This window comes from Camarhynchus parvulus, chromosome Z (genome assembly GCF_901933205.1).
Source record: "Camarhynchus parvulus chromosome Z, STF_HiC, whole genome shotgun sequence".
In the NCBI taxonomy this organism is placed as follows: domain Eukaryota; kingdom Metazoa; phylum Chordata; class Aves; order Passeriformes; family Thraupidae; genus Camarhynchus; species Camarhynchus parvulus.
This window is the reverse complement of record NC_044601.1, coordinates 20,931,808-21,075,986: the sequence shown is the minus strand read 5'-3', so window position 1 is coordinate 21,075,986 and position 144,179 is coordinate 20,931,808. Positions and strand designations below refer to the sequence as shown.

General features: G+C 38.4%; 1 protein-coding gene across 2 annotated transcripts; it reads right to left on the bottom strand.

Annotated features, from left to right (window-relative positions):
- Nucleotides 1–58,322: 58,322 nt before the first annotated feature.
- On the bottom strand, nt 58,323–124,577 carry DTWD2 (DTW domain containing 2). Of its 2 annotated transcripts, XM_030968419.1 has the most exons (7): nt 124,432–124,577; nt 98,667–98,757; nt 95,254–95,348; nt 87,335–87,524; nt 66,034–66,162; nt 63,735–63,884; nt 58,323–58,892 (listed from the first exon to the last, which is right to left on the bottom strand). In XM_030968419.1, the coding sequence occupies exons 1-7, from the start codon at nt 124,569–124,571 to the stop codon at nt 58,854–58,856; spliced, it is 834 nt and encodes a 277-aa protein (XP_030824279.1). In that variant the 5' UTR covers nt 124,572–124,577; the 3' UTR covers nt 58,323–58,853. The 2 variants fall into 2 exon arrangements, with proteins under 2 accessions (XP_030824279.1, XP_030824280.1); XM_030968420.1 differs by lacking the exon at nt 58,323–58,892 and having other exon boundaries at nt 58,901–63,884.
- Between the last annotated feature and the right edge of the window lie 19,602 nt (nt 124,578–144,179).

Sequence of the window (144,179 nt, the reverse complement as noted above, 5' to 3'; positions counted from 1 at the left end):
ATCAGACATCATAAATTGCCTTCTTCCTGATAATTTAAAGGTTAAAAAAAACCCACCATAGCTAATGTAGGTAATAAAGTAATAGTAAGTTCACCTAAATACTTGCTTATATATGCCATATTTTTAGAGACCTATACTAATAGTTATTGGGCAGTAGAATCTTAACGATGGCCAGAAATTGTACAAGAAACTAGAGAAATAAAAAAGGTAGAAGTATTATGATATGAAGAGAGCTCCTAAACATGTTTTTTCCCTGAATTCACTGTTACAGGATGACACGTCACCAATATTTAAGATGTGGTAATATTTAACAATGTATCTGAGTGCTGCCTTTTCTTTCTTAGAAAGTTCTCACTCATCAATTTCTTTAAATACTTGGAGGTTTGTTGGTTTTCTTCAAAAATCTCCTCATTGAAACATTTAGAGTATTTAATTTTCATATGGTTGCCTGTTTAAAATCTGAACTATAGGCAGTCACATCCACCTTTTATTAAAAGCACAAATGCAACTGGTTTTGATCCCTGACTCAATCAATGAAACTCTTAACACTTCAAATTCCTTCTGTGGAGCCGGTTACTGATAACATATTTAAGCTTCACATTCTGCAGTAAACCTAAATTCTGCTTGATATATTTTTTGTTCACAAGCTCACACTAAGACTTATAGAAGCCAAATATAACAGAAACACAAATTCTGACATTCAGCGATGAAAGTTCATTACAGAAAAAGTTAAAGAACCTTGTTTTGATCAAATACAGCCAGGAAAACTAATTTTAAAATGTAAATGAATGCTTAATTCATTTTTTTTACATCCCTCTCTGAATACTGAATTGGTATGAAGTGATGCAGTCCTGTTAGGATCTCACCCTATTTAGGCAAGCAGAATGCAGTCATTTCAAACACAATAACAATATTATTTTATAGACTATCTTGTGTCATTTATTTATCACAGCTTTTCAACACTGGAAACTACAGAGGACTCCTGGCTGTCAGTCAGAACCATTGTGCATGAATATCCAAGACTAAGGCACACAGCTGGCCATAAGCAATTCAAGCTACATGATAACAAAATGAAAAGTACTCTAAGACAGTGTGTTATGCTCCCTGGCATCATACACAACTGAAAGAAAAAGGAAGCTTCTGCTGAAATACTAGCATACTTTATGGAACAGCCTTCCTTGAAAAACATATTTACTGTATTGTTCCTGAGACAAGTCCTGGATGGCAACAGAAGAACCGTGAAGTATCTGCATTTTCCAAAGCGCCAGTTGCAGCACGGTAATAGGAAACAGCTGTATCAGGATGACTTTTCATAGTCCTGAAATAATATGCAGAAAAACACACGTAAATATATAAATGCAAACATGAAGTTGAAAACCATTTTGAAGGAAACTAAAACATTGGTAAAGAAATTTATCTAATAAATTGCTTACATTTACATAGTTTAGAATATATTCACTCAAACACCCCAAACTCTATTTTTACTTACAGAGAAACAAAATAATTCAGATACTTTGATGTTAGTGAGTATTTGAAGCATTGTGGTTAAAGTAATATTTTTATGTAAGCAATTAATAAACATTAATTTTTGAGATTTGCAGCACATACAGTTTAAAAGGAAATGTTAACAAAGAAGGCACTAAAAAATGGTTAAAAACCCAAGAAAACAAACTCAATCAAATGGTCATTGTTATTTTATTTATGGATTCCTACTATCCTCTGTGGCAATTACACATTTGAATGTTAGCTGTCTGTTGATATCCACATTAGTGTGTGATAAAAACCATAAAACTCTCATTAAATCCACAAAAATGGAGAAGAAATAAAATTTACTTGCCATATCCATTTAGAATTCCATTGTTTTTGTAACTCATTAAAAAGACATGCAATTACATTTGCGTTCTGCCTCAGAAGTTGTTACAGATGTCTGCAGCTCTGGTAAAGAGAGGGGCTTAGTGAAAAACAAACACTTCTACTATTATTTCCCAGAAATTTGACTTTCCCTATAAAATCAATCCTTTCCCAATTTTCAGCCCAAATTATTCCTTTTCATGTTCACTAGTTAAAATTAATAGTTTTAATTTAGAGTAAGACATATATATCCAAACCTTCCTTACAGCAGTTCTGGTACAAATGCTTCATAATGTTTAGTCTTTTATGGATGAGACAAATTGCCAAAGGAAGACACAATCTCTATTTTCCAGTGACATATTTTTGATAACCGAAAAAAAAATTCTCTAAAACGGGTTCAAGATAAAATTGCACCCATTTCCAAACAAACATTCCTCATGGTTATGCCTTCTCCCTGTCATTTCAAGATTAATAAATGCATCCTCCATAATTTTTAAAGGATGAAAAAACAGAATAAAAGTTAGTATTTTGTATAGTGAAAGGAACCTGTAAATCTCAGTGACTTAGTATTTAGCATCATTTTTGCCGCTACTATTTTTATAAAGTTCTGGAGAACAAGACAGGTTCTGGTGAGCTTACACTCATCCTACCTCTGAGGAGACTGGCCCAAGGCTTTTCTTAGTCAGCAACACTGACACAATCCTTATGCTGTAATAGCAATAACTTACTGTTTTTAACAAACAGCAGCCTTTGTTCTGAAGGGATTCATGTCCTTCTTGGCTCTGTGACTTATCAAACACCCAAGACATCCAGTAGTGCTTTAAAATGCACTGCTGGATATACCTGATGGCCAGAAAGTGCGTTTTTCCTTCTAATGTGTAAATCCTCCACTCTCATTTTGTGCCTACTTATTTTCCACATATAACCTTTTGCATCCCTCTTCACCATACAAGACAGACAAAAAGTGTGTCCAAGGAATCATCTCAACAATCCATGAACGATATTTCTAACAACAAATATTTTATTAAGCTACTTTTACCCAACTGTAAAGCTGACTCATAAAACAAACAAATAAAAAAGGTCCTACAACATGTACATAATTTATGGTGAAACATGTATTTATTACACTTTTTAAACACCTAGCTTATACCTCAACACCTCTAAAATTGTAACGCCTTTAAAGCAATAAAGTACTTTGATTCTTATAGACATATCTTTGGACTATAACTAAAGACATCAAGAACAAGAAACATTTTAGCTTCTCCCAGAGAAACTGCCTACAGACTAACAGCAAGTGTCACTTCAGTTTAATGTCTGTCTGCTTTCAAGGATGTATGTCTTTCAAAACAGGGTCATGATCTAATATGTCTTTCCTACTGAATTTTTTTCCAAGGCAATTTAAGCTGTCTGGAGGTTTGGGGATGTTACAGATTCTCATTTCATAAAAGTGGTAACACTTTAGCTAGTATCAAAACACGTTGCTTGTTCAATGCCAACAGAAAGTTCAAAGTATAAAAATACTGTGTGTTTTATAGGTGTTCAGGAATGGCATATTCTCAAAAGTTCTAAGTAAATAACATTGAAAGGTTAAGAATAATAAAAGATGGTACATGTTCTCTCATTTAGTGGAAATTGCACAGCTCACCGGATTTCTTCCAATCCTAACTCTTGGTTGACTGCAGCCATTTAAAAAAACAGCCAGGCCTTGCAGCTATGCAGTTGTAATCCTCGATATATTTCAATAACAAGACCTGTCACTGTGCACTGGGAATCATCCCTCAAAAATGTTTACTTGATAAATTCTAGTTGAGAGACATGTTTATAGTCAATGATACAATGCAATTGTATATTTATAAAGCTTTATTAATAATAAAATGCCTACGAACTTCCTATTGATTATATCTCAATTCAAAGCTGTCAAATGCTTTAACATTAATAACTATTAAAATACCTGAGGTGTGTATTATCCACCTAGTTGTATAGATCGGAAACTTGAGATACAGGTAGGTTGAATGATTTTTCCATCTGTTCTCTGTGTGCTTTGAAGCATAACCTAAATATAGACATGTGGAAAAGTTCGACTAAAATGCTAGCTCCACAAAAAGCAAAATAATTTTTGCCCTTTTATTCAACAGAGACATAATTTTATCCTCAATTCACAAGAAATTTCCTGACATTAAAAAAAATCTGGTGACCTTCCCAATTACAACTCCACTGGGTGCAAGACAGATGCAACCCAACATACGGTAGTAAACAGGTTGATATAATCTGAGATTTTCTATGGCAACATTAAAGTTCTGGGGTGAGTGGACATGGAACAGCTTCAGGATGGACTCAAAATATCTCTTTCCAGGACGTGAAAAATTATGAAATGTAGCATGACAGACAACAGTTCAGGGTGGCACACAACTGGACTGGAATTAATAATTTATAGAATGATCTTTTAGTTTGGTCTAGAATATAAATGAACATGTTCATGTCATACTTGCACTGATTTTTCTCATTTGCAATAAAATGATGTTTAGTGCCTTTGAATTCAGAAGTCTCTCTTTCCTGTTTAACCTATTATCTAGAGTAATATAATCCTGTGGAGCACTTGGTAAGTCTCTTTCCAACTATCAATCATCCCTAAATAGTTATCTGTCATTTTAAATCAAAAGAATAGAACAGATTTCCCCTTTTCTCCATCTCAGATAGAGCAGCAGTCAATAAAGCCGTCCATTTCAAATACAAGATTTATAGCTGCCAGAATTTTTATACCGTATACTCTGCATTTCTAAATACAATATTCATATTGGTAGAAAACATGCAGCAACTGCCTGTAGCAGCATCTAATGGGATTTTAACAGAAGCCTGAGCCTTATCCAGGTGCCTGCTAATTGACCTGCAGAGGAAGCATTTCATTGTGTGCAGCCAGGCAGTTCTGTTTCGATAAATCAATAGAAAAAAGAGAATTTGGGAGTTTTTAAGCAGAGGTCAGGGTTAATCTGTAAATGTGTTTTATCCCTTGAAGGATTTATATTAATCCAGTCTTGTCTCTGATATCACTGATTCAAAGCTTACATTATAACTGAAAAGCTTCTCTCTGGTGCTTTTCTTTTTTACAAATACTCAACTACTTAAATGTGCGCCCCCCAACAGGACAGCAAGGAGAATCTCCTGGTAAATCTTTAAGTAAAACCCGCATACTTTTTAATAAACAAACTGACTTACTGGTGAGCACAGGCCCCCTGACCAAAACAAAAATCCTGATTTAATTTCTGTTCTGCGTTGGATTTTTTTTCAGTTTGATTTTTTCCTTACTGAAACCTTGCCTAATATTCTGCTATGGCAAATTAAAACCAGAAGTTGTTCTAACATAGGGATCTAGTCCAATAGCACAGTCTTTGACAGAATTCAGGCACATCTCAAAATCCAGGAAAATGAGAAAAAATCAGGCTGATGTCTAGGATACAGAATTTTGTGGCGTAGAATAGAATTACTGTTTCAAGATGAACCCCAGTAGAAAGACCATGGTCCCTGCTCTGGCTGGGACCATGCACAAACTTCAGCTCCTGAACCCACAGCTTCCTCTGCAAAACATGGGATGGTACTGGGGGCATTCAGAGCAGAAAAACTTGAAAGCTTTCAACAGCAACAACCTGCCATGTACAGCAGAGCAGCTTTTGTCATCAGCCATATATCCATATTTTATTCCATTGTTTTAATGCAGTAAAAGATGGTACTCTGCCTCATTTCATGAATTCATCCATTTTATATAGCACATTTTTTATTATTTTGGATATATCCCTTATTCAAGGTGCTGTAATAAAACAAGACTTCTGTTGCAAGATAAATAAAGTACCACTGCTCCTTCACTGTCCTGTCACCTCAGTTTCACATTATTTCAGTCAGTCTTGTCTTCTGCCCATAAGTTGACATTAATGTCTTTCCTTATCATGACATTTATGGTTTCCATTATTTTCTGCAGCACTCTATTGATTTTGAGATCTATAGCTCCTACATGAATTGTCCTTTAGAGCTCTGTCATTACTCCTGCTTGTACAATGGGTACATGCCCAATGACTCAAGATCAAATACAGACAGCCTAGCCATGTGAAGGCTAAAGTAATGGAGGTACTCCTTTTCCCTCAGGGGAAATTCAGCTTCCTTAAAATTGTAATAATATTAACATTTTCATTAATAAATATACTGACCACCATTATATTGGGTTTTTTTCTCTCACTCCTAAATTCCTCAGGCCTTAAAATGGCCTCACAGACTAATTTTAAAAAAACGTTAAAAACATGAAACTATAAAGCCTCCATATAGGAGTAACCAGAGCAAGAATTAACAGCATAAGAATGTGATGGTTACAACTAAAATGAGCCTATGCCAACCCAAGGCTTGACAGATTTTGTTGCTGTCCAGATGAACAAACAGAACTTTGTTAAAGTCAGTGCTGAAGATGGGATTGTGTTTTCTCCTCTCCAGCATTTTGTCTCTACTATGGTATTCCTGTCTTATTCCTGAATTTGGGATCCCTTTGTTGGCAAATGTAGTGCAACAATAAAGTTCCACACAGAGGATTTCAGTTTAGGCTTCACTGATACCTGATTCCACATATGCACAAAAGAAGCCAGTTTTCAGAGAACACTGTTCTGAAATATTTCAGTTAGATCAAAAGCTCAGAAAATCATAAAAGCATTCTGTCTTCCCTTGGTATTGATGGTTAAACTAAAAACAAACATATCCAGGCATGATTGTCAAGACTGAACTGGGTGACTGGGTGCTTCACAGCAGATCTTTGTACCAGCAGGGTTCCAAACACCCTGTGGCGTCACAATCTCCAAAACCAGAAAGAATTTGCAGAATTACAGACCAAGTCTTGATATCCTAGCATATGGGGTAAAGACACTTCTGAAGTTTCAGTTTATGTTCCTTTTGTGTACTTTCCAGGTACATCTGTTTCGGCTTAGACTCATCACACTAGATGGAGTCTTTTGAAAACAAAAGCCTTCAGTAAGCCCTGAACTCCACCGCATGGTTTCTTTAAAAATAAGCCTGACATTTGCCCAAGCAAATTATTGTAGTGTCATGATCTCAGTTAACCTTCTCAGAATATGGTGCTTCAAAAACATTTTGATAACACTTAGTATAAGCCTTAATCCCATGAACTTTTTGCCATCCCATTTACTCTTATTTATCACTGTATAAAAGCACCACCCACCAGCAAAAGGGGGTTATTTGCACATGCAGACAGGTAAGATGTCCATTGCCAAGAGCAGAAAATCCTTCCCCAGCCTTCCTCTGCTTTGTGCTTGCAGAGAAGAGCCATGCATTTAAAATGCTATCATAAATGAGACAGAGGAAAAATTTTGCCTTCTAAATTAACATAAATGATGATATCTGTGGCTAATAATTAAAGCAGCTCCACTTATGTGAACCCACTGCAGGACTTTTGAGCCTGTTTGTTCCAAGAATATGCCATGAAATTACATGCATTCTCCCCTTTATTTCAGAAACAGTTCATCTAATTGCAATGTCAGGTCTAAACCTGGGCTTTGTTTCTTTAGAAAAATATGGGTTTTCCTAAGAGACCACAGCACAGAGAGGCAGCCCTCCCCAGGCACGTTTCCTGTGTCTGCCTGGCAGTGCTCACCGAGAGAAAGGGAATTCTGTCATCATGTTAGTGTGCTAATAGAGTGCCTGCTGGCAAGCACCAGTAGGCTCTCCAGAAATATGACACAGCGAGATAAAGCTTATACAAACTGAGAGACATAAACATAACCTACTTGTGTTAATCCTGTAAAACCACGAGTATATGACGAGGGGAGGCAGCCCTACAGAGTGCTGCAGTCTGTGATTCTCCGCTGCAGGCTTTCACTCTCAAGAGACAGGATATAAATGCAGGTGTGTCCTCTGCTAGCAAGACCTCACTTACGTGCTCAGGGTAAGGTTTCTTTGTGTCTCAATTAGCACCCCTACTACCTAGGCTGGTTAAGACCCACTTTCAACACACACAGAAAATAACACCACATCCATTATGTTAGCGATCAAAGCTGTACAAGTTTGTTGATTGTTTCAAAGATCAAAGACAGTCTGTCAGACTTCATTACCAGAAGAAAAAAGGGACTCTGACTTCAAAAGGCATTGTGTTGTCCTTCGTTTCCTCCTCAAAAATAATTTTGAAAATGGTGAGCCACCTCAGAGCAATCTAAATTAACAAGGTTCTTGACTGTACCTTCTAGCTCTGGCTGTAGTTTGATCTTCTCATTCTTCTTCCTTTTCCTTTATGTCTATATTAAGTAAATGCTGATTGTTTGCCCCACTGGCTTAATACTGGTACACATTAAGGAATAAAAATTGAAGCACTTCATCAATCTGCAAGATACATAAAATTGCTCCCACTGCTTCCCCCGATTGCTTTCTCTTGCTCACTGCAACATTGTCTGCAAAAGGCTATTTGAAAATGTCTTTAATTAGTTTTTCTATTTCCCTGACTGAAGTAATACCTTCAGTCAGATTCACATAACTAATTATACTAATAGTGAATAAAAACAGCATCAAGATTAGAGGACTTTGATGCTGCTTGAGCTGTAAGTCTTATGGATGCCTTTTTAAAGGTGAGTTTTGAAAGCACTCACATTTTCCTGACTGCTTTAAATACTTTTTAACTATTCATAAGGGAATTTTTAGAATATTCATAATTACCCACAAGGCAAAAAACTCATCCAGCCACACAAAGATCCAAACCTGAATGCATTTGTTCATATGTCAATGGTAACACTAGTACAACACTATAAAGCTTTATCTGTACCCAGGTCTAATTTACACTATCAGTGAGGTCTCCACTGACAGTTCCCATAGCCTCCATCATAAACAAGCTAACAGATCTAAGTCAACAGCACTGAAAAGTTTAATCATCCTAGTGCAGGACTAATGGAAAGTGTGGATCTTCATTTAATTCACTTTCTCTACAATTAACAGTCATCCAGGTACCACTGAGGAAGCGTGCCCTTTTTTGGCCTGTGGGATCTAGTTTTACATTTCATAAATTGTGAAATGGGTGATGTGAACGGGTTTTTCCCCTACCTGTAAGTACTTAGCTAAAATATTTAATGGACAAGGTGCTGATTTACCACTTCTTGGTGCTTATCCCATAGGTGATGATCACTCATCCCTGTGAAGTTACCCTCTAGATACCTGGTAACATCCCTTTCTTAACATGCTATTCTTATTCCTGTTCCTCTGTGGATTATTATCACTGTCAATAAATTCCCAAAATTTACTTCAAGGTGACTCCTCAGGCACAGTCAATACTAATGATGTCAAAACCATGGTGGAAAAAGATCTTCTACACATTTGTACTAATTAGTGTAAATGCCTGTGGAAACACTAGATAAAAACAGTGCCCTACACAGAGTGTGCTGGACAGGCACTGCAGGAATGGAGTCCTCAACCAGAAAAGCCACTGTATGAAATGGTCTTTATATGTTATAAAGTGGTACATAAAACCAAAGCAATAGGTCCACAGTTGCCCAGAGGAGATAAGGAAAATTGGAAAAGCATTCAACCAAGCTGTTCTTTTCTCTTTCTTTTTCCTTCAATTTTTTCTTTAAACTAGCATTTAAAATTTCTCATTTTGCACAGGCATAAAAACATCATCGGTGTGAGGTCTCTGTCAAGTCACCAGAGCACCCTTCTTAATTATTTGGTTGCATAATATTTTAGACTATATAGATCCACTAAATCTAGTTCCTGACCACTCCAAATTATACTTCTTCATGGTTTTTCACATGATAATCCCTGAAGCATCATCTAAAATTTGAGAGGCATAAAGTAGTAAGGTAATGACAAACAACCAAAATGTGAAACTGCAAACAATGTCTGAACAGAGATATTTGGTCTTTGACCATTTTTTGCCTAACTTAATATCCCCACCTTTCTTCTTTCTCAAGTATTCACATGAAGCTAGACACATACTTTTATATATATATTAGTATATAAAAAGCATATAAGCACATATATACGCACATAAGAATATATATATAGAGACACGCCACCACATTCACTGAAAACATATATTTATACAGATATAAAAATTAAGACTGCTCTCTTCAGGGTTTTCTTTAAGGTCTTCTTGCTTAGAATGTGTCTGCTCTGTGCAGTATGGCTGGATGCATTCCAAAATTCACTTTTACTATTACACTATCACTATTTTTACTACTATAGGTGACATTTTTTTAAAGGACATTTCTGAAATAATAATTGTAGGTTGCAGATGTGAGTAGTGTGGAGTCCCCAGCAGGAATGGCAGAGTGAGGAGGCAGTCCCCAGGGCAGTCTCCAGGCTTCCTTCATAACATGCCCATAGCAAACCATGTCAAGCAGGTAACCTGTTTAAGAGTCAGGACAAAATGCACCTGGAAGTCTTCTAGCAGGGATTTCTTGGTTTTACTATATTCATAAAGACAAGACATAATTTTAAATTCTTCACAGCTGTCTTGAGTCCAAACACTAAACTTTATCCACTTCAAATCACTTTTAGATTTGCTTCCTCACAAAATTCATGGACAGAATAAAAAAAAGAACAGAACAGCAACAAGTGAGGAATTCTGCATGTGTACACACACACACACACGCGCACACATCTGTCTTAAGAGATCTGTGTTCTGGCCTCATGTAAAGGAAAGCAAATCCAAGATTTAATAATCAACTTCTTCATGTCCACACTGAATTTTATTGTTAAACCTTGAAAACAATGGTGAAAATTTCTCTTTCTAATGGGCAGCATCCAAAAGTCAGGCAGTCTGCAAAAATTTTCCTGCCCCATCTTGCATAAATAAAGCGCAGCTTCTCGTACAAGGATGATATGAGGCTGCTCTGCAGCAGTTCATGGCTCAGAAAGTCACTTTGAATCCTGGAAGTGACCTTGACAGCAAAACTTTCAAGGTAAGAGCATGTTCTTCTGGTTTGTGAAATGTAGGAACTAATGGATGCTTTTTTACACATGTTTATAAAGCAAAGTGGAAATTCTTTTTCTTGTCCAGTTTATTTCTGCCTCCCTTAGCATATAATACTGGTTTACTCACAGAAAAGGATGAGTGCAATCAACCCTATGACCTAGGTAACTTCAATGATTTTGCTGCATAGCTTGGGCCAATGACTGGCTATGTAACTAGTGAAAAAGCTCAGCAAGTGCTTAAGATCCATGAATTAGAGAGCACTACTTACATATTTATTTCTCTCTAAGAATATGTTTCAGCTCTTTTGAAAAAGTTGCACATAAACCTAGTCTTATGGAACATTCTAAAATAGGATATTTTCTTAAGATCTGGTTTTGTCTTTCATGACTATAAAAGCGACAAAAAGTTAAAGCTGAACAAAGACCAAGTTTGGACAGCAGTAGTCATAAAAACCATTTGCACAAAGGAAGTACTGTTTTTGCTCCTGCTTGCCCTACCCTTTTCTTAATTTTATCTCTTCCCACTCACTTCCCCAGCTAGCTGGCCTGACTGGTAAAAAAAACTGACTTCATATATTGTCATCTTTAGGTTTTATAAGAGTTCTTTATGTAAACAATGTTCAATTCCCAAACACTTGCAATGTTCTTGAGGGCCACAGGTAGTTTGTATTCATCAGTGCAGAGCAATGAGCAGAATCCTAAGCTAATGGCCACCTTGCTCATTACATGCAAGCTGGCTGAATGTAACAGCCTCGTGGGAACAAATGCTGTTTGCCACCCTTTAGATAATGCATTAAAACATGATTCTAGGTAGTAAAGGGCATTCAGACAGCACACAAGGGACACTGCACACCTGCACCTGTGAAATGATGTCCTATAAAGAAGTATTCACAGGTTTCTTTAAACACGAAACTGCTTCAGGAAGAATATTGTTAATGGTGAAGGCAAAGAAGGAAGTAAGGATTTATAAAGAAATTTTCTAAAGGTCTACAATAGAGTTCTAGAGCCAGGGCAGAAGCAATTCTGTAATTCACCCAAGGACCACAGTACCATATTTGGTGCACTTGGCTTTATGCCATACAGGCAAAAGTTGTCTCCCTTTACTTTCCATTTGTGCAGAACAATCTGGGTGACAGGTTTCTCTGAGAGAGAAACTCCTTGTGATCTCTGAGCACAGGAGAAGAAAGCTATTTTTCTCCAGAAATGTCTTAAAGACACCAGATGTTTGAATAGGAAATGCCATAAACAAGGACCTCGTCTACTTGGAAAGGCAACTAGGAGCAGCTCATCACAGATGTGTTCTGGGTGTTCAGAAGTACCACTTGCCATAAAATGTCTTTTTTTTTTCTTTTTAGAAAAATATTTCAAGCAAGTACCTAATGTGACTTACTAGAAGAGTGGCTTTTCATGGCAGTAAGTATGGTCCTGTCATGCAACACACGTGACCTCTTTTGACAATTAAAAATAATGAACCTTGGATTGAAAAATATGTTGAAAACAGTTTTGAAGATGAGCCAGTTGGCAGAACACAACCATCAGAAAATAGCTCAAAAAATATTTCACCTACCCACACAATCTCCCTGTGAGACTGTTCTGGGAAAGATGCTGCACACTGCTCCTCAGCTATTTGTGCTTGGTGATAAAAGTAGAATAGTGAGGCTCTACACACCCTGTGGAAAGGTTAGTAGGGGGGAAAATAACAAAAGCCAACATGAGTTGGTTGTTTGTTGGCAAAGGTTGTTGGTTGTTATAATTTATGGCTTGTACAAAGCTAGGCAGGAAGGACAGGGTGATCTCAGAATAATTCTATGTGCTTTAATTGTAATGAAGTCCAACAGTTTATTTCACCAATCTAATGTAGCTCATTAACACAAATACATGTCTGCACAGATAAATTTAATATAAAATAAGATATAGTAATTTTACTGATCATTTATTTGCAGGAAAAATGCACCTATTTTAGGTACTAATTGATTTTTGTTTTCTTCTGCTTGCTGGGGCACTGCCTTGAACCCAAAGAAATGAATGGGCTCTGGAGCATACTGACCAGACTATCTGGGAGATCCGAGAGGCAAAAAGAGCTGTCATTCGGGGTGCAAAGACAAGAAAAGGCACCAAAAATAAAGGCCAAACTGCAAGAGTACAGCTCCCACACAAACCTTGTTGCAGGTTCGCAGTGGCCACTGTTACGTAACCGATAGCCAGATTTTTCCCTAGAGCTGAAATGCTGCAGGAGAAGTGCCTGGGCTAGAGCAGGTGGTTGGGTTTACACTGTAAGGAGTAGCCTTCCTGCAGATGGAGTTACGACTGAGCTCAGCAGATACTCCAGGCACACCTTCCTTCATACAGGGCAGTTCTGTAGAACTTCAGATAACATTGTAATAACAGTTTTCAGATATGGTAATAGTTTCCAAATTTTATTTTAAGTCATGAAATACCAATCCTTTGTTTTTCAATATTAACCTATTTTTCTATATTATGATCAAGAATGAAATCAATATATGAGGTTCTGAAGAAAAAAAAATGCAGATAAGTTCTAAAAATTTCTGTAATTTTCTCAACATTATTAACAAAATAGTTCACAGGATTCTCATTCATTAAGGTAACCCAGGACTTCTCATTGTAGGGCTCTCCCTGTTGTTTAGCACTTTGTCTGTATGTGCTTAGGATGAAGCTTCCTCTGTAATTTCTAATGTTTAATTTCAGCTACAGAATAACTAGTTAGTCATACTTTCTGAGTAGAGAATAATAATAAAATACTAATTGCTTTTTTCCATGCTGAAACAAAATAAATTTTGGAAAAAAATCCTATCTATTAGTGTGCTCAAAGACTGACGTGAGTGTACTGCAAAAAGAGCTCAATTCAAGTTCCCCAGGCAACCACCACTTTGGCATTTTTCTAACCCAATTTCCCACTTACTTTTCCCTTAATACCACTATGAGACAGCAAAGTACAAAACATATACTCAACATTTAGCATAGGGTATTTCTCCTCACAGTTTTCTTGAAGCAGAGGTGTATTTATAAGTGACTGGAGGCTTGGGGGCTTGGTTAACTCACTGCTGGAGGCCTATATGTGGATTTGAAGTCTTAATAGACAGCTAGTGCACAGTAAATCCACGTGCAAAGGCCAATTTGAAATTCATAGTTACACTTCAGCCTGGGAAGGCAGTACCTACAGTGCCTTGGGAAGGCTGTAGCAACAGCTACAGCAGGTACAAGGGCAATTTTGGTGGACTTTTTTCTTATGGGCATTTTGTCCCATAGCAGCGTGGGTAGGAGATGGAAGAAAATCCACTGCCATTTTCTGTTCATTACCTCTAAGGATAAACAAAATAGCAGAACACCTCACACAACAGCAAGCCATGGAAATTAACCTAAAATTTATGCAGGATATTGAGAAGAAGCGAGTCTTGGCAAGATGAGAAGAAAAGAATCTGATGTGTGTTAGTGACTTTGACTTGATCTCAGAAAATGTGACATGAGAGAAATGTGGGTCTTTGCACTTGAAGGATGTGAACAACTTCTCAGTCCTGTGTCACTGGCAAGATTTGATTGAAGGTAATTCAGAGCAGCAGAGAGATAAGGCTAGAGAAACCTTTATCCTGAATCTCTAGGTAAGACAGACTCTGGAGGCTGATCCCCACAACGGAGTGTGCTGTTCATCACAGCTTGAGCGAAATGGCTTTTATTTACTGAGCAGAGGCCCTACTCAATCACACCATCATGTGGTCAAGCTCACATGAAAGGGGAAACTAGCATCCTAATTTTTAATTTTCCCACCCAGAGAAAGAGGGATCAGGTCCTGGAAACTTGCTTCATAAATTGGAGGCAGAGAGGAAGGGGCTGGCCATGGAGTGGCACCACCATTTGGCAGCACAGGTGCTGTTTATAGCAGAGAGGCTCTGGCAGCTCCTCAGCATGCTCCTCATACTGCACTGTGCATGTGCACTGGGCTGCCTTTGCAACTGGAGCAAGATGCTAAATCTGTCATTGTCTGTCTCTGACTTGACTCCAAATGCTGTCTGCTGGCAAATGCTGACACACAATGCCTGAATGGGGGCTCTGTGGAGTGTGCACTTGCATCACCCAGTCCACCCATCTCATGTTTCCGGTCTGATGAGATTTGGAGCAGTCTTTCAGGAGCTATAGGTGTTAGATGAGATGAGAAGTCTCATCTAGCACAGCTGGGAAATCTCCATTTTAGGATCCCTATAAGATTTATCAATCAACAACTGTTCAGATTATAATGAAGGCAGTTTGTTCACGCTCCCTCACACAAAAATATACATATTTCCCAATGCCTCCAGGGGTCTCCTAGAAATTATAAAAATAGGATAAAACCTTTCACAATAGGCTCATTGTGACTGATGTGCTACTAAAGTGTAGCAGATTGAAACTGCATGGCATGTTGTGCCATAATGTCTGTATCTGGATTATTCCCTCTTTCAGCAGCTATCAAATATGGTTTTATCTTCTTTTTTTTAAAGTAGTTTTTGCTGAGTGAAAGTAATACAGTCCCTCTGAAGCTTCTGAGGCTTATAAAAAAAGGTACTTTATTTTTTCATTTGTCTGCACACACTTGGGGTTCCTACAGTTTGTGCTCAATCAGTAAAACTGAATGGAAATAAAAATGAAAAATGAAAGATGTAAAGCTCACGGATTTATTTTTATCTTGAGAACCTTCAGGAAGGAAGATTTTTCAGCCTCTAATCTTAATGATACAGCAGTTAGAAGGAGTGATTTTCTCTGTGAGCTTTACACATTAATTAAGCTTTATTGTATATTTTTAGTTGAACTAGTCCTTGTTAATGCCACCTCTGTGAACCTCCCCTTCAAAAAAAAATATTCTAGTTGCAAAACAATGCTTGATTTAAACAAGGCAATTAGAAGAGTCAGCAGTCTATATGAGAGTAGCTGATTTTATAGTCTATTAAGAGCAAAATCTTTTACAGCAAAGTCCTGATCTATCTGTTTATAAAATAAATGTTTTGAAAGAAGAGATTACTTTTAGATGATTTTGTGTGGGCATCCTTAATGCTCAAATGCAGCCACAGATGCTCTACATAACAGGTACAAATTTACAACAAAACACAGTTCAACATACGTGCATTTATTGTCCAGATCTTTTTAGGCTGTAAAATAGTTTTCAAACAGTATTCAGCACATCTCTCAAATATCCCAGTACTGTGAGGTGACTGGTGCTGCATTTCTCCTTTTACTGAAATAACAAGGTCAAAATGTTCCATTTTGTGTGAATGCTCAATATAAGACAACTGAAACCTTATTTCAGAAAGTACTTAACGTTCTATAGAGCCTCATGTTGAAAGCAGAGTTCAAGGATCTTCCTGCAATTTAAAGGTCTCTGTCAAGCACAGGGAGCAGGTGCCAATCATCTGTGAAAAATGTAATCTAGGTCCCCATGGCAAAGGCTGAAATAGCCACATCTCTATTGCAGTGCTTCCTGGGAGAGGCTTCTTTCCCTCTCTTAGCCAGCCTCACTGCACAGCCTGTCTGGGCTCTGCAGTGAGGGAGGTACAGCTCCTGCACAAAACAAATCTTTTAGCTACATACCCTCTGTACATGGGCTCATCTTAATTAAAACAGCCATTTGAAGTCCTCCCTGCAGCTTATAAATTTTCAGCTTTTCAATTCCTGATGTGCTCTGGAAAAGGGTGCAGCCTAAACATTCTTTGTGTCATTTGCCACTGCGGACTGCTCTGCATCATGGCAGTCTGATGACACACCTAAAGGAAGCATCACTTTAACAGACATATATCAGTAACTGCAGCAATGGTTGGTGTTGCCTATGACTCCTCTCATTCTTCTACAAGCAGCTTCCCCCCTTCTCATGCCATTGCACAACCTGGCTCCACAGTGCATTTGATCACCTCTCTACCCTGGAGCCTTTGAAAGAAATAGAAAATGCGTTTCTATTTCACCCATTTTCCTGACCTTTTCATACTTACTACCATGTATTAACAGTAACAGGACATCAATCTTAAACTTTTTTTTCCAAAGTTCTGTGAGTGTTTGGGTTGAACTAGAAGCAATGATATGAGGAATCACTTCACATCCTTAGCACAAATTCTCTTCAATCAAAAAGAGGAATTTAAAAATATTCATATAGACATTACAAGAAAGATGAGAAAAAGAAAGGAAATGTTTTATTGCTCCCATATCCGGCACACAGCTTTCCATTTGTAACCCCCTAAACCAGAAGTTACAACCTGAATGCAGAGCTCTGCTTTGTGCTACTGCAGAAAAACAGGGCCTCTGAAAAAAGTACCCAAAATGTCAGCAATCCATGGGCCACTTTGGTGAGCCACAGCTCTACAATACCCAAAGCCATTACTATGATTGCAACCAGCTGTTGGCTTGATACTGCTTCAAAAACACGTTCAATATTCCTACAGGATTTTCTTCTACAAGGGACATCTAACATGCATGCTACCATTTTACTTATGTTGTCCTCATTGGTGTGGCATGGTCGCTGCATGACATTACAGCCACACTAGAATAGGAATGCTCATTTTTATGGGGACTCGTAGCGTGGTCTTTTAATTTGGGCCCACTGCTTTCTTTTTATCCTATAGCAGTGATGGGAGTTCTCTTCTCTCATGTTCTTCAGAGACAGGCGCTTCATTTTATACATGCCTGAAGCTGTCTTTACTATTGGGAAATATGCTTCCTCCATGAAAAATCCTGTTGGGACCAGAACTAAGACAAATCAATCATTCCACAGATTGGAAATGGATGCTGGAAGCAGAGCTGTGTAAAATTATGAATTCCAAGACTGAGCAGATAAATCCAGCCTCTGATTTATTTAGCAAGTCTTTGCATCTCTGAGTCTGCACCACAATTTGGGTTCAAGCCTCCATAAGGTTACTAGAGCAATATCTCCATACATTTCTAAAGAGCCTTAAAGTGGTTTCCTCTTATGAAGTTTTTTCTCTGAGAACATACAATTTTTTTTTTGTTTGAATTTAAACAAGTTTCCAACAGCCTTCCAGGCAATTAGCTGCTTATTAGTGAAAGCATTGCCTTGTGAGTTCCATGGCAAGTAATGTACATAGTCATACAGACAACAGACATGTGATCAGTAGTACCCATTCAACAGCTGTGGAGTAACAGTCCCCAGAATAAAAATGGGGTCAGTTCATGACAGTGATGCAAAACAAATGCATGGAAAACCCTAAATTTGAAAACCTGTGGTACAAACCAGTTACCAAAGAGTAAGAAATCTGTTCTCTGAGCACAATGGTGTTCAGAGGTTGTTCATGCTTCTCTTTTTCTTGTTCTGGGTGAATCTGTGATTAAAAAATAGGGATTCCATTTAGAAAGAGAATTATATATGCCTTCTTTCCCACTAGAGCCTTAGTCACAGTGAATCAGCTCTTCATCTACATAATTTCAAACCTTCCTCAAGATTTACAGTAATTCAATAAAAAGATAAAAATAGAATTATCAAGACACTAACCACTGTGAAGCCCTGCTCACTTTACCTAGGTCATTCGCTTTCCAGCTGTCCAAATCCCTGCTCTTTTTTGGTTTCCACCATTTCAATCAGGCAAGTACAAATTTTAGACACCCTGAAGGGTACCTACCATACTAAATACTGACATCCTAAACACAATTAATATAGTACCTCTTGACACCAATGCCACTCAACACATTTGCTAAATTGCTCTGAACATGCCAAGTGAGCAAACAAAAAAAACTCAACTCCAAAAATGTCTGTACCTAAACTGGTACTGTGCCCCCCCATTATTTCCTCTGCATTTTTAACATACACCTTCTATAGCTTAAAAAAATAATTACTTTCATTCTTGAAGCGATTTGGAAAAGGTATTTGTGAAACAGTAGGATGCAAGAAGACAGTTTATTGTTAACAATGAAGAAATTTACATTAACTGATTAGCTATGTTTATGTCTGCCAAACACGTAAGATTCTATTATCGACCCTCTGAACCTTGAATTTCTGATGACTTAAAATTTACAGGAGCATTTCATTTTCTTGCCTACCATTGGTAATATTGAATAAGTTGTAGCTAGCATAGTCATAAATGAGATAACTCAGGAAAATTACACTGCTTTTTCTTACATTTCAAGATAACAAATAAAAAATGCAAATTCTTGTTTAGCATTTGACCATTTTAGTCAAAGTAGGAGAGCAATTTTCTTTGCTCTTTTTTAATAGGAAATGGGAAGGTAATTTTGAAATCTCTGATTTTACTGAAACCAATGTGCAGCATCTTCATTATTTAGTCACTGCTGATTAACTTAACTCTGGGTAAAGTATGAGTCATTCACCACTATACAAATTTTTGTGCTCTTGTGTTACATGAAGCAGAATAGAAAGAAGAAATTGTCCAAAATATTTTAGCACTTATTATTTGCAAGACCTCAAACTACCGTCAGGCACAAGGAACAGACAGCAATGTTCAGAGGTTAATATATACGTTTTACAGCTTGGTCCTCAGGCTGGCTTTTAGCCTGTGTGCTCCTGACTCCACACAAGATTTCAAACAATACTAACTAATGATGAAAGAGGACTACATTTTGTGAGAACCTCAAGTAACTACCACACCCAATTCTCCTAATTTTTGAGGTATTGATGTATTGTCCTCTGTTATTTTTGTAGGAGCAGAGAAGTTAACAGCATGAGGTACTCTATCTGTTTTGGATATCAATGCAGATAAAGATTGTTTCAACATTGTCGTGGGTTTACAGGAAGCAGGTTTTCTGGGAATGGAGTGGCCAGAGGCCAATAGGTGTTCAGATTTTAAATTGACACCAGGCTTGGCCACTGAGGGTGGGTGCGCCTCTGAGAACACAGGGGTTAGAAGCAGAGCACTCCCTTGGGCTCTCTCTTTGATTTCCGGCCAGCAAAGAGCCAAGGCCTCCCCTGCCTGGCTTCGAGCTGGGTGGGGGAGGGGAAACCTGCGGCCCGGCAGAGGTAGGCCTGACCCCTCAAGATGGAAGGGTGGTGGGGGCACCAGGAGGCATTGGGCAGCCCCCCCCCCCCCAGGAAAGACAGAGGGAGAGAGGCCCCGAGAGGATTTGGGCAGCACCCCCCCCCCCCCACCAGCTAGAAGATGAGAGAGAGAAAGCTGGTAGGGGCCCGTGGCCTTGAAGTGATATCGGCCTGCGAAGAAGGAGGGGGAAGGGGGGAGTGCAGCAGGGAAGGAGCCTGGCCGCGTGCAGAAGTTTGTTAACCCCTTTCTGGACAATGAAGACCTCACAGAGCATTTGGACCTTTCCTGGAGGGGAGATGGAGTGGATGATAAAGAGGAAATGGGCAAGAGAATGACAGTCGGAGCAGTGAGTGAGGCTGGGAGAGTAAAGAAGAGGCCGGAAAGAGATGATGGAGTAGCTGGTTGCTGGACTCTTTTTGGTACAGCCACGGACAGAACCATGCTTCCTCGCGACACAGAGGCTGCATGCAGGGGGGAGGCGATGGCTCAGAACTGAGAGGGTTCAGTGTTGGAGACCCCCCGGCCCCAGGGGTAGACAAGTATGGGGGGGACAAGAGGTCCCGGGATGAGAGAAAACTGTGCTTTTTTTTGGAACTGGTCAAAGCACCCTTAAAAGGATAACCCTTGAAGCAGCTCTGTTCCATGTCCAGTGCTGAGAGCGCTGGGCATGCAAAGAAGAGGTCACCATGGCCCCAAGAAGGACTCCTCTCCTCTTGATGGACTGGAATTGAGTATTTACAGGGTGATGGATGGAGACTTGAAATTTGGAAGATGTATTGGAAATGTGGTGGGGGGAGGAGGAAATGCTTTTTGTGGAGTTTTCATTTTCCAGGTGTGTGTGTGCGTGTGTGTGGTTTGTTTTCCTTTTGTAGTTTAGTTAATAAACTTTTTTTCTAAGGTAGAGGCCTGCTTTGCTTATTTCCTGGTCACATCTCACAGCGAACACCAGGGAAGTATATTTTCATGGGGCACTGGCATTGTGCCAGTGTCAAACCATGACAAACATACAGCTCACTCCCTTTGAATGAAAGACCATTAAATTTTACCTAGCTGACCTTGTAAGTTGTCTAAAATCATGGATGTTAAAGTCTAAACAGTGTCCAGCTAAAGCATATTTTCTAAATAGTCTTTCAGTCTAGAGCCAAGAACAGCAGGATGGAGAATATTAGAAAAGAAACACCACTTCCTTTGACAGCTTCTCCAAGTGATTCATCCCCCTCTCTCAAAGAAGACACAAATTCCCCTTCCTACTTGAATCTGTCTGACTTTTGGTTCCAGACATTTGCTCTTCCTTGTGGTCTGTCTCATGAGGGTTAAGTACTCTGCCTTTGCTTCTCGGGAAGGTGCAGTTCTCTCTCACTATGTTGCTTTCTCTGATGATCTAGATGTGTTGAGGTAAAGGCTCTCACATTAATGAACTTTACATTCCACATTTCGATGGAATTTTGTTCTATTGTTCCTTATTCCTTAACTACTTTTTCAGAAGTGGACTGCAGAACTGTGTAAAATACACACTGTTCCATAACCAGGCATACACTTCCCATTTTCTCCCACTCAAGATTACTCATTTCAAAAAAGCATGTACAGATGTTTTAGGGATGGAATTACTCACTGATGGTTTCTTCTGAGTTCATGTCATCTGCAACATCCAGATTTTTTTCAAAACAACTTCAGTTTGATTCTTTACTCCTTTATTTCCCTTTGGAATACAGAAATTATCTGAATGTAAATCAAATATGCTGAAATAATACAAAATAGGGTCATTAAATCCAATTTTTACTCCTCTTGCAGTCTCTATCATCTTACAGTCAACAATTTTTTTTATTATTATTTTTTAAGTAATAAATCCTACCTAACACTAACATTTAAACTGTCTCTGGTGCACAATCCAACAAATCTACTAGAAATACCACAGCTGAAGGGAATTTTATGAGATATCCACTATCTGACTTTAAATTTATTTAACACACACACTTTATTTACTGATATTATTTTAGTGTCATTTTAAAAATAGAATCTCATTGAAGGAATGCCATTGAGATAGTTTTTATGAGGTTACCTTCAGCAACCAAAGTTATAATCTGCTGGAACAAGACCTGTTTTCCATAGAAAAATGTGAAACTTACTGCTTTACAGTTTTGTTTAACCAAATCCAGTATCAGGCCATCCTATTAGAGTGCCTAAGGCAGAGCACAGTTTAACATGTTTCCCACGCAATGCTTGTCTACTTCAAATACCTCTCAGAAGTGTTACAATCTTTCACATTTATTAGATATTAATGTTAGCAAGAAAGACATCTTAACCACTGGTATTAGACTGTAGCAAATCATCCAGGCCTTCTGTCTCAAGTGTTTATCTTTAAACATTGTTAATTAATATCCTCCTTAGTGGATGAGAAGACAGTATGTCATCCTCATGTGATAGTGGCACATCAGCTAATTTATTTTCAGATACAGAAGTGAAATGGTTATGAATACTTGTCTCTTCCCTACATTGTCTTTTTAGCGCCCCCATATATAAATGGACTTTGTCGTCCTTTGTCTGTTATATACAGGAAATTTTAAATATTTTTCTGCTTTTGTACTTTTTAAAACAATTGTACTAGACTCCCACAAGAGTATTCTACACAACCCTAATTTTTAAGGCTTTATAGTCATTCATATTTCCCCTCTTAGTTAATGCTTTGATTGTTTTAGCTGAAAAATTTATTTCTCCACTGAAACAGGAAACCTCCATTAAAGCTGAGCTCTTCCTCAAAGACACACACTATTGCAGTTTTTTCTCTTCCCCACAGAATATAATATCAAAACATTTATTCACATTTTTCCATCTGAATTTTATGTATACTTGTACTTATCTTTGATAAATAAGGTTTTTCTAATATAAAGTAAATATTTACTTGCTCTCTTCTCTTTTCCTTACAATAAAAGCAAACAGATAATAATGATTGATTTACAAACTACCAGCAAAATTACAATCCAGTCATAATATTAACTTTATCCATTAATTTAGGGCTCCAAATGTGACAAACATATTCATGTTTTATCATTAGGGAAAGAAAAACATAATCAGTAATCGTTATGGACCTCAATGACTTTATAAAATGACTGTTTGTATCTCTCCTCCAAACCAAAATTTCACACTAACAAAAAAGCCTCATTTTTAAATATTCAAAACAGTACTCTAACAGTATTTTTTCTTTTTTTTTCTGATTAAAATAATCATTAAATATATCCGGAATTCCAAAATTTAGACTACAATATTTAACCAAAATTATTACAGCTCTACATTATATTTTTATTGGTGTAGTGATTACATGTAATCAAGAAAAGGGGTTTTATCACAACACCACTTTCCCCTAAGTGCATCACTAAACTACTCCAAATGTCCTAAGAAGAATTTAGCCAACCAACTTGACTGACTTGTAATGTCTCAGTATTCACAAATACTTCCAAACAGGTATTAGGAAAAAGTTTCTCAGCAGTTGGATTTACAACTTCTCTTGCCTCTTGTTATGGTATTTTTATTTCTATTTTTTTATATACATATTTTTCATTAGTTGCAATAAGTCAAAATTGAATAGAAATTTATGGACACTATTTTTTAAACTAATTTGGTTTTTTCCATTTAACAAATTGGCTTGCCTCTTAGTCTATATCAGTCTATATCTTGCTGCTCTAGCACTCTTTCTTCTGAACTACATTAAGGCTTTTTCATATAGTCTCCAGATTAATCTGCATCACTCTAAAACGCATACCCTAATCCCAAATCTTGAAGAATACTTGTCAGAATGAATATCTGGACTCTTTAGTGTTTCCTACCCTCTCTCTTTCTCAGAAAACAAAGCTGTCTACTTTTTCTTCTGCTGTCCTTTGCAATTTCAAGGCTATCTACAGATAGCAGTGTGCAACTATCATGCAATTTGTTCCTATTTAAATAATCAATTTGATATAATTTGCTGTACAGTCCATAACCTAGCCTAATTGTGTAACCATAACTTAAGACTTTCACTGAAGATAAATTCATATCCCTACTGCATAAAAGTCCTCTTGTAAATTCTCAGTATTTTTAGTAACAAGTCATTAGGCATTTCAATATCAAGATGTTTGTTGTTTCATCAGCTGTTTACTTTACTCAGAGGCTAAATCATGGTGCATTTACAGGAATAAATATTCCTAGCCAAGCTGAGCAAATTCTGGTTGTCATTTTTATCACCAGAAATCTCTAGCCTATTAATTTAGTCTTAACTATTTACTGTCACTTTAGTACAATTTTATTATTTTTTCAAGGTACCCATGGCAATATCTCTTTAACCTTTTTTTCCTTGAATACTCATAGCACAAGAATTTGCATTTCCAAAATAAATATTGTCTCCTACATCTTTGGCACAACTTGCTCTTTGCAAACCAGAGCTTTCTGGTTGCCTTTCTATGTTCTGTCTGTGTTTCAGAACAAAGAACAATACAAAAACTTTAAGAGACCCACCAGGAGCATATTAAGAGACATCTGCCGGATAAGAGCAGGCTAGGAGTGTTCAAAGGAAGCTTTCTTCCCAGTGACAAGCATCAATCAGAAAGCCTATTTTTAACAGGAAAGGCTTCAGTTAAACAGGTTTTCTGCAAGTGAAGAATTAGTGGGGAAATAATTTTGAGACAAATTACAATAACAGGTTACGCACTGTACGGACGATAATATAAAGAAATAGTCCCAACAAACACTTGCAGTTTAGTAGATCATAAAAACTACTGTGAACACTCGCAACTAACACTCACACGGGCCTGCCTTGTTTTCCAGGGGATTTCCTTGGCGTCCAGAGCGCGGCACACTTCATCCAGGCAAACAGCAAAGTTGAAGCAGTGGTATCCCTGACATCAATGAAGTTCTGGTAGATAAAAACGTAAGAGAAGAGATGATTTACCTTGAAAATACCCTTATTGAGGGCAGTGAATGATCCTCCTGAAGTAATTCTCAGTTTCCCAAGAATTTCATTAGACTAATATTCATCAAAGTACCATCTGAAATATTACTATCTCTGAAACTTATTATAAAGGGGGGGAAATCCAAACATAGAAAAGGATACATGGTCGTCCTAATATTTTAAGATTTTATTTTAAGATTTTTCAATTTGTCTAAAGCATCTGGATACCACACATCTGTAGTTATCTCTCTAGTGGATGCCTCAACCAAACATTTTCTAGATAGAGAAGACAGTAAAAATATTTCCACCTTTCAGGGTGAATTTTCATTGCTTTCAAATTACTCATTTCTTAGTCAATCTGTTTATCTTTCACCCCAAAAGAAAGAGTCCAACCTGAACATTCATTTCAGTGGCCTTTAAGAGGTGCCACTGCAGGAAAATAAATCCTGAGTACTAGTCCTCCTTTGCCTGGGATCTTTCGCACGTGTGCAAAGTGAATGTGAAGTACTGTCATGCTTAACCAGAGAGAATGTCCCCACAAGCAAAAGCAGAGACAACTTGCAGCATTTGAAAAAAGGGAGACTAAGTACTGATGAAACTCTGCAATGGAAAGCAATATTCCTCCCCTCTGGCAAATCTCCACCACTGGGACCATCCTGATGTTACTGCTGATCAGACACCCATTTCAACAATTTTAGCCTACCAGCAGTGTTTTGCTCCCCTGCCATAAAACACTGCACCTGTAAGATAAATTTCCCGGGAGCTCAAAATGTGTATTTCACCCCCTCTCAATTTTATCATTACTTCTTCTCTTTCCTTGTCTTTTCTCACGCATTTTTCACCACCCAACAGTATCTGAGCAAATTAAAGAGGAGCTAGTTTCTGCATAGCAGATTCCTTCTTCATTCTTGACAGCTGTGGTTTACCCCAGGAAAGATTTTAATCAGGCTTCTGAAGCAATAGGCTTGAATGTAAGCACACCTTCAAGGGATGAGCACATCCCTAATAAATTTTGAAAGTAGGCCACATGTGAAATAAAATACATTAACCTTAAAAAGTAGCATTCTTCTTAGGTTGGGATGCCATGTATATATGTGTGTAGCACTCTAATACACATACACGAGAAGACTTTTGCCCCATTTAAGATTTGAAGCAGGTAATTTGTATATTTCTGTAAACTAAAAGAGTCTGAAACACTCTATAGACCTCACTACGATGACAGTAGCATTTTTTTATTTTCAGAGGAACTGATGGGCTATTAGCCAGGGAGTAGTGGAGCCTGTAGGCTCTTTTAATTTACTTTGAAAGTGTGACCTATGAGTTTTATGTTTTAAGTGTGTACGTCTATCTCTCACAAATCAACTTCAATTGTGGAGCAGTTTTCCTCTGTGTATACGTAGATAATGAATTCTTCCTGTTGCAAAGTGACCTCTAGAGTCTGAGAACTCAGTTTCATTTCAATTTGTGTCAATGAAATACTTGACAAATTGTTCTATTTAGAGTCACGTATATCCTGGATTTCAGTGCTGAGCACTGCTACCTCTCTGACAAAGATAAATCAGCCTATAAGGTTTGCCCTGTATCTTCATGTCATGGCTGCAATTACAGATGTGAGTCCAAAGTGTAGTGTCTGAACAAAGCAAGATGAATCACGGTACAAAATATTTACTTTCACAAAGATAGAAGGCATTAAGCAACTTGTAGATTTTAGAAAAAGCTTTTAACAGAACATGAGAACTAATTAAGGAAAACCAAACCCTTTAACTATGTAAGTGTATATAGATTTTTTAGGTAAGTGCATACAGATTTTTTTGTGTGGTGTTTTATTTTTCTCTTTAAATGAATATTAGTTAGATTCACTGTCAGCTCAGTTTAGCTTTGAGGCTATTGATTTAAGACTCTCCATAACATAAAAAGCATTTCTGGAGGAAAGCCATGTCTTGGCTTCTGTTCTGATTCTGCAGGATCCTCCTGGAGGAGCCATAACCCAATCCTCTTTATTAACCAAAAAAATCCACAACAAAAATTGTGCACTGTTGTTCTGAAGGCAAAGCCTTCACCAGACAGATGATGAAATCATGCACTTATGATTTGCCCTTCCATATGCTGCACTGATACAAGCCAATGATTCTTGGAGCAGCTGGCACATGTTCCTTTTCTCCTTGCTCCTAAATTACTTCAGCTTCACCTGTTCCTTTCTCAAATTAGCCCCAAATCATTTTTCATTTCTAGGGTTATGCCAACAGTAATAATTGTACCAACTGGTACCTAGACCTGAGATCAGTGGGCCGCTCCTTTCTCAAATAGTGGGTCTTTAATTTCTTTGAGTGGAATCAAAGTTTTGCAAAATTATCCAAAATATTAAAAAAGAATGGGCAGTTTCCCTGAGCAATAGATATGCAGTTTACAAACATATACTATTATGTATCTTAAGATTCAAAAAATATATAACGTCAAGTCCACAAAACTGAGTGATCAATCAAAAACATAAAGTGTGACTAGATTAATTAGAAATGGTCTGACTCCAAAATCCATAGTACCACTGTTACAAAGTTGATGAATCCTTCAAATACTCACACAAGTTAAAATTGGAATATTTCACTGAAGATCTCTTCTTTTTTTAACAATTTTCATCATGTTAAATTCTTACTGACTCTAAAGCCATGAACAGACCTTACCTTGACAGTGTCAATTTAGGTCTTATACACAAATTATTAGTTAAAATTACAGTCAAGGTTCACATTTTATAACAACTAACTACTTTTGTTCAGTAAGAGAAAGAAGGCAGATACATGCATGGTTTGCATGCTTCTTGAAAGTGAGAAATAAATCTTTACTCTTCTGGTTTTTGTGAAGACCTGAGCATGCAGAGTTTGCAATGTAGTGGTATGTAGTCCACTTGTACTTTTAAATTATCCTTTATATTTACTGGGAGATTTTTTTTTTTGTTTTTTTAGAGTCTAGTCTTTCTCCTCAACATCTGTTTTCCCTACAGATAGCTGTTACTCCACATTTGCAAAACAGTCTCCTCCTCTTCTGCTCTTCAGTATTACGAGATAGTGGATTCTAAACTTTCCATTAATGGCTTTTAATTCAACTCTCAAAAGTCCTTCATTACTCTGTTCAGCAGGAGCTGAACGCATCTTAAAACCTTGAGTAAGTCTCATTGACTGAAGGTTTCAAAAATAATACAGTTCCATCTATCCTTTATGATCCAATGTGATTAAAAGACATCAGCCACAATTCAGAATCTCTCTGACTTTAAGATAGTTCCTAGTGCAAAAGCCCTAATCAGTTCCTAAATACAATTATCCATAGACAAGATGAATGAGAACCCCTTCTTTATTTATATCCAAGCTTTATGTTTGTAAAAGAACTGATGATTAGAATTTTCCATATGGTTCATTTTAGGGCCTGACATACATCTATCAGTGAAAAAGTGTCCCTACAGGCTCTGAAGAACTGAGACAAACCAGTGGTGAAATCTATGTCTTACTCAGCTAACAGAAGTCTCAGAAAAAACACATAGCTAAACTTCAGTAATTCCAATCCACCTTCTACAAGGACAATTTGAAAAATATGAGTATCATTACAAGTAATATTGCTGATATTATTTTCAGGGGAAAAAAAAATCCCCCACAACCTCCACAGAACCATGTTTTCTGCAAGCATAAGTGTTCAGCCTCCTCATATATAGCCACAGTAAATCAGAGCAGACTTTCATGGAGATTGTGTTAGAAAAGGAAAGGAAGAACAATTGAATTTGATGCTATGCTTGTTTTTTGTATTTTTAACTGGGGTTAGGATTAAAAAAAATTTAAATTACATTGAAGTAGAGTTAAGAAAAGACAAGATGTCATATGCGGGATCACTAATCAAACACAGCCAAGATAATATGCACCATGTCTTGCTCAATGGGAACTAATTACTATAACATTAGCTTTGCAGTGTTTAAACAACCATTTCATTATATTTTTTTCTACACTGATTAAATTTTCTCAGCATTTATAATGCATCATTACATCTGCTTTGTGCACAGATAATGCAAAGCATAGCTGCTTGTTAAAACTTCACTGCTCTCCTTCATAATTTTAAATAAATCTAATTTGAATCATTTGCATAAAGTTTTTTTAAATATTGCTAGTCCTTTATTAACACCACATCTTAGGTGTGAAGTGGCTAGATGTTGCCACTTGCCAAAAGCAGGGTTTTTTTCACTTTCAGGGCCTCAGGGAACTACACATGCCAGAGGTAAATGATAGTAAGATCTAGTAATGAATATTGGTACACTACAGCAGCCCACAGCCGAGCACGGTGTGAGCACAGGACCTCACTGCCATTCTCCCTGTTGCTATGGCATTTTGTCTCAGGAGTGCAGCAATGGACAAAAATTAAAATGTTAGTCTTGTGGTTCATAATAATCTTTATGGATGTAAAGAATACTTCAGAGAACAACTAAGGAAATGACTTGTTGAAACTCTTTCAGAAAGAAGTCTATATTTTCTTCAGTAAAAAGCTACAATGTAGCAAGTGTTGTACAAGGTTGTTGCAGTGAAATCTCTTGAGTCTGCAGGGGAAAAGCTACATTTTTGTTGTTTTAAACTAAGAAATGAAAAAACTTTGCTTATTTTTTTTAACATTGTGAAGCAATAATTTATATTTTTAATTATTGACCATGCAACATTTTATTTCTCTTTGCCATTTATGACATACTTTTTTCCCAGACCTCTTAACTTTAATATATGAATGTTAAATATTCTACTTGGTGAACATAATTTGCTGCCAGGGAAGACAGATCTGGGAATCCCAGATCCCAAATACACAACTGTGAATTACCAGGAATTTGAAGAACCATTTCAACTCACAAAGCATTATGAATTTTGGGGGAAATTAGAGTAAAAGCACTCTTCTGGAGGACATCAGAAAAAAATATCCATCTTCTTTCATCTCTCCACCAGGAAGTTATAAATCTTGATAAACAAGAAGACTCAATCAAAGTCAGGCTCAGCTTTCAGTGACATTGGCATAAATCCAAAAAAATCTTTTCTCACTTTTAAGGCATAAAGATAGTAGTATCCAAAACGGAGGTTTATCCTCATATGTTTAATATTTCTATTATTTTAATTATAATAAATCCTAAAATTGGGTGCTCAAGAAGATTTTAAATTTATTTCCGGTCTAATAATTGCTCTTTAATTATTTTACCTCTGCAATGAACCAAAATTATGACACAAATACTGTTAAATTGGTTCTGGTCAAGATATTGTATTACCCTAGGAAGAATCCAAAAATCCAAATAAAGAATAATATTGTCAATGTAGTTGTGCAAACATTGGTGACTCCCAAGGAATTACCTTACAACAAAAAACAGTGAATTGGACAAATGATGGAAATATATTAGAGAGTCATTTAAAAGACCACAGTGATGATGTTAATGCTAAACATTTACAACTGGGCAACATCCAATTTTTTGTCCAAAAGGCATATTGTTGTTTTGTTTATTTGTTTATTTTTCTTTCCAAGGTCCCTAGAGTCTACTTTCCTCTTGTGTGGAATGTCATCTGTGCTCAGCTGGTTTCTCCTTGCTCTAAAGGTACTTCACAACAAGCAAAGAAAAGTAACTTCAACTCTTTCTATAGAAACAAATATTTTCTCTTAGAAAAAATTAAATATTTTATCTGCTGAGTAAAATAGAACTCATCCTCTATCTTCTCCTCAAATAGAATATTTTTTCAATGGGAATTAAACAACACCAAAATTATGTTAGATATACACAATCTGTATTAACTAGATAGCAGTAAGAGTTTTATACTAGATATGAAAGCCCAGCACCAGTTTCAGCTTGATAGACATGCTGCTAATAATTACTCCTCAGCAATATTAGTCTCAGGGAAGATTAGTCCTTTGCCCACAAACAGCTTTTTCTGAAGGCAGAAGCTCTTGAAGTCCTTTTCCTGTATTTATACACAACTACTTCAAAATAAAGGGCTGGCCTGTAAGCAAAGAAATACATGCTCCTTCCCTTTCCTCCTCAGAGACACCACACTGTTTGCAGTTTCCCAAATATGCCAAACACACACACACATACACAAAAAACCCACAAAAACCACACACAAAGCAAAATAAAAAACCAAAGTCACCCAACAACAACAACCAAACAAAAAAAAAAAAAAAAAAAAAAAAAAAAACTGGAAGGAGACAGAAGACTGTAAAGAACACCAGAGAGTTAGCTCTGTCTTAAGACTCAGAACCATTCTGCTGCAGTCCAATAATGAAAGCTTTAAAAATCATTTCATCAGAAATAACTACAAGTTTCTCTCTTGAAGAGAACAGCCTTCTTCAGAAACCTTTACTCCCCTGTACCTTCAGCTGCCAGAAAATCAGAAGCAGTAAGCAAGAGTCTTAAGTGCCAAGCAAACCACAGACCTTTCATCTTCTAGATCCCAAGACCAGATCCTTCAGAGGTGAACAGCACAGCTCTCCAGACAACAACAAACTCTCCTTCTGTGTAAACAAAAGAAGTGACAATGCCCTTGGGCTCATTTAAAATTCTTCAATGGAGCTAACCCTTCCAGTTTTCCCCTTCATATCCCTTGAACCAATTTTATTTCATTTTAGGCTCAGAACAGCCCTCCCTCACACCAAAGGGATTCACAGGTGCTTTTTGCACACAGATCATGTGAGCTGCTCCTGTGGCAGGGCAGTAGAGGCAGGGCATGTCTGTCTCCAAATGCTCACTCTAACACAGGTTCGTCCTTGAGACTCGTAGGATTCGTAGATGAGCATCCTTTCCCTTTGGTAACAATAATACCTACTGCTCCCAGTAAAACTAGGAAGGCCGTGCCAGTGACAGTTTTCTTCTTCATGCTTGTTCGGGTTTTTTTTCTTTAAATCTTCACAGAGCAAGTGGAAAGAAATAGACAAATGACATGGACAAAAGCTGCCTAAATAAGAAGGAATCAAAGTATGATAAAACTATATCAGTCAGGAAATTCAGCAGCTCTTAAATTAAGTCTACAAAAGAGATCAGGAACATGTAAGTGTAACATATTGAATTCTATATAATTTTCTTACACAATTTTGCATCAAAGTCATCCCTTCTCAAATACAATCAGTGTTTTATTCAAAGAATGGCTAAAGGATAGTTCCTTCATTATTCTGGTCAATATCCTGAGCCAGGCAAAGCTTTGCAAGATAGAGAGAGAGATTAGAGAGATGGATAGGGAGATAGAGAGATAGATGATGATAGATAGATAGATAGATAGATAGATAGATAGATAGATAGATAGATAGATAGATAGATAGATAGATAGATAGATAGATCCTGAATTATAATTCAGGCTAAATCCTTATGGGTAGGTTCTCCCTACCCCACTACTCTAAACTAAGTCAGTTATTTTTCCTGATCACACTTTGGCCCAACTAGATGTTAAAGATCCTTAACAGATGGTTCATTGTATTTTTTTTTTTAGTTGCAAGTATCCTACAGTTGCTGCACTGGCCTGCAAAGTTTCTGTGAAAGAAAGATGTACACAAATGTATAGACAAAACAACAAATTCAATATGTGAATTTGAGGCCAAATTGTAGGATAGTATGAAGGATAACTGAAATTCATAGAGATTAATTTAATATGCAGAGTTAATAAATATCATAACCACCTTGGTTAAGAAGTAGAAGCAGTAGAAGTTCAGTTCAAGGTAAGTTTTAGGGTATTCAGGTCTGCTTTTCCTCCCTGCCTGTTATCTCCACATCATGGTGAGCTGATGAAGTCCTGCCTTAATGCAATTACATCCTCTGCTCAAAGAAACACCCCAAAGCCTCCTGGGTCCTTTTCCATTACCAACAAAATTCATATTCTGTTGTGCCTGGCTTTATTACCCCTAGAGCAACTATTTATCATTTGCTGGAAGCAAAATAACAACAACAACAACAAAACCAGCAACAACTACAAAAAATTCTTTTACTTTTCTTTTCTACATTTAGCATAACAGTACAGGACTCCAGGTATTTGACTGTTAGAGACCCCACTGCACACTGTAGCCTCCTCAGCAGACTGCCAGCTAGATCACACAAATAGGGACAGATTAAAGAAATAAAAGAGTGCATCTTCACACTAAGCTTTTCAAAAAGCTCGCTTGAATCTGAAAAGAAACCTTCTAGAGCAAGAGCATTTTTAGAATACACAAACCATGAAAGAAAATACTTGATAATGAACTAACACACTATCCATTAAAATGCAATTCTAATGAAATTAAATGATTGCTTGGTACTGGAAGAAAATTTTCCTCAGTGCATATAATATGGTGTTATCTGATATAAAAAATTAATTACTATCTTTATTGGAAAAAAAAATTAGGGGCAACTTTTCCAATTCATTCCCTTGTGGATAAAAAGCAGAACAGCTTCCAACTGAAGTTTGGCTCCACATATCTGTTTTTGCACAAAAATGCTTTTCCTTTTCCAACCTATTTTCCTCATGGTTTTTCATGTTGTATAATGATAACACTATCATGATTCTTGGAAACTAGGTAGGCCCTAGTAGCTTAATCTATTTATGCAAGGACATGAATTTTGTGTACCCTAAGAGGAGTTTAGTGGCATTTGGCCCATCAGTGCTCAGAACTGTATGGAACACTTCAAAGACTTTACTTGTGAGAGTGACCAACCAATGCAACAGGTTGCCCAGAGAGGATGGAGTCTCTCTCTCTGGGGAAATCCAAAAATTCTCTGGACACAATCCTGTGCCATGTGCTCTGGTTTGACCCTGTTTGAGCAGGGAGGCTGGACCAGATGACCCACTGTGCTCCCTCCCAACCCAGCTTAACCCAGTGACCCTATGATTCTGTGAAGGCAGTTGGTGTAGATGTCTGTGTGACTCTGCACAATCTCTCTGTGGGAAGATGTCTTTTATCACTCCAAACATTTTCACTCCTGTGAAAACCAAAAGGAGTTTGCAGTAATCCCTCTTTGGCATTTTGAGGATTGAGCCAGCAGTTCTGCACAAAGGCAGTGCCAGTTCAGGTGGACTGGCTGCAAGGCACCAACACAGTGAGCACTGCTGTGGCTGTGCAATGGCATCTTCCACTCCTCCCATTTCCTTTTCCAGTCTGGAGGCAGCAGAAGTGTCCCAGGTGCTCTGCTCCCATCTCCTCTGTGGCCATGGCTCAGTTAGGGGGCAACCTCGTCAATGCTTTTGACTGTAAAATTCAACTGTGATTCAGTTTTTTTTTTTGTAATCAATCTCTGTGTCAAACTTAACCAAGAAAACTGTAGACTCAACAAAATAAAAAACTTGGGCCAGGAAATGAATCAAGTGTAATTGCAAGCAATCCACTTCTCACCCAGCAGGAGTAAGGTAGCATTGCCAAGAGATCTAGCAGATTCAGGACAGGTAAGGCTGCCTCACAGAGGATCAGCAGGTGCTCTTCTACAAAGACCTCATCTCTGTTTGCAGCTTGCTCTTTGGAGTTAGGCTAGAAAATATTTCAAATAACAAAAAAAAAAAAAAAAAAACACAATAGAATTTGGGGCAGAGACAGCAGCACATTGTGGTAGTGAACACACTCATTTCTTCCTGAAAGATAATACTGTCTGTCAAGATCTAGCCCATAAAAGGTTTCATATGCTGCAGTTCCACTTCCTCATATTCATGCTGAAAAGTTCAGAAATTGTTTTCTAGGGACTCAAAGCCAGAAATCCTTCTTTCTATCTAGGTTACCTTAAGGATGAAAAAGGTTAGCAAGCCCAACAAAACAGTAAAGAAAGAGTGGTATAAAGTGGAAACCTGAAAAGATATGAGGGTAAAGGCAGTATTCACAACATATTAGACACAACCGACCAAAGAGTTTCAGCAGGGGCAGGAAAATTTGGGTGAGTATAATGAGCTGCATTCATAGCAATTCCCACAGAGAGATGTCAGGAAATAAAACAAACAAAACTTTGCTCTCATGTACCATTTTAAGTGTTACCATTTTGTGATGCATATTTGGCACCATAGACTTTGTGGAGGATCCTTCATGTCTGCCTGATATCTTTTCCCATGTGGGAAAAGGATGGCTGCTTTCTATCAACATACAAACAATGCAGCATCTGTGACTAGGGAAACTAAGACCTTCTTCATTTTGTGTTTGTGAATTGTTTAAACTGCTCAGATTCCTGTATTTTAAGCAAAAGTATAAAGCAGCCAGAGGTACCTTGCAGTACAACCATCAGTAGTCCCATTACATAAAAGAGAGTCCTCAGGTACATGGAAACAGTTTGGACTCAATGTTGTTTGAGATCAAAGTGATCTGATGCTGGCAAAACCTTTTTTCAAATAGAAAGTCACTCAACTGCTCAATTAAACTGAGTTCTATTGCCTCATTCCTGAAGCTGGATTGGAGCTTCACTTACCCAGTCTCATATATTCCTCAAAATACCTGCACAAAATCACTGGAAGTCTTTTATGCTGTGGCTTCTCCATGTTCAAACAAAATAATTGCATATAGTCTTCTCTACCCATCAGAAGCCATAGTCACAAGCATCTCAAATTCAGTTACATTCTTTCTCTTTTCCATTCTTTTTGCCATCTTTAAAAGTATAGATCACAAAATATACTTGTTAACAACAAACAGACTAAAAACAGGAAAGTCATAAACACTTCAATAAAAATTTCAATGGCCATATTTACACTAAACATTGTAGGACACAATAGACTAATTTAATTCCACTTCCCACATTTTCAGTTTCATCTACATATACAGAGGTGCCAGCTGTATATTTTTCTTTGACTCTTTAGGGTGTGGAAAAAGCATGAGTTTTTTTGACTGGTATTCAGTCCAGAGTTAAGCCATTTGTTTTCAACTGAACACATTATAATTTATATTCATTTAATTTCTCCTTTCTCAGTCTCATGGGAAGGGGAAAATGCTAGTTGAAAATTTGCATCTGACCACTCTGACAGCTGCTCTCAGGCGAGATTTTCAATCTAGCATGACCTACAATTTTTTATGGTTAGTGAATAAATGTAACATTACTTTTCAAATTTCTTAAAGGAGTGGCACTCTTTATTTTAAAAGAATTGAAACTGCATAGAAAGGGACCTAGGGGTCCTGGTCAATAGAAAGTTGAACACGAGCCAGCAGTGCCCTGGCAGCCAGGAGGGCCCCTGTGTCCTGGGGTGCATCAGGCACAGCAACACCAGCCAGGCCAGGGAGGGGATTGTCTTGCTCTGCTCTGCACTGGGGCAGCCTCACCTCGAGTGCTGGAGGCAGTTTCTGGGCGCCACAACACAAAAAAGACATTGAACTATTAGAGAGTGCCCAAAGGAGGGTAACAAAGACGGTGAAGGGCTTTGGGGTGAAGCTGCGTGAGGAGTGGCTGAGGTCACTTGGTCTGTTCAGGCTGGAGAAGAGGAGACTGAGGGGAGACCTCACTGTAGTTACAGCTTCCTTGTGAGGGGAAGAGGAGGGGCAGGCACTGAGCTCTTCTCTGTGGTGGCAGTGACAGGACACGAGGGAATGGCCTGAAGTTGTGCCAGGGGAGGTTTAGTTTGGATATGAGGAAAAGTTCTTCACCAAAAGGGTTGTTGGGCCCTTGAACAGGCTCCCCAGGGCAGTGGTCACAGCACCAGCCTGACAGAGCTCAAGAAGCATTAGGACAGTGCTCTCAAGCACCTGACTCTTGGGACTGTACTGCGTAGAACCAGGAACTGGATTCAGTCATCCTTGTGGGTCCCCCCTAACTCAGGATATTCTATGATTTCATTCTATCATGTATGATATACAAGAAATAAATGAAAACCTTATAAAAAATTACTAATGCTGTTATAAAACATATAAATTCATTATAAATTCTGAAGTTTGTCCAAGTGTTCAATTTTCTTTCCTACATAATAAGATCTCGAGAGTAGAATGTCTTATTGCATTGAAATCCTCTTCTGGATTTTTTAAAGGTAATTCATCAAGTAATTAATGCTTAGCTGAGAGATAGATTTGCAGGATTAGAATGACAAAATCCAAAACTTTAGGATATATTCACATAGTTCTGAACAAAACAGAATTAAAAAGGAGAAGAAACACAAGGAAAAGGAAAAGATAAATTGAAAAAAAAATAACAGACTTGTTTGCTCTTATTTTGGTTTGGTTTTTTTTCTAATAGATCGGTTTGAATCTGGTTTTGCCTCCATGTTGAAGTTCAAAGATCAATTTGCCTTATCTGTTTCTATGTCCTTTTGTAGTCTTTCTCCTTAAATTCTCCTCTATACTGCAGCACAGTAAAAATCTCCTCTCACTCTTCTTCTTCCCCAGCATCCCCTCCTTTCTTCACTGGACTTCGGCAGTGTTTCTGTTACCAGCCCAGATCAGCATCTACCAGAACTGCAAAACTCATTTCAGCTTAAGAAAAGGTGAAGAAAGGGGGCAGGAATCCTCACCATAAGATTAACTAGAGTAGGTTCCCAAAAGGTTTGTAATTTGGAGATTTCAACTGGATGTAGTCTCCCAGACTTCTGGTGCATCTCTGTCACTGTCTAGCCAGTGAAAATGTTGATGGCCAAAGACTATCAGGCATCACAGCATTGCCACAAGTCAAATAATGCCACAAGCTATGTCAAGTCCCTATGGAAATTATTCTGTTCTTAAGGAGATAGCTCCATTTATTATCTGCAAAATGTTTGAACCAGATGTCTGCTTTCAAATCAGGTACTTCTGGCAAGGTGTTTTAAAATTACCTTGGGGAGCAGTTCTGGAAAAATAGAGGAATTTTCAATAAAAGTTGATAAGAAATCGTTCTTTAAATGTACCCTATGCTGTACTTGATCATTTTATACATTTTCAGTAGTGTAAGACACCCTCTCTGTAGGTTTCACCTCTCAGAGCCAGAAATTTGTGAGGTATTCATGGATATTTTTCACTTGAACTTCTCTCATAAACTGGGACGGGTGAGTCTCAGGTATTTCGGACAACAGTACACAAACTCATGGCAGGTCAGCTCCTCTTCATATCACTGGAAGAGTGTATAAACAAAAAAATCGAAAGCAGGTTTGCTCATTTTCACATCCATTTACATAACACAATGTAGAAGGAGCTAACAATAACTGGGAACTCCCTTCTGTAAGCAGTGAGTCAGTAACAGGTGACATCAGCCAGCAGAGATCAACAGGAGTAAAACTTGACATAGGGTAGAACTGAGTTTACTGGATTCCCTAACCTGTGCTTTTCAAAGGACCCTCACTTCATTTCTTAGAGTGTCTTATTTCCCAAAACAGCGAATCCCAACACCAAGCAGGGACAGGCCTCAGCTGAGGGACCACTTTGTTGGCCAGGAAGAGCCTTAGCAGACCTCTGAGATGAGCGACTTGAATTCATGGAGTAAAGAGGAGTGTTATTTATCTACCCAAATGGCTAAGTCAAAGCTCGAGGAACACACACAATGAGAATTTCTTCACCATTCACATTCCAGATTTCACAGCCACGAGGTGAAGCACCTGCTATGAAATAAAATCCTGCCCTGGACAGCCTCCAGGCTCTAAAACAGGTGCTAATGACACTAACTGAGTCACAGTGGAAATGTGAAGTCCTGCAGGGTAGTCACAAAACAGAAAATGGGAATGAGAAATACACCAAGAAACTATATAATTTATCAGAAATGTAGGATGTTTATTGAAAAGCTACCTAAAACAGATTCAAAAAGCAGCACTTAGGTCACTGATACCATATACAAACCTTGTTCTATTAGAAATTAGAGGTTTAAGTGAGGTGATTGATTAAGTATCTTATTCTTCCTTCCAATATCACAAACACTGGATCATGACACTGTCCTATCTCATCCCAATCTGCCCATAATTTGCAATCTTTCTTTGTTTATTCATATCTGTCAAGGAAATAGCTGAAAATTTGGGTGGAGCGATCGTAAAATCTGAGCGTCTAAATCTGTCAGTCAGTGCCAGGAATTCAACACAGGAACTCCCATGGACATTTGGTTAGCTTCTATGTAAATGAATTAATGCAGAAAACTAGAAATTAAACTTGTTTGTTTGTTTGTTTCAGTTTGGTCTGGTTTGGTTTGGTTTGGTTTGGTTTGGTTTGGTTTGGTCTGGTTTTGTTTCATTTCCTTTGGTCTGGTTTGGCATGGTTTGGTTTGGGGTTTTTGTGCATGATCCTTCAAGGGTAAAAAGCAGAATGCTAAATCAGTACAGCAATCCACCCAGACACCCAGGCCTTAAGCTTGTACCATTGAAATTACCAGAAGTTTTGTCACTGACTCCAGTGATATGATGGTATACTGTAGTATCTGAAGCTTCATAGATGCATGCCAGAAATGTCACAGGAGAGTATCAGAAAACCACTGTAGTAAGTCAGAATATCCCTCCAGTAAAATATATTGCTCAAAGATTTATTCCAAAGCACCTGTATCAAAACCTGGTTTTGGAACAGTCCTCTTGAATTGGTCATTTCTCCCCCAGCAGCCACATTTATAACCCTGCATCATCCGTACATCTGAGACTGATAAATGTGCTGAAAAGGTCATGCCACGCAGCAGTTGCTGAAGGGATGCTACAAAAGGCCACTAGTAATAACTCATGCAGGAAAAATTTACTCACTAATCTTAAAACTCTTAAAATCCTTCTTTGCAGAATGGCAGAATGGCTTGCAGGAACAGTAAATGCCCCTGCCTAACTAACACTTTCAGTACCTTCCTTTCCAAGGTATTCTTTCATGACACAGTGTTTGGTACATTTTCATTGTTGAGTTGGACCTTTTACAACTGCAGAAGAAAAGAAGATGAGAATTTTACATGGGCACATTTTTGAATGGGAATTACCTGGCTTTTCCAAATACAAGACATGTATAAGGTATCACACTTTCCAGTGACTCTCACAATAGTCTCAGCATATGGGATATCACAAAGAACATGATTTCTGTTTTGCCAACAGTTTTAATTTACCTATTTACTATTTCATTACTACTCTGTCACAGCACATTTGATGTCACAAACATAAGCAGAGCTGTTTTTCTTCTCTTTTATTTCTCCTTACCTACTACAAAATAAAACCAGTGAGAGATATATCTGTTTGGTATAAGGGTAAGCTCCAGAAATGAGAGCAATAAATGCTCCCAAAGCACTTTTTGTAATGCAATTGCAACAAGCAATTTGCAATTTCTTGCAACAAGGCGTGCATATTGGAAACTCATCTTGGATACAGACTGTCTCTTTGACATAGAAAACATATTTAGAAACAAAGTGTATGGAATATCAGCTTACCTCACAAGATAAAATTATGTGAATGTTTGCTTTGGCAGAATTCACATGAAACTGGTTACTGTTTTGCAGGAAATTTTTAAAAATAAAATAAGGTTTGGCTCACCAAATAAAGTAAACTAACCTTCAACAGTAATCAACCAAGGAAATTAAGTTTCTTTATTCTTAATTTTGCTGTTGTTTTTCAGGGGCAGAGATCATTTAAAATTATAACCAGTAGTCGAGCTAAAAGAAATCTTCTGATAAAGAGCAGATTTTCTAGAAATATATTCTGCTGCTATAAACTTTCAAATGCAAATGACACGAGACAAGAGTATCTGGCTACAATAGTGCCCCCAGGTGACGTCCTTGTTTCAAAACGTTTCTCTTGCTCACCAAAGCCACAACAGCACAGAAACCAATGGTCTCCAGCAGCTCAGGACTAGTGCCTTGGAGCTAGAGTTCATCCCCTGGAAACCCTGTGATGCACACACAAATCCCACTTCAGCACCAGAAATGAGCAGGCTGTCTGGGATGTGAGGATCGGTCCAGATTTGTCTGTTCCCCAGCCCAGTGGCTTTGACAGGAAAGCAGCTTCTGCACAAAGCACAGCGGATGGATGCTGCACTGAAGTCTCACCCTGCTGGGACATCGGGACATTCTTAACTAGGCTAAGGACAAGGAGGGTGCTTTGGAGGAGACTTTATTGGGTTTTTCCCATAAAGAGAGTGGAGGAAACAAAGGATGAGCTTAGTGGAGGGGAGAACACGTCAAAGAAAGATGTACTGAAGGCAAGTTTCATGAATTTGCTGCAATATTACACAGGTGCTGTTCTGCACATCTTTAAAAGATGTTTCACATAAAAGTATTTATTCTGCTACCAATATTCACCAAGCAGAAAAACACTTTTTAAAAGTATGCTGACTACGAAACTTAGTGTGGAGTGAACAACATTTGCTGTGCATCCACCTTGTCATTCAAGAACTGAAACATTCCTGCAGTCACCTCCAAGACTTTGCTGTGGAAAGGTGCCTGATTGAGTATAAGAGCTCTCCAAGTGTGCATTGCTGCTGCTGCACCCATTTCAGTGGACACAATGAGATAGCACAGGTATGTCACCAGAATGCAAGTTCACCAGAAAGAGAGCTTACTCCAGCATATGAAAGATGTAAACACATCTTCAGTCCGTGTACAGGGACAGGACCTGAAGTCGCAAGCACTCAGGACATTACAGGACAAAAGTCCTGGAAGTCCCTAAAAGCAGTGTGATAGCCCTCAGACCAGTGGAGAAACAGATTCCAATTCAGACACCGGGATTTGTGTTTGTTTGGTTTGGTGTTTGGTTTTTGGTTGGTTGTTCTTTGGTGGGGTTTGGGAGGAGGGGTTGGGGAGAGGGTGAGGGAGTGGTGTTTTTGGTTTGGTGTTTTGGAGAGCAGCATTTCTTGTTCATTTTTCTTTCTTGGGTTGGTTGGCTGGTTTTGGTTAGTTTGAGTTTAATAGGGAATAAAAGTGTATTTTTCACTTGTAAAACCTGTCCTTTAAAGAATTGTACAGTTGAAGGACTGCCTGTTCTGAACATTTAGTCAAAACTAGGAATCCTCAGCTAGCTGTTGCATCTTAGTAACAGTGAAAAATGTTTTAAACAACTATGATTCCAGATGTCTGTGTAATTTCTTTCCATAAAAAGAAGTCAAGCCAGCTGTAGCTTGTTGTTTTCTAACCACTTAACCTGAGCATCTGAAAGAGCTATGTCCTCTATAAGATTAACTGGCTGGTTGACAACACCCTCTAATATGAAGCTTTCACTCAGTAAGGGATAAAATAGCCAGGGGCTACCTCAGGAATTGTGTTTTGATTGCTCTTTACTTCTGTTACCTTGCAAACTTAATAGGCATTTTGGGCCTATTTATTTATATATAGACTAGATTGTTTGTCATGGCGAAGCTGTGCTGACACCACTTAAACCCAACTGGCAACATTAAAATCACAGCCATTTGGAACATTATATTCTGAATACTTGTGGCACTCCAAGTGCAACACATTTGGACATTAGCCTCTGGAAAGAACCAAAAAAATTAAAATGGGTTCTCCATCCTTCAAAACTCAGCACTTATCTAGCAACTTTAAAGTCAGTCAGAAAAGACACAGCCATGAAAAGGCAAAGAAGCACTTTTTTCCAAGCTTTGAATTAATTGTGAATGCCACTGCACAACAATACTCAGAATTAATGCAAAGGCTGAGAGGGCTGCTTGAGGTGATTGCATAAAAACACACATCCATTAGGACTTTTCTGTTTAGCACAGCCTTAATGAAGTACAGCATTTTCCCATGCAGAGAGGCAGGATCTGTGCTATTTACAGGCTGGTTGTCACTCTTACTGCTGGTTTTTGCTCCAAATGCAGAGTACTTCAGCTGCCATCTCCTGGCTAATCAACCCTACTGCACTGCACCAGGCTGGCTCCCATCTGCCTTCCTCAATCCTGTGAACAAAGACCAAACAGGTTCTCCTTTAATCCTAACACAAGCCGGTACTTTACTAACTGTATTTTTCAGCAGTGGTAACGACTGAAAAACAACACTGTATTTTCAGCCTCAATCTCTGCATTTTGGAAGCAGAGGAAAAGACTAGGAACTTGGATGCAGCACAGAAGGAAAGTGACAGGTCCAGGGGAGGGTGGGACAGGTACTGCAGACCCCCAATAAGATGTCAGTACTGAACTAGGGGGATCTCTGTTGTGCCAAAATCTGCCACATCCTGTAAAGTTTAACCTTCATGGGGAAGGTCAAGGATCAAAAAGGAGAAATCACAGATGATTTTACCAACACAATGGGGTAAAACTGGCCATTAAAAAACACTGGTTGAATGCAGGTTTGTGGTGAAGAAGAGAAGGATATTTACATAAATATTTTTCATTTAATTACTATCATGACCTCAGCTTCCAGGTAAGCCCATATACCACAGTCATTCTTATTCTGGAGATAGGAGGTAAGAATGAAGTGAATGTATTTGGGTGACCAGCACATTAGAGCAGAGAAGCTGAAGACTTTGAAATTCTGCATATTGTTTACATGGGACTATGATCCTAAAGTATATAGAAATGAAAAGGATTTGGGGCTTCTTTCAACAGGAATATGTAAGGTTGCTGCTTCAACCTATGTATCTGAAACATGAAAACTGAACTAAAGAGAAAATGCTTAGGATAAATACAAGTATTTTACATCGCTAACTCAGACCTAAACTAAAAATTGTAAGATAAACTAAAACTTGAATAAGTAAGAAAAAAATCTGCTATGCACCTTCAAGATATCATGTTTCAAGCAGCCCTCATAGTACAAAAGCCAACAGAAACTGAGAATATAACAGATCACCCTACTTTTCAGCCCCACTTGACTCTGTTGGACAAGGTACAGGTTGGACAAGGCTGGACATTTGAACCAAAGAAAACATCATACTTCGTTCAAACCAGGCCCATGGAGAGTAGAAAGTCACAAGTACAACTCCATGTATTAACTACCGCCATCAGTAGTATCTAATATGTCCTCAACACAAGTCTTCAGCAGCTTGGGATGTTCCAGCATTGTGAAAAGAAAGTATCTCACTCTCAGGAAATGAAAATACCTCAGGTAAGGCTGTGGCTACATGCTTTATTCAAAACCTCTATTGATGGATGAGAAGGCCAGAGAAGTAGAGCAATAGACTTAACCCCTGGGTTTATAAATAAGCAGCACTATTTCATTGTACGGTACACTGACTTGCAGCCAAGACCGACAACACTTACATAAAAACAGCACATTACAAAAAATTGCTTGTATGTTTGAAGTTTCCCTTTTACACTCATAATCTCCCTTCAAATTTTCAATTGTTGCAGCTTTTTTTCTGAGTTATGACATTGACTTATCTAGTGCTCTGCATCAGTGTTTGTCTCTTTGTAAAAGAGGCTGGGGATCTCTGGCTTTAAAACATGAAGATTGTTAAAATATTCTCTCTGGAAATTTCTAATATCTTAGGGAGTAAGATGGGAAAATCAGCACCAACAACCAACATCAGATGGAGAAATTAGTAAATCAACACGATAAGAATCAGAAAAGTGGGCTTAGGAGGTTTATCTGAGAAGAGCATGTCACTTATACTAACATCACAGCTCTCAGGTTTCTGACACTAAATATCAGCCTTTCATTCCCATCCAGTATTTATTCTCCACTAGTCCACACGTACACACTCCTTCCTCCCAGTCCCGATACCAACCTCTCGAGAAACTGCTGGGTCTCCAACTCCAGCTGAGCTCCTCCCCTAGCTACAGCCACCTTTGCCCCACGATCTAATAAAGGCAATTTTCTTTATCAGCAATTTCAAAGTAATTTTCAAATATGGTGTCTTGTCATAGGTCACTTGGCCAATGTCATGCACTGTGTAGGTTTCCATACAAGCCACCATTATATGCAAAACACTTCAAAATTATTCTTGATTATATGAACTGTATAAATAATATATTATTTCTTTACAAACTGTACTAATGCTGTACCCAGTTCTGTCACAACATTTCCCAAGTTTAGGGCATTGTGACAAGGTTCTTATAAACTGTAATTACTATTTTTTAAAAATTAAACAAAACAAAACAAGAAATCAGTTCTCCTCAAATCATGTAGTCAGTTTTTGATCAAACCTTGGAAATAAAGGCCAAATTGAACTAACCCCATTATCCATCTCTCTCTCTCTCTCTGCTTCACTCTTGTGTTTCAGTCACTTGTCACTAAGATGAAGCATAGTTTAAAGGAAAAAAGCTTTCCCTTCTGTCTGGGAAAAAAAGGGCTTGTTGAAACAGAATGCTTTTTCATTTGGGGGCTGACCTTGCTTTCATTTCCTTTCACTCTTAATCTGCACATCACTACAGCAATGTTACTAAGGCAGGGAGATAAATATCTGGCTGTTGTGGGAAAATAACACCCAAGAAAGAACAAGCAATTTATACACAACTGTCAGGACACAAACCTTTGGAGGATTTTCCTTCTCTCCACTAGCTGTACAAGGAATTTACAGCATCCTTCACTGATGGTCTTGTCACCACCTCCTAAGCTCACATAGAAATGTGGAATTCTTGCTCTTTTTTACACTCTCATATGTAGAAATTTGACACAGGAGGACAGAATTTTACTGCAGTTTCCCAAGAGCACCAATGAGTTTCCTTTCTTTCATCTACACTTGCTTGGCAGGCAGGAGCGACACTTGGTCTGAGTGAAGAAGACACATCACTGTTATGGCTCACAAACACACAAACAGCACTGCTCTGAAGAAAGCAATGCAAGGAATAAACACAAGCACGTGCTCAAGAAAATGCAATGTAACACAGCTGCAGGGTTAAATATGGATGCTGATAATTTTTCTGCTCCATCATCCTGATCTGCAAGTAATACAGCCCAGAACTAATGTTTCATCATTTCAACATTTGTTTCATCATTCATTCCTTGAGGAATTCACAGCTATGCAACATCAATCAGAGCCAGATCAAAGATCCACTGCTACAGGCAACAACTTTTTGGTCTCAGCTTGCTGTGTTTCAGAAATGCAGTTTCTCTGCAAAAGCCAGACAACTGAACTAGAAAATTCATCAAGCTGTTCCTTTCAATTAGTCATCACGACAGGCAGGACGGATTTTAATGCTTCTCAGCATTCTGTACATGTTAGCACTGTTTTGTGAAGATCATTTTGAAGAAGCGATGCTGGAGGGAGGATCAGGTAGGTCACTGTCATTAAAAACACCTTCATTGACTTTTGCCAAAGTGAAACTGCTGATTGTTCATTAATGCGCTCATCTTTCCATACATTCAAGACTGGTTCACAACAAGACCTTGAAGCAAACCCTTTGGGTTTGTACTTCTTGCTCAAATCACAGTTAAAAAAAACACACTTATTCAATATTCTTATTAATAATCTTTAGCAGGAAGAAAATGTGTCAATTTTATTCCTGACTGATACAATGCCTGTGAGGGTTATGAATGCATGCATGTACTGTTTCAAAAACAAGGAAGCTTTGGGATAAAAACAAATTACATTGCAAATCAACCTGAAAAAAAAAAGCCAAACTAGAACATCTGCATACAAAATAATTCAGAACACTAATAATTAAATGCAGATTGTGATGGGACAGCTCACAAGAATATAGAGCAGGGAAGTAAAAGATTATGTGTGGGTCCTCCATGTCATTACAGGGCAGAGAAAGAACAGTCATCTGCTAGCAAAGTGATAGCACCAAGACTTCTCTTATTTAGCTAGACAACTGGAAAAAAAACAGCTTTAGGCTAAGTAGTATCAGCATAAGAGGCTAGAGGATGAATTTGAGGACAAATTTGAGAAAAAAATCTTAAAGACTATCATATATGCCACCTTAGCCAAGGTGAAGTAAGGGGAAAAGAAAGTAATTGCATACAAACATCTGAAGGGAAGAAACATCAAAGGAAGAAGAATCACTTGCTGAAATAAAAAGCTTGCTATGTTGAACAAAGAGATGAAATTAGAATAAGGACATTTAATACAGTTACTACCAAAAATAGCTTGTGTTAAAATACATCAGGATATGGAATATATCACAGCAGAACTGAAACTTCATAACAATTTAGAGGTAATAAAAATACAGGAGGCAGAAAAATACAAGAATTCTGCAGTAGGAATGTGATGTTATGGAAACTACCAAACAACAGTAATCCTAGAGCACTTTTGTCCCCTTATTTCTAACTAATAAGACTGACAATGTATTTAAAAATTGCAAACATGTAAGCACTGTATTGGTAATAAGGCTAAATAAATATTTTTCTGAAAATGTTGGAAACTTACCAGGCCATTGAAATAATTTACACACTTTTTCCATTTTGTGCAGACATATTGGGAAACATTAGTAAATACAACATAAGAGTATTTATGCAACCTTTTGGAGTAGAAGTTTTGGGCAGTTTTTTCTCAGTTTCAGCCCCTACACTGATACCCCAAAGGGAAAGAATTCCACAGTAACTGCAGCAGGACCTCTGTGACACAGCACCACACCACCCAGGGCACACCAGTGTGTCATATGTGTTTGGATGGAGCCAATTCCCAGGGGATGCCACCCTCCTGCAGTGCTGTGGCAGCACAGGCACTTTAACAGAAGACGCTCTTGAGGGTTTTAAATGATCCATTGCTGTTTACATTATTCATTTCCTATTATTAAAACAGTGACAGTCTGACAAAAGCTGCAGATTTTCAGACAGATATGCAGAACAAAGTGGCATAAAGCCTGCAGCCTGGCTGTACACATAATTAAAAATGAACTGGCTACAGAGACAGATGCAGTCCCCTCTGACCTTAACAATGTTGATGTTTACATATGAACCTCCCCACTTGACTGCAGATAAGGAATGACAGACAATACTACAAATTAGTGAAGGTCAACAGAGCAGGAGGCAACAGTTAGTCAATTACGAAAGCAAACCCTCGCTCAAGCACCAAGTCCTGTGTTTTCTCAGCATAATCAACTGCCTGAGTCATGGGGGTCTAATAAAATTGACCTGTTTTTCCTTTATCTAATTGACTGATGCCTAGAATTGCATGAATTTTAGGTGTGATAGAATTTAAGTCTTAATATCACATAGCAAAAGGCAAACCTCTAATTAGTCCGTCTTCAGGTCTAATGGTTGATCCGGAAATGTGCAGTTCTCTCCAACCATGACAAAATTTTCAGTTTGAAGGGTTTACAAAGACAAAAAAAGTTGTTTACAAGCTATGTATGAACCCTACTGGGTCCTAGTAAAGTTGCTACAGCAAAACAGCTCTTGTGTAAAGAACAAGGATTGAATTATAAACAGAGGTTAAAACAAAACAAAACAAAACAAAAACCCTCATGCTTTCCTCGTACAAGATGTATTCTTTCTTTTAGAGATGAAAAAAATCATTAGTTTTCTTGAAATAGCAAGGTGTCAAAATTTTCCTGATTCGTTCCCCAGAATAAGTAATTCAAAATCCTAAGTAGTCTTACAGACATGGTTTTCTCCCTTAGCTCTATGGATTATCTTACATAACTATTCAGACACTTTAAAAACGTGTATATAGGTTCAAGATTTTAAAGGCTTGGTGGTTTTCTTCCCTACACATTTCCTACATATGCTCTTCAGAGGAATGGTCTCAGATCCTGCTCCCCACTGGTAAGTATCTGCAACAGCTGCTGCTGCTTGGTGGCACCTTATCCAAGTGCCTTTAGCCAAGACACTTGGATGTGTTCATTTTTGTTTAGACCCCACTGCTGAGCTTTAACGGAAATAAAGCTGGACACTGGTTGCAGGTACTGTTTGACAGTTGGATTTTCAGAGTCCCACACACCCAAATCTCCCTGCTAGTGCTAGCATCCAACAAAATCTGAACCCAAACAGAAGATACCTCACAGGTTTCTGTCTGTGGCTCAGTGAAAAAAGTAGTTGGACATGAAAGGCCCAGTAGGTTTTCTTTTACTGAAAGCTCTATGACCCTCTTCCCCTTCAACTACCCTCACTGAAGTTAGAAAATGGAGAGCAGCTATCAAACCCCGCTATTATGTCATTTTCAGAATGAGGAGACAGACAAAATTTAAAATTATTATTTAAAAAAGAGGATAAAATTTGAGACAAACTCCAAAATTGTACTTTCTGTGTACTGTACTCTGTACTTTTCTGCGTATAATGCCTTATGCATTTGCAGCATAATCAAGGAGTTTCTGCTGTGAACAAAGCGATTCCCTAAGGGTTTCCACTAATGCATTCTGTTTGAAAATATATTTTTAAAAAGTTCATCCAGCAGTGCACCACAGAGCACAGCCCCTATAAAGGGATTTTTATGACACTAAAAACTATAGAACAAGAGGCTGAAAAAAAGGTTCTTGGAAACTCAAAGCCAAATTTTAGTCTTCATTTATGCACAGTTTGGTGACAAAATACACACATTCTCCCTCTCTTTCTCTAACAACACACAATATTTACACAAACACAAAAATGCTTATGCAGTTTACATATGCAAATACAATATACAATTTAGAAAACCAACTTCCAAATTCATTCTGGTTCCCATTTTTATATTAGTACTTTCTCTGTCTAAACCACTAACAACAGTTTTTCAATGTTCTCTCTTTTTCTTGGGAAATTTACCAGCTATTTTCCTTCCCTCCCAGCTGCACATTTACTGATGCCTCACTAACACATTTCCCTTGAACCAATTTTGCTTCTCAGCCATCTCTATGTCCCCCAGTGTCATACTGCTATTTCTGGACTAAACAATGCATTCTATCACCACACAAGAGCCATTCCCTAAGAGGCAAATGTACTTATTTGCTATTTCTCACTCCTTTTACCAACAGGCTAGTCATTTGAAAAACCAAAATTTGTTTTCAACATTCCTAAGAGCAGGACACTTAAAATACACACCATGAACTCAAGTTTTTTAAACAATACTTCAAGTGCTCACATACATCCACAAGCAGCTTCCAAAGACTATTAAAACAATACTTTATGGTGCCACTTAAGGCCATCTAGATCTACAGAAAAAAAGCCAAGGAAAATGGAATTCCTTTAGTCACAAGAGCCTATTACATTCATGAACTGCCACAAAGAGAAACATTTTAGAAGGAAATAGTGAAAAGGGGAAAATAAGTAGACTTTACATCTCCTGATGATGAGATTTAGTACATTCTACAGGTCCATTTAGTTTTAGATGGGTCCACTGAAAGGTCTTAGAGACTTTTTACAAAATTTTAAGCTTCTCCTGAGCTAACTCCTGATAGTTTAAGGGAATCCACAACAGGCACTGGTCTGATAATGTCAGCACTGTCATGCACAGTCAACTTCTACATAAATATTTCCATTCATCTGAAAAATTTCTTATACGATAACATCAACAAAAACTAAGCCAACATCTGAAGGCTGCATGTCTATTACCCACAGCTACAAATTAAATCAAATTACTACTTTACATTACTTTTAGCAGGATTAGTGCTCAAAAGTGTAAGTTTCCCTTGGGGTCTTTGAGAAATCAGAGCCCAAGTTTCCTTCTAATGAAAGGTGGTATGTTTGCACTAGACAGAAAATTAACGAACACTAAGGCAAATTAAGAAAAAATATAGCTTCACTAATTACTAAATATTAACTGTGTTTAAACTCCTTACCAAGGAAGGAATAACATTGGTTTTGTGACACTACAGTCACTTCTGATGGAGTAAAATTTATTTAAAATAAAATTATGTTCCAGAGAATGCCTTAACATATCTTTCCTCTGGCCATCACAGTCTCTGTCTCATTGTCAAAGAGGCTTTACAAAAATCCAGGAGGAAAATTAGAGGAAGAGAAGTTTGTGTCCTCGCACATAATTTGTGCCCTGCAGTACTGGGGTCCTGCTGCACACATCAGCAGGATGTGCAGTATTTCCTGTGGCAGCAGGTGTGGGCTGCACAGAGCTCACTGAGCTCAGGGATGTGACACCAGGAGGACTTAGGCTTCCTCTGACCACACTGAAGAGGCACGACAAGCTCTGCAGGACTTTGGTGAATGCTTACACCTGTGTGCCTAAATGCACTGAGCACTGTGCAAGCCAGCTGCACCTCCATCACAGCAGACTTGGGCCCCTGCAAAATGCACCCCTAGTGGTCCACTGGAAAAGAGAAGGTTTGGCTCCAGCTTGTGTAGAGCTCGTGTCCAACACTAGAGCTTCCTCACCAAGGGAAGCAGACACAGCCCAATGCCAAGGCCGCCTGTGTACCAATATACAGATCACCAAGAGTTTACATAAGATAAAAAAGCACTAATACAACCTTACAAATTCACCCCCAGACATCCCCTACAACATACTTCAGAAACTTTGAGCTGGCTCTTGTATTTTATAGTCTGGTAAGTGCTTTACAGAAAATTACTGTCTGATAAATTGTCAGTTAACATACATGAAGGCCTAAGAGATCCCAAATGGCAAAATTAGTGAGAACTTCCTGAAGAACAAATTTAAACATATCAGTTTGTACAAAACTAATGCCATGGCAGCACAAATTTTGTGTTGCTGATTTAGTTTAAAATACAGTCTCATGAACCAGAAAATATTGTAAACTTACATTGAGATATGAGGTCTTTGGAGCAAAGAAAATGGATCTTTGAAAGCAATGTTAATAGAAAGTGGTTAGCACATTCAGGCAAATGAAAGACCTAATTTACATGCAATTAAATTCCAGAGACTCAGAGAAGTAATTCTCAAGTCTGGCCAATCAAAAGCTAGGCATATAAAAATAAGAGAAAGAATATGTCAATTCATTAGTTGGGGAAAATGGTACTCTCTTTTTTGGCAACTTGTCAGACAAAAGCCAAAGGAAATATATTTAAATGTAACCTTTCAGAGAGGTGGTTTGGCATATGCTCTAATTTGGGAAGAGGGCAAGTCAAGAGAGACACAAAGGAAGTTCAAATGTAATTCCTAGCATAAAGGAGATGTTGAAAATCAAGGAAAAGACAACAAAGGAATATGAAAGAGTTGCAAAATCTAAGTGCTCCTAAAGGGATCTGTAGTATCTCACATTTTTGTAAAGCATAAACTATATTTGCAATTTATGAGAATTACAATTTTGCCAAGGATAAATTGTGGCTTGAGCGACAAACCTCTAGCAAGACTGCAGACCTGACTTCTGTTTCATAGAGAGACAAAAACCTATTAAGAGAACAGGAAAAGGCACCAGTAAAAATACCAGTTTGCAGTACTGAAATTAGCTTGAATTAGTTGTAGTATTGCAGGAACAAGCTTAAAGGCTGCTCCATTGAGCATTTGAGGCTAATAGGACAGCTCACTGGGTTGAAAAGCACAGCCACAGGATGTAACCATGTTTACTTTACACTGTAACATTAATTATTCTACATCACAGCTTGTACACACACGACCAGTTACGGCATCTCACTCAAGAAATACCACTACTCTACAATGTTTCCTGAAATATTTGTATGCATATATTTAACTAAAAAACATACAATCACAGAATTGTAAAATATGTTGAGTTGGAAGGAACCCGTCAGGATCACTGAGTCCTGGCCCTGCATGAGCTACCCCAACTCAATCATGTACAATTTGAGACTTAAGGACTAAAATACAGTGACCCATTTTGGTTTAACCATATTTCTGAGGTTTTATTTGTAGCTGAATCTGACCTGCTACCTGGAATTAGTATTTTTAAAGTTAATTAACTGAAAGGAAATCGAAAGCCATAGGGAGCCTGAAGTACAGATAATCTTTGTAAAACTGTCATTACATTTCAGAGCAGTCACATCTACTTTCCCGAAATGATGTCATCCTTAATAATCAATGACCTATGTACCATAGCATAATAAATACTGTGTGATTTTTTATTAAAACAGAGTTGGTATTCAAGGAACACTGAAATATAAACATGTCACAACTGCTTTGTGCGTCAATATGCTCTAAGTGCCATTAAATGCAAAATCTCTAGCATTACAGAGCATCATTAAAATATGTTTTGTCAAACTGAGTAGGTTTAATTAAACCTATTATATCCTAGAAGGCACACTGCAAAAGACAAGGACAGTATGCAAGAGCTATACACAATTAATTCTATTCATAACAAAATCTGCCAAGTACAAATTGTCAACTTGTTTAAAAACAGAAAGCTGTTACGTTGCCAAGTAATGGGGAAATAGTGTTTAGTGGTATTGCAAGCAATTACCTTAGATGTGTAGCAGAATAATGTAACTGCAGTATACCTAAAGTTGGAAGGGACCCTTTTAAGGATTATTGGGTCCAAATACCTAGGCCTTTGAACTCTGTCGGGCTTGTTGACATGATGACCACTTCCCAAGGCAACAGTGTTCCAGTGACTGACCACCCTCTCAGGGAAGGACTTTTTCCTAGAGTCCAGCCAGCAGCTTCATTCCATTTCCTTGCATCTCGTCACTGTCACCAGATAGGGGACAGCAATACTGCCCATTGTGGAAGTTGTACACCACAATGAGATCTCCGGTAGCCTTCCCCAGCCTGAACATTCCAAGTGACCTCAGCTCCTCCTTATAAGTCTTGCCCTTGAGAACTTTCACAGTCTTGGTTGACCTCCTTTGGACACTCTCTAACAGCTCAGTGTCTTTCTTACATTGTGGCTCCCAAAGCTGCCCCCAGCACTCGCGGTGAGGCTGCTCCCACACAGAACAGAGCAGAGCAGAGCAGAGCAGAGCAGCACAATGCCCTCCCTCATCCGGCTGGAAATGTCATGCCTGGTGCTGTGCCTGATGCTGTCACTTTATGTACTTGAAGGTTTTTCCTTCCTCAGGATGAAGAGTCCCAACTCTGAGCCTGTCTTCATAGCAGAGGTGTTCCAACTCTCTAGTAATTTTCATGGCAGTCCTCTGGACTCATTCCAACAGTTCCACACACTTCTTATGCTGCTCTTGAATGCGGTGACCTGTGCCATGGCCTGTTGCTTGCCGTGCTGCACAGAAGAGTAGCAGCTCTTCATCACCCCGAGGCACTGCCTGCCTTCTCTTGGAGAAACCATGGCAATTGTTTGGGAAGGTGACTCTGCAGAGGTTCAAGGCTGGAGGTTTCCCACACTCCTGTGCTTTACAAGCAGCACAAGCAGAGCAGGAGATGACTGCAAGGACTGTCACAGCTAGTCCTAGGGTGATGCCCTCTGCTCACATGAACCCAAGGGAAGGCGTGTGGCTTGCAGGAGTGTCTGAGCCCTGTGCTGAAGGCTCTCCTAAGATCCTAATGGGGAAGGGCTCTGCTAGACTCTTCCAAGCTGATGGCACATTGTGCTCAGCTCTTGAGCTACCTGGCTGCTTGTGGCTCAGTAGGAGAAGTCCTTGGTCTGGGCTGGCTCACAAGCTCAGGAAATGGGCAGCTATGGTGTTAGGAAGGAATTTTGCCCTGTGGCAGATTGGCAAATCCCTCTGGGCCATTGTGGGTAATTTACTGTCTGCTGCTCTTGCAGCATCACAACACAATTGGTGCCCCTCGTCTGCAGTAAGGAAGGTTTTTTCCCCTTGGGTCACACTGACGTGTTCCCAGGATTTGGGGGGGGGGGGTGTCTTCCTCTGAAGTCCTATTCATGGAATCCTTGCCAGATCATCTGTGGGTCATTTTGAGTTAGGGTCTGTTCACCATTCTTGCAGCACAAAGATACCACGGGTGCTCAAATCCCAAGAGAGCTGCCACTTTTCTGCTGTCCCTGTACTCTGTAAAGCTGCAGATTTTTCCCTGATCTTGGTCTTCGTTAAATGTGTGTGCTTCTCTGGGCCTGGGAACCTGTCCTGCATCTGTGCTGTCAGCAGTGCAAGCACACAGTACTGCAGTTCTGAGGCAAGTTTGGGAGGGGGAAAGGGAGAAGTTTCAGGGATGGCTTCTGTAGTAAGGTGCCAGAAGCTTCCCCCATGTCAGACAGAGCCAGATCCAGCTGGCTCCAAGATTGACCCACTGCTGGCCAACATTGAGCCTGTCAGCAATGCTGGCAGGACTTCTGGAATAACATAGCTAAGAAGGAGAAAAGAATTTCTCCAGTAACTATCCAGATATTGCAATGAAATTTTAAATGCCACTGCACATTACAACACATTTTCTGGGATGTTTAAACAAATTTTACATGCTGCAGTGGAATCCTTATGCCAATGCCACAGAGAAGGTAAAGCAGAAGCAAAAGGCAGTCTCCAGCTGTACATTCCTCAGGGAGGCCTCCAACACACACAGTTCATGCTGCAGCATGAATTCCAGCCTTACCAAACAGCACTAATGGAACAAATAGGAATGGCGCAACCAATCCATTAACTTCTCAAAAACTCCTTTTAAGCATAAGAAGAAAGCATGTTTTAGCACTACAGTGAAAATGCAGAAATTAAGAAACGTCTTCAAACTCTTCAAAGATTCTCAAATAAAAGTCATTATCCTCTGTATAACTCAAGCATCCACTAGCTGCATTCACAACAAGGCATATTTGCACAATAAATATATTTATTTAATGAATATGGAAATTAAAACACAACAGTTGGTGTTTACTATGCATTTCTTACATGAGCTACCATAGATCATTTTTGAAAGATGTTTCTATTAAAGCTTGTGTTGCTGCTCAGATTGTTTACTCAAAGAAATTTAACTCTTCAGGAAGCACAGCAACATATAGTGGAGTACCTGCTTCTTCACTAGAGCTTTCATAGCCATCTGTAAAATTTTGGCTCTCTTTTGAAAACCAGTTCAGGTTGCCTGAGAACTGGAGCCTGCTACTATGTTAAACAGCAGTAACCCTCCCCTCAGTTCCATTTTAAAACAGAGCGTTTGTGACAGCTTCAGAAGTGATATACATTAATCCTATTTGGGGTTCAACCCTACTGCACCCTGGTTATCCTATAGGACAAAACTTATTAATACTTAAACACAAGCATTAAGAGTATCATGCATTTTACATAGAATGCTTTGGTTCTAACACGATTTGTTCATTGAATCATTGGCCAGTAAAGCACTTGCTTCCATCTTACCTGAATTATTCATGAGGCATGCTCCTGTAGAAATCATCAACTTAACTGGAAGAATCACTCAGCACAATACCCCTGTCATATTTTATTTTTTCCCCTTTATTAAGTTCCGTTGTTAATCAAAAGCATTGCATTTTTTCCCCCAAGAAAGAAATGGTGTATGAAGAATTTGTTCATGATCATGGATTACCTGCCACACATCAGGAGCAGAACCTTAGACCAGGAAGATGGACAACCTGCTGGGCAGAGGACAAAGTTCTTAAGAATTAGTGAAGAAATACAAATAGGAGGATGTTAGTAACATTTAGACATAAATAAAATTTGGTATAAGTAACTACTTGCCAAACATCTACTTTAATGAAGCAGTAATTGTGTCAAAATAAAGGCACTAATATGACCATAATTTTGGATGAACTTATAAAGGAAATGAAAATCACCTGTTGATATTGAATAGACACAATTTATACAATTATTTCAGGAGGATTCTATTTCATCATGAAAGCTGAAAACATATACAGCATGCAACTAGCTTTCCATCTTCTGTGGTTGCTTCAGTAATATTGGGCAGAGAATATGCTTAGTATTTTACAGGCAAAAAAACCCCATAACTAAAAATCTAGTAACTGTAAAACTTGCAGTGAATTTAATCCAAATCACTACAATATACTCTGAAACTTCACAAGATAAAAGTTCATATCTCCAAAAAGAGCAGCACAAGACATTTTTTAAAAAATCACTTATTTCAACAGAATATAAAGATGAAGACTAAATCCAAAATGTTATGAAATTCTCTAAAATGTTATGAAATTCACATTACAATTTTTTCTGATTTCAAGGCGCTAGGAAGAGCAGATGCAAATTAAGAGTCAGAAACTCTCTTATTCTGTAACTCATACAGCTCTCCACATCTAATTCAATTCCTCTAAACAATTTGTCTTGTGCTTCTGAATTTTAGAACTACCTTTAAAAAAGAACCAGAAATACTCAATTCCTTCTCCTCAAACTTCATTATCACTTTGACTTAGTACCATCTTCTCATACACGCATTACGAAAACAACAGCAATAATTTAGAGCAATTTATGTCTGAAGTCAACAATGGTGACAGGTAAGTGAATGTTTCTTGCTTGATTATTAAGTACACTTACATTTCTCTTGATGTGCTTAAAAACCTTAAAGAGTACATATCCTAAAGAAGAGGCTGCATCCATGCACAGATTCACTTTTAAAGCTGTGATATTCAGCATTACAGTTTTGAGCTACACTAGTCATGACCCTTTCCCCCATCTTTGAAGTGATACATGCCTCTAGAGACAGAAAGACAGAACTGTTTTTCTATTCTCTGCAACAGAAGGGCTGTGATTTTCCACACTTCTTGAGAAGGGCATATAAGCAAGGACCTCTTGTTAGGAGCTCTTAGGTAAAGTGTAAAATCTGGCCCTTAAAAGTTTGCTTTCATATTTTGTCTGTTATTATCAGAAAATACTGACATTTTATTTTTTTCCATTTCGGATAAATCCCCTGTAAACTGTAACTGCAACAGAAACCGATGTTCACCTTTCTCGTATCAAAAGCACATAATGCCCCAACAGTACCAGAACAGCTCTGCAAAATATCATCTGTGATTCCACAGTGACTACAGGGTCAAAAGGAAACATGATTGCTGTCTGAACAGGCAGGGAGGATTTTGTTTTGCAGGCTGAGGTTCAGCTTGCTGGGCTAAAGAAACTCTCACTGATCACAGGGAGTTAAGTGCTCACCTGTGGGGAGACGTTGTCTGTCTGGCAGGACACAGGTGAATGAAGCCAAGAGAATGATAATCTCACAACAGTTTCAAGATAACTTAAGTATGTACTTCATCTACTACCAATGCCTGCTCAAAGAAATGAAAGAAAATATCTTTGATAAGGCAAGGGTCACAGACCATAACTGTTCAATGTTTTTAGTAGATACCTGACTACTAGCACCTTTCATTAACTAATCCATTATTGATTTCAGAATGAAACAGAATGACCAGTAAGATTCCACTTATGTACAGCTCTATTAAACTCCCATGAAAAAAAACATCAAAAAAGCAAATCAGGCACTACTCCATGGAATTTAATTTGCTGTGAAAAAGAAAATACACACAATCTTTCTAGGGAAAATTATATAAATGAACTTTTCATCTGAACCTAGTATTCCCCACAATACTGACTCGATACTTGGCATACACCAGCACATCTAGCACTGACTGAAGACATCCTATCTAATCCCTGAAAAAAACAGGGAACTTGATTTTGGATGAACTTAAAATCCCTTAGAGGACTACTTCAAGTATAATGAAGCACCATAAGCTGAAACATTAATATAGAACAGTATAATTTTTTCCTCATTACCTTCTGCTGGTAATTATGGAAAAAAATCAAACGTAATGTAGATGACCTCAATTCTGCAAATGCTTAATCACGACAAGTATATGACCCATTTCTCAGAATATCCATCTTAAAATATCTTTAAAAAGAACATATAAAAATCCCACTAGAAATTTATTTTTACTTTTATCTATGCATTTTATATACATACATATATATATATGAGTCATCAATAAAGGGAAAATAAGTAACTAGAAGGAAGTCTTTTTGTTTCATAGAAATTTAATTTTCCTTTTAAAACATATTTCAAAACGGTGATAAACTTCTAAAATTAAAATGCGTTTTGTAAATACATTATCTATATTTCCATTCAAGTATATAACCAGAAAATGGTTTATATATTAATTTGCAAAATATTTTTGTGGTTCTCTTCCACTAACACATGAAATTGGTATGTCTTCATGCGCTTTAAGTAACTTGTATATACTCTTTAATATCTCTCTTCACTGAGAGCAAATCTTAGCATTCAAGTCCAAAAGAATCTTTCAGTTACAGCTACTGAGGCTCTCTGTTACTGCTTCCATGGTCCCATAGGTAGAGCAATTATGCTGCTGCTTACTGACAGAGGTATCTTCCCATGTACAAAGGTAGTTAGCATCTTTTAGGAAATACAATGTAATTCAAAGAAATGTTTAGTAAATATTAAACCACTAAACCAATGCAGCTGACCTAAGATGTACTTCATAAACAGGACAATCCTGGTATTATGTGGAATACCAAGCCACAGTGACAAGTACAAAGCTTTATAGCAGACATACCCTAACAACAGAAACAACTTTTACCTAAGTCTCTGTACTTGTTTTGGCTGTGGTAGAATTCATTTCCTTCCACAGTGACTAATATGGGCTGTGTTTTGGATTGGTGCTGGACACAGGGTTGATATTACAGAGATGTTTCGTTATTGCTGAAGCAAGGCTTACACAGAGCCAAGGTCTTTCTGCTGTTTGTACTGTCACACTCGTGAGGAAGTTGGGGGAGGCCAGGAGGAGACACAGTCAGGACAGGTGACCCCAACTTGCAGATTCTTACAGGCAAAGGGCTATTCCAGGCTGCATGGCATCCTGCTCGACACATAAAGCTAGCGGAAGAAGGAAGAGAGGAATGTTCAGAGTGATGGCATTTGTATTCCCAAGTCTGTTACACGTGATGGGGCCCTGCTCTCCTGGAGATGGCTGAACATCTGCCTGCCCACAGGAGGCAGTGACTTAGTTCTTTATTTTGCTTTGCTGTTGTGAACAACTTTTGTTTTCCCCATTTACCTGTCTTTACCTCAATCCATGAGTTTTCTTACTTTTACCCATCCAGTTCTCTTCCCAATCCTGCTGGTGGGGTAGCAAACAAGTGGCTGCCTGGGGCTTGGCTGTTGGCTTGGGTTAAACCACAACAGTCTCTCATCCTACTTAAAACACATACTCTTCTCTCCCCTTTATTTTTGTCTGTTATCTGTGCCTATGAGACAAAAGCAGCAGCTCTCAGGGCTGGGAGTCTGGAAAGATTGTAAATTGGAATACAAGGAACAAACTCCATAACCAAAGCAATATAAAAGTCCCTGAAGTGCACATTTTGTAGAAGGGAGATAAGAAATGGCTGCAAAAGAACAGAAACAGATCTGTTATTTTGGTTTTCTTCTCATTGCACCTACTAGGGGACAGAGCCGGAGACGCAGCACTTGGGTGGTGTTTCAGTTGGGAAGATGTGCATGTTTGACTTAGTACCATCAAAGCACTTAGTGTGGCACCAAACAGCAGTCAGTCACCACTGCAGAAAGACTGAAGAGGGCTCTGAAACTGAAATGCCTGAGAAATTGCCACAGGACTTTAATCTTCTTGCAGGTTTCACTGAATAACAAAGGAATCATTTGTCTTCAAATAGCATTCACAAAGCCATATCTCTTCATTAACTGATTGAATGGTGTTAAAAAGAAAGAAAAAAAAAGGACTAGGATTTGTAATATCAGCACATGTGAACAAATTCAGTTCTGTAGAGATGCAGTGGAACATAACACAATAAATTAGGTATTTTATTGCTTTGAGGCAGAAACAAATATATCATTTATGTGTGTTCATGTATATAGACATAAAACACACAAATATCAAGAGAAAAGCATGAACCACTATATCTTGTTATAAGTCCAGTTTTTAATTAAATTTCAAAACAAGCAGGGAAGTTGTAGAAAATAATGCAACATAAGCAACTTTTTATCTAGAGTAGCAGTTGAGAAGAAAACCCTTGGTCTTAAAATAATTTTTGCCTCTTTTGAAGTCACTTGAAAAGTTTTATTTTTATCTCAAGAAAAACTAATAAAAGAGTAATTTATTGTTACTATGGTGTTATGAGGTAACAAAAGTACAATGTTGAAGAAAAATACATTTATGTTTGTCCTGAGCATCTCTTTAATAAGAAAGCATCCTAAACAGAAGGAGAGGTGTGGTTTGTGTTCGTATTTTATAACATTTCCATCCTTGTCTTTTTTCAAAAACTTACTCCTACTGACTATGAAAATATGGTGTTCACCTTTGAAAAACATTTGCATGTGTTCAAAAGCCTGCTATTCATGCCACCAATTTCCCAACACATGAGACTGCGGCATCCAGAAAGCAGATTTCATTTTGGTAGCAATATTTGGAAGGACAAAGTGGACAAGGACAAAGGACCAAACATGAGAAGCAAACACATGCCTTCATTTCTAATCAATATCTTGTTAGAGTGGTGGGTTTCACTCATTAATCTTTTGGTAAGGGAAAAATGAAATGGATTTACCATTACAGCAAAGTAAAATTGCAAATTAAATTTATTCTAATGAAATTGCTTACAAAGAATGCTACTTCATCACACACAGCTTCTGTCAAGAGAGTTTGGACTTCAGAGTATTCATTTCTTTGAGGTAATGTATTTATTGGCAAATTCTGAATCCAAAAGACCTGAAAACAAACTTTCTAAATTCTTCCTCTTATATTGTGCATATTTTCAAAATCATGCAAGTTCCACCTAAAAAGTACTGTATTTTGTGTCTAATAGCTTCAAACAAATCTGAAACTGAACTTCATGTGACCGCTGTGCTGCACCTAAATTTTCACTACATTATAGCTGAGCTGGGACATACAAAAAAACCACAAAAAATTAAAATGCCCGGAAGTTTGCAATGCATTGTTTTTAATTTTTTCAGTAACTGTTGCATATTGATTGATCTGGTATTGTACAACAGAGGAAATTAGCAATTAAAGGCTTCCATGCATCCAGCATGAGATCCTACAAAATCCTGTTATCCACAGGAGCAAAATTAAAAGAACAAGAGGAATCAACAAAGCGAAAAAATGCTTTCTGTAGGTTGTGCAGAATTTGTCCATTGCCGAAAAACATGAAAACTCTGCACAGATTCCACGTACAAGAGTATTTAATGTAGGATTATAACTCAATTAAGGCAACTATTTCTCTGATCCTGTAATTCTAAGGCATTTTGCAGATGGCTATGAATCCCAGGCTGTAATACAAATTTCTTTCTGTTGTCTATAATATAAACTCACATATTATGTAAAAACACATTAAATCTTCTGCCTAGTAAAATAAACTTCAAAATGTAAGTCAAAAGATACACTGCTTCTGGAGATGAATTTAAAATAAGGTAAATTAAATTAACGAATACAACATAAAATGCAAATATCATCCATGTATGTAAATATGACATGAATAATAAAGTTTAATTGATACCCATGTTTCCTTAAGGAATCATTGACCATGTCCCAGGGCACAGGGAAGGAAGATTACCAGTCCAGCAGGTAAGTGGACACAGCATCCCACACAAGGCTGCGCACACAAATTGCGCAAGACTGCAACTTCAGACTCCAAGTTAGCCTGGAGATTGGTGTGCTACAGGAATAAACATGCCCTTGCTCTGTTCCAATGTGAACAAAAGTGCATCTATGCTATCATTAATCATATGAGACTGGTTTGCTTCAGATTTGTCAAAACTAATTCAGCTTTGCTGAATTTAGTGACAGACACCGGATTTATCTAGACCGGGAGAAGAGGAAAAGGTTATATAAGCTTTGCTTACATAGCCAGACAAATTATATTGTTTATCCATGCCTAAACAAAAGGTCACTATTAGCTCAGGGTTAACTAAAACTTCTTAGCTAATCTCTGACCTCATTTTGACCTCTCTTATTAATTGCAGAAAAGCTTTCAGTTAGTTGTGCTTACACATCCCCTCATCCCACCCCTGATAATGGGACCCAGGAAAATGCTAAAGGTAGATTCTGAAAATGTTAGGCTTTGTGTTTTCTCAGATCACTGCACCTGCGTAAGCAGTATGATAAATGATATAATTGTTAGATGTGATGCTTGTTTAGTAATTAAATATAATTATTATATAATCATAGGAAGAATCATGAGAAACTATGTTGGAAATTTAAGGGGCTATGCTTAGCTAAAAATCTATGTATACAATAGAACAATATAAGTTTAATAATTAACATGGAAGTTATATAACGATAGAATATAAAAACCTGTTCCTCTCGAATGTATGGTGGAATCAGATCTGAGGTGAAAAGCACTCCTGATTCCCAGAGCTCTTAATAAAAGCACCTACATATAATTGCCTATGTGATTATATGTTTCCGAACGCCACACGCCTACCCCACTCCTGTAGTTTCTTGTCTTACAGATCATAAATTAAAGACAAAATACCTTTTTCTAAGACTAATTAGTACCCAATTAGCTTCATGTTGTTACCTAGAGGGGAACTGACAGTAAAGACAAACATTAAGCATTTTAATCTCTTAAATGCAGGAGGGATCTATGTAGAAGAAAGGACTATCAGAACCTTTATGTCACTTTACTTTTCCCTCCAGATCATAAAATATTATTTCAGAAAGCCTGTAAAAATACCCAATTCTTCTGCTTCTAGCAATTCCCATTAGAAAGAAGTACATTTATATCACTGTTAGAAGTGAAAAACTAAACACATGAAGCCTAGAGGATCTATAATTATGTTAGTTGGCTGTAACCAGACATAATCATTTGTCATTGCATCATACTTCTTACAGAGCAGTTTACACTGGGCTTGTTTAATTCCTCTAGTAGCATAATCATTGTATGTCAGAGTATGGGTATGATGTATTTACATCCACAACATCTCCCCCTCTGTGGAAGACTAATTTTTGCTCAAGTAAAAGCAAAGCACCTGAGTTATAATTCCAAAAATCACGATTTCTACTTTTCTTTTTGTAAGTCAGAATTGTTCATTTTCTTGTAAAAACATATGCAGACTTAATTTAAAAATTAAGTCGGGGAGAAACTAAACCAGACTGCATTGTAAAAAATATGTAAATTTACAAAAAGGAGCTCTAATTATAGAAGAAATAAAAATCTCAAAGTTAGAAAGAACTGTCCAAATAACATGCTTTATGTTCATCTGAACTAAAAAATATCGGGAATTATGCTTTGAAAGTCTACTGTAGTTATATACTGAAGCTAAAAAGCTCAGTAGAAAATCAACATAATTCTAACTGCTGAGGCCTTACCATTCCATCACATCCATATTCATATTTCTTGTCTTTTTGTACTGGTAAAAGCCTTTCCAAAATAAATTCATCCAGTCATACTGAGGATCATATCTGACACCCAAGTGATAACCATAAGTCTAAATTATGTTCAGTTTTCTTCCTCTCCTCTACAGGAAATGAGAATGCTCCTCCATCATCTGAACAAAGGCACCTGGGTTACTGCATAAATGAAAAAGCTTGTCCATTACTGTTTGTCACACTGGTAGATAAACTCTTCCCTAAGAAGGACCTAAAAGTTGTTTTATTAGGGTACAGTCAACTGTTTGGATCAAATCCAGATTCATATTCATTCGCTAACTGCAAATAAATCCCTCTGTATAGTCAGTACAGCTTTCTTATATTTTAACATTATTCACCAGAAGCTCCATTCTTCTGAGTTTGCGTTTATTCTTTGGCATGGGCTTGTCATATAAGCCATTTTTGAGAAGATGTTCCTTGCTGTGATGGATCTGGGCACCATGCTGAAGTTGGAAAGAGCATAAAGCTTGAAGCGGATGGAGTATGGTCTGCAGAAACATGAAGGGGTGGGGGACAAAAGAACCCCAAGCTTTTAGAAAGGTATTTTAGAGACATCAATTATTACCATTTTTTAATTCAATGACTACTTAAAAATGCTAATAAAATACAATTTGGATGATAAATGCTGTTAAAATATACCCTCTGGAGACACAAAAGGTGGACCTGAACAGAAGATGTACTGAAAAGAATCACAGAGCAGTCATACACCACCTGCATGGTGTCATCCCTTACTCCTTCCTTTGGAACCACTCAATCTTGACTTCAGCCCCAGCCACATTACTGTAAGTTATGGCTTTGAGTTGATCTCAGCAATGAACTACAATCAATTACTGTGGCTCGGTCAACAAGTGGCAATAAAATAAGCCAAAATAACTCAGCTGCTTGTGCTTGCACAAAAATCTCTTAAGGCAGGGTTTTAGGAAAAGAGGAGGGACTCATGATCAAGGTACGTGGACTGCAGTCCTGGAGACACAACTGTGCCTATGCTTCTGCCCAGAGGTATTGCATAGGATTAATGAAGCCACACAAACCAGATGGATCTTAAGTGGTTTCTAATTGTAGACTCTTCATTTTCTGGTTGCCTGGCTAAGTCAGGGGGGCCCCATGTGCAAACGTAAAGGTGTAAAGCAATCACATGTCTAACTGCAGTCAGCAGGAGCTGAGATTCTACTGAGAAAAATATGACTCTTAAGAGCACACAGGAAAATTAAGTGACATACTGGGTACCAAACCAGCACGTTTTTAATTTCCATGGCTCTCAACTTCAGTTCACTGTCTCATATGCTCGGAATAGCACTCAGTTCAGAGATGGTATAAAATATGCATTAATGTAGCTCTTGGCTACTGCAATGCTTAGAGAAAACAGAAATTTTGTCTTTGAAAAGTAGGCTGGGCCAATTCTCAGTGGTAGGGGTGAATCAGAATATAAGACTGGTAACTATAGATATTACTAAGCATTCACTGTAAGACAGATGTTCTAGTGAAGGAAAAATATGTTGTCCTAGCACAACAAAGGAAAAGGTAAATATAAAACCCCACATATATACACAAGTTTCTTGAAAACCATCTTTACTTGGGAGTTCCAATTTCTGAGCCTTATTTTCTTGTGTGTCCATATACTTTGTCCAAATCTGGGTTTTATATCCAATTAATTTAATGTTAAGGTGAGTCTAGCGTCACAGAGGCAGACACAGAGATGGCATACTATATATTATGCCAGCTGCAGGAGTAATTTTTGACCTGGGCACCTTTTTTAGTAGGCAGATATTTCATAGCTAATATACGAAAATATTAACTAGTTGATGGAGAGCAGTATGAGCACTCCAGGGTGAAGACTAGCATGTAGGGGGTACATGGATGGGCTTTAAATCTTTTTTCACAGATCATTCACTACTGGATTCTGGGCGCATAGTTGAATTACAGACTTGGCTCAGTGGTGTAAAAGTACTTGTAGGTGTTTTTCAGAGGGCTTATTAAATTGATATTACTAATGTCAGCAACAAAAGATTAAGAAGGACATTTTCCTAATGACCTCTTCCATCACCGACTAGTGGGATCACAATTTACAAGGAAAGGCTAATGTCCAATTAGTATTCTCTGACCTGGGATAAACTTAAACTCAAGAACTATTAAGTCCCAAATTCCTCCAGTGACATGTACGAGTTGTGAGCCAGCTGGTAGGCAGACATAACCCAGCGGGTTACATTCCATAACTAAGGAGTGCAGGACATCAGAGGGCCTGGCTTAAAAAAGCATTTAATCTTCAAGATAGCTGTAAGGGGGTATTCAGATCATCTCTGCTGTCTAGTTTTTGGAGAAAACAATTTACCTCTTTCCATGCAGTAACATACCTTATCTCCTGTCACAAAATGAATTAGGTATTTCAGAGTTAAAGATCACTTTGTTGTGTTCGCTGTCGGAGCACAACAGGAAAGACTCACAGTAATTTGAACACTCCAGAGTTAATAAATGAAAAATGGTATCCATTGCTGCATTCTTGTTTTAGTTTGCTATGCAACAAAACTATTACAAATGTCATTAAGATTTTAACTGTCAAGTTTTACATTAATAGCTAAGTACCTTTGCTGCCCCTGTACCATTCATAAAAGAAAAACTCAGGTATTTAAGTTTACATACCTCTTGTATACTCTTATTTTTTTCTATGATGGAAAGAGCAACAGCTGCACATTCAAGAGTAGACAGACAGGTGTTTGTTGGTTGTGTACGAATTACATATTGACTTGAAATACTGGGTCTTAACTGCACCTGAAAAATAGCAAACTCTAGTAAAATAAATGGGCCAGGATAACACATGAGATACCTATTCTCTACACCAAGCAAAACACATCCCCTTTCCCTCTGTGTTCACTCATCTTCTTTTCTTTTTGCTTTTTGGTCTTCCAAATGCCAATGCCATGCTACTGTTCAGTATAATACACATGAGTCACCATCACAAATTGAAACCGCACAACTGTTTATGTATGAATGTGCAAAGGAAATACAATTTTTTGTTAGAGAAAGACTAAGTGAAATTTCAGCAACGGATTTCAGTTGTCATATATATATGCTATAACAAAAATAGATTTATTCACTTATACTTTTTTTTATTACTCTAAACACACACAAACATGCAAGCTACAATGGCCATATAGTCATCAACACTTTGTATCTTGGCAAAATATTATTTTCAAAGTTCTGAATCTCAGACTTCTAGAAACTGTATTTATTCACACAAAGAATTAGGTTTATTAGATTGATTAGAACTATTTGTTTAACAAAATCCTGTCTGAAAATAATTTACTGGCTCTGCCTGAAGTGATAAACACTTTACACTATCTTGAAAATTAAAGGATTTTAAGAAAAGGAAATTTAATTCAACCAACAGCTCCAAAAGCTTTTACCAAGTTTTTAAGCAGTGCTTGAAATAACACCCAATTTACACTAATTGACTCTGTGTGAAAATTCAGATATTATTCCTGTATTCCTAAGATTTTCATCTCCACATATATCTAAAATGCAATTTGCAAAACACGTTTTAGCAATATTGTCAGTATTCTTAACCAAAAATTCTCAGTTCTTTTTCCAACAACATTGTAGTGCAATACAAAAAACCTAGACACATTGTTATAAAAGAGTAAGTTAATTTTCTTTTTCTTTAAACTCATCCCATGAACTGTCTTTTATTTTTCTGCTTCTTGAAAAAATGAGTGAGTGATCTCCCATGGCCATAATACTGCTCCCATTTTGCCTGCCAGAAGTCTTTCACCATTCCTCACTTTATTCAATACTTTCCTCCTCCACTTTTCTTGTTTTTCCTTTTATTTGAAATATTTTATTTTCCTTCATCTCTCTTACAAGCAATTACCCATTCCTTAAAGTTCAAGGTATCCCATTTATAAAAGGAAAAATTCCAGACTGCTGAAGAGACATGAATAAGTAAGATGAAATTCCACTGCCTTACTTACCCCAATTTAAATGAAATTAAAAATAGTAAAATACAAAACAAAGGAAACAAGAAAAGAGCAAAAGGCATTCTGGAAAGGACAAGCAAGTTAGCTATTAAAAGGCAATTTACTCAAATATAGGAAAATTCAGAAAAATTAAGCCTTTCTTGCCTATCTTCTTCAATTTGGCATGGAAAAACCAGAAGAGAATAAAGTTACTTCGGAGGAAAAAAAATGTAGAATGTAGAAATGAGTGTAGGTAATGAAAAGAAAAAGAAGATAGTGTTTTCATTTGTTACTCCTCAAGGTTTTCTTTGGTTTTATGCCTTCTCTCTGCGACCATGTCTTCACCACAACAGAGTACAAAGCCTAGTTATTTGAAGTATACAGAAAACTATGCTGGAAGAAGTTGCCCCTACTTAGAAACTTCTACCTAGGTATCAAAAAACGGAGTGAAGTCAGCCCATCACTTCTCCAACACATGTCTTGAGCAGCAAAGCAGACACATATTCACACTTTTTCTCAACAGCTGACAGCTACATTCTTCATGGAGTATCTCTCCAGAGGCTAAAACCACCTGCAGGCCCACTGGCTTGCGCCTCCTTGGACAGCGCCATGAGGCTTTTTTTCCTAGGAGTTAGGAATAGTTCTGTCTGCTGCTTTCTATACTTCATTCCTTGGGTCATATGCTGAAAAACACTTGAAATAATCAACATTCCAGAGAAAGAAAACCTATCAATGATTGCAAGACAATATAAAGAAAAGGGGCCTGCACACTGCCACACAACCATGGAGCCAAAACGTGTGTAACTGCAGCCTTTCTAGTACTAACAGCAACAGCAGCAGCAACTAAGTTTCTTCTTTCATGAGTAGAAAGGATGGAAACAAGTGTCCCCATCAATTTTTCTGAAAAATTACATATTCCTTGGGATAAGATTAAAATACCATAGAGAGTAGTGGAGATCAGAGGAAGAATACCCAACCAAGACAACTGCCAGCTACAGTTTGTCTCTTAGGCTTCTTTCAGCATGCATTTTACCCTACTCTTTAAAGCAGCACAATCTAAATAAATCATCCCTAGTCACCTGAAATACAGTCAGGGTAGTCTGTCTACTGCAAATTGGACAGACTCATCAAAGCTCCCATCTGAAACTAGATACATTTACTGAACCAATAAAACATACAATACTCCACCCACTCAGAGCATAAACTGAATGGTAAAACAAAGCAGAAACAATGCAGAAACCGAAACAAATTAGCATAGTTACTAAATATTTCAGACACAGGAAGATATCTTCTTGGAAAAAAATGCCTAGACATATGAAATATTTACTTGTCCTCAGACTTGATTGGGTAGGAAGATGACTTATTTCATTTTTCCCCAAGAGGTCTAAACTTATTCTGCCTTTTGTGCAGTTAATAGTTTCAGATACTGTATTGCAACAATCTCATCCAAGTTTCTGCATTATCTATGTGCATTAATTCTTTATCTGCCACCTGTGTATCTCAAATCCAGCTGAACAAATTTAGTTCAAATTTACAGAAATATTCATACAGTTAAACAAAATCAGACTGTCTGCCTCCTACACCAGATTTCAAAATCTCAGTTCAAAATGAGTACACAAAAATACCCTGTTTAAGTACATTTCAAAATAACAATTATGACATTTTAGAAGCACTCCTCCATAAAATGACAGATACCACAATACAACAACTTGTTTGTTTTTGCTTCAAAGTAATTTGAAAATCATATACACACTTTGAAATAATACCAATTTCTATCAAAATACAGAAATGACAAGTTGAAAAAACAGCAGCCAGTTTAATATTGCTTACGAAAATAACAAGAAAGAAGATGGAAACTATCTCAACCAACTCAAACTAGAGAGAAATTTAGATAATCTGAATGCAATTACTTACTGGAATTCAGCCAAGACACTGAAATTAGTGTATCTATTCTCTGTAAGTGCAAAGGAGTTTGGGGACTCAATTTCCAAGCCATCAGAAGTAGGAAGCAACACATAAAGTTTCATTTCTATCTGTAACTTAAGACTCCTGCTTCCAAAAGCCTAAATTTCAGCAAATCTCACAAACTGTTACACTAACTCAACACTGGCTTATCTACCAATTCACCATTCCCTCAGCAAATGCAACAGCCTTTGAGCATTTACAAAGGATTTGAACCACAGAAAAAATTGTGACCCTTCAGTGTTTCTTGGGGCAGAGTTTTTCTTCCTGAGCCTTCCTTGAACATGCTCCAGGCAACTAAAGACTCAGCTGATCTTGTTCAGCTGTTCAAAATTGATAGGAGCAAAAGTGTTGCCTTGATGGGGTCAAAGACCTGCAGTTTGAAATTTTAAAAATTTAAGTCAGTAAAAACAGGAAACTGATTTCTGCTTTTATTTTAAATAATAGAATTGGAGGTCTAGCAGAAAGTCTAGGACTCTAAGTCCTCACCTTAATAACAGTATCTTTCTGTCTTTTCTGTGTTAATTTCTTCATCACTACTCTTACCAGCTTTATCCTCACCAGCTTTACTCTCCAAGAGAACCCAATATTATGCAAAATTACACTTGAAAAATAATGCATCACTAAGAATTCAAAAAAGTTAGTACATCTGTCTCACAGGGCACACTAAACAATTATTGCCTGTTGTACAGGCATCTCAAAAATGCAGAGGCATAATATATTTTTCTGTGGTTTCTATAAAAAACTTAATACTTAAGACCCTTTCCTCTTTATGTTGATAGTGTCTTCTGAAAATCTGAATGTCAGCTTGGGAATTAATTTGCTTAACTTTTCAAGAATGAAGGAAGAAAGTACCATCTGTGCTCCTGCTTAACATAGGCACTAGTTACTGGTCATATTAATAAATACCTTTCAGAAACAAAATTAGCCATTTCTTTAAACTAACTCAAAAGGCACCAAAAAAATCTCAGAAAGAGTACAATCACATCTTGCTATCTTGCCCATCCTTCTAGAACCTAAGAAAAAATTAATTCAAGGGGCTTAAGGCAGCAAGAGCATTCTCTGGAAGCTACTGCAAAAACAACCTCAGACAGAAGATGGGTGACAGGCAGGGGAAGATCTTTCACTTAGTATCCAGTTTGCACAAGCACCTTTTACCTGTAAGCCAAAACAGTTTTCCGTATCTTACAGAAATTTCATGCAGTTAGTAAAATTAACTTTGTGCTGGAGAAGACAGGCTGAGTAAATTTAGTCACAGCAGGCTACTGAAATTTAAATCAAGAATATAAATAAATAATCTTGTTCAAAACCTTGGCTTTAATTTAAAGTGACATCTTAAGAGCACTCTCTTTCTAAAATACTGGAGGGAATAACTGCCATGCAACTGTCATAAATGGACAGCCTGAAAAAGCAGATACCTGTCACAAAACCCTCAATCCATGAGGGCATGACTTTAAAGACTTTGATGACTGCAAAAAGGGAAACATAAACTCCACTTTTGAAAATGGAAAGCAGAAGATCTAGGAATGTACAGAGAAGTCCCATCTGCCAGGCAAGCTTATGAAGCAGATTCTCCTGGAAACCATGCTAAGACACATGGAAAACAAAGAGGTGACTGAAAAGAGCCAGCCTGGCTTTACAAAGGGGAAATCTTGTCTTCTGCAATGGAGCTATTGGTGGATAAGGGAGCACTGGTGATAAGGGCAGAGCAATTGACACTGTCTACATGTACTTATGCAAAGCTTTGGACACTGTTTCACAGCCTCTAAATTGGAGACACATAGTAATGACAGTACAAGGAGTAATGGGTACACTGAAAGAGGGAAATTTACACTAGATATTGGGAAAAAATTTTTACTGTGAGGGTGGTGAGACACTGGAACAGGTTGCCTAAGAATGGGTTGTAGGCATTACTCCTTGTCCTGTCATTACAGTTCCTGATGAAGGGTCCCTCTCCAGCTTCCCTGCAGGCCCCTTCAGATCCTGCAAGGTTGCCATGAGGTGTCCACACAACCTTCCCTTCTCCAGGCTGGACAGCCCCAGCTGTCTCAGCCTGGCATTGTAAGGGACGTGCTCCAGTCCGTTTATTGACTTCATGTTCCTCCTCTGGACTTGCTCCTACAATTCCATGTAGGAGCAAGCTGGGGACACCAGAACTGGACACAGCCCTGCAGTGGGGTCTCACCAGAGCAGAGCAGAGCAGAGCAGAGCAGAGCAGAGCAGAGCAGAGCAGAGCAGAAGGGCAGAAACCCCTCCCTCGCCCTGCTGGCCACACTGCTTTTGGCACAGCCCAGGGCACGTCTGGCTTTGTGGGCTGTGAGCACACACTGCTGGCCCATGTGGAGTTTTCCATCTGCCATCCCCACCAAGTCCTGCCCCACAGGGCTGCTCCAAATCACTTTCTTCCCAACCTGTGGGTGTGTCTGGGACTCCCACGTAGGTGTAGGACCTTGCACTTGCACTTTGTTGAACTTCTTGATGTTCCCACAGTCCCACTTTCCAAGCCTGTCTAAGGTCCCCCTGGCTGGCATGCCTTGCCTCAGGCATGTCCCTGCCCCACACAGCGTGGTGTCATCAGGGAGCTTGCTGAGGGTGCTCTCAATGCCACTGTCCCTGTCACCAACAAAGGTGTTGAACCGTATCAGCCCCAGTATCAGCCCTGAGGGACATGTATAATCCCCTTCATTTCTTGTATGAATATTTACAAGCACAAGAAGCAAAAAAAAACCCAAAGAAAAGAAAAAAAAAAAAAAAAAAAAACCAACCTCCCACCAAAAAAGGCAAGAAACTAAAAAACACCACCAACCAGGAGGCCTTGCTATCATTAAAGGAAGCTAAATAGATTGGCCTTCAGTTAAAACAGGTAACTGAAATAAAATCCAAGTGCACATGAGCTGCAGTTCTAACCCAAAAGGAACAGTTTCACCACCTGTAAAAGAACACAGCAGGAGGCAGATAAAAATGTCAAAAAAAATTAGAGCTAACAGACACTAAAAGTGTAAAGAAAGGAAAATATTCACAGGTAAGACATTAGAGAAGACAGGACTGACCTAGGAATATCTGGACTATATATTCTGCAAAAAATAATTGAAATACCATCTGGTTATGGTCTCAGTTTCTGTAATTGCACAATTAGACCTATAACTAAGGAAATAAATAATTTAATACTGCCATTAAGTTATGGAAAAATAATTATATTTAAGTACATGTCATATAGGCTTTCACGCCACTTCGTAAAATGACTATGCATTTCCAGTTAATTTCCAGGCATTGTATTTTTTTGTATTTGGAGAAGAAAAAACCTAGAAATTATTTCTGGTAATGTCTCTCTTGCTCTGCTTACATTTAAAAAATGAATGTCAGCCAACAGTTCAATATTTTATGCAGCACTATTCTTTTAATAATTAATAAAAGAGGAAAGTGTGGCAAGTAAATTCAGTCAGAGTGCAGAGTATGAATGTAGAGAATGGGGTCATGAAATGAAGAAAGAAAAATTAATTACTTGTATTGTTACAGCCATTTAACTATAATTACCTGCAAATATCAGAAAATTGAAAATGAAAATTAAATACCTCAGTGTCAAAATGTAGCATCAATGCAGTGATACTGTTCTTTGGAACTACCAATTATTTTTGCTTTGTGTAATTTCTTGTTTTCTTACTGTATGGGAAGAGCAGTAGGCACTTCCTTAGACAGAGGAAAAGCAGCAGAAGAAGCTCCTGAGAATAATTTTGGCAAGGGCAGAAGGGAACATTAAAAGAAAGAGCAAAATAATAAAAAAATCTTCAATTAATCTAGCTATTGGAAAACAAATTCAATCAAAATCAAATATATTTCCAGTTTACTTTTTACAAAATGTTCTTATCCCATGAGAATATCAGCATGGGTATAACAGTACAAAATTTGCAAATGCTCCTGAATTGTTCTAGCACCTCTGCCCAAGTGGGAGGAATCAATTCAGTTTTGTTATGCCTCAACAATGGTTGTCAGAGGCATGTGGGAGAGAGGTTGCACATGTCCAGGAGGCAGCTAAGAGAAGATGGAGGAAAGCCCTGTCTCTGGGGAGACTCCGCTTGGCAACCATTTCATGTCTCACATGGTACAGGCAGTCAGCAGGGGAACACCACCGACACTATACCCCAGAGACACTCTCCAGTCAGGTGGCAAAAGGTCTCTGCCGATGGACTGCCCTGGGACATTGGGCCAGTGGTCTCCTGCCAACAGGCGGACTTTGGGAGGAGCCAGGGCATAAGAAGTAACTGCACAAGAAGCTCTGGGGAACTGTTCTGTTCTTCGTCTTTTGACTCCTGGGGGACTTTTCAAACATGATTATTGAGTGTGGGCTTTTGGCTTGGGGCTCTCCTTTTGCTTTTGAGGCTTGGTGATTCAAGAGGCTTTTTTGAGACTTGCTTTTTGAGACTTGCTTGTCGAAACTTGCTTTTGATTTGAGGCTTTCTGAGCCTTACACTTTTGCCCTGGCCCCAGCCTTTTGGCTCTCCTGTCCTCACTGGCTCTTGCTCGCCTTCGCATCTGCCCTGCCTCCCTGTGCCCTTGACCAGCACCCTGCCTGCTTCACTTCACCTCTGTGTCCCTGCCTGAGCCATCTGTGTCCAACCCAGCCTGCCTCCGAGCCTGCCCACAACTGTGATCCTCACCGTGACTCTGTCCAGATTTCTGGACCTTCTCCCTTGCGAGCACCCCTCCCCTTGTGTCTGGTTGCCCATCACCACAGTAGCCATCCACAGCCCGTGCCTCATGGACACAGACAGCACTCCCTGACCGCCGGTGATAATGCTCTCTCTTTTCCTCTGTCTCCTCTCCCTCTACCCCATTTTTCTTCCTCTTGCTCTGTCTTCTCTAGTCCTCTTTGGTAGAGTAACTCCTTTTTATCCTGCTCTCTCATTACCAATAAATGGTTCTCAGATGCAATGTTTGCCTTGCTTGGCTTAATTTTGTTCCCAACCACCATTATTAAAAGAACTCCAGGCAGCTCCCCACAGTGGAACACAACACTAAGAATAAAGAAGCACACATATCTGACATCTGGTAAATCATCTCACACCTTCCAGTCACAAAGAAAATGTCACTATATTGAGAGGTAATAAATACATACTTACCAGAAAAATGTCAATGACCAATGTCATTCAAATTAACCTAAATGCCACAAGGACAGAATGCTGGTGATTGCTCAGCATCATATCTCAACTATGCCTACAATCCTGACCCAAAATAATTCCCAGTTCTCTCTCTTTGATCTCAGTTTTCTTAAACAGTAATTTCTAACAGTCCTAGCATAAAACATTTTGTTGTCTTGAGTTCAATTTTTTTTTAATGTTTTGGTTGTAATAAGACAGCAGCTGAAAACTTAACACATCAAACATTTCACAATATGTAACAGCTGTTAATGATTATGTTTATCTTACAAGTCATCATACACAGGATAGGTTATGAACTACTTACTTAATGAAAACAAGTTTTCTTGCTACAGCAAAAATTGCACAGTTGGAAAAAAAACAATATAATGCACAAACAAAAATTTACTACCAAGGCTCACAGGGCCTCCTTCACTCTAAGGACAATTGGGCTACCCTGTGGGATTATTAGTAAAATCACTATTAGTACACACTAGTGTCATACACAGATAAGAAATGTGTTTGGAACAAATCAGTGAAAGTGCAGTGTTTTTCTTCCATGAGTATGGATGGATGGTTGAATCCATACTTTCCAGGACCAGTCTTACTACAGTTTTCCCCGCTGCAACCATTGTGGCTGGTCTTTGTTGCCTTGGGTTCTGATTTGTCTCCTGCCCACCTGCACTTTTTATTCATGATCATACTTCTTTCCCTAGCAGAATTAAACTGGGCCTCGTTCATTTATTTAGGTTCTATAGCAAAATTTAGTATTGAATTTCTCTCATGCAAATTGTAAACTGTAACAAATTCAAACAGAGTGAAAAAAGCATAGAGATAAAAGGGGACTGTAAAAAAATTCATTTACTACTTGGCACTATTTATTATTTAGCCCTCATAAAATCACTTGCTGAAGTCTCGTAACTGTGGAGATGAGAAAAAGTATTTTTCTCTGCATGTCCTGAGCTCATTGAAAAGGAGATTTTATAAAAAATTCAGAGAGCAATCAGAGTAAGAGTCAATTAAGATACAGCCAGATGACAACAGTGACTTGATATTTTGCTTTTACTTCTGTTCTGGGTGTTTTCTGTGTGAAGATGAACAAATGGTTTTATGTTTCTACTTTTATATTAATTGTGATCCACTCTAAAGGTGTTAGACAGTTTGCTATACAACATAAACTGTATTACACTTGTGTCTGTGAGCACTAACTACATTAGAAGGAAGTTTTAACTTTCTCTAGAAAGAATTTATGTAAATGGTCGAGTACACTTTAGAGTAACTGTTTGCTCCATCAACGAAATTCCTCTGATTTTTGAACATGTTTTCAGAAACAAAATGCTACTCATTCCTTAATCCCCTAGGCTTGAAAATGGCAAATTCACAAATAAAGTTTTATTATCTGAATATACCAGAGGACTAGATGACAAACCCCACTTACTGTTTAAAAGTATGATATAACTATTCAATGAACCTCAAACCATTACAGTTTCTTCACCAACTCATTCATGACTTTACCCATCATTAACAGAAAAATAAAGAAATTAAATTCAGCATTTGCTCAGCTATGCATAGTCCATAGCTGAGCAAATTAAGTTTTGCATTAATTTTGTATTGATAGGTTTGGTATTACTGCAAGTTGAATTGCTGACAGAAGACCCTACAGCCAACTACAATTCAGTGTCCTACACATTTTGATGCTTTACCATTTCATCACATCTACCATGTAATTTGCTTTAAACCAGGTGGCATTTTATGACTTCCTGTCTAACATTTAACCCTTCAGGGGAAGCCCACGGGACTCTCCTACCTAGTAACTCCAGTGGCACCACTTCAACTGAAAAGCAGGTGGACCTATAGAGGAATGGGGTTTTTTAATGTCTTTTCTTTTAAATAAAAGGAGTGGCAAGAGTTTGTCCCTTGCTTTCCATACTCCGTAAGCAGCTCTTTTCTTTCTTAGTGCTCAGTGAGGTCCTGAGAATAGCTGGCACATCTCTTCACTGATGCCTACAGAAGAGGGTTAAGAATCCTCTCCCAAAGAATCCCTATGATGACAGAGTTTCAAGCAAGCTGTTTGACAGGACTTACTCTCAGACATCCCATACCATCTTTGAATCCATGCTTACCCTGCAGAGGCCACAAAGAAATCACAAACACAATCCAGTAAGTGCTACTCATTTTGCACATGAAGTTTTGACAAGAGCAACAAGGTAAGTTGGCAAAGAATTCTTTAAACAGATGTTGATGTGAAAGATCAAACCTCTGGAATCTCAAGGACCAGTCTGTGTTGACAGCTACTCAGGCATATTACATGATGGTCAGTGAAAAATTGAAAAGAAACAGAAATGCCTAAGTGTTTAATAAATATTTAATCACATCTTCCAAACTGTAATAGATTTGGGCCACGTTTCACAGAAGCTGACAATAAGAAAAGCTCCCCCTGCCTGACAAATTGCTGAAGTTCTCTTCCATTGACTGGAGTTCTAGACAGCATATAACCTTGACATTTCAAATTTATAGAGCCTTTTCAGAAGACAGCACATCAACTATAAAGTAGCATCATTGCTTTTAATTAACCAGTTTATGAGGTCAAAGAACACAGTTTCTTGTCATCAGTAACACCTTTTGTACACTTTTCCTTTGTATTGAAGACAGTGAAGCATTTTGAAGGATTTTTTGTATTACTATGGTATTTTAATTTAACAGTAAGTGTTCTTAACAACCTGATTATATTGTTTGCAAATAGAATTATGTTTAGCAGACTGCACCCATCTTATGCACAGAGAGAGAATGTCAGAAAAAGGTCAGACAGAAGGGAGTAAATAAAATCAGCAGGAACGACCCTTTGACAAATGCAGTGCTGAGTAAGAACATTTGTGTAGTACCTTGAAACTTCACAGTTTATTGCCACAAACAAGTTCATAAATCATCCTGAAGGTCTTGCCTCAAAACCATTATGTTTACCTTTAATAGGCAGCAAATGTACAACCTATTTTAACAGCTTTATGATGAATGCATTTTACCACAGGATTCCTAGGATCTCATATAAATATGAGCAAACAGCTTAAAAAAATGTTTCAGAAAGAAGGCATATGGTAGCATTTACCTTACCTACTAGCAGATCACATTTTTTCTAGTTCATTTCAAGGCCATCAAACTGTATAATGTAGAATACCTAAATTCAATAGGAAAAATGGGGAAAACTGAATTTAAGAAAATGTTTAACTACTCTGGGCAAAATTTGGCTAGGATACCTGAGCTGAAAGCCCATCATACATAGGAAGACATAAAAATCTCAGTTTATTTATTTATTTATTTATTTTCACAGAATCATAAAATAGTTTAATTGGAAGGGACTTTTCAAGGGTCATTTAGTCCAGACCCCTCCACCTGGATTTGTTGAACCTCATGAGGCTTCCACAGGTCCACTTCTTGAGCTCATTCAGATGCCTCTGAATGACATCCCATCCTTCAGGAGTGTCATCCCACCACTCAGCTTGTAGTCATCTGCAAATCTGCTGTGGGTGCACTTGATCCCTTTGTCTGTGTCATTACTGAAGACACTAAATAACACTGCTTCCAGTAGAGACTGCTGAGGGTACCACTAGCCTCTGATTCCCATTGGAACATTGAGCCATTGACCCTCACTAAACCACTACCCTCTGGATGTGACTGTTCACCTACTTCTTCATCCACCTAACAGTCTACCTATCCAATCCATCTCTCTCCAATTTAGAGAAAAGGAAGTTGTGGGGGACCCTGTCAAAAGTTCAAAAGCTCTACAGGAGTCCAGACAGATGACACCTGTAGCCCTTTCCTGTAGCCCTGTCCACTGATGTAGTCCCCTCACTGTAGAAAGGGCTGGAACTAGATGATTTTTAAAGTCCCTTCCAACCCAAACCATTCTATGGTTCTACAATTTGCAAAAGAAATTTTTGTATACACTACAGAAGACTCTGAACTAATTGCCAAGGCAGTAAAAAGCAAGTAAGGTGAGCTGCAACGAACTCAGGTACAAACAAATATTGGAGAGGGTATCCAAGAGACTGGGTGGATTGCTGGCTGGAACATTTCGGGCTCATGGAGCATAAAAGCATATCCTGGGCTGGGCCTTGCCTTTGATAAGGCAATGTCTCGCACTGCACACTCTACTCTGGGCCTGTATCCCAGCCCTACAGTGGCCAGCACTCCCTGGCACAACACAGGCAATACTCCACACCTGGCCCTGGAGCCCCAGTCTTGCCCCAGAGTGGCCAGATGAGGGAAGTCCCATCTGGGGAAAGGGCGCAGGAAAGCCAAAGGGTAGTTTAGCCAGGACATAAAGCAAGCACAGGTCTTGACTCTACTTCCTGCTGGACTTCCTATCAGCTGAACACCACGAACCAGAAGTGTATGCTCTTTTCCACAGCTTTTTTGTATTTCTCTCTTTCTTCTTCTAATTTCCTCTTCCTGGAGTTTTGAGAAACTTAAAATGGGATGGGCTTGGAGCCTGCTAAATTGAATGGGGCACCAAGTTAATGCTTTGTGAAGTGTTTTATACTGATTGTATGTTGCTTTAAACTTTTGCCAGCATTCTCTGCTTTTCTGAAGCTGCCATTAAAGCTTTTTTTGTTTTTTGACTGCTTGAGGATATCTTGTCAGCATTTCTCCTATGCATCTAACTCTGAGTACATGAAAAACTGTGAGCCCCTTTAAGAAGCTTGCCAAGCCATTTTTAGGGGGCTTTATAGGTATTACTTTACATGTGATGGAAGTAAATCTACAAAGACTGCACATTAAGAGAGAGTCTTGCATAAAGTTAATCAGTCATCATATTTGATTACTACTACTAAACAGAAGATCAGCAAATTGGAATCCCAGTTCCAATTAACAATTAAAAGAATTTCTGTACTGCACCAACAGTTTTTTTATTTGTATTACAACAAGAAGTGTTCAAGGTGTATCTTGTGCAAAGATTTCAATGCAGGAAAAATCTCATCATCAGTGTTATTGCCTAAGTGCAGGACAATTTAACAATTCCAAATCTGGTTCAGGACTTGAAATGTTGTCTTCTCTGTATGAAAAGTCCAAAATGTACACAGATAATGTAGTTAGAGCCCTGAGGTCTCCTCTAGTTGTCTGTGAATTTTTATGCCCTTTTTTTAATAGGAGGCTTCGGGGCCTGAAAGGGACAGCATGTGTGCATTCAAGCAAGCAGATGTGCATCTAGCTCTTGGGTACTAAATTTTGCATGAAATTTATTACTATAATCCCAAAATCACATTGCTGACAAGTAAATTGCCCAGTTGTAAAAAAAAAAAAAAAATTAATATGCTTTCATTAACATTTATCTACAGTGAATTTCCTGTACTGTATTAATGTCCAGTTACTGTAATTCACACTCCATATAGAACTCTCCACTGAGTTATCACTCCCACTTTCAATTACTTACTGCCATGATGACATTTTGTCTCTTAACTAGTAGATCTTTGGTATTACTTCAAAATATGTTGAACAACCTGGATTCACTGCAGGCTTCACTAACAATTTCTCTACAAACCGTAAAATAAAATTACAATCGCTATGAAAACAGATCAGTTACTGATGCCTTGTTTAGCATTTTTTAAACAAGACAGCATTTCTTTGTAAGACACTTATTTCTATTGAAGGTATTTGGTGAGGGATCTGCAAAAAGTGACCTTTGCACTGATTCAGTCAGATTACTTCTGAAGGAGCCATGAAGCAGGTGGGTAAACAGCTTCAGTAAATTTGTAAGATACGTCACCTGTTTTCAACAGTCACATTGAGCTAGACCAATACTGCACATATATCCTTGGATCTCCTAATCCTATTCTTAATCAGATTTTCCACTAAGTTATTAATATTACTGCAGTGTACCTAGATATCTGAAAGGATAAGCAGAAACACAGCCAACAACATGCAGTACTCATGCAATCATCAAGGACTGTGATAATCTTAAATTGTGATGTTAAGACATTCTGAGTCTTTGCTGTTGACTGGGTAAGAAAGCATTGACCCATGACTGTCCTCAGAAAACTGACAATTCTAGAGCTGAACATAAATTTTGTGTTCAAAAGATCATTTTGGATACTTTATCCTTATTTCAAGAACATGTGCATCAATTGTCCTGGAAGTTTCGAGCATTGGAGGAATGACTTTTCCTCCTTAGAACAGTCATGCATGACCTTATATACACATAATGCAGTCTAACACACAGGAGATTAGCACTCTTCTGATGCAGATGTGTGAACAGATCAACAAAATTATAATCACGATTTTAAATTACATGGCCCTTACTAAAAATGATCATGTAGAAAGCCTGCTTTGCATCAGTTGAAATATTTTCTGACTATTAAAGGTTGTTTTTCTACAAGGGTTACTGCAAATAGATGCTCTTGATATTGATAAAAAACTCTAGTCTCCAAATCTCTAAATCTTCACTAAAATGATGGTATAGGCAGTGTTTGTGAAAACCTCTGAATAACAATTAGTCTTTACACCTACATTCCTGCAATTTCTGGATGGTTCTGCCATATATTCTCAATATGGCATCTGATTTCTCTTGCAGGAGAAGAAATACACAAATTATTTTCAAATGTTAAAGGAGTAGTTACAGTAAGTCAGATTTAATGATGACTCCCTGATCTCCAAACTACCTCTTGTTTTTTAAAAGCCCAAGCAAGACTGCAGACAGATCTGTTAAACTCTTTTAAAACTGACATCTTGGGCTCCAAGAAAGCTGGTTAGAAAATAAATTCCACCTCAGGGAAGGAACGGTGAGAAGGGAGAGAGAGGAAGAGCAAGAGAGATCCCAAGCATAATCTAAAGTTGGATATCAAGACATCAACTTGCTTGAGAACCAGTGCTTGACAATACAAGCATACATTACAAATGCTCATGACTAGTCAAGCAGATTTAAGCATACAGTGCAAGCTGAACTAAACAGTAAAGCTCAAAGGTTAAAAATTTGCTGTAAGAAACCAGATTTCAGATGATGATACCAATTTTCATGTAGCGAAGAAAGTATAAGGAAAACAAAATAGATGTGTTAGAAATTGTGAAGGCATGACGGAAAAAGAAAATGAGGTATTGAATATATGAATAACAGCAATGCTGTGATGAATGCATAAATAGGATAATTTGTTGGCACAATGCTGCTGACATTATTATGCCCAATAAATGGCAGAAGAGTGCATCAACAAAGAATTAAAAAGTCACAATGAATATAAAGCTTCCCCCAGCCTTGAACTGAGGCCACTCATGTACAAGCAGACACACCATTCAGACTAACAGTGAGTTAAGGCAGAAACAAGAAGTTAAACAGTCTGTGCAAATGGTAACATTAAAACTGGAACACTGACTTCATGAAAATATTCTGAGATATTTACAAAGTATTTTGTCACTACAAAATGTCAAATCACTACAAATTATTAGGTTAGAAAGTTACACATAACAACATAGGAAGAAAAAGCAAAAAAAATTAACAGTGAACTACACTTTATGCCCCATACCTGACTGTCTAAAATCAAATTTTTCTTGACTGTTGGCTAGATCGATGCTGATGCCTCAGCTAAAAATTATAGGGAAATACAGTTTCCATGCACCATTCCACATTCATTTAAAACTATTTATTTGTACCTGAATACCAGAATATGAATTCTTTTTCCCACCCCTCAATATTCGCAAAATAAAATGTGATGACACTGAGGTGGTGAGAGCTGCTCCAGAACCTGGGCAGGGACAGTCCCCTTGGCATCAGCATGGCATGGCACAGCTCCCAGTGCCTCTGCTGCTCAGTCTCATCACACACACTGATATGCATTGTTCTGGACCCAAGACTCCTCTCCTCTGAGGAGGGAGCACATAGGCACCAAAAAAAAACCAGAATCCAAGAGATGCAAAACCTCTGCTGAGCCCCAGGTCAGAGCCAGTGTGCCCTGAGGGCACTGAGCCCCTCCCTAGGGCTGAGTCACTGCCAGCAGGGCAGACAAGGCAAGGGAAGGACTCTATTGTCCCCTCTGCAGAGGTGAGCCAGATGAGATGACAGGTGAGAAAGGACAGATGTGTGCCAGCAGGACTCATGGACAAGGCCTCACACAGAAAGCAGCACAGTACCTCTGGGACAAGCACGCATCCTGGAGGTCCAGGGTGGGGGGCAAACATATACAACAAAGAAGGGACTCAAAGCCTTCATCTAAAAGATGACCAATCTCCCCGCCAGTGGGCACAGGGCTCAGTGCAAAGCCCATCAAAGCCTCAGAACAATCACACAGTTCCTCAGATCCCACCACATTTAGCCCTGGAACCCAGCTCTGCCTCAATGTCACAGGAAGATAATCTCAAAATACCCGAAGAGAGGGGAAGGAGGGAGCTGCACGCCAGGCAGGGACCCTCCTGTCCTGAGCTAGCTGCACCTTGGGCAGCCACAAGACAAGGAAGATGGCAAAAATAATAAGAAATAAGTAAACCATACTATCCAGGAAGTCCTGTAAACTTTTCCTGTTTAGTTCTCATCCCTTCCAAAAAGTGGCCAGCAAACGCAACAACCACTGTGTAGCACTTTCCAAGTATTTTTAAAGGATGGGTATTTATTTTCTACAATTATCCCACAAAAGTATGATGACCCAAAGATTTTCACTGGATTTTTAAAAAAGGAAAACAATATCAGGTGATAGAAATAATTCATTCAGTATATTCCTGGGTTTACAACAGTGATCCAGAAATACTGCTTCAGAAATAAAAATAATTTCTAATTACCTACTTCCAATGAAACAATAAGCACTTGGCATAGATTGTCTACTTTTTATATATATGGTTTTCAGGTTAACTTTTTAAATTCTTATTTGGTGCTGAAGTGCTGAAGGAGTAGAAAGCCAAAAGCAGGAGTTTAGTCATCTCTCCCCACTATGCTGTGCTTTTCTCCTCATAAACAGAAGCAGCTTCACCCACAGAGGCCTGTGATTGCTTCACACAATACACCATCACATGAACTGTGCCAAACGGCTAGTTCTTCTCTCAAACTATTGCATCAACTTCTCCAAGATAACTGAATACCTTCTCTGCATCCCTACTGCAACAGCACCTGTTGCACAAAAGCCTGCAGACCCCTTCCTCAGTTGTGGCTATGCAAAACATCCTGGGATAATGTGCTTCTCCAGAGGGTGCTAGTTCATGGACTACCCTACGTAATCAATGTAATAATCATATTAAAGACTATTAAAGTCACATGAGGAGCAGCTGAGAGAGCTCAGGGTGTTTAGCCTCGAGAAGAGGCAACTCAGGGCAAACCTTATCACTCTCCACAACTCCCTGAAAGGAGATTGTAGCCAGGTGGGACTCCATTTCTTCTCCCACACAGTTAAAAACAGGACAAGAGGACACAGTCTAAAGCTGCTCCAGGGGAGGTTTAGGCTGAACATCAGGAGGAACTTTTTTACAGAAAGGATGACTGGGCACTGGAATGGGCTGGTCAGAGAGCCAGTGGAGTGTGTCACTGTCCCTGGTGGGGAAAAGACTTTTAAAGAAATACAGGATGTGGTGCTTGGTATCAGTGCCAACAAGTTGGCAAGGTGGTGTTCTGTCCTAAATTGAACTTGATGACCTCAAAAGTCTTTTCCAATCTACTTGAGTCTGTGATTCTGTAAAGTCACCCTAACCCCAGTGCCTCATAGGTTTTTGCTAAAAAGTTTGTCCAACCTTGCTTTGTAATTTATGAAAAAAATTCCATACAATAAGAATGATTCTGGATCAAGACATAAATTTACATTTTTCTGATAAAGTTAAATATGTTAGATTCATATATATCCATTTCCTCTGGGGCTTTCTGGAAGAGCGCAATTTAAATTTCTTTTAACATTTTTTTCAAGGAAAAATGCTCTGCTGACTGAACTGTTAATTAACAGAGCTTTTATTGGAGATCTCAAGATTTTAATACTAATTTAAAACAACAGCCAAGTTTATTAAAATATCCCACAGTATCTTGAAAATCATTCCACATAGCAGTTTGTATTACCCAAAATCAGCAAAGCTGTAAAGTAATATAATTAAATATTCCTTTCAATGACTCCAATCGATTGTGTCTTTGTAGTTAAGAATTGCTAACAACTTCATTACTAAAATAGCTCTTTTCCACCTCCAGAATATTGATTAAAAGCACAAATCACCATTTATTGAATAAGTCTAGTTTCTTTTTGTATTACAGATAATGCCTACAGGTATCACATCCTCTTCACTTTTAACATCCCCTCTATATAGCTGTTGTCATATCCACCTTATTCTCTCTCTGGGGCCAAAGCCTGCCTTCTTGAATTTCAAATACAGGGATATTCTACTCACTTTTGTCTCAGAAAATTGCAATATCAACCCAAAGTTTCAAGATATGATCAGCAAAAACTTTTTTCAAATAGAGAACTATTTACATGGTTCATTTAAATATGAACTATGACGTAGAAAACAAGAAATAATGTAGAAATAATAAAAAGCCAGAAAAACCCTACGGTGTTGGCTATGATATCTAGATCAGTGAGAAAGATGAAACAGAAAACTGCCGAAGGCTGAACAAACTTTAGTCCCTAACAGCACTGGTGTTTACTTGCAGACAGTTTTATAACTACCTTCTCCCACATTACTGCTAATTTTAACCATTAAGAAGTTTCTAGAGGGCTGCACAGGTGCCTCAAGATAATTTCAACACAAAACAACCAAACTCAGTCTAGCATCCAGGTGCGTACACAGCACTCCAACACAGCTCTTGCACTGCTCCATGCTCAGTGGGTGTCATCACTGAGCCTTACCTATCTCACTGGTGACTGTTTGCAGCTACACCGCAAGTTCTAACTTGGCACAGCACAGAGCAAATAAAGCAAAAATAACAGTCAAACCACTAAATGTAACCTTTAAACTTGATCTAACAGACTGATGTCAGCCAGGTCACACCTCAACATGGGAAAACAGTTTTTCCTGCAGGAAGCTATTTTTGCATTTGGGAACTCCAACAATGTCATCATAACACATCCATGTGATTTGAATAATAGAAAGTATCAAGTAGTATATAAAACAAAAATCAAACAAAATATTGATTATAGCTCTGATATATTTACCACCTACCATAGTTTAAGAAAAAATTAATACTTCTATTAACTTAATACTTCAAGAACCACTGTATCACTGTATTCATTCACTCTAAGAATTTAAACCCTTTAAAACAAGAGCAGCAATGCAATTCCAATAAAAAAGAAGGATATGGATGTCACAATATACCTTTCCTTGAAAAAAGGGCCAGATAAGAAGTTGAGTGTTGATGAATGTTAAAGACTGCAATGGATGCAATACAGAATTCATGTATGCACAAAGAAGCAAATCTCCTAAGAATGTTTTTTTATATTCATGCTGTCTGCTGATTTTTTTTCCTAGAGCTTGAAGTATGATCCCTTGCATCACTGTTTCATAAATCAATGCCTCTGAACTTTCTCAGAAAGGAAGTCTGTGACTCACCCCAGTGACAAACCATATCCAGTCGTTAGTTCTGGTGCCCACTTGCAGGGAGGAAAGGTGCACAGTACCCAATTATCAACTTCCATCCAGAAAATCTCTCTGGGCTGTCACGTCTCTACATCTTTTTATCCATGTTCATGTACAGAGGGTTATAGACTAACACCCTACACCTACATTTGCTCCTACAGCTATGAAATTTTGCACAAAACATCTTAACATACAGAAAACAGTTATGGGCAAATTAGGCGTCTATAAAATCACATGTAGATGTGATTTATATCTAGTCATTGTGGTGTAATAACCTCCTATGATAGGAACACATTTGTTTGTAAACATGAAATGTTTTTTTTCATTTGTTGTAGTGCACAGATACATCTTAATATCTTGGTGAAATCTAATGCAACAGTAGAATACATGTAAAGTAACAAACTGCATATTATGGATTTTTTAAAAGATAAATTATTTATATATTTAAATAAGGTTTCATGCATTATAGTCAACACTACTGCTCAATTTTCCAAGAGTTCTTTAGGTGTTGTATCTTACTACATTTTCATTCCATTATTTTTACATGTTCTATCAATTCAAAGTCTTTATCAGCTCCAATTTGCCTTAGGCAGGATTTAATAATTTTAAAAGCATTACTTGTATGTAAAATGATCCATAAGCTTGCTGTCCATTATTAAAAATAAAATACCCATTTTAACATCCTCAGGGATACTAATTATGATCCAATGATGAAGGGAATTATTTTTTCCACTAGTAAAACTGTTGGTATTAATACTTTTTCTAAAATACACTTTCAGTTATGTCCCTGAATAAAAATGGCAGCTTTGTCAAAAAATTAAATGTACACAAACAATCCTAGTCTGAGGAAAACTTTTAAGATATAGATACAAAATTATTCATACAGTCAAATGGACAGTATTTGTAAAATGTTACCTGAGACAGAATTTTTAATATGGTGGAGACTACACATGAGAAGAGTATGACCCTTTCCTAAGAGGCTGAAAATTCAACTTTCAGCTTTCCTATTTCTGCAATGTAAAATACTTATGCAGGGGAAAAGAAACACTTATTTCAATCTTTGTATTCTAACATCTCAAACAAGACACTAAAATTTTCTACACAAATTAGTTTTCAATTTTGCAAAACAATGATTCACTATGAAGTTACATAAGCTAGCTCAAAAATAAACAAAAGCAAATTTCAAGTGAGAAAGTAGAAACCCTCAATATTTACAATCATCTTTCTTACAATCTCACATATCGCCTAAATAATTGCTCAAATTGTCTTTCTCTTGTTAGCTGGTTACATCCTCAGAAAACCACTCCCTTCTAACTCATTAGAAGCAAGAATCTACTAGACAAACCTTGAATTTTTATTTTACAGTTTATAACTCACTTGCTTGGGAAGGCGGAAGAGAGAATTTTTGTAAAATATATCTTTAGCCTGACTCCATGTTCCATCGATGATAATCATAACAGATGGACTAGAAGACATCACAGCAACTTCTTCCAAATTGGTTGCTTCAGCTCCAGGATACAAAATTAGAGTACTGGGATTTCTGCACACAGTTGCTAATTCAGGATACCTTTAATGCACAGAAACACAAAATTAAATTAATTATTGAAAGTTTTCATGATGTACACATACTTTCAAATATTAACTCCCACTCATCTCCACCAAATTTTACTTAAATTTCCCTTTCTCATCTATCACTTTCTCCTTCCAACACCTCCGAAGCTGCTGGTTTTCCCACAACAGCTAAAGTGGGGGCAGCTTCTAAGTGGGGGCAGTAAAAAACAACCACAAAAGTGACCAATGAAAGCTGAATAAAGCAACATATCATATCTTTTGCAATGCTTAATCACTACTCTAATGTGTATCAGAGCCAAAGACATTTTGTATTGTTTACTAAAATCTAATACATGCATTCTAGAAAAATTTTTTCAAACACTTGGCATAAAATTACTGCAATTATCCCATTTTTAACCTTCTATATAGAGAAAATATTAGCAATTCATAGTCCACACCTACAGGACATTTTTTAAAATGTTATAATTTCCATTGGTTTGGGGTTTTTTTAATTACTACTTATACTAACTGGTACAGTTATATTTCCCATTCTTTTACACACTCTTCTTCCTTCCTGTTGGCTTCTACACTTGTCAGTGGTACCACAGGAGTAACAGCTGCCTATTAGTGTACAGTTAATGTACATGGAAACTCCTGAAGTGTTTGCAGGACACCACTGCCTTAGCCTATAAAAACCTGTGAAAGACATTGTCATTTAAACAGTACTCCAGGTCTCAAAAGCCAAGCCTAAACTAGTCTGGCCTGAACACTGCAGGGATGGGGCAGCCACAGCTTCTGCAAGCAACCTGTTTCCATGCCTCACCCCATAAGGGTAAAGAATTTATTCCAAGTATCTAATCTAAATCTACTACTCTCTTCCAGTTTAAAACCATTTCCTTTGTTCTAGACCTTACAAAAGTCCCTCTCCAGCTTTCTTGAAATCCCCTTTAGGTACCAAAAGGTTTCCATAAGGTGTCCCTTGGAGCCTTCTCTTCTCCAGACTGAACAACTCTAACTCTCAGCCTTTCCCATAGGAGACATGTTCAGCCCTCTGACCATCCTCATGGCCTTCCTCTGGACTCATTCCAACATGTCTATGGCCCATATCTTTTCTGTGTTAAGGGCTCAGAGCTGGACACAGTACTCCAGATGGGGTCTTGCCAGAATGGAAGAGACAAGCAGACAGGGGAGAACCCAAGAAAAGGCTAATCTTGTAATAAAGACTGCATTACTTGTCTGGAATTAATTTCTCAGTCTTCAGTCTTGTTTCAATCAGAAAGTATGAAGAAATATAAAGCAAGGGTTGACTGCTCAAAGCATGTGACATCAAATAAGAAATTAATTCTACATAGTACCTCAGTGGTTATAAGGTGTAAACTGATTTGGTAGGATGAGAAGAGCTTTATGCAGTTGAAACACCATGTGAAGTGGAAAGAGAAGCCAGCACATCTTAGGTGTATCGGAATGAGATTAACAATAGTCAGTACATAAAGTGGGCTCTTCATGATACCTATCAAGATCCACTTGGTGCAAGATCACAGATACAGGCACACTGTAAACATCTAAGCTCACACTGAGGAATTCCTATTGTCACTGTCACCTTTTAAGTTCCAGAAACCAGGCATCTGTGCCACTTCTCCAAAAATCAAGCAATAACCTGCATTTGTATGTGGAAGCAGTGGTAGGAGTGGGGAGGACTAGGGAAGAAAGAAATGGTTCATAATGGATTTTGAGTTGATATATACAAGGTGTACTTAAACCTGCACTCTATTATCACTCTCTGAGGAGGCATGTGAAAAAAACAATTTTAAGAATGTTAAATTCAGACAGGATTGAAGTGCAAGACATTGAGATCCTGAGATTAAGACTCAAATGGGATCATACAGGATGTATATGAAATGAATGTGGAATGGAATTCAGTGTACCAATAAGCCTGGAGATAGTATTCCACCATCTGACCACCCTCACTGACAGCCATCCTCCCTCCAGCAAACAGTCCAGACTGATTCAACTCTGTGTTTCATTCCTATCAATGTCATTTACTACAAAGAACAAACAAACAAAACCAAAACATAATGATTTGTCTTTCCAAAATGAACAGGAAAATTGTAAATAGAAACTGGAAATCTGTAAGATAAGCCTGTGGCAAACAGCTCTTCCCACTATTTTTTAAGCCCTACTTACACTATAATAATTTGGTATCATTTTAATTTAACCAACAATCTTGTTACATAAAATCAAAAGCAAGAGGCCATCCCATTACATGGGTATCTAGTACCCAAGGCTTAAAAGTGGTCATTATTTTCATGTTTGTCTTGAGAACCCAAGTCTTCAATTTAAACTATCCTAATTCTGAGACAGAAGAGATTTTAAATCCCCTTAGAGGATTAAAAAAAAAGAATTATTAAAACTATTCCAAATCCGTATTGATTATGAAGCTCTTTAAGTTTATATTATGAACACCACAACTGATGTTTTAGTTGACAACTCAGTTGAAAACACTGGTTTTCAATGCATACACATCCAAGGATCATAGAATCATCACAAAATCACAGAATGGCTTGGCTTGGAAGGGACCTGAAACATCATCCTGTTCCAACCTCCTTGCCACAAACTGGGATACCTTCTACTAGAGCAGTTTGCTCAGAGCCCCACCCAAACTGGTCTTGAACATATCAGGACAGGGCATCCACAGTTTCTCTGGGTAACCTGCCCCAATGCCTCACCACCCCCAAAGTAAAAAAATTCTTCTTAATATTTAATCAAAACCTATTTTCTTTCAGTTTGAATCCATTCTCCCTTGTAAATAGTCTCTCTCCATCTATCTGGTAGGCTCCCTTCCTGTACTGGAAAGCTGCAATTGACTCATGTCCTTTCCAATATGAACAATTACAACTCTCCTAGTCTTTCCTCTTCCTAGTCTTTCCATCCCTTTAATTCCCACCAAGCATTACTTCCATGACTTTCCCAACACTGGACACTTAAGGTTCATCTGAGCAGGTTTAACCATCTTGTCTAGACTGTGTTTTTGCTAAAAAAAGGTTGGACCGGATGGTCATCAGAGTCCCCTTCCATGCTCCTTCCACGCTGGTATTCTGTAATTCTATAGTACATATGCAATTAATATTGACAGCCCTTAGCTGCTCTCATCCTTAAAATAGAATGTTTTCAAGTAATTGAAGGAATATCCTCTATAAAGACTATGCTGAAGAAAAATCCTTTATACAGACACTATGACATTACCAATACTTTCACTGGCACTTCACAGTACTTGCAGACTTTCAAACTCCAGAAAATGTTGGCATTCCCAAAAAAAAGCAATTTGTATAATTTACAGTTGTAGTAATTCACCTCAATCCAGGTTAGATTTTTATTGCAATAATGAAAAGTAAGATCAATCTGAAGATAATAATTTTCTCTTTCTATAAATACATCAGTACAAATTTTTTATCTGCTTGACATGGCCAGCAGCTAACATAAAGCTCAAACAGACGACACAATTTAAAAGTTATGCTGTAAGATACAACTATGGCCTTGAGCTCCATAAGAGAAATATCTACAATACTTGCTTCTCTTATAAATCAGCCTTAGTTTTGGTATGCAGCAGGTATTGTAGGTTTTTATAATCCATTTAGCACAACAACAATCTCTGCTAAGCAGAACTGTTCAGACATTTCATTCCTGTCTGAATATCCAACCACTTTGTCACAGAAGATTTATACATTCTCATGATTGCACTTAAGTAGCATTTCATTACTTCTGGGATGCATGCTCTTGAAATGTGTAATTTAAACATAATCCCATTTTTGTACCATATACATTTTCATTACACATCTACTCAGTTGCTCTCAAACTCTCTAGATGGTTTTAATTCAACACGGATCCAGTGTGAAAAGCAAGCATTCAGATTTTAAAAATGTAACACCGCCATTTAGTAGCAAACAATACTACTAATAAAGAATAGATGCTAACACATAATCTGTAGAAAACCATCAGGTTAATGAGGACTTCTCAGTTTTTCTTATCATTTTTACTATCTCACCTTAGTTATAGGCAGGTGCCCCTGCCTCTCTCAGTACTCCTGTGCTTGGAAGACTGTGGACTGCTGTAATTCCTAAAAGGTAGTAATTTCCATCAAGTAATAAAATGGATTAAAAAAAAAGTAACTACCCTCTGTCACTTCCACATTCAGAAAGAGGCCTTTAGGGTCAGGACAGAAGCATAAGAGATATCCAGGAAGAGTGCCTCTGTTTTATCTATTTTTTTATCATTTATCTACTTTCTTTGTATGTAAAGCATAATCTTTAACAACAGAAACATTAGCACAAGGATCATCATAGAACTGTTTACATTGGAAAGAACCCCAAACACAATCAAGTCCAACTGGACAATTAACACTGCTTGTCCAAACCATATCCTCAAACTCCCTATCTACAGGTCTATTAAATACTTCCTGGGATGGTGACTCAACCACTTTCCTGGGCTGCCTGTTCCACTGCCTGACAGTCCTTTTGGTGAGGGAATTTTCCAATCTAAACCTCTCACTGAAGCACATCTTGAGAGCCATTTCTTCTCGTTCTGTCTATTGCTTGTTAGGTCAGAGAAGAAACCAACACCCACTTCACTACAACCTCTTTTCAAGGTTTTGGTAGTAAGTAAGCTGAAGAGTTGTTGTGTGTTCCCCATGAATATGCCCAGAAAGGCTTTGCAGCCAGGAGGGCACACACACTGAGGGAGAGGGAAAGTGTGAGGAGGAGGGAGTAGCAGAAAGGAACTGTTCTGGACTTACTGCAAAGCTGAAGTCTATAGTACTCAAAGAAAAAACAGCCAGAGAGAATGTTATCTAAATTATATTGAGAGATCTGAAATTTGATATGGTAAAGTACAGTTTCGGATGGAAATTAGCCATGTTCAGTTAACCAGCACTAATTACTTTCACACACAGAATGACAAAAGCTGTGACAAGCTGATGATCTCTGCCTGCATCTAGTCATTCTTGACTGAGCTAAGGGGCAAAAATGCATGAATTTAGTTTGATAGCATAATGACACCAAAGCACACAAAAAGCTCACAGAAAAGTTATCTGAATAAAGAACTACAACCTGTAACCAGTTTTACATTATTTGGTAAGTGGCAAAACTCAATTCGTTGATATTTGATATAGTAAGAAATCTTGTTTGTGAACAAGCACTACGAAGTGTCACATCTATTGTATACAATTACCTTAAACAGCTTTACAGAAAATCAACAGTTGTATTTTATTACTTTTAAAGTGAAGCTACAAATTTTCCCAAGTGGTCCATTTAATTTCTAATCTAGGCCACTGAACTGCAGGAGGGCTGGCAATTATACTGAGATTTCATAGAGTCAAAGAACCGCAACATCGCAGAGTATGCTGAATTGCAAGGGACCCACAAGGATCATTGACTCAATTCCCATCCCTGTTCAGGACAGGACCCCAAGAGTCACACTACGTACCTGAGAGTATTGATCAAATGCTTATTGAACTCAGACAGGCTTGGTGCTGTGACCACTTCCATTGGGAGTCTGCTCCAGTGTCCAACCGCCCTCTGGGTGAAAAACCTTATCCTGGTATCTAACCTAAATATTCCCTGGCACAACTCCAGGCCATTACCCTGGGTTCTGTCACAGGTTGCAAGAAAGAAGAGATCAGTGTCTGCTCCTCCTCTTTTCCTCACAAGAAGTTGTAACTGCAATGAGATCCCCCTCAGTCTTCTCCAGGCTGAACAGACCAAGTGAGCTCAGACGCCCCTCACACGCCTTCCCTTCGAGGCCCTTCACCACCTTCACTGCTCTCCTTTGGACACTCTCTAACAGCTCAATGTCATTCCTGTTGTGGTAACCAAAACTGCACACAATATTCAAAGTGAGGTTGCCCCAGTGCAGAGCAGAGCAGGACAATCCCCTCCCTTGCCTGGCTGGTGACGCTGTGCCTGATGCCCCCAAGGACACGTTTGGCCCTCCTGGCTGCCAGGGCACTGCTGGCTCACTACTGAGCAGGACCCCCAGGTCCCTTTTCACATCACTGCTTTCAAGCCTCTCATTCCCCAGTCTACACACACAGGCAGAGTTGCCCCCTCCCAGGTGCAGAACCAGCACTTTGTGTGGCTTGATTTCAGAGGGCAATGCAGATAAATTTCTAATTATTCCCACACTGTCCTAAGTAACAGGATGGTGGATGTAGAAATATTTGCATCTGGGGTTTTGTAAGTGTTCCTTCATTAGAATTTGTAATTTTATCACAGCATCCAGAATCACCAAAGTCTGAATATTTGCAAGGAGGGAAAACTTGAGGATTAGATTACCTTTCCAGAAAAATAAAATAAAGACAAAATCACCCCATCCAAATAGTCACAAAATATAAAATGAAACTTAAAAACTATAGTGACAAGGTTGTTTAAAAAAGCCTGGTACCAAAATAATTCAAACTTTCAACATGTTAGATATTAGATACAGTTATTATCTCTGGTCAATACAGGCCCACAATTACTTCTGAGTGAAACAGTACTATTATACAAAAACAAATGCCTACAAAATTTTATTACTATCCTAAAAAGAGCATTAATCCAATAAACTGTACTTTATTCATGCATAAGAGACAATAGTTGTTTTTTGCCCTAACATTTCCTTAGTGAATAGCAAATATACTGCAGTTGTACAAGCCTACGAACAATGCAGGGAAGACATTAGCACTTATTTTTGCCCATCCTGCTACATTCCACTGTTTTGAAGTTCTCTATCTTTGTAGAGAGTATTTTAATAGAGATCCTTCAAATATAAAGGCTTTTGTAACTGGAGTTTCAGAAAACTATACTGTACAGTGTATATCCAGCTATGTAAATTATACCTTAACTTTGTGTTCAGGAATAAGTAATCAATTTACTGAATTGAGATAACAGATGCCCTACCCCTCTCTTCCCCCCCCACACTTTTGTATCGTTTAACTGGCCTTGCTGACCATGTCACGTGTATTAACATTAACATTCAATTTTTACTGAAGGAAAAGAAAACAGCAAATATTAACAACTCACAGAAGTTCCTCTAAGGATTCAACTCAACTGGAGAATTAATTTCCTTTTTAAGTATTCACACTTTCTATTTGCTTTATTAAAAATGTATGTAGTAAAGCTTCACTAGCATTTGTACCAAGACCTGGTTTCTAAGATTTAGCTTCATCTAATGAAGATTAAAGATGCTACATGGGAAAGCAATATTTTCCAATGTCTCAGAATATTAGAAAAAATAATTTAAAATTTCTGAGAGCTATGCTTTCTTATGATTAATTTTAAGAGGAAGAAGAAAATTAATATTTCTTTTTTTAAATTTTAAAGAGTTTTAAACTCACAATGAGGCTGCTTTCTCAATTTCCCACACTTGAGTAAAAACTATTAGTTTTACTTCAGTGACACCAAATGGTTAGTCAGATAAAGAAAATCAAAAAATAACAAAACAGAATAGCAAGACAGACCTAGTACAAGGAAAGAACAGAACTGGAAACAGATAAGAGTTTGAAAGTAGCCATGTGAACACTCCAAGAGTGCAGAACTGAGACTATAACCTGAAGGAAGAATATCAAATGCTTCTGACTATCTATGGAAATCAGAATGTGAGTGTACGCACTTGAAATAAAAATTAAGAACACAGTTGGCTATTTTAAAAGACATTGAAAGATATATTCCTATGATTTACAAAGAGTCAGAAAATGCACAGGCAATCCTGCTCACCTGTCTTCATTAAAACGTCGACCAACCAAAATTTTGCATTTGTCTGGAGGGAGACAAGCTGCTAGCAAAGGTACCGTTCTTAACACTCTACTTTCCTGTAAAAAAAAGAAAAGTTACTCTTGAATAAAATCAAGAAAGGCTTCTATGAATTATTAATGTTTTTATTTTCTATCAAATTCTGTTGACTACAGACAGAGAAAAAATTTTAGCAGGTAACAGGACAAAAAATCTTCAGGGAAAAAAACCCAATCTTGATGCTTCAGATTGTATTGTTTTAATTGACAATATTGAACTCAGTCTCAATTAATCTATGATCATCATCATAAATTTGAACTAGGCTATCAGTATAAAAAACAGTAACAAAACTTCTGAGAAAAATCACTGAATAATAAACAGTGGGCAAAAAAAAGCATTAGCATTAATGAAATAGTATAAGGATCAGCAGAAAACTAGGGTAGGGCTTAATTTCCGTAGATAGATGCTTCGGAGTTCTGTCCTGAGTTACACACATCACTCAGGTTTTGAAAAGTACATCTTATTTGCAATCACTTCCAAGAATAATCAAAGGCAAAGGTAAGACAAAAAGGGGTTTGTACACCTAGCTATGCCACTGACTGCTGAATCGTAACAGCATGCATGAAAAAGGAAAAATTACAAAATTATTCTATTTACTTATATATTTATATTATATATCTATATCTATATATTTACCTATATGCAAAGAAAAAAAAATCAGACTGAGCAAATAATTCCATCACCTTTGCACTAGTCCTGATGCTGGATTTCTATATTTTTAGTTTTTAAGTTAGTCTCATGATGAGCAATGATGCAACAACACTAATCTGAAACCAAGTATTTACACCTTGACATGGAACGCTGTATTGCCCTTGGATGCCTCCACAAATAAAAATCTAAATATTCATGTAGCTATTATGCAAAATGGAAGTTTGACAGTACAACTTCTCACATGCGATCCACTGTTCTACAGCAAGTGATTCTTCTCCCTTTCACAACACCTGATACTTGTGCAGGTCTATCTGGCAGCTTGGCCTCTGGATAGTGTGAATGTGAAGACATTAGTCACATTAATCCAAACACACAAAATGTTTTTCCTGATTTTCTGCATTACTATCTTCCCTCAGTACCAGTCTCAATAGCACCACTTGACCAGAGCTGAAGGCTTAATCCAATGCACTGCAGACTTTCAAAGCCAACAATGAAGCATGTGGGGGATGACAGTTAAGACTGACGCGCAGCAGGGGAAAGATATTCTCTACCTGGTTAGTTTAATGGGTTATTTTTGAACCAGACTGTTAAGAGTGTATCTGTAATGCAACAGCAGACTGAAGGATCAGATACAGTCCAAAAGGCTCATCTGCCTTCGAGACTGATTGTCTTTTGAGTGTGAGCAACAAAGGGAACTTATCTTTTGTCATGTACGCCTCTGCAGTTATGCAATCAAAAGCACCACCTGTGACTAATTCCAAAGATCACTGTATGTTGTTCTTAGCTTTCCACCATTTAATAGGACTTATCTCTGATAAGCCAAGGGCCCTCATACAGTTGGATAGTTACCATAGTGGTCTTACAAGGATAATTTATTCTACAAATTATCATTATGCAACACAGAGTAATAGAAAACTTGCATCCCATTGTAACAGACAGCTGTTCTGATTGCTAAATAATAAAAAGTTGTAGACAGCCTGCCAGACAGACACAGGAATGCTGCATAAATCTAGAAAAATCTGCAGACTTTTTCTAATACTCTCTATCATGAACAGGGAATTCAACACAATTAAAATGCCAATTCAATATCTCTGACATATTTTTAAACTTCTTTTTCCCAGCAAGTGATTTCAGAGTATATTCAGGTACTTTTAAAATAGGAAGACAGGAAGTAACATGGAGGAGTATTTCTATTATACACAGTCCATTAAAAATCAGTTTTCCCATTTAGGGCCCAAACATGTCATGGCTTCTGTTTTATTTCCCTGCAAGAGAAGACTTTTTTTAAATTGGAGTTTTTTGTGTTCTGTTTAAATTCCTTCAGGAAATTACTCTTTGCATGCTGATTTAACAGCTGTGCAATGTCAAGCAAACAGCTGCACCATTAGAGTACAGTTTTCTGAATTCCACAGTCTGATTTGCAGACCCACCATCTACCCAGATCTGTGTAACTGTGGTACAATTTCTAAACACCTTATGATCCACCTCCATAGGCTGCTGTCAACCAAAGAGAAAAACATCAATGTACATCCTCCTATTGGTAAACCAAAACATACTGTTCTGAAGCTGAACCACAGTTTTTCGTTGGGGAAACAGGTAAGGTCATAACCACATTGAATAGCTTAATTCACATTTTAACAGAACACTAACATCAATAAGAGACCACTGCTGTAATCAAAATACATTTCTCCATGGATCAACTCTTAGCACCTCTGTGAGACACAGTGTTCACAGAATCACAGAATATGCTGAGTTAGAAGGGACCCATGAGGATCATTGAGTCCAACTCCTGGCCTTGTACAAGATACCCCACCAGTCACACCCATGTGCCTTTATTTAATGTTACTTAATAACAATGTTATTTCATTCTTACAATTTGTACAAAGGCAAGTAGATTTCAATTCCAGTAAGACTATACAGTTGAGATGTCTTGCATGCATGGAGTTACAGAAATAAGGTGTGATTTCAAAGATACAATAATTCAGAAGAACTGAACAACAAATATAGCAACTCAGATGAACTGGCATTCAGTCATGATGTTTAAAAGGAAAAATCATTATATGATTGCCCTGGTTTTGGCTGAGATATAATTAATTTTTCCCAGTAGCTGATACAACGCTGTGCTCTGGATCCAGGATGAGAATAATGTTGATAGCCACAACGAGAACATCAGTACATTAAGTAGTGTTTACCTAAGCCAAGGACTTCTCAAGTGTCTCACGCTCTGCCAGTGAGGAGCTGCACAAGAAATTTTGAGGGAGCATGTCCAGGTCAGATGACTCAAACAGGCTAAACATGGTTATTTCACATGAATATCATGCCCAGTATTTAAACTGGGGATGGTCAGGACCTGCCATTGCTACTTAAGGATGGGCTGGGCACCAGCAGGAGGTGAGCACTGTATCATGCATCAGTTGTTATTATTATCATTAATAGTAGCAGTAGTAGTAGTACTACTGCTCCTGTATTTCACTTGGTTTAATTTATTAAATTGTTCTTATCTCTCTCACAGAAAGTTTTACATTTTCTCCCTCTGCTTCTCATCCCCATCCCATCTGGCAGAGGGGCAATACTGTGGTACTGCATGGTACTCAGCTGATGGCTGGGGCTGAAGCATGACAATGAGCTGACAGTACAGCTGTTTCTTCCTGCCTACCATTTGCTGCATTAGGATTAGCCTTACTCACCTCTGCTGGATGCTGAATTATATACAAGCAGGTGGAGACCTTTAGTGGATGTACAGGCAGGAAAGGACACAAACACACCTTCTCAGGACGGCTACATGGCAAAAGGGAGTGAGAGAACAATAAAAATAATCAACAGCTTGTGAAAGAAGATATAACTACATTGCACAATACATATTCCCTAAGAACTTCACCTAACGACATCATATTAAACCTCATGTAACTTTAGGTTTGAAACTCCTTTCACTTCTAAAAATAAAGAGGCAAGACTTTCATTGAAACAGCATTTTGAGAACAGTGTTCAGATACTTCCTGTGGTTTGGTTAGGGTTACAGCACTCTAAAAATACTTCTGTCATCTTCAAGATGAGCAGCTTACTAGTATCCATACCCTTATAAGACAAGTCTATTACTTCTTTCCTAACAAGTTAGTTTCAACAATATGATGACCTATAATAGAACATACAATATTTACAGTTTATATTTATAATGATTGATTAGAATACAATATAGACATATACACACATGAAAACCCAGACACGCTGTATTTTACTTTTTTATAATTCCATCTATGCTGAAGACATGTAGAATGAAAACAGAAAAATCCTTATCAGGGACATCCAATCTAAGTCAGAAAAACATGTATTTAAAATTCTTTAGTGTACTGTTTCAAGCTGTTGAAATGACTAGCTGAAGAACAGTATCTAAAGAAATTAACTTACGCTTAGTATGAAACTGATCTGCTGAATGATCAAGAATAAACAGAAGCAAAGAAGTAAGCTTGAAGTTTTACACAGAGAAATTGAACTGTCACTGCAGAAAAACACACACTTGCATGCACATCCATGGGCAGATGTCACTCTAGCTCTTTACATAGATTATTCAACTACTCAGGAAAATTAAGAATTTTCTTAACAGTGAAACTCCTACATGTATTCATCAATTAAAATCACACCATCTCTGCAAACAAAACTCTATATGCTTGAAACATACAAAGTCAGAATTTTCAGCAGTGACAGGGACTTGGAGCAGAATTTCACCTGCACCCTCCTTGTAACCTTTACTATTAACAGTTCATAGGTTGAGCACACAGGAGAACAATGAATCACTGCAGCAGATGTGATTCAAAGAAGTGAATTCTGAAGACAGGTTCAGATTAAATTAATGATGAGCCTGACAGAGAATGAATTTGCTTGTTCACAAGAGCATGCACCCAGACAGGTGGACTAAGTAATGCTACAGTAATCCACACCAGTACAAGTGATCCCCATTCAAACATTAGTACTTAATAGTAAATGGCAGCATTATAAAAAGGCAGTAAGAACTGATAATCTCCTCTTTATCAGTTGACAGACTGTGCTAATTTAAAACCTGTACTTCAAGCCCCAACAACAGAGGCACAGAGGATATTCCCTTCTCACAGGATATACAGTTAAAGGTTACCCAACACCAGTCACAATACAAAGGGAGGATGGGGGCAATGTTGATGCAAAACAGGGAATTGGTACTTCTCAAAATAAGTACCAGAAAAACTGATGTTAAATATTTAGACTAAAAGACTCACAGTCAATAAATCAACGTAATGACAAACTGGAAATTATTCTGATACACTCTTCTGGTGTACTGTTCCAGTAGCCTGCTGCCTGTTTTCCCTTCTAGTACTGGCATTTTCCTGCTGCTAATGCAGCATAAATCTGGCACATTCTGGTGTATTAATGGTCAAGCTTCAGGCCTAAAATGAAGCACTCAGTAACCTGACTACTCAGCGGGCTACCCACAGGACCTTCGTCATGAATGAACTGAAAACAACCTGACTTCCAGGTCTGATGGGCTGTTCTCCAGTACAATCCCCTTATCTTTTTCCCAAATGTTCTCAGATGTGAGCAATTTAAACAGAAATCTCTGTTTTGATAATAACCTAGAAGTAGCAAATACTGTGGAGGCTGTTTTTTTGCCTGTGCCCTGATTGTTAAGTCAAAGTTCATCCTCTTTTTGATCATCAGGTACATCAGAAACTCAGGTGTGCGTACAAAGTGTGACTCCTTGGTTTCTCCCCAATAGTTGGTTCACTCCAACAGCTGGTTTCACTTACAAGGTACTCCCCATCATGACATTTTCTGCTGAAGAGAGATGAAGGCATGAAAATCTACTAAAGCAAGCTGTTCCAGAACAGTTAGCTGTTGACTTCAATCCCATGAGCTACACTGTTCATTACCTCTCACAAGCACACAAAAGAACTTCCCAGTAATTTCTGACCTCAGGGTGTTTAATTATAACAGATTTCACTAGATATAACTTACTTTCAAGTCTCCCTTTGGTGTAAGCTTTTTGTATTTTCCACACTGGTTTGGATTTTTCATAGATAGTTTAGGCCTTGTTAATCTCACAGAAAAAAACAAAAAAAAAAAAAAAAAAAAAAAAAAAAAAAAAAAAAAAAAACCAAAAAAAAAAAAAAAACAAAAAAGAAAACTACCTGGAAAGTAAGTATTTTCAAATAGCTGCAAAAATAAATTCTGCCTATAATTTGATCTGCAGGGAGCAGAGCACAGACTATGACAAATAAAGAATTTCCCAATATAATTTAATTACTTACATATGCATATACATCACTTAACTTTAAGCACCCAATTAGGTACCTAACTATGTTGAATACACACTTTTACAACCCCATCTTGAGGGCACAAGACTTACTTCTGTAATTTTACTTTGGAACCTAACAGTTATTTGTGAGACAAAAACCCCCCAACATTATTCCTTCATTAAATCAACATTACCAGTCCACATCTGTGGGACAGGAAGCACTACAGAACAAACCAAGTTCTGTTCCACCCCCACAAAAGCTGCCTTTGCTCTGAGAAAGGCCACCTAGGCAGAAAAGACATTTAGTCTTTTTCTTTTGTTTAAAGATGCTGTTTTACTCTTGCCCTACATACACAGCTGATGTTACAGAAAAGAAGCAGCACCAGGAACTTCTTTAACACTGAACATCATCTTTTTCTCATTTCTGGAGATCAAAGTAGCAATCATCTCTAGGCAGGAGCAGTAGTGTTCAGAATATTAAGGAAAAGGTTTGTGCGTTGGGATTAGGATTTTAAGAGGATAATTTTAGGATATTTTTACAGCATATTCTCCTGTATGCAATTTCAGTACAGCTAAAAAATACCCAGTGGATTCTTAACTGTTTTTCAATACAGCTTTTCTAGTCTAAAAATTTATGATGAAGTAACCTATCACAATGGCATGATTAAAAGAAAAAAATCATCATTCCACATTTGGCAAAAATGTTCCATATGAAAAAGACAACCACATATATGTACAGACTTAATAGCTTTCTTTCCATTATTTATACCTCAATTAATGATATTCAGAATAACATTAAGTCTACCTTCCCAGCAGAACTGAATGAATCTGGACAGGTGACTGTGGTATCAGATTTAGTGTGATCACTAGTTGCTGGGCAGAGATACTCCAAAAGTAAATATGCCATAGTCTGGAAAACAGTGAGCTAATTCTAGAATTCTTTCCAAGTCTCTGTATTGTTTTACTGCAACTTGCTTCAGAACTTTACCCTGCTACATGTCCAAAGGCTTCTTCTGAAAACAAGCATCATTCTGTGAATGCGAGTGTATTCATACACCCATAGTCAGAAAACTACAGTAAATTATTCAAATTATTTGTTAGTTTTTGCTTACTTTGAACCCAAAGTAAGCAAAAACTAACAAAGTTGCAGTCTTATGCTCAGCATTTGTAGACATTTGTACGGAAATATACATATATACAAGAGGTTATGTGTACCAAGCACATGTTCTAGAAACAATGTTTCCAATATTAAAATAAGAAAGAAACTGATCTTTATTAACTACTAACACTTGTAGCAACATATTCATGTTCCACCACATATTGCCAAGGTCAGGCCCCAGACTGTATTTTCAAAAAAACATGCCTGCCACAACAGAAATGGCTGCTTCAAGTAAATTAGATTTCTCTACTGTTTTTGTCAAAACACTGAGGGTTTCAAGGTCAAAACCCACCTGAGAAATCTGAAGAAAAGCCACAAAGTTACTATATGTTTGTTTTATACTAACGCTATTAAGGTAGGTTTTATACTGACACAAGTCCATTACTCCCACGCATTAAAACAACATTCAGGAGTTTTACAAAGCTGGGATGAGGCATGAAGTTTAAAAGGAGAAGCTCAGTTATTTTTTAAAATTTGAAAACTAATGCTACTTTTGCTACCTTTATGTTAGAGGGACAAACAAAAACTAAACATTTATTTTAGATAACATTTTGCATTATCCACCTTAACACTACAGTTATAAAGGGAGCATAAAAGAAAGAGTAGATTATGCACAGATGAGTAGATCTTATACACAGACCTTACACATAGATATGTATAAACTTATGCATTTAGGAAGAAATAAACCTAACCCACCATTTAGAAGAAAAACACATTCTGAAGTTAATATGACATAGCATTCAATAGTACAAACTTTCAATAAATAATCCCATGAAAACAGCAGTTCAATGCCAGGCAGTTCTCAAAAATGCACATCAATTGTAAAGTGTTACTAATAATTAAACACGGAACATTTTTATGACACTACACAAACCTCTGGTGTGTACTCTAGTGCTGCAGAAGCCAGACTGAAAATACTTGAAGTAATTTCTCATGTCATCAGCACTGTCTGGGTTTCTTCTAGGCTTATTGTGGACATTCTTTAATCAAGCAAAATTTCAAGCCTTACTTTTAATGTGGTTTCCTGAGAAAAATCAGGCACAGAACACTACTCTGACTTTATTGTATTCCAACTTCCATTTCTTCCTCCTGTCTCTTTTAAAACATTTAGAAAGTCACTGGTCATGAGGCATAAAAATGTAAAATTAAATCCCTACAAACTTCATTAGGAGTCAATAGCTACATAAAACACAGGATGAGAAACACAGGTGGAGGGACTACCAAGAACAATAATAGAGCACTTCTTTTTCCACTTGATAATCTGTATAACATCAGCTTCCTGACAAAAAAAAAAAAAAAAAAAAAAACTTAAAAAAGGTATATTGCCAATTTTTTGCTTCCCAAAAGAAGTTTTAAATAAAACAGGCGTATGGGTTGCTTTTGTTTCAGTATTTTAGTTTTTTAATAGTGCAACCAATAAATTTAATGGAACATATCTCTGTTCCTGGAGTAAAAACATACACTTAGATGTGTATGCACAGGAAAAATATCTCATACAAATCACAGTGAAAATCTTTTGTTCAAGGAAAAGATTACACACAATAATGGAAAAAATTTGTTTCTATGTTACCCAACAATATGAATCATCTATTTTGCAAACAAATTGTCTTCAGTTGTAAAAACGTAACTATTTAAAGAAAATTTAGTTATCCTGCACAAAAGCTTTTGTAACCTTTTCAATATAATAAAGACAGCAACTTTAAGCAACAGAACACAGAAATAAACTAATTCAGCTGATCTTGTTCTAATTCATATGAAACGTTCTACCACAGATCTCATGATATCATGAGAGAGCTATGGAGTCCTTTGATATCTCTCCATTTTGCAGATCATTTTCCAATGCACATCAAATATTCACTGTGTTGCAGAGCTTGAAGCCCCTGAGTTTGAATGTCAGGACTTCATACAATACCATATCACTATCAGCTTCCTCCTTTTACTGTCTTACAGTACCAGCCAGGAAAAAAAGTCATCCTCCTAGAAGCACTCATTTAGACTAACAGCGTCAGTGGATCAACAGCAGAATGGCCTCAGTTGGAAAAGATTTTTGACATCATCTCATTCCAACTGCCCAGACATAGTCAGGGACACCTTCCAGGATCAGGCTGCTCAAAGCCCTATTCTGGCCTTGAACACTTCCAGAGATGGGTCACCCACAGCTCCTCCAGAATAGCTATTCCAGTGACTCACTACCCTTATAGCAAAGAATTATTCCTAAGATCTAATTTAAACCTAATTTTACCTCTTTTAACTTATAGATATTGCTCCTTTTACACTTCAAACCTGTAATGAATTCTGGTACAGGTACCAAAACTTTTCTATCTAGTTCCAGGAAAAGCCACTGCAGTACTAAATATTAAATTCATTACAATATGCCAGATTAAATTTAGCACATTGTACCAGAAGACATTTAAGGCAGTATCACAAACTTCCAAACCAACAAGACCATAAAATTGACCAATTAAACAGAGGTTACCACTGTATTCAACAAGTTCATTTCCAGAGAACTTTCCTCATAGCTGTACAGTTGATAAAACATAGCATCTCTTCTTCTTGCCACAAGGTACTATCAACACAGCAGACTTGGTCACAGTATAAAGAGGTGTTCAAAAAGCAATGCAGTATTTTTAGACAAAAACTGCCTTTGAACTGCCCTATAAACCCATTGGAACTAACATGATCAAGGGATAAAGCAAAGGGAAAAGGCAATGGGATGGGATCAGAGATACTTCAGAGAAGAGGTACAGAAAGAGGTTCAGAAGGGGGACAGGGAGACAGAGTCATCTGCCTGCCTCTCAACAAAGCACACAGTACTAGCGAGCAGCTAGGAGATCACAGAACTATTTCCTAGCGCTTAGATTTCTTGTAGATTTCTCAGATTCCATGTAGGAGCAGGAGAACTGCTGAGAGTTGGTACTCTTAGCAGTTCTCCTGCTCCTACATGGTATGGGGAGAAGATACATCCCTTGCCCTTCTTTCTGTTTTCCACTCTAACCACAGCCACTGGGCAAAACACTGATTTTCCATCATAGTCAACCAATTTGAAAACTTTGCTTTCTTGTAAATTTGAAACAGTCTTGGGCCTCTGTCCAGAGCACCGGACTTCAGAAAACCTGAGCAAAGAATAAGGTAGTTAATTCAGAGGCATCAAAGAATACCAGCAGAGACTAAGGGCAAAAAGAAACACTTATTTACATCTGTTTCATGAACAGCTATGTTGCATCACATAATGGGCAGGGGGAGAAATTCACAGCAATAAAAAGCTGTCCATTGTCAAAAGTTACTAAAGCATTAAGATACGCTTTTTAGTTCAGAAAATCACAAAACCACTATTCCTATGAGCCACAAATATCATTCTACAGGTGCCCAGTATTTATGATGATCCCCAGGCACCTGCTATTCATTATTTAGCTCTCCACCACAGAACTTCATGTTTCACCCATTTGCTCTGAGTATGGTTTACTTGCACAAATCACCTTTAAAAAAAAAAAAAAGAAGAAGAAGAAACAGCAATAGACCAAATAGACCATTATCCAGCTCCTACACTCAGCAGGAGAATATAAAGCTCAGCGAGATAAGTGTTGAAAACAAGAGCTAAGACTATATGTGGTTTCATTTTAATATTTCTTTTCAGACCAACCCAATATATTTCAGGGATTATGTCCTGAGCTCCTACTGAGGGAAAAAAAAGCAACACATCTCTCTCAAAAACAGCTAAATTTTCAGCAGTTGACAGCTAGCTACTAGAAACAGGATTTACATCACTAACTCATTTCTTCTTCAGCGCCAAACAACGATCAGCTTGTAATGATTTTCAGTCAAAGTTCAACTGGTCTGAATTGGAATAACTATAGCAATATATTTGAAAAGCCCAACTTACAAAGATTGCAAGATGTTATTTCCCTAGATTTAAGACTAAAAAGTTAACTTTCCAGAAGTAAGAGACAAAAGCAGTCACTTAGTTCATTACAAGCTCTGAGTTCTCATTAAAGAATATCTTCCTATTTCTTTGAAAACTACATCAGTTAGTGCTGTTCTTCAGAAATTAGGCAAATAAACATACATACATAAATAGATACATACGTTTCTCTTTAGAAAATGTCTATTTGTAAAAAAAAATTAAAATTAATGAAGAAAAGTACTTCCTTCCAAGTATCTGGTAGCTTATGCATCATTTCAAACTTCTATTTTGCATTACCAGATTTTTCACAGTGGTTTTCAACATGAAGTAAATAGTACAAGAGATTTTATCCTCATCATCAGTGGCAGTCGTAGCAGCACATATTGAAGACATAGTATCTAGAGAATTACCAATTATGGGTGAAGTGGCCTTTATGGAGAAGTTTATAACACTACAGTGACATGCAATCATACTGGAAGAATTTTAAGTTAATTTGGACATTTCCTTTAGACTTTGACACTACAATAGGAATCAACAGGCTACCCAACAAAATTAGTAGATTCTTTAGTACAGCATGTGTATGAACACTGTAAGAGTATGCTATCCTTAATGAGTGACCCTCTGCATATTTTTATGCTAAAAGTATGCAGAGAAAAATCAATATATTTCAAAAATGTGGACAAAGGCAGCACAAACCTTATTAAAGACTTTTAAATTGTGTTGTGATCTCATGTGCTCATTTCCCACGGCAAATAACCTTTCTGCCTGACCAATTAAATCACAAATAAAGGACAAACAAATTAGCTTGGGATTTTTTTTCAGCTTGGAATGTTCGCAGCAGCTTTACAAGCCTAATCAAAACATATCCAATACAACAAGTATCTTCTAGTGCTTTAGAAGACAAAAGGTGCAAAGAAGAAAAGAACAAAATATCCACACTGTATCATTTTCTGAACTTTTAACAAGAAAGCAGAGTTTGGCAGGCAGCTTTCTTTGTAAATAACTTAAATTAACAAATCAATAGGAGAACATTCTTTCAATAGCTTAACTGTTTGCATCAAAGTTGGCTGTGGTTTCCACTGGAACTAACAGGAGTAAATAAATAAAATAGTATTTAGCTTATGCAACACTGCAGTCATTACAGAAAGGCCAGGAAAGCCAAAAACTAATGAGCCTGAGATTGTTGACATCTTCATGCATCTTGGCTCTACAGTCTGGCAAAATACCTGGCACCCTGACAAGCTTGATGCCAGACAGCTAGCAGAGCTTTAAATCTGTTGAAGAAGGTGAAGCAGTAATGGCATTTAAAGTGTGCCATTGAGACATTATGAAGTCAAACTCAAGTCTTACATTGCCAGCTTATAATTCCCAATCTGTTTCACGAGCTCAGATGCTACCACAAGAAAAGACAAAGCAGAAAGACTGTGTAACCAAAACATCTCATGAAAAAGTCCTGAATTTCCCAGGGAAGAGAGGAACCCACCAATCCAAGCAAGAAAGAGGAAAAAGTTAAAAAAAAAAAAAAAAAAAAAAACATTTTCAACAATACAGCACCATCATCTTGGGTCTGGTAGGCTTGGCAGCCCCTTGCATGCCTGCACAAAGAGCCCCTCTGCACATGACTCTCAGAAACTGTGGCTGATTCTCCCTCTTCTTCTCAGTCTGGTAGCTTGCTGTGAGAGAAGACAAATTCCCAGCTTCTGGGGTTTTTTCAGTTTTAAATTTGAATTACATGAGCAACAGTATCTTCAAAACACCTTGACCAAGTTTCAATAAAACTGCCCTTTCTATCTCCACAAAAGGAATAGGTAATTTCACATTTGAAATTCAGGTCTCTCATGCAACTTTCACTATAGTATTTTAAACTCAGAACCTATTGAAATATATACTTTATTTTTTAATAGCAAAACCAAGTCTGAGTCCTAGTTTGAAACAAGCAGATGAAAAAAGGGAGTTATATTAAAAGCTCACTTCTACACCAAATGAAGTCAAGGCAATTCTGTCGCTGATTTTTAATGAAAGCAGGATCAGTCCCCAAACATTTTGCAGAAGTTAAAAGAGCTAAATTCTTATGTCTTTCAATCCACACAACAATGCTATATCCTGTCACTTACAGCTATGAATTTAACCTTTATTCCTTTAAAAATACTTTAAACCCTATTAAATGAAAGTATTGTTATAATTTCTTATGGTAAAACAGAGCACAAACAGTATTCTCTTCCTAAATGATATTTAGCATTAACATGAAAGTAGATAACATCTATCAGACAAAACTCCTTTAAAGAATAGATATTCCTGTTAAAAGAAAGATTCTGCAGTTTATCTTTAACTGAATGCAAGCAAAAATACAGTTACTAGAGTGTATGACAAATAAACTGTATGGGGAAAATGGTTAAATATGAAATAGAATAGTCAATAAAAGTATTCTAGTATAATATTAATTTCTGCCATAGATGGTAGAAGAATGGAGCTGTGTTTAGACGCTCAGAAAACTTCAGTATAAATCAACAATATAAAACAATACCAAAAAGGCCGTGCGCAATGTTCTGTTCAGACTTCCTGATGCTACTTAGCTGTGAGAGCACTTTAAATGCCACACTGCGCTCTAGTGTCCTTTTTATGAAGAACAGCAGTTCTGTCAAACACACTGCTTCTGATCTAGCATCTATCTTATTAAAAAGTAGTCAGTTTCCTGACATAATGTAACAAAACAATGTATTTTAAAACAGCATACCTGTTATTTAACAGTAAAAAGTTATTTCTTTAAAATATGATTTGATTTTTACAGAATACAGAGTATCTCATTTATTTAACCAGGCATCAAATTCACTAAGCCACTCTAAAGCATTTTCCAGATACTGGAAGATGATGCTTTTATAAGGTAAACAATCAATTCAGCACAAATGTTTTTTAATGCTTAATATAGCAGTCACCACATCAAACCTCAGAACCACACTGATTTTTACCACTCAACATGCTTTGCAGGCTTCAAGTCCTAGGAAAAAATACCCCACAATAATGCTTTCTTTAAAATAAGAAAGTTAGAGATCTGTTGCATAGATGAAACTTTCTTGTGTAACTTGGAAACACTAGTTTTATTACTAGTGTAGTATATCTTTAGCAAACATGCTTATAAAAGTTAGAAAAAAACAAGGTTAGACCACACTTGAGTACCCCATTAAGAAGTTGACAGGAATAAGAAGGATCACAACAGTTTATAGCTAACTTTGCGCTCATAAAAGTATCATGGTCTGAGAGGCCACTAGTATTAACTTAAACAGAGCACAGCAGTAAAAACTATAAACAGACTCATTAAAATAATTCAGAATTGGACAGCTTTGGACTCAAAGCAGACATAATTTCAAAGGCCTTGAGCTTTGAGCCTCAGAGCTAGGCTCTGAGTGAAACTGACAGGACAGGGCCTCTTCTCCCACCAGGGGATGCTGCTGGCCCACGCTTACGCTGCTGCCCACCTCTGCTGCATGCGGCTCCCTTGCAGGCCAGTACGCAGGCTCACCGTGATAGCGGGGCTCGTTTAGCCCTGGGAACTGAGCTTCGAATGTGCTGAATTTCCTGAGGTTCCTCATGAGCAGACAGCTATCAGTGCCTCTCTGAAGGGCAGCTCTAACCTCCTGCAGTAGAATTGCTCCCCCCACCTGGCTGTGACCTGCACGGCTGCGAACGCCTTCCACCCCGCCCGCCTGGACACTGGGAGCACGTTCAATAGCGCTGCCCGCAGCATAAACCCCCACAAAGACCTCTCCTGCTTTGAACTGTGGATTGCTTGAGCTCAACAGGCCAGGAGCCTCTCTTTATTTTGTTTATTTTGTAAACCTATTACCTAGTCTGTATATTCCCAGCTTGACTTATGTAGAAAGGTCCCAAACACTCAACCTGTGCATAGGTGTATATGGTCTGGCAAAAGCAATTACAAAAGGCTGTTTAATTTGTCAAAAAGAAACCCAGAAGGTTATGAGAAAAGTAGCACCCAGAGGGAGGGAATTAGCTCTAAGACCTTTCCAGGACATACAGATAGATTTCACTGAGATGCCCCCAGTGCTAGCCCGGCTAGCCCCACAAAAGCGCAAGCCACAGCCTGGGTTGGAGACCTCTCCCACGGCAGAGGTGGGAGAAGGCGTCCCCGAAACGCGAAGCGAGTGGGCAGCAGTAATGCGAAGGAGGCAGCTGGAACAAAGGCGTCAGGAAGCAGCAGATCATCGCAGCAGGAACGGGTTTATTGAAGGGAAGCAGGAGGTACAGACAGGGAGGGAGGCTGCAGCGAACTGCCAATGATCCGCCCCCAGGGGCGAGCAGTTAAGGACTCCCCGAGGGGAGGAGCACGTCACATTAAACCAATAACAATACAGAACAAAATGAGGAGCATGAGACATAAACCAATCAGGGGACAACAAAGGAGGGGCTGCTCCTCCTGCACCAATCATCCTCTGTCCAGGAGAGAAGTTTCTGGAGCTGGGGAGTGGGCTGAGGATGATGGGCAGGAGGGTTGCTAAGGAAGCAGGGGAGGGGAAACCAAGATAATGAGGGAAAACAAGGTGGGGATTACTAACTGACGTGGGAATAGATACAAAAAGGCGGGAGTAACTATGGTAACACGTGACAGGCAGTTGGTCGCAGAAGACGGAAGGGGGAAGGAGACCTGAAACAGAGCCATTATAACAACTGGGGAAGCCATTTTGAACAAAACAAGACGACTTGTAAAACTGTTTGAAACACAATACAAACTAGCTTAAAACACCGCCACACAACACACTGCAACAGTAGATCATCTCACCCATTGGGTGGAAGCCTTCCCGACTAAAAGGGAAACAGCCCAGGTTGTGGCAAGAGTAATCCCAGAGAACATTATCCCCAGATACGGAATGGTGAACACCATAGACTCAGACCGAGGTCCACATTTTGTGGCCCAAACATTGCAAAATATAATCGAAGCTTTAGGAATGAAATGGAGATTACATACTCCGTGGCACCCCCAGAGTTCTGGGAGGGTGGAGCAGATGAATAAAACTCTCAAAAATGTATTAACTAAATTGATCGAAGAAACAAAAATTAATTGGCTAAAGTGTTTGCCCCAAGCACTTTTGCACATCAGAACAAGACCCCGGTCTGATATAGGGATTTCACCTTATGAAATGATATTTGGACTGCCATTCTGGTTAACACCCTATAGCACAGAAGACTATTTGGAAGGAGAAGAAGGTACCAGAAAATATTTAGAAGTCATTAGAAGAACCCTGGAAGGACTTAGAAAAAGAGGATACCTCCCCCAAACTTCCCTTATGGACACAAAAGTACATAACATTAACCCAGGAGATTGGGTTTTGATAAAATCCTGGAATAGTGGACCATTAATGCTGAAATTTGAAGGCCTCTTTCAGGTACTCCTCATTGCTAATTCAGCTGTGCGGACCAGAGAAAAGGGTTGGACCCATAACATGAGAATAAAAAGACCAGTCTCACCTCCGGGCACTGGACAGGACTCAACATCAGTTTCTCCCTCTGGCATTGGACCAGATTCCACAGTACTCTCATGCCCTAACTCAGGACAGGATTCAACCACATCACGAGTTAATTCACCCGAATACACCATTATAAAAGGACCAAAAGACTTAAAGTTGACTCTCAAAAGGAAGAGCCAAAAAGACTGATGAACTGAATAAGAAAAGAGTTTGGTATCAGAACCATACCATATCTTAAAGTGTTATAAGACAGTTCTGTGTCTAAAATCAGTTTGTAAAAAGTTAAAGACTGTTAATAAGTAATTCTGGTTAAGTTCCCCCAATTTAGTTCCAAAGACTCCAGGTTAATCCTCTACAGAGCACTCCCCTAGGAGAAACCAAAATTAGTAAGGAATGGACCAAGAGAGGTTTAACAAGAGAAGTGGGTAGAAGGGACTCTAAAGAGCTTGTAAGCCTCTTCTCAGTAAAGTTCCCCAACAGGCAAGGCTGGGTGGGCAGGCTGTGTGAGATGACCCATACCGGACTCTTGGGAAGGGTAGTAATGATGGCTCTGATTGCTGGTGGTGCTCTGGGGAGCCCAGGAGAGCCGTGCAGTGAGTGCTACCAACCCCTCCATGAGGAGGAAGAAGTGAGCTCCTTGTCAAGAGTCCACACCAATTCTAACCCTAATTGTGTTAACCTCTCCCAACTGGTCCTTTGTCAAGAAGATAAGAGAATGTATTGGATAGCCCAGAATACTGCCACTTTTAGGCAGCAACTCCTGGGAGAGTGCCCTGTAGGAGAAGCCTGGTTGTGCTTTGAATGTGATGCTGCTGAAGCAAGCCTGGCAGATCTGGTCAAGGAGAAAGAGATAGTAAAAGCAATAAGACAACAAGACCATTTAGAGATACCCCGAGGTAAGAACCTATTCATAGATTCAGTAAAAAAATCAGCCATGAATTGAATCTAACTAATTGTTGGGTTTGTGGAAGTACCCAGATGACTGAAATTTGGCCATGGGAAGGGATTAGTCTAAGGCTATTGGAAATCTTAAACTGATACAGAATAACCCAGAATTTAGTGTTACAGAGGTGAAGGGAAAAGAACAATGGCATCTGAAAGCAAGAATAGTAAGAGAAAAAGGTATTTTAGGAAAAGGGAAGGGGTACAGTACGCCAATAAGAAGAATGGTTTGTAAAAGGTATTCAGCAGTAAAAAACTCTACTACCCAGTGGATCCCAAGAGATCCAAATAAATTTTGGTCTGTTGAAAAAAAAGAAGGGAACAAATGCATCTACCATGAAGCATATGAACTCTATAAGTGTGCTGAAAAAGGGATAAATCTCTTTTGGGGAAAGAAAAAAATTTCTAAATATTAGGAATGCCCAGCAGAAACTAAGAACACATTTTGGGGGGCCCCTAAACACCTGTTTTGGATCTGTGGTACAACAGCATACACTAAATTGCCAGGAGACTGGTCTGGCAGTTGCACCATTAGAATGATAAAACAACAAAAAATTATTCTTTTTATTACCCAAAGAATCTGGATCAAGTTTAGGAGTTCCTATATACGATGATTTTAGAAAAACCAAACAGAAGAAGCGAAGTGCAATAGAAATTGGAAGAATCCAAAACTGTAAGAGCCAGGTTCGGACCCCAAGAAAAATTATCAAGACTTATGGCCCAGTCGCCTGGGCTCAAGATGAGTCCTGGGGTTATTGGACCCCGATATCCATGTTAAACAGAATCATCAGGCTTCAGGCAGTATTAGAGATGAAGAGAGCAACCATTAGAAACCTCTCAAATGAAATAAAAAACTAGCATATGTAAGTAACCAAGAACGGACTCCTACACTTGATTCCAGTTGGTGGGATAACCTATGGACTTTCAAAGGAGATTGGTGGAAAAAGGTAGCTTTCCTCACCGTGTTTACACTTGCTGGCTTGCTCTTTTTACAATGTTTTTTTCCCTGCTTAATTAAAATGGTAACATCTGCTGTGCAGACCAACCTAAAGATCTCTAAAGAAATTAACCTGAAGAAACAAGAAAAAGTAATAAAGTGAGGTAACCATGATTACCAGAGTGCTCAAGAAATTTATAATCAGTACAAAAAATTAAAGAAATATGATGCTCATGAGTCAGAAATTGCAAGTTGATGTGAGCTTAAGTTTAAGCCCAAACAAAGAAAAAGAGGGGGGACTGTTATGAGTAGAAAAGTTGCCCATTTTTTTAGAAGGTTGCAGAGTTCACAGGTTGGGCCAGTTGCTGCCAGGGTGGAGTTCTAACTGTTTGTTGTTGTAATCACCTGTTGTTAATAGTTTTTCGTTAACCACCTGTTGTTGATGGTTGAGAATAACCCTTTTTGTCAAATGGCACCCTGCTGCTTCCTGGAGGATGGCACCCGGGACAGTGAAGAGGAAGGGACATAGGGGCTGGCATGCAAATGAGAAACCCCTCACCAAACCTAGCAAAAACCCCTAAAAACAACGAACCAACACAAAATTGACGGGTCAAAGTGATGTCTAGATGTGAGGAACAGAATCCAGTGTCTGCTAAGACCCTTTTTACCTTTCACCCTAACCTAAAAAAATGTCAGCTGGAAATAGGATCTCGAGTGTCAAACCAAAAAAACGAGAATCTCCTGATGCTCTCGTGAGGACGGAAGCCCCAGCTCTGCCCACAGACCAGCAGACGAAGCTGCACTCTTCCTCCTCCTTTGTGCCACTCCGGGGAGCAGCAGAGGCATGAGACCTGTCGGTTCTCCCCACCTGAGCTGATTTTAAAAAAAAAAAGAAAACAAAACTCAAACTGAGGGAAAATGTAAAAAAAGAAAGAAAGAAAAAACAGACAACAGGTAACTGAAAAGAATCTGACAGAATTAAGACCAATTAGCCACAGGATGGTCAGACAAGCTCAATAGTACATTACATAATAAATAACTCAGGGATATGTCAGGGCTGCCTCTCCTCAAAAGAGATAGCGCTGCAGCTGAAATTTACGTATGTCAATATCAGACCTAAACCCCAGATATCACATGAAAAATCACTGGATTTGCTGCATGTAAACCAACTCTTATTTGGGTATATGGATAACAGTCTTCAGCTACTTTTGTAACCCCCACAGAATGGAAAGTAAAATTCATCCTTTTTTAGGATTTTGCTTTGTGCTAGGTATAAAAAAATCAAAAGCAAATCAAGAAAAAGAACCATTGGTATTTTTTAGTATTCCTTACAATTAAACTGGGAAGGCTTGATCAACGTTGAAGCATTTTTGACCTCGTTTACAATGCACTACTATCCTCAAGGAAAAGCTGTGCTTGGTGTAATTACAGAGTAGAAGCCAATCAAACATACTACATTTTTTTAACTAACAAGATTATTCTCTGATGCAGTTATTGTCTTCGAGTGTGCTCCTATTAACCTATAGTTATCCACAGACCATATGTGGCCAACCAGATATATTCTCTTTCCTTTTTTAATACCAACAGATCAAAAAAGTATGCTAACCAAGTCAGGTGAGGCACAAAACCAGCATCCTAAAAAGGTCACTACTCATTAATCTGATCACAATATAGTATAAATTAATAAATGCCTTTGAAATTCAGTACAGCAGAAATAAGTAAGAGTGAAGTCACAAAACCTTTAATTCACCAACAGCTCTGGCACCACTCAATATTGGTAATACACATCAAAGAAACATCAGCATGAAAAGCTACTGCATATACAGTAACTGCTAAACACAGAAGAAAAAAACCAATGTTTAGCTTGATATTTATAATTCTAGCCAAGAGAAGATACAGAATTTAGTGAGCAAACTATAATCATTTAAAGCAACATCACCAGTAGCATGTTAAGATTATAAAAGGCATTGAACTTCCAATCTAATGCTTTATAATTTTTCCACTTTAGCTATTCTTCTTGAAATGTGGTATGGATTACATATATCGTAGTTAATCAATTTCAAAGAAGTTACATCTTAATTTGTAGTTGGTAAATTCCACATCTTTTTTACTACCAAGTACGCAAGTTCAAGACCCCCTCTTAACATTCCTCAAATCTCCTTGAGCATCTTCTATTGAAAATAAATAAAAACTTAAAAGACATTTGTGTCTATCTATCAAGCAAAAAGGGTAATTCTTGAATGGAAGAAACTTTCAGGTTGTATACTTTTGTTATTCATGTCCCCACTCCTATTCAAATTCCTTAGCCTCTTCAGAAGAGCTGACATATTACAGCATAAATATTTCTGCTTCTCCAGTGGCAAGAAAACCAACATAACCACTTAATGCTGAAATAAATTTTCAGTTTGTAAAGTAACTTTCTGCTGTTGCAAAAATAAGCACTTACTGATAAAATAATCTGCAATCTGCTGTAAAACCATTCAGAAATTATTTTCTCTTAATGTGTTCAAGCATAAAACTCAAAACAATAATTTGTTCTGTGGTCTTGTGGCTGGATTCTCTGCTGGCTACTGAAGTATTACCAACTCCAAGATTGGGGGCAAGAGGCCACTAGCACCTTCTTGTTTAAGAACTTAACTCACTTTCTAGCTTTCTAAGTGCAGTGCTCCTGATCTCTCAATGCAAATAGACGTTCCTAAAAGTTAGCTAAGAAAGCATAAATCAAGTAACAAAAAAATACGATCATGGCAACAGTGTCCTTCTTGCGATTCACTTTGTGAATTTGTGATTCACAGGGCTGACAAAGATCTGGAGAAGGGTCAGACAGCTGACTGGGACCCAGGTCTCTCTTACCTTCTCAGCCACCTATATACCTACACTTAGGGAAACAAAGATATATCGGCACATCTACCCCGATGAATTCCCTATTTATATAAAACTCACTGAATGCTGGGAATAAACACTTACAATACATTCATAGTAAGGAGATAAGAAATCTTTGACAAGTACTTCTAGCTAATTTTTTAAGAAATACTACCTACAGGTGAAAAGGCCTCAAATATTTTATCAGGCTTTTCTGCATTAAAATTAGCTTACAAAAGCCTCATTCCAGTTATTATGTCCCCAGGTTCAGACAACACTTTGGAAAACCTATGCAAGCAATTAGTGAGTCAACACAAGGATACAACAGAATTGAAAAGGCACAGTATTTTTTGAAAAGTAATAAATGAAAAAGTTACAAGAAAGAAAATTCAGTTCCTTAGACCAAAAACCTATTAAGAGATAAATAATTTCTGATTCCTTCAGCTATACTGGAACACACAGAACAATTTATTCGCTCTTCTATTAGAAACAACAGCTGAAAACAACCCCTTTAAAAAAAACAGTTCCTCTCCTCAGTTCTTCCCTTCTAGGCAATTGCCTCCTCCCAGGCCTCAACTGGAGTTGTGCTGCTTCCAAAATCCTTCTACAAAAAAATCTGAAAGCAAAATAAGACTTATTTCATCAACATAATAATTTTTCACACATACTCTGTTAGAAATATCTGCAAAATACTACTACTTACCAAAATATCTCTCTCAGCAAACGCTGATGCTGCAGACACTCTAGAGATAGCCACATAGACTACACTATGTATCATCTCCACAATGTAATTTTGGACTGTGATTAAGAACTGGAAAGCCAAATTCATGCTTACAAATGATTACTATCTACTATCTCTAGCAGTCTCTGCCTCATCTCAGAACTAAGTTTTATTACCAGCTACTTGTGCCCTTCTGACAAATCTCATATTCACCATTGTCTCTTTACTATCAGTGGTGGGTTGACCCTGGATAGGTGCCACATGCCCACCAAAGCCTCTAGCACTTCCCGACTCAGTTTAAGAGGGGGAGAAAATATAATGAAAGGCTCCTGGGATGAGACAAGGACAGGGAGAAATTACTCACCAACTACCAGAGCAGGTGAAGACTCAACTTAGGGAAATCAGTTTGCTATTAATCAGAATAAGATAACAAGAACAAAACACAAATCCTAAAAATATCTTCCCCCGCCCCTGCTTTCTTCCCAGGCTCAACTTCACTCCCAGCTTCTCTACCCTCAACAGTGCTGTCAATTCATCACACACTCTCTGCTACTCCTTTCTCTGCAAGGAGAGGACTCTTCACAGTCTTCCCCTGATCCAGAGTCCCTTCCCACAGGAGACAGCCCTCCACAAACGTCTCCAACATGACTCCTTCCCCTGGCTCCAGTTTTTCATGAACTTGCACCAGTGTGGGTCCCTTCTACAGGGTCTTAAGTCCTGCCAACAAACCTGCTTCCATGCAAGTTCTTTGCCCTACAGGTCCTGCCAGGAGTCTAATCCAGCCATGCTTCCCACAGGACCACAGCCTCCTTTGGGCATCCACCTGCTCGGGTGTGGGGCTCTCCAAGAGCTGCAGATGGAGCTCTGCTCCACCACAGATCTCCATGGGCTGTGAGTGGACAGCCTGCCCCATAATGGTCTTCACCATGAGCTGCAGGGGAATCACAGCGGTGCTGCCGCCATCGCTCAGCCTCGCCATGTGGGTGATCCTTCTTGGAGCATTCTGCATGTTAAGGGAGCTGGTTGACACTCTTACAAGGACAGTTTCAATGATCTCCAGATAAGAGAGGTTGCTGAGGTCTGAAAGAAAGCTAATGTCATTCCTCTCTGCAAGAAGGTCCAGGAAAGTACAGGTCAGTCAACGTTACATCAACCCCTGGCAAGACAGTAGAGAAAATCCTCATGGAAACCATTTCTAAACAAACAAAAGAAAAAAGGATATTGAGAGTAATCAGATGGATCTACAAAGGGAAAATCCCATCTGATCAACCAGATGGCCCTCTATAGTGAGGTGAGTACCTTGGTGGATGAGAGGAAAGCAGTAGATGTTGCTCACCTCAGCTTTGATAATTCTTCTGACAGTGTCTCACCCTCCTAGACAAGCTGATAAAGTACCACCTGGAAAAACTGACAGTGAAAAGAACAGGCTCAAAGCCAGATGCTGAGGGCATGACCAGTGGGATAAAGTCCAGCTGGAGACAAGCTGCTAGTGGACTACTCCAGACATTGATACTGGGCTAACACCATTTAAACTCTTCATCACTGACGTGTATGCTGGGACAGAGCGTGCCCTTAAAAAGCTCACAGCTGACAGGAGTGGCTAGGACATGGCAGTGTGGCCATCCAAAGATGTGACTGATGATAAAAAAACCCTTTCAAGAAAAAGTTCAGAAAAAAAATGCAGGAAGACGCCCTGGCTATCACAAAGGAAGCTGGACTTAATACAAAGGGACTGGAGGATGGCCTTTGCTTTAGATAAACTTCTCTGTGCATCAACTGTTTGTGTAAATGGCCTCCACCAAGAAAATCACGAGAGATAATTATCTTCCTGACCCCAAGAAAATCAATAGAGACAATTATCTTTCTGACCCAGCCAGACCAGCATGGAAGAAGTATTTACACGGCTTAGCATAGTACAAAAGCTGAACAAACACAAAATGAACTCCAAAAAGAGCAGTGGGTTTTAGCTGGATTCAACCCATGCATTCCCTTCTGGTAACTTAGGATGGACAGCGCACATCTAGAAGAACCCTGTCTGGGGATATTGGCCTCAGGCAGGATGGACCTCTACAGCCTGGAGAACTGGGCTAGAAGGAAACTCATGGAATTTCAACACAGGTAAATGCAAAGCCCTGAATAAAAAGAACAGTCTCAGGCACCATTATATCCTTTGGAACCAAGAGCTAGCTGGAAAACAGCTCTATAGAGAAGAAGCTAGCAGAGAGGCTAATCATGAGCCAGCAAACTGTCCTTGCCCTTGACACAAAGGCCGTCAATAGCAAACTAGGCAGCATTTAACAACGCCGTCTGGAGGTCAAGAGATGCGATCCTTCCTCTCTACTCAGCACTACTAAGGACATGTCTGGAGTGTTGGGTCCAGATCTGGGCCCCCCAGAACATAACAAGCTTATTGGAGTAGGTCCAGCACACAGCTAAAGATGACTGTGGGACTGGAAGTTTTTGAACAAGAAGAGGCTGAGAAATTGGACTCTTTGTCCTGGAAAAGAGAAGGCTAAGGAACACATTATTACTGTGTATAAATGACTGATGGGAGGGAATGAAGATGAAGCTCTTCTCAACAGCACCCACTATCAGGGCAAGAGGCAAAACACACAAAGGTTTACCCACACAGAGGTAAACTAAGAAACTCCATCTGAACACAGATGGAATCAAACACTGGAAGAAATTCCCAGAGCAGTTGTGGAGTCTCCGTCCTTGGGGATATTCAAAAGCCAGCTGGACACAATCCTGGGCAGCCTGGTTTAGCTGATCCTGCTTCAGCAGGGGTCTGAACCCAAGATGATCTCAAGAGGTCCCTCCCAACCTCACCCATTCTGTATGTAAGATTCTGTGATGTAAGCAATGGTGACACAACAGAGTGACCAGGCTACAGCCCCAGCTGAGTATGTCAGACTGTGAGGGTGGTAATTGACAATTATGTCCTCATAGGAAATGGGTATTCATCTCCACACAGCAATAACAAAAACATGCCAAATGGAAAAAATCATCCCGAAGTACAAGTAATAAAAGGCTATGAAGCTATTTTCTTTCAACAGCCCTTGCTAAAATACTTAATGCAAGCTTATTTCACTTTCTGCAACTGCTACTAAACTTTAAAAATTCATGTTTGCACCTCAATACCATAACAGTGTGTTATAAAGGAAATGCATATATTTATTGTGCTGAAGAAAGCCCAAATTGCTTCTTCAGACTCTGCCTTTATATGCCGTAACAGAATTATTAACAAATATGTGACACTTATAAAAGAACATTACATTTTTCCTCAAAATATGAAGCAGCACCGTGTCATCAGAAGTCATCACTGAATTATCAATGCTATCAAGAGCTCTCACAGCACTCAAATTCTCTGTAATTATTTTAGATATAGGCAAAGGGAGTATTTATATTAAAGGATTAATGTTACTCCTTTTCTTGCTCTCCACCCTTGAAATACATATACAGCAGCACATCACATATAATAGCAGAACTGAGAAAATACCAGTTGTTGTTAACCTAACTCTACAACATAAACCCGTCCTGCAACTATAGAGGAACTGTTACCAGTGGGTATTTGTGATGGCCTACGTGACACCTAACAACATCCAGAGATGATAAATAATACTCACAGTTTAAAGTCGTAATTTCTCCTGAAAATATTACCCAGAAGTTCTCCTATAACAATGGAATTTTCCTATGTTCAGTCAAGATTTGTGACAAGAAGTCAATTTATGGCTCTTGTACTAATAAAAGGCTTTTTCCCTAACAGAACACCATGTATCTAGAAAACAATGAAATTTGACCCACAGAAGTCCACAATTTGAAAATGTTAAATTACTATCAGGTCACACACAAAGTCAAATTGTTGTCCTATATTACTTCAGTTGTGGGGCCTGCTCATTTTGTTTTTCAAGCTAATAGCAACTTGGAAATTATTTGAAGCCTATTCTCCTATTTAAATGTTTGGGTGTGGGGCTTTAACTTCTGAAAGCAAGTTGAATACTTAAGTTAGCTATGAAAGCCTTAAGAAGTTATTCATTCAAAGTTTATCACCACTAACCTTTTGGTTTTGGCAGACAGACTACGTATTAAATTCTCAAGAATAAAACAGTATGATGTACATACCTCATTTGCATCAGCTGCTTGCCATCTGAAACACCAATCATAAGCAGGGTCATTTTAAACTTTTTTTTAACTGGAACTTACACACACAACACCTTCAAAATGTAAAATTGCATTACATTATTCCATTCAAATTCTCCCCCATAATCTACTGCAAATGCTAATATTTTCACCACCACCACCACGGGCAATAGAAAGTCTCCAACACATAACACTTAGAAACATCCTGTCCCTTCAGGACACTCAAGTGACATTCACATTATCCAAAATGAAAACTTATCTACCTTACTCCCACATTTCTATTTCACATCTTGACTGACTGAGCACTTGTTAGCAAGTTGTCAATCAGCTGTCTTGCCATTTCTAAAAAAAATCAGAACCTGAAGTCAGTTCCCTTGAGAAATCACCAGATGATGCTAAAGAGAACCCATTCTTCCATGCTTTTGTACTGAATTCAGACCTAAATCACATTCATTAAGGAACCTTACAACAAAAATCTAGAGTTCAGAAAATTGAGGAAGTCAATTAAATATACCTGGCCCCAAACAACATGATACTACTAAGGGTAATATTGCTTCCCATGAGGCACCCTAAGTTACTGCATTATCCACTTCAACTCCAAGTCACGCCACAGAAAGTCATGATCAATGAAAAGCATAATTTAGCTATAATTCTGAAGAACAGCATGGAGGGGATACACTGCAAAAATACACTGAATGTACAAATTTGTCTTGCATTGTTACCACCACAAAAAAAAAATCCTTTTTTCTTAAAAAGTAGCTCTGTGGTCTTTTCATCCTCCTTGGTTTCTCTGTCTCACATTTCTGTCAGTGTCTGTGCTAATTGTTCCCATGCTCCTCACAAGGAGATGTAATTCATCCACAGCTCTTTAGGAAGCTGATGTTTTAATATTCTGCATGGTAATGAGGAGTTGGAAAAATATTTTGCATCACATTTACTATGAAAAAAAACAGAGAGACACCTATTCTAGAAACCATTTTTGCATGTGACTCATCAGAGAATCTGTTCAAAATTTAAGGACCTGAAGTAGATATTGTGAAACACGCTAATAAAATAAACAACAACAGCAATTGTTACAGGCATTTTAAAAGAACTCAACATTAAAAAGCACAACTCTACAACTCTACAGGCATTTTAAAAGAACTCAAAAAGCTCAGTAAGGGATGACAGTGGGTTAACTCTCACTCAGCCAATTCCTAGGCATGTAAGGACTAGAAATGCGGAGCAGTAAGCAACTACTACTACCAAAAAAAAAAAAAAACTTCAACAAAGAAGACTGCTAATGTTAACAGAAACTTCAAATAAAAATATGATTACTAGAACCTTACAAAAATACATGGTTTATATGAAAATAATTGACATAGCTTTAGGAAAAGGAAACCCTACTTTTCAGATCCATTTAAGATCTCTGAAAGAGTCAAATACAGAGTGCTGCAGCTAACAAAAATCAACTCTGGCTTTCCAAAAGAATTCCCAAAAGGTTACTAGGTAACTAAGCAGCTATAGGATGAGGAAGGATCCTTATAAATATAAACAGAAATGCATCACGCAAGGTATAAATCTCCAGCTGGCTTGCTTATACCTGGAATATCATGTGCAAGGGAGGAAGGTGGAAGCCACAGCCAAAATAAACTAGAAGGTAATTCCTCCCCACTGTGGTTTGTAGGCCTGTGGTGTGTCCTTGCTAGCCAGATGTTGCTGATACATGGAATTGACATGAGTTCAAGAGACACTGGAGAAATTCACATCCAAAAAAACCCATATATTTACTGGGGGATATTAGATATTACATCCAGCTCAAGAAGTTCTCTGAGCTAAAGAGAAAAAGAGGGCAGCTAAAGGCAAGTGTCACTCACCTGCTTGGTTTTCATCTCTGAGCATCAACTATTCCTTATGATTACTTTTTCTAACAGTGAACACTTACAGATACTATGACTTGCATGATACATATTTTTATTACAACTTACATACAGGAAACTCTCCAGCAGCAAGCTTCTGAACTCTGACGCTTGACAAGAGACTGCAACTACACTGTCAGCAAAATTACATGCCTTTCCACTCATTTCCCCAGTGACCAGGAACAGATGAATCAGTATAGGTGCTGAGAAGCTTTTTTTCCCTGGCAGTTATGCACAAGCATTTCAGTTCAGGAACTTGCACTTGCTTTACTAAAAGTACATACATACATACATAAGCATACAATCAGGTTGTGAGACATTTCTGTAAGACCGTAAGTCACTGCTTGCTTCAAAAAGACACCTGAATTCACAAGTTGAATTAACCAGTGCTTGAATGGATTTCAAAATTAGCCATAAAGCTGTTAGGTAAGGCTAGTTTTTCATTTTCTTTTGACAAAGCACCAAAGAGTGTCCAGATGTACTGAGCCTCATGTGCCTCGCTGCATGGCATTGAGGGGACACATTGCTTCCCCTTTGCTTTTCTAAGATGAGCATACAGAGAAAAGGTGTAGCACCATCTCTGTGTTGAGCCTCTAGGTATTCCCCACCACATATACCGACTCCTTGGACAACAGAGTTAATTCATGTCATGTTACTGCTACACAAGAGGTGTGTGCATGCCTTTAGGACATGATGGCCTCAGGACAAGAGGCAACAAGCAGAAACTGATGCACACGAAGTTCCACCTGAACATGAGGAAGAACATCTCTACTGTATCTGGAACAGATTGTCCAGAGAGGTTGTGGAGTCTCCGCCACGGGGATACCCAAGAACCATCTGGACGCAATCCTCTGCCGTGTGCTTTGGCATGGCCCTGCTTGAGCACGGGGTCTGGACCAGAGGACCCCGTGCGGTCCCTCCCAGCCTGACCCGTTCCGCGACTGTGCGATGCCATGGGCGCTGGAGGGCGCACAGGGCGAGCGAGAGAGACCCTGCTCACACCGACCCGCACCGTGCGGGTGTCCCTGAGAGCGACTCAGTCCCTGCCGAGCCACCGACCCGCGCCCGCCCGGGGCCTCAGCGCCGTCTCACGGCGAGCGGGTCGGGACCCACCGGCCCCGCGGCACCTCCGCGGCCCCACGCCCGCGTCACCTGCAGCGCCCGCACACGGGCCGCCTCTCGCAGCGCTCCACCGGCAGCTCCCACAGCCCCTCGCAGCCCTCGCCCTCCCCGCCCGGGGCCGCGGGCGGGCCCGGATCCGCCCCGCCGTCGCCGCCGCCGCTCTCTTCCATGCCGGGGTGGTGAGGCCGGGAGGCCGCCGACCGCCAGAGGGCGCCATCCGGCAGGAGAGCGCGCGGTCCCCGCTCACGTGATGAGGTGGCACCGCCCCTTCCCCGGGGCACGCCCAATAGGAGCGCGCGAAGCGCCGGCGGAACCCCGCCCACCGGGGCGGTGCCAATGCGAGCGGCTCTCTCTCCGCAGCGCGGCATGGCCGCCAGGGGGCGCTGTCGGCGCGCGGCCGGCGCGCGGAGCCGCATGGCCTTCTCGGGCACTGCCGGGAGCGCGCGAGCCCCGTCCCGCCGGGAACGGGGAACCCAGCTCGGGAAACGGGGAGCCCCGGCCCGCCCCTGCCCTCACAGCATGGGCATCTGGACCGGGTGAGCCCTGTCCCGCCGGGAACGGGGAGCCCACAGCGGGAAACGGGGAGCCCCGGCCCGCCTCCGCCCTCACAGTACGGGCATCGGCACCGGGTGAGCCTCGTCCCGCCGGGAACAGGGAGTCCCGGCCCGCCCCCGCCCGTGCCCTCAGCGCACGGTACCGGCACCGCCGAGAGACCCCGGCGAACAGCCCAGCAGGGCTGGAGCTGACAGCGCCCCGCGCCGCGTAGGCAGCAGCTCCTGGTGCTACTAGTGACACTCGGGTGGGAGACTGAATTTTTGATACTGGGCTTTTTTTTTTTTTTGAATCACAGACTTCTGGTTATTAACTAATTATCTGACCACTTGAATTGATATTTTATTCCAAGTGCTGCAGAGTAGGACTTCCCGTGCCCTAGATCCCTTATACCCTGTCCTGGGCTCGCACAACTCCGGGAGAGTTTCTGCAGCACAAGACACAGTGTATGTTATACTGTTGTCATGTTGCAGTTTACATTAGAAATCTACTGAAATATAGCAGCCGGTAAATTTCCACACAAGAGATCTTCTCCTGAATTAGCATCTGCAGATGAGTGGGCTAGTTGTATTATTTCCTGTTTTCTGTTCTGTATCCAAAATAAACTGTATTGTGTTTACATATTTACAATCGTCAGACTCATTTGATGTAATTCAGGCCTCCTGCTATTAGATTCATGCACAGTATTAGCATAGTTTTCTTTTAAGTTGTGTATTTTTGTACTATACTTTTTTATTTGTAGCTCAAGGTACATATACACTAATTTTCTTGTGTAGCCATTGAAATAAATTTTCCTCACAAGACTGAAAAAATCAGAGATCATTGATTCTGATGCTGGCTATATACTTATACACTGTAAATTAAAAAAAAAAAAAAAAAGAACCACCAAAGAAATTTTAAAAACACCAAAGAAACAAACAGAAAGCAAAAAATCTACTTGAAAAGGAAAATACCACTATGCAAATTCAAAATTATAAAGTTACCCATTGCTAGTATTATAGGCCACCTGATTTAGGACAGGTAGACTAGTGTGGGTGGTGGGGAAGGCTGAAACTTTTTTGTTAAGCTGAAAGCCTTATCACGAGGTGGGTTGTTATAACCTATGAACAGCTTATTCAGGCCAGTTGTTAGAAGGATCACAGTCTTAGTGGACAGGACAAGGAGTATTAATGACTACCTTCCTAGTTCCACCTTACTGAGAAGGGTCCCCATGCAGGGCTAGAAGCAGCAGCCTGGATATGCGTTCGCAGCTTTCCACAAGTCTTCAAAGACTTGAGTTTTTTATCTGCTCTGCTAAGTATAATCAGCCTTTAAAGAAAGTAAACGATTGTAAACTGTTCTGGTCAGACCACACAAAAGAAAATAGATCTGCAGATAGATGCCTAAAATAAATGTAACAATAACTTGGTCTGAAGCAATTTTGTTGCCAAGGAAATGGGTGAATGTGGCAGTGAATATCAAGAGGTTCAGAAGCCAGAGGATGCTTTTGTCTGTATGCATAGATCTGAAGAACAAAGTGAGCCAGTTGAAATGGAAGGAAAATGGAAACATGAGATCAGGTTAGGATAACCTGACCATGACTTAAAGCTAGGATTGAGGACAGAGGGTTCCTGTTAGCAGAACATTGCTGTTCTGGACTACCAATAACAGTAGAAGGGATTAAAAGCCAGATGAACCCTACCTTTTTTTTTCTTTTAATAAAGCTACAGTTTGCTATATCTATGTGTTTCAATGCATCTTTTCTCGCTAAAATCCAAACAACTAAAGCTTTTCCAATTTTTAAAAATTGGAAGCATTATTTTCTGGCCGAAACATCTTGTTTGAATAAAGAGGGATTTAAGAGGAAAAATGACTGAATATTGAAGTCTACGACAAAAAGTAAAATATATTTTATGGCAGATCTTTTAATAATAATCTTTTGCAGGCTAATAGGGTATTTATTTTCACACTATCTTTTTAATGCATTAGTAGCTTGAGTATTCGATGTGCAGACTTGAGTGCAAATTAACTTGTCCACCATCATATTAGAAACCTGAGGAATTTGCAGCATCTCCTTGGATGAATGTTTACAATTTGTAAACTCACAGACCTAAATGATACAGTGACTGGGAGCTTCTTGCTTGCATTAAATACATTTGATGTACTGCACTGTTCCCTTTTTGGAATAATAAATGGTCATATGTTTAGTGACTCACTGTAGTGTGGAAAGTCCATTAAATTTTGTGGAAAGTACCAGTCTTTCTGTATGTCCAATCTCTTCTGCATCTTTTATAAACCATTTCTCCTTTATTCTAGGATTTAGTATTTATTTTATTTTAGAGTTAGCCCTTACTGAGTAAGAACAAGTTACATTTCCTACTGCTACAAGTCACCAAAAATCCCTTCCTTGCCAAGAAGTTCAGATTTAATATACATTTATTTTAAGAGATGTGAAAAAGCTGTCAGGATTGCAATTCTCAAAGAAGCATATTCAAGTGGCAGGCATAGTTTCCAGGGAGCTTTAGCCAGTTTAATTCCAAGTCCAATGTTTCTACTGGCTGGTTTGACTCAGAGTTTCAAATACCAGTGGAAGTAATCTGAAATCCTGTTGGATACATTATTTTTTTTTTGTTTTCTTTGTAAAATCCTCATACAGAGTGTTCCTTAATGGCAGCTGACAGCTGTTGAATTCGGGTAGCTGTGGTTCATGTTTCCTGTCCATCCCCATCCTTGTCCATGCATTCAGGCGATTGATCCAGCGTTCAAGCTGGAGGGGCTGCCTGAGCTGTCTTACTGCACAGCCCCTGGTGTCAGCAAGAGGCACAGTCTGTGTCAGTGCAGTGGGAGCTGGGAGCTTGGAAGCCATGCTGAGCTAAACTGCTGCCTCAGGGCACCACAGATGAGCCTGGAGAACTGACTGGTGCTGAGAAATGTGAGCCAAGGGGAAGAAGTTTGAGACAGGTGAACTGGGAGATGCTTATATGAAGTCAGCCATGAAGAAGAGGGCTTTTGTTTGTTGTGTGATTCTGCCTCATTGCCTCACAACAGAAGACAGACAAACGTCTTGGTGTTTGTACAGCAGAATGGTATCAACAAAGCACCTTCTAAGCTGGCAACATGTGCAAACAGAAACCCATGTGCAATATGGAAGACTATACTAGATAAGGGGGTTCCAGAGTAATGTTGGTAAATACCACTCAGGGTGGAAATGGAGCTCAGTGCGGGAGAAGTGTGGGGGTGTCTGAACTCAGCACCAGAAACTGCTGAGTTTTGAGGAAGAGCTTGCTTTTTGTTTGACCTAAGCATGTACTGACCTGATTTGTCAGCCGACTTGTTTCCCAAGACAGGCCTTTTTGAAGGAAAAAGGATGTTTTAGTGAGACAAGATAGCTGCTCAGAATAATCGTCTCCAACTTCCCACCAAGGACTTGGTGACTATTGCTGGAGGTACTGTATTTTTCCACATGCACAGAGATACTGTGAGACTTAAGGGCAAAAATTGCCTGTGCCTGTCTCTATTCCAGAAGATTCTGTTCTGTAACAGATTTGCAACACAATGATGAGAGTAAAGCACCCCATCATACTTGTTTGCCTGGGCAGCTAAGTATTACATTCCAGGGAACAAAAAATAGAAACTAAAACAAAACAAAGAAACAAACAAAACAGAACACACACCAAAAATTGAAAGAAAAAAAAAAAGAAACCAGAACAAAAGAAACAAAAAAACAATGACAAAGATTTAACCATCCAGTATTAAAAAACTGATTACATGGTCAGACCTGTGTAACATTTATGTACGGTGCATATTGTTATCTCCCAGTCTTTTAACCTGTGGGCTTCAGACATTACTTATTATGTTTAAAGGCTTTGGATTTGTCTGTCACTTATGATAAGTCACTGCTTTGTAAATACTGACAGCAAGTGACTTGAGAAGTGGAGAATTCATTTCAGCTGTTTTTGTTACTACTGGGGGCTTGGAAATGTCCTTTACATAAACTAGAGCAACAGCAACAGCAATAGAAACATCCAGTTTGTTGCTTATTTTTCCTTCGTATTTTTTTTTCTGTAGACCCAAGAACTAACATTTGTGCAGTCATGTCCAAAATGCTTTGCAGCAGTGATTATGCCTTTATTCTGCCTGATGAAAAGCCTTCTGCAGAGCTTGTTCTTTAGCACCTCTCTTCTACATATTTGACAAAAAAAAGAGTACTTTCCATAGCCTTGTTTACTTCCCAGAGCACAGGATTTTGGGGATAATAATGTTTGTCCATTGAAACTTTCCCCACACCTTGCAGATACCCTGTAAGAACATGCAGTTAGGAACTATTTTTTGTGAGGAAATAGCTCAAAATAACATTCCATCCCAGCTGTCTCATACCATCTCCTGTACATACACTTTTATTTTTGGCATACTACACAGATGAGTTGGAGTGAAATAATAAGGGCGTGACTTTGCAAGGTAACTACTGCATTTCAAAACCACTGGTTTACATGTTTTCACATACTGTTAATACCAGGAAGTGTTCTTTTTCATTCTCCTTTGAGGATAATTGCCAGCCATTTTGAAAAAAAATAATAATGAAGACAATGATACTATGAGTAGAACCTTATTTCTTTACTTGGTCTTAAAACAGTGAAATCTTTTGGTGAATCTGCATTGGAAATCGAGTGAAGTTATATAAAGGTACTTACACAGTAATATTTTTCTTCCAGGAATATGGGAAGTACCAGGGTAGGACAAATATCAGTACAGACTGGAGCTTTGCTTTTGAAGTCTCACCCAGGTTAGCCTCAGTGGCTTATGTTAGCCTCACTTCGAAGAGAGAAACCCTAAGGAGGCCAAAGGTTGGTCTGCAGCTGCGCAATTGTGCAGTTACCATTCATCACTTGCAAATACGTTTTACAGTGTTTACCTCACACAGATATACTAGCAGAGCCCTAATTAGGCCAGCAGACATTATTGAAAGGCAGCTTTTGAACGTTTTGGTTACATTTGTTATTATAAAATGTTTCTAATTATACAGGAAGATGGCCACTTCCAAAATAATTTAATAAAAGCTGTAGTGCTTGTCTGGCTGTGTGCAGCCTACCTGTACTGGGAGCTCAGCATTCTACATTTGGTAGGCAGGTGCGAATAGCTCTGTAAGTATTTGTTCCTGATCAAATAGTCACTTTTGGTGGTGGATTAACAATTCCTTCTCCTAATGAGAACTGTAAACAAACATGGACATATTGGATTCTCCTGAAACAATGTTCACTTGTTCCAGCTCAGAAACTGGTGAGTGCTGTCAGGGTAGCAGGTGTTAGAGGATGCTGCTGCAGGCTGCCTCCAGCCAATTTCCATCAAGCTCAAATGAGCTTGTTGTTCAACCCTGTAAACTTTAAAAATTGCAGCATATTTCAAAATGCAAAAAGAAATTTGAAAAAGTGCACATAAATGATCAGAGCTGGTGAAGGTCATGATCTTGCCCACCTTCGTCCACTCCCCATCTTCCCTGATGCTAATGTGAGTCCCTATGTGCCCACACAGCCACCCTGCATGTTTCTTTCTCTATTTCCTCTCAGATAGACCAGCTGGGTTTACCCTATGACCAGCCAGACATTCATGCTGGCATAAGCATGCTGATGGGAAGAATGAGGAGGAGAAAAATGTCCTGCTTTCCATTCTGATTTCTAATGTCAATGAAAAAGTGAAAGACCAGTAAAAATGTAAATGCTGGAGGGAAAAAGCTGTTTTTCTGGGCATGTAGTGGTGCCTGCAGAGGTTGGCCTTGGTCACCAGTTGTTGTCTTGGTGTGGGCCAGCCCTGTGATGAGTACAGTCATGATACACTTGAAGAGCATATGGCAATATATGCAAGTATTGCCAGCTAAAAATAACTCTTCATGGCAGCTTCGCTGGTGTTTTTTTCTGTTACCCTTCCTTTTGTGAGCTGCCACTATTCCTTTCCTGTTGCTCTGCTGCTACAGTGTTCATCTCATCTGTGCCACCATGTGCTGTGAAACAACCTGCCAGGCTGCTGCTTGGACCTGCTCCCTGCCAGCACAACACTCACAAGGCTTTGCTGATCTGGAAAATCTCTGTGTACTCAATTCTTTGTTTCACTGTTATGGGTAGGTTGCAAAAGATGAGAAGAGATCATAGTCTGGAAAAATACACTGAATTTTAATTTGGTTGCCTAATTCAGTTCATGAGTCTGATTGCTTTTATGCTTGTAAAAGCTAACTGCCTCCTCAGTTCCTTTTGGTTTTGTCTGTTGCAAGTAGATCTCTCATGTTGCATAAGAAAGTCACATTGAACTTCATAAAGTTATTCTATGAGGTCACATGTAAAGGTCATATTCTTTTTGAAACAGATTAGACTGAACATCTGAGGTAAGTGAAATATATAATGTGACAGATCACTCACATTCATTTGCTTCTTTCACAGAAGCAAACATTTGTAAGGTGTAAACAAATTTTTCAAACACAGTTATTTTGTCACTGATTTGAAAGTTTGGTCACTTCTAATGGCTTCACTCCTGACACATAGCTGATAGCAGGTAATTCCAATCACTAACCCTGTAGTTGAAGCCTGTGATTGCAACTCTGATGACTTGAAACACATTACAGTAAGAGGTTACGAGACCTTCATGTTAATTTCAAAATTCTTAACTAAAATCAGATTCAAAAATCAAAACTATGCACTGTATAGAGACAAGTGCAGTTAGTTGTGTAATCTTGGTGTGCTGTGTATGCCACTTTGTAACTGTAAAATGCAGTTGAAAATACAAAGAGCAGATGTAAAACAAACCAGGTAAACTTCAGTGATGGAGATTAAAATAGGTAGATGAGAGCTAGCCCTTGAAGTAGTAAAATATTACAGGCAAGGGTTAGTATGTCCTCCAAAGCTTTATAGCTTTAGAGCTAAACCATAAAGCTTCTGTGTCAAGGACTACCCAGTGGAAACTCCTGTATGTTACATGTCTCTTGGAAGCTGACAAGCATGTCAGCAGAGAATTAACTTTTATCAGTTTGTACTGCTGATGTAGATGTGGCTCATTACAGGGAGAGAAAAGGCTGCAGTTTTCAGAATACTGGGAGAAATCTTTGAGTTTTTATTGAAGTCCTCTAGAAGTCAATGTTCCAATCAGCTGTACCTTTACAAGGCATTTTGAGATGTCAAAACCAACCCCTTTTTCCACTCAATTTAAAAGCTTTGGATTCAACAAGTCATTTTGAAGCCGTAAGAAAATTATTACCTGAGTGTGGAGTTTCTTAGGTTTCTGGTTGGAAAGCTTGTCAAATGCCATAATTAGAGTAATTTTTAGTCTTTCTGCTCCATTGTCAGTAATGGTATGGCCTACCCTAGGTGATCAAAGGAGACAGGTTCCACTTGTCTGGAAACTGTTGCCTGTTCTTTAACTCCCGCAGTAAGTGTAGCTGAATTAATTCTGCACTTGAATAGTCAAATAAAAAGCTTTAAAGGTGTATGAAATAAGTTTAAACTGTACCTGTTTTGCAATGTAACATTCAGTTTGTGCTCTTTTTCTTCTATCAAAAGGGCATATACAACTAACAGGGATTATTTATTGGTGCAAAAAATGCACCTCTGAAAAGCAGAAGTACGTCTCTCTTTGAATCCAAGATGTTTTGGTCATTTGGAAAATATGATAACACAAAGGGGAAATGTCAGGGCAATTTTACTCATGTCCATGAGTTTAACAATATCATGCCATTTCTTATGTTGGGCAATTTCACAGACTGGATGCATAGCATCTTGTATAGGATTTGTTTTTTTTCTGGTTTTACAAATACAGTCTTCCAGACAAGACTACAGCAAATAGAGTAAAAGCCTCAGGTGACAGCAATAGCACAGGAGATTCGGTTGAGTCTTCTTGTGAAGAAGTAAGTAACAAAATTATTCCATAAAATGTGAGCATTTCAAGTTTCCTCTCCATACTGTGTAAGAAAATTATTGAAAGATGTGAAAACATACAGTAAGTCAGAAAAGCTCTCTTACTCCAAAGCAGCATTCATGCAGCACTATTGTCCTGAATTTATAGATCCAACACTAGACTAGTATTAAAGAGTGTATCTGAATATCTGCCAGGCTGCTCTAGGACTAGATTGTAGTTAGATACATATCACAGTAAACTGTGAGAGGGACAATTATGCAAACAAAAGTTCATCCTGTGTAGTAAACAAGACAACAATAGTATATGACATGGAAAGAAAGCTTCATTCATGAGACACATATTTCCAGAAGAAAGAACTTCGAACAAAACTGTGCCTTAGACACCAAAGTATACAGCACAGGAGATAATTTTTGCCTCTGTGCTAGCAGGGGTGCAGTAAGTGGGTTGATTCAGGGTGCTTCCTGGTCCTGGACAGGACCTTTCTTGGATGCTTCCAACTCACAGGGCAGATCAGTTCTCTTGCTTTGCATCTAACAGTGTAGATGTCCAAAATCTAGTGCTATCAGGTACTGTTTCTTGTCCCTGTCTTACACTCCATGACATGCTGCATCTATCTCGGTCATACTGGTAGTTTATACTTATTCTAGTGGCTAAGCCTGAGTTGTTAAATGGATGCACATAAACAACCAGGATAATTTTTAGACAAAATGTTAGCAATGGTGCATAATATACTAATATCCCCCTTAGTTACTTCTGCATCTTGGTTTCTGGGACTCTGTTTTTGCTTTGGTTCTGACCATTGCACTTCCTCTGGCATATATTTGCTAACCCTTCATAATGCGAGGAATATCCTTAATGATATCAGACATTTAAAGAAGTTAAAATTGAAGTTCATGGATTTGTATCCCCTACAAAGAAATGTTTTACATAATAGAAAATACTGTCAGGCAAAACATACTCTTTCTTCCAGTAGCTAGTAAATCAGAGGAAATAAAAATAAACTGCCTTATTAATTTTAGGAATCTTATTATTTTACTGAGCAGACTGTTTCCTTCTAAAATACCCTGATTTCAATGTTTTGCCACACCATGATCCAATTATTTTCCTTAGATTGGACTGATTTTCTTTTCCCCCAAGAAATTTTACATTCTAACAAAAGTTTTGAACAGTGCTAAATAACCCGAATGTGTAGTTCCGTGAGTGGTCTTGCACAGTAAATTGTTGTGGTAGTGTCGATATATTTGTATTACTTCACCGTCTGCTTGATACATAATGTAGTAGGCAAGATCAATGCCTAATATAATTATGTCAGTAGAAACCTTGATGTAATGTTGATATAATGGCCCTGCAATGCACTTCCTAGGGCAAGGACATGGCATCTATTATCTTTCATCTGCAACTTTAACATTACTTCAACCAGTCTACAAAACCCCTCTCGCTTTGCAACAAGTCGCAAACAGGGATTTTCCTGAAAGAATGATGGATTGATTTCTCCCTGACACTGTCCTGCTAAGGACAGAGAGCTGTGCAGGGGCTAAATAGCGTGATGGGTGGTGCTACACATCTAAATAGAGCTGTGCCTATGTGGACACCAAATGTAGTAGTGATTTTAGTGATGAGGCTGTATTGGAGGGATGGAGAAGAGAAAAGGAAAGTGTATTATACAGTACTGTAGATGCCAGCCCAGCAAATTCATTAAAAATATCCTAAGGACAAAGGAGACAGGGAATATGTTACTATTATAAGGTAGTTCACCCTGGACATGTGTTTGAATTTTATAGCATTGTCTGGGAATACAAGACCATGGTCAGTCATGGTGTTGGACAGACACTTCAGGAATAAGCCTATTCTCTGGAGAATCAGAGCCAGCTTTGATATCAGTGGGAGCAGTGAATCGCAAAGTATCTGCTAGCTTCATTTTCTTTCCAAGACCAAGACTCGATAGGTCATGGGTTGGACTTCATGGTCTCAAAGTTCTTTTCCAACCTGATGATTCTTTGACTTTTGGAATGAAAAGTAATGTAATTTGTGGCAGTTGGACTAGATGATCTCTGAAGGTCCATTACAACCCTAACTTTTCTGTGCTTCTGTGAGTTAGAAGGCTGGAAACTTAAAATGCTGCAAAATTGTGGGGAAAAGCCACAAGGTTTTTAACAAGCTGGATCCAAGGAAAAAGGAGACTGATAGGATCTATCAATTTTCTTGAATATTGCTGAACAGTATTTTTAACAAACCAGGATGAGAAGGCAGTATTGATGTATGATCTGAAGCACAGAGGAATTTAAAATTCCATGTTGCAGCACTGCAGCCCACAGACGAAATAAGAACTTCTGTGAGATAATATGAAAAGATAGCTCAATGGACTTCCTACTGAGAACAGTAAAAAAAATCAGCATTCACTTCAGTGAAGAGTGGGAAATAGGCTGGAAGGAATTTATCTCATGCAGGTTCAGCTAAGGTGACATCCTCATGTAAAGAGAAAACAAAATTACAAAAGCAGCAGCATGTATCTATTCAGTGCTAAAAGAAAAGCCACTTAACAGCCAAACAACACAAATATTGCAATTAATATGGGGTTTGGCTGCACTATATTACACAAAGGTGCACATTTCAGAATTTTCTGTAGCCTGAGCCACATCTGACACTGATTTTTCTGTTGTGTATCTGTGTGATCATGTGCCACAGAGGTCTTTATTATAGTGCTGCCACCCAAAATTATGGCAGAGAAAAAGCAGTGTGTGTCAATTTTGTGTGTCTTTCTCAGTTGCAAAATTATGAAAACAGCCTCTATGTGAAAAAGGTGTGCTGATATGAACAAAGGTGATGAATTCATAGGTGGCTTGTAAAGGTTTATCCTCAGATTACCTTGATTTGCACACAGCTTGTTTACTATGGCACAATAGAAAATTTGTTGTGTGATGCATGCCCTGCAAAGTCAGAAAAGAGTATGAATGATCAGTGACATTACTGGGGAAATGTATTTACACAACTTTCAGGTGCTCAGCATGTGCATTGCACTCCTTTATGTAAAGGTAGGGAATTGTTAAAAGGCATCTTTTAATGGAGAATAGCTAATCGTGAAATAATCTGGTGTGTGTAAGTCTACAGGCCACCAGATTTGTCCTGTGCCCATAGCACATTTGTAAAGAGATTGAAAGAAGCAACAATGGGAGCTGCATGTGAGCCTGAGCAGACATGACAGGCAGGTTATGCAGCTGCCTGGTGCTCCAGTTGCACCTATCAAAAATGCACTACAAGGTAGGTTTGAAAAACTTAGATCCTAATAAGGGCACCTGTGAATAAATGTAGCATCCAAAGCCTCCTTAGGCCAAGGGCTCAGATATTTCATTTGACAGTGGTAATGAATGAGAAGGGACACCCTTCCATCTCTTCTCAGTTAATTTAGTCCTGTCTGCTCTCTCTTGGGAGAGGCTCTTAGGGGGGCTTTGGCCAAATATTTGCAATAAGCAGGCAACCAAATAATATCTTCAGAGGGCACTAGTGAGCTTCTCAAAACTGGCAAGTGCCCAGATACATTGAGGGGTAAAGTGTTCCACCAATATTTATGTACTTCTGAATCCATCAATGTCACACACCAAATCAGACATCACTTTTCCAATTTACATAAAAAATTATTGTGTTTTTACTTTTTGTATATATAGTATCTATAAAAGGGTTTAGAAAATTTCCAGATCCATCTCCCAATTCTTGTAATCAGTGAATCAAATGCACATTTTGCCAAAACTAGATAACTTGTTTTAGGAAGAATGAAGCTATTTATAGATATTTTTCTTATTAGACTTCCCCAAATGTGATAAAACTGACAGCTGATACATATAGCTAATGATCTGCATTGGACTTTTCATTCTCCTTTCTGTTGTTGGGCCAATACATAAAATTGTGCAGCAAATCTATTATTTTTCCTTCTTTTATGAAACTTCAAATTTCTTCAAATTCAAGTATTTTATTTAGTATAATATTATGCAACATGGCCTTATAACAATTACCATTTCCCAAATTTAAAATGTTTTTATGGTCCTTGTGAAATATAACTTAAAAAGAATGCTGTGATACCATAGAAGTTGGAGGCCCATAAATTAAAAGTCAGAACTAAAACAAGTTTAGAATTAACATGGAAGTCACAGATAACGAAAAGTGAACAATTCATTAGTTGGGTTTTTTTCCCCAATAAATACTTATATCCTTTGTTAAAGATTTATTGGGGGTTGTAATGCTTTTGGTTTGAGCCCTGCTTTTCCTTACAGTTTTGTAAGTTATTGAAGATGACAGTTTTAAAACTGCACAAGCAGTACAGAAACCAAGACATAATACTCACTGGAACTTTCCTGAGACCAGTTATTTTTGTTTAGATGCACGACAATCATTCAATGGAAAATTACCTTTGTCACAGTAAATTTTATCTATGGTAAAATCCAAAATGTTGATTTTAACAGTTTTCATATTTTACTTTGTATTTTCTGTTGCTTATTATATAGCACATTAAAATAATTAAATAGTGATTTGTCAAGTAGTCACTTGGTGTTAATGCAAAAACTGTAATGCTGCATCTTGGGAAAAAATCCATTTTATGTTAGATAGTATTTCTTAGGTAATATGAAAGCACTGTGAATTCTTAGAATGATGATAATCTTGTAATCCAAAGGTCCATGTGTTATTGTTTAAATCATCTACCAATGACATAATGTTTAATTATGTCTCTTCATATCTCTTCATATTTCAAGTAGTCATTGCTGATTGCTATGCATGCTGAAAATACGCCAAATAGAATGCATTGGTGGTGATTCATGGTCTCTTTCTCTTACACAAAAAACCACAAAGATGGATGTACACATTTGCACACACAGACTTGCAATGAGGTTAACAGGAGTGGTCAATGTTTACATGGACCTCAAGAGAAGGAAACAATTTCCTAGATTTAACTGCCAGTTTTAGGCTTTCAAATGCTGGTTATTTATTTAGTTATCTGTTTAATTATTTTCCTCTGGACTAGTATATTTAAACACAGGATCTAATTATAGATTATATAGGATTGCTATCAATTTTATTTTTCCCTCTTACTGAGGCAAGACTGGAGCTTTCTATTTTTATGAGAAAGAGTAAGCTGCAAATGCCAGCCAGAATACATACCATGCCTCTATTTTATCATGTGACTGTATTTGCTACCTCTTTGCTTTGTGAAGTCCCCCAGAAAAAATAGAGATAAAATACTTGATACTAAGTACATGCAACAATTCCTTGTAGACATTAAATTAATTAGAGCACCACTGTTTATTTAGCAGTACTACTGAATCACAGTGGTCTTTGCAATGGAAATTCTGCAGTTAACATACAGAAGAAGACACTGGAATTGCAGAAGATAAATGTATTTCTCTTCCAAAATGTGTTGAAGGACACTGTCTTTACAACACAGCTGACAGTCTACTCCAAGGTGATAAAATTTTTACATGTGAGTTACCTGTATTTACCGAAGAAAGCTTTGCACAGCTGTTTTTCATTTGCCCTATTGGTATTTTAATACCTGTATGGTTCAAGCAGATTTTGTGGTTTTAAATCACTGCTGAAAACTTGTCAGAACAAACTGCTTATGAAGCCATATACCGGTTTACATAAGCAAGGCTGAAACAGGCCAGTCTGGAGTCTCTATTTACAAAACGATTTAGCAAATCAAAGCAGAGGACACCAGCTTCTTGATGGCTGTTGTTGTAGCCTTTCTGTCAGTTTCCTCTCATGTTTAGTTCCTTTTCAGATGTATGCTTCTGGTACAACTGGATCTCTTCTGTTCACATATGCAGGGGAAAAAAATCCTACTAATTGTTCCATGGGGTTAGAAAAACACTGTGGAAAAAAAAGCACCTTGTAGGTTTTATATATGTTGGGGTGTTGAGCATCCTTAACTTCCACTAGAAACTTGATGAATGTGACAGGATTAAGGCCTAAAGCTTTAAAAAAGCTCCTGGTACCATTCATTTGCTCAGACAGGGATTAAAACAGGCAGGCAGTAGCAAAGTGGTAAATATTGACTCAGCAGTAAATAAAATCAGCCCATTGAGGTGGAGCGTACAATATGTGGTGGAAGAAGAGTCACGAGAAAGCAATATCGCTCTTGGGCAGATTAAACAGTGTACACCACAAACCCACACGCTGTTTCAGGAAAGTCACAGTGTTCATAAAACACAGTGACACTTTACACTCTTAACAATCTTTAAACAAGGAAATTGAGTGTGCTTTTTTTTAATCTGGTAAAAAATTATTCTCTTTAGTTGAAAAACAGATGAAGTCTGGTACTAACAAACAACCACCACCCTTTAATATGTTTTAAAATGTGCATGTGTAAATTTTATTTCCTGTCCACAACTATGTTAAAAAATCTTATGATTTTTTGTTTATAAAATGTAAGATGTTTCAAGACCATTCTCTCCTATAAAAACACAAACACTCTTTTACTCTATAAAGAAAAATAGGTGACATACAGGTACTCAAGTGATGAGAAATATAGCAATTTTAATAGCTTTTGTCAAGCCTTGTTAGGTGTGTGGTTTGTTCCACTCAAAATCAGTCACTGGAACATCATTTTATACTCCATATGTAACAATCAACAGAGAATATACCATCAGGCTGCAACATTTCATTTGTCTCAGCACCATTGTTAAATTTTATGTTTCTGCAGCATTATGAATATGCCATTTAATGTTGGAATGAATGCGCATTAACACACAGATGAACACTCTTTCACTTGGTTGCTCTTCCTTTCTCTTCCCTAGTGTGTGGAATAAAAACAGTATAAAGAAGGTAATATTAATCTTGTAAATGCAAGTATGCCTGACAGTTCAGAAACCCTGCATTTGTACAAATGAATGTGAACTATGTTAAAGAAATGTAGCAATCAGAAAAAGAAACAACTTTTGAGTTGCATACCATGAAAACTGCTGGCAAAGAACAAAATACAGGGCTACCTTACAAAATGGTTGTGAGATAAGGAGGGGTGTATGCATTTGAGAATAAAATTGCTAGTTCCACTGCAACTGGAAAGAACAATGGGCTTTTGTGATTTTCTTTCCAAATACTTAAATGGCCATCTGCTTAAGTCTGTGTACAGATATAAGGAAAAACCAGTCTTCCGTCAAAAGCTCAAACCTAAGAGGTCAAAACCTAGCCATTAACAACCTTAAAGAGGTAACAGGATGAAATAATAGCATAAAATCACTTTTTTCCACCCCAGACTAGCCCTTGAGCGTCTCAAGCCATTTTAAAGGCCTAAATATAAATGTCTGTATGCAATAGATTTGTGGAGGTATGCTGATAGTGAATTTGGAAACATATGTATCCAAGCTCTTGATATAAACATGAAAGGAAAAATAAAGTGATTGCATTATACCTCACATAAGTTTCTTAGGGACACGTATATAGAGTGTCACCCTTTTAAGCTTGATCTGGAAACCATGTGCCATCTGAAATACTCCAGAGTGTTCCAAATTTATAAAAGAATATTCTTTATTGGAATAGACTGGCAGTATGACAATTCATTATGTGAATATGGAGTCTACATATTTATTTACATATAATTTGACATTTCAGAGTAAACAAAAAATAGTATTTGCTATTATGCTGAACATGAAAATCACAGTTTATAAAAGAGAAATAGACTTACTGAATAATTCAGAATTTACATAAAAAGGACAAATACTTTCTGGTAGGTAATAATGCATAATGACTATTTCAACAGCTGTTCATGTGAATTTCAAGTAACAGGCTATACATCAGCAGCCTAATCAGAGCTCAGTGCCAGCAGGTGAGCTGTCAGCAGAACTTCTCTGAGGCCAGATGGAGCTCTCCAGGTCTGCACAAAGAACTGACCCAACCAGACCCATCTTTGTATGGGTGGAGAGAGCCAGGCTCAGTCATTTCCAGGATATTGACTACTGCACTGTGGCACAAAAAGTATCCTGTTCATGTAAGACAGGTAACGTGAAAACTGACTGATGCGTCTGGAAACCATGACTATTTAGCATTTGTACTAGGGCAGGACTTGTGCATACCAAACAAGATCATCCTCAACCATGCACTGTATAATCCACCAGTGGATATTTTGCACAGCAGCTCCATGCCAGAGCAGCCCTCCTGGCTCTCCCAGCTCTGCTGTGGCGCAGATCTGTATCCTGAGAGCAGCCTGCTGGAAAGTGAGGATGGACCTGCCATGGCCCCCCACTACTCCCATGCAAGAGATGAAGTCCAGCCTAGCATCCTCAGCTGTCAGGGATCACAGAATATTTTATAAATACATGGGAAAGAGTGGACAGTTAATGTACTATCCAGCAGTCCTTTCACGACTTCCTTCAAAAGTAGCTTTAATCTCAGTTATGTGAAATGAATGCAAAACTCTGCATATGAATGGAAATTTTAAAAGTTTGTTAATTCTTAACTGCTAATTTGCAAGCCTGAGGGATCTAATAATTGTTGATTTTTACCTTAGAATCAACTAGTTATGATACTCTCTTCTGGAACTAAAGAATCACCAAAAGCCAAACAAAACCTGAATTTAATAAATGAAAACATCTTTACAGTACCTTGTAAAAAAGGATAACAGTCAGTATATATCTCCCTCACCAAGTAAAAGGTCATATCAGATCACTGAAGTGAAAAGCAATGTACTGAGCTGTACAGGAGATGTGACAGCAACATTAGCTGTTACAAAACATCTTTCACCAAATGAAAACTGTACCAAGAAAAAAAAAAAAAAACCAAATATCATTCTAACCTTCAGGCTACAAATAATGAAACTTGGGGTACTGAAGACATGAATAAAACAAGCTTTTTGGAAAGAAAGATTTCATAAAGTGGTCTTCTGTTCAGAATCTCACTACTAAATGCCAATATGTATGTATTTATGCACTTCACATTTTCCCAAGATTCTATGGTGTGTTTTTACTGTTTTACACTTTTAGAAGTCACAAAAGCTCAAGAGGAGAATCAAGTAGACCTTCAGGTGATTGCCAGTGTGATCACAAAGGGAGAACACCAGATCTTGAGGAGATCAACAAGGGCTCTTCAGGCTTAACCTCACTAAGGTCCACTTTTGCCTTGTGTATTCACAAACCACAGAAACCCTGCAGAAAGATCAAGGGTAGCAAAGACAAGGTCAAACAGTGTATGAGGTGCACAGCTATTCCTGGCTACAGTGCATTGGTTTTTTTCACATGAAACGTAAAATATAAAGCAAAATGTGTCTTACCTTCCTGTAGCTAATTATTAAGAAATACAGGAAGAATACATTTTCTATTACCATAGACAAATTCTAAACATGCCACTTAAAATGCCAGTTTCTTTCAAGCTGCCTGTATATCATTGACATAAGTGGCCTCACCGCTGTTAATGAGTGACTCATGGATGTTTCTTGTGCAGAAAGAACACAAAGTGTGTCATTGTAATTCTGCAAGTGAAATAATTTACATATATATATCAATTTTGTGCTGCATTACCCTGAAGAATATTGTTAACGTGGATTTGCTGTGCAGATGTGCAATTTTGAATTTAGAAGAGACTTGTGGGAGTATGATTTAAAATTCTCATTTAGACTTTCCTTGGATACTGTCAGGAAAATATATGCAGGATTTACTAATGAGAAGTGTGTATGCATATATTTGGTATTGCTTTATGGAGCATTTAAGGGCCTCATTGCTATTGAAAAAGTAATACTTTTCTCAATAATCAAAAAGCAGTAAATTGTTCACTTCCAAGCCCTTTTGTACATGCACAAATGCTGCAGGTCTGTCAGGTTTTCAGAACAGCCACAGCCACTGTATGTTAAAATATTGGGAAATTAGGGTTTTTCCTTTCTGATCTTCCTGATATTCTGATACAGATACCATTTCATACAGTTCCCTTTAAAGAAACAAAGTAAAGGCCTGAATGAGCACACTCATTGGCAATTGTGAATGACAGGTGTCATCAGCTTGTGAGAAGAACTGCAGCTCCTGAAAGACTCAAATAAAGAAGATTTACTGAGGTTGGGGGGGAATAACAAAAAGGAGTTTATAATGTTACTTTATAATACTGTAGGTTAACTCAATGCCTATTCTGTTTTTTAATTCTTCTGAGAGAAAGGCAAACCAAAGATCTTAAAAGAAGAAAAAGTGTTTATTGAGAAGGCGAGAAAATATGCAAAATGAACAAAAATGATATGAAAAAAACTGGTGTAACTGTTAGCTTTCTGAGCTTTTTTTTTACCCTTGGAAACTGCTGAGTTTTGAAATTCTGAGCTAAATCAACTTACATGCTTTTGTCAACAAGACAATGTATAAATACACTTTTAGTTGTACTAAACCATTTACAGCTTTTCTTTTTAAATGGCAATGTCCTACAATGCATTCACTTTGACGTTATAATAAAATATACAGTACATAATTTGTCTGCAGCTGAATTCACAGATGTTGCAAAAGTGAGGAAGGGCATCAATCAAACTGCAGGACACACGGCTGGTAGCTGTCCTTGCCATTCCCCAGGCTAAGAAGTGGAAGCACAGCAGCAGTGTCAGGGACCAGCAGCGAGGTGAGGTATGAAAGCTCCTGCGCTACTGCGTGTTGCTGACAGCCATTGTGGGAGGAGGAAGGTAGTGGGCCCTATTCCTGTGGGGATGGGAGCCCTGACGTGGATTTATACACCTGACAGGTTGTTACAGAGGCTTTCACTCTGTCCACAGCGGAGAGAACACAAGTTAATGTCCTTTCTTCTGTAAAGTAAGCCAAACATACTAATCTGAGTAGTGACAAAGGTCAAATTCACTTAGAAAGGAAATGAGAAGTTCTGTATTTTCTTAGCATATCAGCATATTAGGGTGTTGCAGTTACAAATGCCATACTGTGTTGTAAATAGATATAGATTAAAAAGCAGTTATCAACTGCAGAGTAAAACTCTTCCTTTCATCATTTTTGTTGGTGTCCTGGATTTCCCCTCCTTCCTGATTTCTTCACCCTCCTCAGACAGGGGGCTGGGATTGCTGTCTACCACTAGCCTGCTCTTTCTTTTGTTATACTGCAAATCCTATGAGCTTTATACCCATGAATTGAATAAGGCTTGCAGAACCAATATAGACCTGCAATACCTCTGACCTCTTCTGTCCAGATCAGTGCTTGTGGAAAGAAGTCCCAGCTGGCTGAAAGCAAAGCAGAGCAGTTCACTGTGTGAGTCCAGAAGTAGCTGGTTGTGCTGAAAATTGCAAATGAAGGTCTCTTTCTCTTTTCAGTGATAATTCACTTTCTTACGTAGAACTCAATGAACAGAATTTTTGTTACCTTAAAAAATTCACTAAGGTTGATTTTTGAGATTTTGCAGCT

What these genes read in the sequence shown, in the direction of transcription:
- DTWD2 (XM_030968419.1), bottom strand. Translation starts at nt 124,571, where the DNA reads ATGGAAGAGAGCGGCGGCGGCGACGGCGGGGCGGATCCGGGCCCGCCC. An exon ending in CGACGTTTTAATGAAGACAG is followed by an intron (nt 87,525 to 95,253) that starts GTGAGCAGGATT and finishes TGTGCATTAAAG; the next exon opens with GTATCCTGAATTAGCAACTG. An exon ending in AAAATAAGAGTATACAAGAG is followed by an intron (nt 63,885 to 66,033) that starts GTATGTAAACTT and finishes ATGTTTCTGCAG; the next exon opens with ACCATACTCCATCCGCTTCA.